Raw genomic sequence first — 144,179 nt, forward strand, 5'->3', positions numbered from 1 at the left:
TCATCCCCCACATTGAGGAGTGCGGTGGAGCTGGAATATGGCTCCTAGTGGGATGGGACGGGGAGGAGATGCAGGAGAAGAGTCTAACACTGACCAGATTGTGTAGAACTGTGTGTGCCTAATTAGGGAATTTAAATGTTACCAACCAGCAGGGACGGTGTACCAGCAGGGCTTTTCAAACAAGGGAATGAAAATAAACAACTTTCGTTGTTGTTGTTGTTGTTTCTATGTGGAACATTGGCATCCATGGGAGAGTAAATTGGAGGTTGAGGGTCTTCAGAAAGAAATACACTCTTAAAGAGGAAAGAGTGCTAGTCATGGTGACAAGAGTCTGTAATCCCAGCATCCCCATGCTTGAGGCAGAGGGTTATCCTTTTAAAATCAGCCTAAGCTACATACTGACATTCTGCATCAAAAGAAAAAGGGGAACATAAGAATTTGGGGTTATAGAGGAGAGGGCCAGAATTTAGGATATGTTTTTGACGTAAAAATAAAATCCAGTTGGATTGGAGGGATAAAAGAAGCAGAAGGATTCTAGTCAGGATCTAGGTTTCACTTTGGCATTATCTCCATTTTGAGAGCAGTTCCTGGTACATAGCTGTAGTCAGCACACATTTAAGTGAATGGGGTCAGTGGTGATGCCATGAACTGTACTGTTCTATAAATTCATCTAGGAGGCAAGTTTCACAGTTTCCACATCTGCTGGTAAAATCTATGGGAAGGATGAGAGATTTAAAACAGCTGGGAAGGGACTCAGTAACTGACAGAGCCTAGACAGTGCTGGAGGTTACACCTGGTCTCGGAGAAAAGAGGCATCTTGCCTCACATTGATAAACACAAGTACCATCTACATTTGCAGACACTGATGGGCAGACATGGATCTGGGTGGCTGGTAGGCTGGAGTTCTGCAAGGGGCGGGGGAGAGACTATTTCATGTGGTCTTGATTTACCTGGTGGGGGCAAATACAAAGACTAGCTTAACTGGCAGGGATAGTGTAGAGAGACAGAGAGAGACAGAGACAGAGAAGGATGGGAGGTGGATAGGGCCCCTTTAAAAGGGAACATAGTGAATATGTACAGGTGGTGCTCTTAGTGGCTGCAGCTGAGGGTGTATCCTGTCAGAACCCCAAGGACAGACCATTACAGATGCCTGAATACTAACTCTGTGTGTGTGTGTGTGTGCGTGTGTGTGTGCGTGTGTGTGTGTGCGTGTGTGTGTGTGTGTGTGTGTGTGTAGGTCAGAGGCAAGCTTTAGGTGTGTTTACTTATGCACACGTGCTCATCTGCATGAATGACAGAGGACATGTTTTGGAAGGGAGTTCTTTCTCTATGTGGATTCTGGGGATTGAACTTAGGCTGTCAGGCTTGGCAGCAAGTTCCTTCACCTGCTGAGGCATCTGGATGACTCTCTACCTTAGTTGTTGCTGTTTTGTTTTGAGATAGAGCCTCTCACCTGCATCTAGGGGGTCACTGATTGGTCTAAGCTGGCTGGCTAGCACTGAACTCAAGTCCTCATGCTTGTATGCAGAATAGTTTGCCAAGCAAGCTCCCTAGCCCCTCCTCTCACTTTTTAACCCAGGACAAGATACATGGTCTTGGCAGGAATGGGATAAAAACAAGAAATGCCAAAGGAATGGTTGGCATTGTGTGGGTGCTAAGCTCTTTTTCCCCTCATTATCGTATTCTTTCTAGGCAAATGGAAGGAACGGATTTTCTTCCCTAAGATGGTATATTTGTGTTTCCATACCTTCTCACTTAGTCCTGAGGAACACTTTTGCCCCCAAGAGGACATTGGTAACATCTGGGGACACTTTGGATTATCAACAGCCGTGAATCTGGAATCTCCACAGCAGAGGTTAGAGGTAGCTCTTACCATTCCACAGTGGCACACCAGACACCACCATGGTGAAGAATTGTTGGTGTTGAGAAATCTGGCCATAGAAGAAAACACAGCTGGGGTAAAGCTGTCAGGAGTGGAGGAGACATGGAAGGAAGGGCTGTTCTCCCCTTTGGAAGTGTAGCCCAGGTTCAGCAGGCAGAACATACAAAAGGCTCTCAGGGGAATACAGACAGCCTGGTCAGGCAGCAGAGCAGATGGCCCGCGGAATCCTGCTGTCTCCTCTTTTCCTTTACACATTTGATGAGGGATGGTGGCCTCCTGAGTCTGGCAGCTGGCTGCCATTTATCCTCTTTGTCAAAAGAGCATCACTCCAGGACTCTCTGTGGTCATCGTGATCTGATGTGTAATCAAGACTGGCCACTTCTTCAGAACTAAAAAATTGATGCCGAGTCAAGCCTGAGTTTATTTACATGGACAGGAGGGAGCCAAGATTTTGAAAAGGAGACAAGTCTGGCTCCAGACTTGTTATGTCACCAGGGAGATAGGATGAAGGAGCCCTGGATGTGGCTGTCTGTCTGTTGCCGAGGTGACCCTCCCCACCAGGTTCTTCATTGGTTAAAAACAGATCTAGGATACCTTGGCTGATTGGTGCAGGATTTATTGTTTTTGCTGTTGTTATTATCATTACTGTTTTTTGTTTGTTTGTTTTGTGTTTGGAGGCAGGGTTTCTCTATGTAACAGCCCTGGTTGTCCTGGAACTCACTTTGTAGAACAGACTGGCCTGGAACTCACAGAGATTCACCTGCCTCTGCTTCCCAAGTGCTGGGATTAAAGGCATGGACCACTGGCATTACTACTGCTTTTAAGACAGAGAAAGAATAAGACATTGGGTAGGTAGAGGGGGTGGACCTTGCGAGAGTTGAGGAACTGAAAAAATATGATCAAAATGTACTGTGTGAAGAATTAAAAAATAACAAAGAATATGCTTTGTAATTGCTAATGCAAATAGCCAACATTTGTGTGTGAGGGTGTGGGGATTATTAGGGACTAGACCGAGGGCTTTGGATATGCTAAGCAAGCCCATAAACATTGAGTTATACCCCATTTGTTTTTCCTTTTTATTTTTTTGTCTTGTGATAGTCTCAGTTGTCCAGATTGTCCTTGAACTCACCTCATGGCTGAACTCACCTCATGGCAGATTGTCCTTGAACTCACCTCATGTCTCTGCTAGTCTCCTGCTTCAGCTTTCTAAGCAGCTGGAATTACAGGTCTCCACTGCCAGGAGCGGCTCAGCCAATGCTGTAACTTGGAGTAGTTAACTAACAATGACGTTGACCCCTTCGGTGTGAATAGAAGATAAAGTCCTGCTCTCTATGTTCACATATACCCAATAGTAGTCACCATTCAGCCATCCAACTGGATACAGTTCCCTGAGAAGCCAGGGGCTGCTTTGTCTAATTAGTGGCATGTGTGTCAAAGACAAACCCTGCTAATTAGCTAGTAGAAGTAGGCCTAAAAGGATGGCTCACTCCGCAGAGTTCTTGCTATGTAAGACCTGCCTTGGAATCCTCAGCACACATGTAAAAAAAAAAAAAAAAAAAACCTGAGCTCTGTGCTATAATTCCACAACTGGAAGAGAGGGGGCAGAAACACGAGAAGCCCTATCCAGCCAGCTCTGGGTTCAATGAGCGATCCTGTCAAACACGCATAACAAGCAAGCAATAGACAAAAGTGGAGAGTGGGTGATTAAGGAAGACACCTGAACTAGCCCCGCCCCCCGGAAGAATACAGGGTGAAAGTTATTTGCATAATTACATAATAACCCGAAGTTGGGATTAGGTACATTTGTGCTCTGTTTTGACAAACAGAGGCATTTGATTTTCAGTAAAATAAACCCCCAACCAGCCCTCACCTGCAACAGAATGTGCTGGGTAAGAAGAGAGCCTTCTCAGGTGGAAAGACATTTGGGGAAGTTCTATAATCACTGGAGTCCTCACTTCTACCAAGGCTGGGGCAAAACCCTGTCCTCAATGTGGCTGGAGACTGACCGCTTGAATGTAGACCCGGAATGCCAGCTCTGAGACTCTGCTCCTGTGTATCTGGGATTAAAGACGTGACTACTGCACACAGGAACCCACAGCAGCCTGCACAAGATCAGGCCGTTTAAAGCTACAGCATGGAAAGAGGAGGCCCTTCTGAAGCCTTACCCCTCCCCTACCCGAGGAGCTATTGGAAATGGATGGTTTTGTGTGTGGAGTCATTGGTAGACTCATGCCCCAGTGGATAATCCCTCACGAATGCTAATATGGGGAGGACTAATTCGGCTCAGTGGGTTAATAAGTAAGTAAATAAACAAATAAACAAATCTAAAACAGGACACAGAGTCAGGAGTAAACTGTGATGGAGGGGGCACTGGGGGAGTTGGGGAGGGGAAGTGGAGGAGGGTAGATGTGATCAGTATACACTATAAATATGTATGAAAGTTTCAAAGGATAAATTAAAAATGCTGCCAGAAAGAGGCGTTGAAAAGAAAGTACAAAGGGGGTTCACTTGCCAGCGAGTTAAGTAAATCTAGCCCTATACCCTCTACCTTCTCACTGCTACTAGAAATCCCGGATTCACAGGTGAAGGGCTCAGGAGTCAGCTGACAGACACATGGTAGGAATCTGCTAGGTGTGGGACCTTCCTCCGGGAGGACCACTCTGCATAAACCCAAGGACACACTTCCCGTGAAGCCCGGTTAAAACCCAGCCACGGAGCTGTGCTCTGAAGTGGCCCAAACTGCAGTGCCACACAGACGGTGAGCCAATGCTCTTACTAAAATCAACCGTGAAAGAATGAAGCAGGAGTCACCGACACCGTGTAGCTGTGGGCAGAAGGAGGCCGACTGGAAGCTATCAACTCGCTATTGCAGACCTTTAAAGGGATGGTAGTATGAAGGCAGAAGCATCGGAAATGCTGTATACGGAATACATCTTTGACCTTGAACCTTAAGAGAAAACTCGAACCAGGTGTGGGTTAGCACAGCCTGCTGAACAGGAAATGCGTCTCTCTTGAGTATAGCTCGTGGATGAGTGTGTAGCTCCCATTTCACTTAAATTCTACGTGAAGCAAGTCTATGAGCTCGTTTTTTATGAACAAGGGAACTGAAAGAAAATTGTTAAGAATTTGCCTGAGGCTTTATAGCTAGTAAGGGGGACATTGGACTCAAAATCAGATCCAATTGCTGTCAAAACTTGCAGTCTGAAAGCCCGTACTGAAGTGAATCCAGGGCAGGGGGCAGGGAAAGGAGTTACCCACTCAGTAGGAGGGAAATGGAAGCTGCCCACTCCATATCTAGCTTGAAAAATACTCACCTGGTGCATTTGGCTTGTAAAAGTCAGTAAAATGTTATACAAGGCAGATGGGGGCCAGGTAGGGAGGGTTGGTTTCAGTCTAGCATTTAAGATTTCAGCCACTCATGTATGTGGCCACAGGAATCTAGAGATGGAGGCTGTGTGTGTGTGTGTGTGTGTGTGTGTGTGTGTGTGTGTGTGCCAGCCAGGCAGGGTTTTCACTCCTGAAAACTGTTCCATCAGAATAACAAGCTAGTAAAGAAGCCACCGAGGAACGCGGTGCTGACAATAGCCTTTTGGGTGCAGTTAAAGTGATGGCAGTGGGCAGCCTTGTCCCAGGTAGCACAGTCCTGCCGTCGTTTCTCGTCTAATGTATTCACGACCTTTGCATAGATCTTATATAAAGAGAACCGTGTAGCATGTGGCCTCTGTGTCTGACTTCTTTCGCTCAGCGTGGTGTTTTCAAGGTCGCAAAACAAAATTACAAGGAAGTATTTTTGTTGGGGCTCTATTTGGAGTTGGAAGGCTAAGTGCCCCTGGAGATGTCACTGCTTGGAGAACAGCATCCCCTGGTGGAATCAAAGTGAAATGTGCAGGCTCAACGGCAGGGACATCTTCCAAGCCTTCCTCCTCCACGGGGATCTAGTGGGAGAAGGGCTCCTTTTTAAATAGCAAGAATAAGCTTTAAATCATTTGACTTGCAACTACTGCCAGAGATTTACTAAACCAGGGTTTCTAGGGTGAAAGCAGCTTCTGCAAAGACCGTTGTTAGTAATTGCTGGTCGATGTGCTGTTGGAGTGCTCTGGGAGGGTGAGGTGGTACTTGAGGCCCTTTGCATTGCTCAGAACGTGAATCCTGCAGGATTCCACGCCCTTCCAGATCAGCTTCAAGCGAGATAGCAAGGGCGTTTAGAGAAATCCACACTTGCCTAAACGCAGGTTTGCTGTTACTTCCACTGTTCGCAGCAACCCAGAGTTTCAGCCCTGAAAATCGCCCTGCAGAATCTAACAAGACAATAAAGAAGAAACACACCTTTATCTTACGAAGCCTATACCGGGCCTCGTTCTTGCCATTATTTGTAGCCATTATTTGGCTCCTCTACTCTCTGGGCTTAAGGGTTTTCGGAGACCCACTTTCTTCTTCGTATGTAACATGAACTCGTTGAAACGGAAGAGTCTAGAGGAAAAGTGTTCTGTGTTGTCACTGTGACAAAATGCCAGGGATGGTCAAAACCATGGTCCGTGTTTCCAGCCCATGGTCATTTGGCCTTACTGCTTTGGGCCGGTGGTGAGGTGGCATATTGTGGTAGGAGCGGTGGGCAGGAAGGATCTGCTCATCTCAAGGCAACCAGGAAGTAAAGAGAGAATGTGTTTCCAGCGTCCCTTTCAAGAACACTGTCCTTAACACCCTCTCTCTCCAGTTAGGCCCCGACCTCATCAAATTTCTGTCAACTCCCAGGAGAGCCACCACCAGCAAAGGCCCAGACCTTTAGCCGGTGTACTTTGGGGGAAAGTCTAGACCCAAATCATAAAGTCATGTAACAACGACTTTTTTTTTTTAAATGTTTCCATTGTTCCTTGATTTCTCCCCGCCTTTTTATTGCCACAAGTACATAGATGACTCTATAATACTCTGTCTGAGTTTCTCATTCCTAAGCTTATGACCTATATCTAGCCTATTGGTGCAATTGAATTTATATACATAGCATGCACCTAAAATCATGAAAGAGACTACTAGCACATGGTAGGAATGCAACAATTATTTTTTTAAAATCTATGTTGGTTAGGTGGTCTGTGTGTGTGTGTGTGTGTGTGTGTGTGTGTGTGTGTGTGTGTAAACAGGGTGTCTTCATATATCAGCTCTGGCAGTCCCAGAACTTGCTTTATAGATCAGGCTGGTCTTGAACTCACAGAGAGATCCTCCTCCCTCTGCCTCCAAAGTACTGGGATAAAAGGCACATGCCACCACCAACCAGCTACATGCTGGTTAGATTTGTTTGTTTGTTTTGTTTTTGTTTGTTTGTTTGTTTTTGTGCAAATTCTATACAAACCTAGAGTCCCCTGGGAGGAGAAAACCTCAACTGAAGAACTGTCTGGTGGTGGGGGTGTATATGTGTTTCTCTTATTGATTGATGAATAAAACACTGATTGGCTAGGCAGTAAGACAGGTGGGGCTAGGAGATGAGGAGAGGCAGAGAGGGCACTTGGGGAGACTCCATGTAGCCGCCAAAAGAAACACAAGTCTGGGCATTCTCCGGTAAGCCACGTGGAAATACACAGATTAACAGAAATGGGTTAATAATTAACCAGTAAGAAGTCCTAGCCATTAGCCAATAGCTTTATAACAAATATAGTATCTGTGGTTTATTTGGGGGCTGAAAAGCAACTCTGGGACCAGACTGGAAAGAAAAAACTCCAGCAACAGCCTGGCCTCTATCAGATTAGCCTGTGGCCATCTCTGTGCAGGAATTCTCTTGATAGTTAATTGAAATGGAAGGGCCCAGCCCACTGTGGGTAGAACTTTGAACGTTTGGTTCTGAGCTACATAAAAAATCTGGCATACATGCAAATAACAGTATAGATCAAGCAGTAATATTTAGGAAAATATATTATAACAACATTATATATTACATATAACAGCAATCAATGGGAAAAAGAGTCCTTGAATTCTAAAGAGATCAAGGGAGGGTGTATGGGAAGGTTAGGAGGGAAGACAGGGACAAATGATGCAATTATAATCTCAAAAATAACAGAGGGAAATGGTTTTATTTATTTATTTATTTATTTATGTGTTTATTTATTTTTGAATCTGTATAGGAGCAAGCTGGAGGACAAGCCAACCAGCAGCATTACACAGGTTTCTACCATAGTTCCTGCTTGGCTTCGATGACTTCCCTTACTGATGGGCTGTGACCTCAAAGTGTAAGTCAAATAAACCCTTTCCTTACCTAATTTCTTTATGTAATGATGTTCATCACAGCAACAGGAAGCAAGGTAGGACAGGGCCAGTCATTGAAATGAAAAGTCCCCTGAGGACATGGTTTCTGGTCTGGCTTGTGCCTTAGCTTGGTTCTTGTGAATTTCAGACAAAATAAGACATTTTACTAAGTACTTTGAAATGCAACTTGTTAAGCCCTCTGCAGTCTTGGCTTGGCTCTGTTTAATTTACCTTCTACTGAATGAAAGATACAGGAGTGGACAGTGCTGAACATTCCTACAAAGGCAAGGAACATTTCTTGTTCTGAGACAGTTCAGAATGGGACACATGAAAATAAACACACGAGGAGAAATAGTCAAAAGATGTGTATAACATTAACAGCAAACTGTAAGATTTACAGCCTACAGGCCAAGCTGGAGCTCAGCTCTGGGAGTCAGACTACATAGGCTTTGGAGGCAGAATACATATCTTTACCAGTCAGAATGGGAATGAGGGCTGAAGTTGCAAACCTTGCTAAACTTTACTTTCCAGTGAGATGCATATGCTAGCAGGTAAGCATTCCATTACCAGTGATCTGAAACTGTGTTGCTCTATATGGTAAGCAATAATTCTTTTTCTTTTCTTACTTTCTTTTCTTTTCTTTCCTTTTTTTTTTTTTTTTTTTTTTTTTTTTTTTTTTTGAGATAGGGCTTCTCTATGTAGCTTTGGAGCCTGTCCTGGAACTAATTCTGTAGTCCAGGATGGCCTTGAACTCAGAGATCCACCTGCCTCTCTCTACTGAGTGCTGGGACTAAAGGCGTGCGTTGCCACTGCCTGGCCAGTATTTCTGCTTTTATACTATTTTGACTAAATTTGCTGTGGAAGTTATATATGAAGTAATTCACATATGTATTGTGTTATGGTAAAAGCGAAATAAGACAACGGTATTGATTATTAACACCTTATCTTCCTATCATGTCCCCTCAACTTGCCTGAGCCTGAGCTAAGCTCGTTTTCTTTCCCAGACCCTCCTCACCTCACCACTTGCCTCTTCCTGTTATTGGTGCTGCTAACCATCCTCACAGTTGCTTAGAATCAAAGTTGTCCTTCTGTATATGTGTTTCTCTTATTGGTTGATGAATAAAATACTGTTTGGCCAATAGAGGCAGGAAGATAGGCAGGACTAGGAGTCAAGGAGAATTCTGGGAAAGGTAGGCAGAGAAACGCCACAAGAGATGCCACGTAGCAAAGGAAGGCGTAACAGGTCTGGACCCCTCTCCAGTAAGATAAGACCATGTGGAAACACTTAGATTAATAGAAATGGGTTAATAATTAAGAGAGAGCTAGCCGACGAGAAGTCCTAGCCATCAGCTAACAGTTTAATAATTAATATGTCTTTGTGTGTTCATTTGGGGTGAGAAGGGTGGCGGGACCTGGAAGGAAAAGAAACTCCACAGCAATCTTTCTTTTTTGTTTGTACTTCTCGTCTCCCACCTGACAGTACTTTCCAGCCCAGGCCGTGGACAATTTACATCACCTGGTGGGTTCCATGCAGCCTTAGAAACTTCAGCAAGCTACGAAGACAAACCCTCAGAGAATCAGAGGAGTTGCTCCTCTGTTCTTTGGACCCCCATTCTCTTCTGAAGAATTTACAGAGAAAGCCCCAGGGCAGGGAAGGTTTGCTGGGCACCTTCAGAAGAGGGAACTCTATGCAAAGGCCACTTGCATTTATGTGGTAGTAGAGCTAGGAAGGTGGGCTGGGCAGGAGGTGTGTGAGTAAAAGGGAACTGTTCTGAGAGAGAATGTAAGGTAGCAAATGATGTGAAGCCACTTAGCCAAACCCCTCATTATACCCTCCTACTTGGTGGAGGTTGGTTGTCCTCCAATTGCTTCTCTCACCCATGTGCTATGCTGTGGGATTCCTTTCTAACCATCACACATATTAGCCTGCCTCAGAAACAGACAAGGTGGGAAGTCCTTCACCTGGCAGGGCAGTGGTGATATGGAAGAGAAGTCTTGGGCTTTGACATTGTGCTCTTTGCAAACAATTCAGCGATAAGTGATTGCCACAGCATCATCAAGGATGGTCTGGCAAAGCTGAAACCATCCTGTTTCTTCTCAGCAGGGTTTGCATAGCCTGTGGAGATAGGGAAGTGTTAGCAGCAGTTCAACTGCATAAAACATGATGAAAGAAAAAGAGAAGTAGATGGAGGGAACTGAAGACCACTGAGGGGCTGACTTTGTTCAGTCCACCACAATGGGCAAAACATTCATTAATGAGAACATCTCAAAGAAAAGGGAGAGATGCCCTGGGGTTTATTATAGAGCAAGGGTTGGCAGTGAGCGAGTCTTTATTAGTTATGAGGGATATGCAGGAGGACAGGAGGGCAGGAGGGCAGGGCAGGGTGGTCCTTGGAAGTCTGTCCTTTCTTGGGACACAAAAGGGTAAGGAGGGGGTTTGCTCCTTTTTTAGGAACATGGGGGAGGGCTGATAAAGCAGCATGAAGTCACAAAGAAAGTATGAAGGAAAACTGTGTATGCTTCTTTGGACACAGCTGGTGTCTTATGTGAAAACTCCAAGGTTCTCATCCAGAGAGATGTGAGTTCTGAGGTTAGATTTAGACTTTATCTTCCATTTTAAAAAGAAAACAAGCCTTTAACAGTGCTATTTCCAAGCTAACCTTCTGACAGACAATGTTGACCTGTATATCCTCTCTCATAAAGGGGAGAAAGTTGCATTTTCTTTAATACCCAGACCAGCTTCCAAAAGACCCCCATGACTGTAGACCCCTCCTGGAGCCACTTCTGAGCGGGAGTTTCTGCTGTGGCTTTTTGGGTGGTCTGTTCTGTCCCCTGAAGATAGGCTTCAGTCCATCCTGGGCCTCTACTGTGTCAGAAGCACCTGGCCATTCTCTCAGTTTTGACAACTGATATTGCCAAATGCTCCCTAGAAGGCACAGCTGCCTACAGTTGACTAGAGAGTTGATATTTCCATATTTTATGTTTAAAAAAAGAAACACTAGGAGTTGAGTAGGATTGATTGATGTCGGTGTAACAGCATGAAGTAACGTTGGAGGCTAGCAATGCAGACAGGTCAGCAGTGTGTGACTATTGTCTACCATTGTATATATAAAGCAAGCACGAGGCCAAAAGACCTGTGCCTGAAAGACCCGCAGAGCTCGGTCCTTCACGCTCCCACTCAGAAAAGGAGCCCCCCCCCAATCACTCACAAGAAGCAGTCTTGATGTAAAAGCATGAGGTCTTTTATATTCCAAGTGCACTGGGGTCCACAGTCATGCGTCACACAGGGGTAGAGGACTGAGGACCTTGAGGGCAGAATTGAGATAGCTTTTATAGGATTACAACAAAGCCAGCACATCTTAAACCAATCATCTCATAGCATCCAGAGCCCTTACGGTGCTGGCCAATCAATTTAAACCATCCAAGCCCGCGCTTTATAGACCAATCAGTGAGGTGACAAAGCTCATTTCCTGTGCTCACGTACTCACAGGCCCGGTCATAAACAGCAAAGAATGTGACCTTTTGCCTATTTATTGGCTGAGGGCAGGGTCTGGAATTTAAGGTTTAAACTTCTAGCTTCCTGGGGTCATTGGAGAGTTAGGCTGTATTTTTCCATCCTTACCTGCCCAGTTGGGAAAGACAAACGTGGTCAGGAGAGGAAAACTCAAAGAACATGGGCTATAGTAGTTGAATTCTCACTGCTTTTAAATATGTAGTTATCACATATTAGGAAGAATGCCTTGTTACTTTAGCTTATATTAGTGTTGTATGGTAAAGGAATATTTGATGTTTAAGCAACTAAGTTCAGCCACTCTCATTTTCTTCCTAATCTTAGATAAGAGATAAGGTTTCAGTTGCGCCATCTGGTGGTCGACACCGTAGACTGCAGGTGAAAAGATGCTGAGGAAAGTTGCTACAGAGATAAGGCAAGGTGCTAAGGATAGTTGCTGCTGGGGGGGGGGGGGATCTCAGCAGCATTAGAAGTTCTCATTCCTGTTTAAATCTCCTGTGCACAGAGGGTACAGGCTGTTTGATTTTGAAATCCTATAGTCTCCGGGACATACTAGATGGAATGCATAGTGAGGCGGTTAATTTTGATCTTCAACTCAATAAGATTAATATGCATCTAGGAGGCATACTTCTGGTTGTACCTGCGAAGTCATGATTAAATCATGAAGGCTTTGATAGAATGGACACTTTAATCCACTGGTGAATTAAAAATGGTAATAAACTATTAGGACCCGATAAAGGCAGGGTGTTCAGACTAGTTGGAGTAAGTAGACAGTGAGGTTGCTTTCTTAGAGCAATATCTTGACTTGGTCCCTTCCTGTAGCAGTGGATCTGCTGCTTCCTAGTTGCCAGGATGTCTACTCTGCATGGGTACCAGGAAGTGAAGAACAACCCCCCCACCTCCTCCTCCCCCCCCTCCTGTCACCAGGATGTTGTGCCCAAGAGTGTAGGACTAAACCACTACAGATTGAACCCTCTCCCACAGTGAGCCATGACACACATATTGCAATCTGAGACTCAAGGAATTTAAAATACAGGGAAGAAGCATTTAGCAGAGATCAGTAGGAGACATATCTAAATATGTAAATAGTCCCATCCCTGGGAAACAAGTCTTCATAGACCATTGCATGCAAGCCATTGTAGGCATTGCATCTATCTTCAGAGATACATTGTATGCATGTATTTCAATGTGGTGTGCAACACTCGTAACTGCCTTTGTGATGCAGACTTGTTACTGAGAGTGGGTGGTGGTTTTGTGGTCCTCACACTGTGAGCTTGAGCCATGTTCCACCAGCTCCAGCTAGATCAAGGGAATGCATTTCCATCCTGCAGAGCTAAACATTGCCTTACCGGCTGCATTTATGCAAAAATATAGTCAAATTCAGTGGTAGCAACCAGAGAACTAAACTTCCCTTATATTCTGCTCACACCTGAATTATGCATTGTGAAGATTCTTGTATGAATTTGCATTACAGACATCCTACTGTGTAACATATGTGGTTGGGTGCTGTAAGAGGATTGTTTGAATATATAGTACTTAGATTTGAAAATCTTATAGCATATGCAAGAACGGAGACAATGAATTGCCCTGTATTTATTTTTTAATAAATACAAATGTGTGGATGATAAATTGGTATTTACCCAACCATTCCTTCATAAATGCATACTAACCAAGTGCTATTCTGAGGAGGGAATTGTGCTAGCCATCTGGGAAGGCCTATGAGGAAAGCAGAGTCTCCTCTCAGAGTTTAGCCAAGTAGAAGTGTTTGGAAGGAAACAGAAGGAAGTCCTTTGTGCTAAAGCAGGAAGCATCTCTCAGTTCATTGGAAGGCAAGCAGCCTCTGTCCCAAGCCCCCAGTGCCATTCTGTCCTGCTCACCCTAGGGTGATGGGTGGGGAAATGACCTAACCACCTCTCCCAAGGTTCTGTCTGAGGTATTTTTGTCACAGAAACGTAGACCTGACCAACTAACACAGAAACTTGGTACCAAGAGTTTGATTTTTTCTTTTCCTTCTGTAACTAGAACTGACCATGTGGCCCTTAAGTCTTTGAAGCTGGTTTATGGGAGAGATTTGGAAAAGTTAAGAGAAGCAAGCTGTAAGAAGACAAAGGATCTCAGAATGCCAACGGAAATGTAGTCAGTAAAGACTGAACGCAGGAGGTTTCCAATGGAAACAAAGACTAACAGAGAATGGATGTTACATGTTCCATTCTTCCAAAGAACTTGTAAACATTTTCTTTTTCTTTGTTTTTTTCTTTTTGCTTTTCTTCCTTTTCTTCTTTTCCCAAGTCTTTCTATAGGGCTGAACTTAACCATGTTGGATTAATTCATTGACAGGGAGCTATCAACATTCTGGATATTTCTGGCTGCTTTCTTTTCCTTCCCAGATCATAATGAGATTTTGGGGCCCACAACTCAAAGCAGAAGGATCAAAACAACTTGCATTTTAGCCAGAAGAGGAACAAAGAGTTCATTTGAAGGATGTTGTGACTGTTGAAGAGATTGGAGCCGTTGAGAAAGAAGCCACATTGTTCTGGAAAGGTGGCTTGAGGCCGGCTCAGAACCTGAGACACAATGTACAACTCAGGCTGAGGAGGATAAATATATTTCCCATGAGACAAGGGTGTTGAGGAGGGTCCCCAGCCTATACAGGTGAATGGAAAAAGAGAGAGAGGAGAAGAGAGAAGAAAGGAAACATGAGAGCTCCTACGTATGATGGAGGAGAAAGTTAAATGTCCTTAGGCAGGAGAGCATTGCTGGAGGCAGGGACATCTGGAAGCGTCTAGAGTGAGGGGAAAGAGTAGGGAAGAGATAGGGAAGAGGGAAACCAAGTGCAGGAGGCAAGAGGCCCAAAATACAAAAAGAGCTGGTAACCAAAATGGTTGGATTGTTTAGTGGGGAGCAGCCCAACCCCCTGGGCTGGAGAGTTCATAGTTCAGGGTATGGAGTTGAGGTAGGTGTGTGTGTGTGTGTGTGTGTGTGTGTGTGTGTGTATGGGGGGAGTGTAGGCAGCCAGTAGAGACCTGGAACAGGGGCAGGGAAAACCTGATAACCAGGTTGGCTTTGATATGTTAAATAAGCATTTGCCCTGGGTTTGAAACCTAACAATAGGGTTAATTAGAATTTGTGCTACCAGGGACATGGAGTTCCCTTCTTAGAGTTCTTAGTCTTCTTAGTGAAAGAATGTAAGAGCTCAGACTCAAAAAGAAGTTTAAGAACTATTTTATTGGTTACAAGAAAAGCCCCAGGGCAATCAAGCTGTAAGTCTGGGCAGTTGACTGGAGAATGACTTTTGAATGAAGCCAGCAGAGAGATCAGCCCCAGGGTGACAAGTGGCCACAGGGTCAGGAGGGGAATTTCAGAGAAAGTGAAAATGCTCAGAGTACCAGAGCAAGCGCACTGAGGGAAAGAAAGACTAGAGAAGAAAGTGGTAACTCCCTCCTTTCTGAGCCGGGACTCCCGGGAGACAGGCACATCTAAGTGAACCTCTTGGTGGCTCTGGAAGAGGAGTGGAGAGTCCTAGGAAGGAAAAGCACCTTATCTCATTAAAGGGATAATTTTATGCTTCTTATCTCTTCAGTATGACTTCACGTGGATCTGATTTCCAGAGGGATGGTCCCTTTGCCAGGAGACTGACCTATCCAATTAAGTGTTCTGTCTCTACTCAGTCCAGACATTCCATTCTCTTGACCAGAAGGGACATTTCTCTTACAGAGCTTTAAGGCTCCATCACAGTTGGGAGTAGTAGACCAACGGCACGGGCATGTGCACCTGGGGACTGCATTTCCTTAGGGTCCCTTCTGTCTTCCCATTTTCTTTCTCGTCCACTGTGAAGTGAGTGGACCCTGCTATGTACTACCACCAGCATGATCTTCTGATTGGCTGTGGGTCCAGAACTGATAGAACTCTGTAAATGAGAGTAAAGTCACTGTTCCTCTCCTAGAGGGAAAGGAAAGGAGTTCAGACGTTGATAAGACCGGCTTTGCTGTGGCTCTTATGTGCCTAGTGCCTAACTACATTCTGCTATTATACTTCAACACTGAATATGAATAGGCATAATGAAGTGAGAAGTTGAGTCAAGTAAATCCTCACTGTTCAGTCTGTTGTCCATCATTATGTTAATTTCTTGTTGCGGATGCATGGATGTTTATAGGTGTTTTTCTAAGTCTCTGTAGGGGGCAGAAGGTGGAATAGGCAAGTGCCCTTTTCCTTTAAAGGAAGCTTTGGCTCTGGTTCCAGTTAGCAAGTACATACTATTGGGAAAATCCAGTATATAGGGCTGGGGAGAGAGAGCTGGAGATGAGCAAGAAGAGCAAGGGAGAGAGAGGAGAGAGAGAAGGAGAGGACCACGGGGGGGGGGGTGGGGGGGAGAGGAGAGAACAGATGCTGAGAAAGAATGTCAGATTCTTCACAAGCTATGACATGTGTTTGTGTAAATGACTAAAGTCCTGTGCAGCATGTGCCTAACTTACACGTATGACTTCTCAGTCCTTTGAACTAGAGGGTCCCAGGGCTTTTCTCTCTTCATAGAATAGGAAATTTCAGAACTTTCCCAAGGAACAGTTCCTAATGCAGTGTACTAGGCAGTTACACATGTGTTTTTGAAGCACACATCAATCTAAGAAAGTATCCTGCTTCTTTTTCTACAACCCACCTTCCTCCAGTTCCAACATTTCCTCCTCTTTCTTTTTGCTTTATCTTATTTGTGTATATTTACTGTTCATAGAGATGACTTCCACAGCGACAGTTTCTTCCTGTATATCATGCATTTTGGTTATATTCCTCGCTCCCTTTCCTGCTCACACCGCTCTCCTGTGCTCACACCGCTCTCCTGTGCTCACACCGCTCTCCTGTGCTCACACCGCTCTCCTGTGCTCACACCGCTCTCCTGTGCTCACACCGCTCTCCTGTGCTCACACCGCTCTCCTGTGCTCACACCGCTCTCCTGTGCTCACACCGCTCTCCTGTGCTCACACCGCTCTCCTGTGCTCACATTGCTTAGGTTAGTTTGCTCACTGTAGTTTTCGCTTTCCCCTTCAAGTGCAGCTCAAGGGCTATTTGTGTGTGTACATGTATTTGTGTGGTTCCCATTACATTGCCGTGGACACTACACAACGGAAGTAGTTATCTGTTCTAACTTGGCATAGGGAAGAAACCATTCTTTTGAGTAAGTAGATAACAGAGAACATGGAGTCTGGTCTCCTGGTGGTTGTTCTCTAGAGTACAAAGCAATGGATGAGGGTCTCTTTGTAGGCACTTGCTCCCTTTTCGTTTTCTGATCGCATTTCCTTTCATCCCCACATGCAGAGAGGGCACCCTGAAGCCTGACAAGGTGGGGTAACTACTGGGGAGGTGTGGGGCAGTGAGAAGGGACCAGAAAAGAGAGGTAATACTGCAAGGAAAGTAGATACAAGGCTTGGAATGTGGCTAGTGATTGTGATGCGCTATTGGGTGTGATTTCCTGGAGACTGTGTGAGAATCCATGGAGTGTCTTTCTGAGATCTGCGTCTAAAAGGGGATGAGAGAATGTCTCTATGCATTTATTTTAGAGGCTTGTCCCTGGGGCTGAATGCTTGCTTCTGCCAAGCGTCCAGCTGCTGCTGTGCACAGCTGGCCAGATTCCATCCCCAGGGAATGTCTGTGTGTGGAACACTTCCTGAGTGAGGGGTAGTACCCATATTCAGGTCAAACTAACATTCCTGAGCTCTAGCGGAAATATTACACCCTTGCCTCCCTTTGCTCACCCAATCCATAGATGTCTCTAACCAGGGTAATGCTTTCTTCCAGGACTCTGCTTTCCTGTTTCAGGGAGGGTATTGTCACCTCCAGGAAATCTTCCTGGTAGGGGTTTCTACCCCCCGCCATATGCCATATACCTGTTAGAAATTACTTGCCTCTCTTTGGTGTTCTCCATTTTCATTACAGTGTACTATTATGAATTGTTACCCTGTCTACTTACAGGGCAAAGTTTAAGTAGACATGGGGTCAGGGACTATGTCTTTCCTGCCCTAGGTCTACAGATCCTAACATAGTAGTTGAAACATAGTAGATGGTTAATAAATATTTATGGACCAAAAAACATATAAACCAGGTGGCCTCGGTATCTTTTAACATCCTCCAGTTTATAAGCCACTCAATGCTAGATTCAAATTAATTTAAGCAAAAAACGATAATCCCCTGGTTGATCCCACATATAGAATTGAGCCATGAGGTTGGTTTCACTTTAATGTGAAACAGTCATTGGTGGTAGACCCCAATGTGCATGCATGTATTCGTGTGTGTGTGTGTGTGTGTGTGTGTGTGTGTGTGTGTGTGTGTACGTACACATGCATGTATGAACTACTCTCCTGGTGGTAACTGTTTGGTTAAAGGCAACTCTCCTGAAAAGGGAGTCACGAATGCTGGATGGTAAGTGATGGAGGCGTAGGACTGGTAAGAGTAGTCTAGGTTAAAAAAAAAAAAAAAAAAAAAATAGAAAAGTGGTACCTAGTATTTGGAGTAAAGCTGTGCATCTAGAGCCACATGGACTGAGACTCCAGGGAGATGTGACTCCACAGGAAAATCTGGGTGCTAGGATGTCAAGATGGACAGGTCAATGCCAAGTGGCAAAAGAGCAACCTAGGGATTCTATGGAGGAAGTCACACCTTTCTGTCTTTCCAGACCAGCATTCCCAAGAGGACACATCGATGGCTTTACCTGTGCCATACCGAGAGACAAATGGTTTTGACGGGTCTTTCCCTGTACTGTCTTTTTATTTAATTACTCACTTGAATGATTGGATGCTTAATTCTAGATTAGATAGGGGGAAAAAAAAAAGACACCATGATGAGGCATCCAGGAGGGCAAGAGATCCAGTCTCAGGCGGAGAAGTCCTCCCTCTTCAAGGTTTTTCACTTTGGGTTTCGGGAAAAGGGGGTTTTCAGTCCTAAATGTTACAGTGAAATGATTCTGTGGCTTCTCTCATCAGGATCTGGGAAGAAATCTAGGAACAACAATAACAATAATAAACACTTTCAACAGAGAGGACCTGCACAGCTTCTGCTTTATCCTGGAGCCACAAGACATCTACAGCATTTGACCTACCTAAAATAGGAGGACATGCCATGCCAAACTCCACGCCAAGTTCCGTTTAATTAGCCCTAGGTAGCAGACCTTAACATCTCTGGCAGATGGAACATTCACACATTGTCTGAATCATTTTCTTTCAGTTTCTTACCTCCTTCCAGCTTTGCAAAAGGTTTTAACAATCACACATTTTAGTGGTTGCTCTATTCAGATTTCAATGTGAACATATGTCAGTTATAGTTTCTGAACTCGTGCTAATGTCTTAAGGGGGCTACTACAGGAGGATTCCTTAATTGGGGTTCTGTTTGAGTTTAATTATTAAGGATAATGAGTGTAACTATTTATGAGTCCCTCTGTCATGGAAACATCTGTCATATGTAAGCACCAGGCCATGAACATTGCTGGTAAATGCAGTGTGGTGAAATTCCATTTTAACAAATACCGGTAAAGAGCCTGCAAGGACATAAATAGTGTCCCACCAACGAGCAGGACAAGGCAAATGCTCTTACCCTTGTTCCTCATTTAAAAATACAAACCCTCACTTCATCTATGATATAACCTAATGGAGGTCCATTAAATTATTGTGATCCTGCTGTTTTGGAGGTGTGCTCATGCACCCTGCCCCCAAATTTCAGTCATTCATTCAGTAGGAATTTAAAGCATTATTTTCCCCCATGATGTCAGTACAACTATTATCAGGGTCTGTTGGGGGTGAGAGTGGGGATCTCAGCCTGCTGTCTCCAGGTTTTTGGTCTCTCATTGTCTCTGCCTTTGCCACTGTCTCTACTCCAGCTTCCTCTCTCTCTCTGTCTCTCTCTCTGTATATGTGTGTAGATTAATCACTTAGAGAGGGGTATATACATAGCCCAAACCGAATGGGATCCCAGGATACTGAAGGGTTTCTATGTTTATCTGCCTGACAACTACTGGGACACTCCTGGAACTAGGTGTAGTGGCGGCATCGAGAGGGAGTGTGGGCAAAGTCCGGAGAATTTGCATATTGTAAAATTCCCTGTCTCGCTGGGGGTATTTATTACTCATTTCTGTCAATGTCATTTCACTGATGAAAATGGATATTGCAAATTCCTTCTCGGTGAGGGCCTGCACTTTGTGCTCACTTCCTGTCCCTGTGCTGGGAATTTGTCTTGAACCTGTGCAGGTCTTTCTTAAGCATATTGTCCAAGTCTCTGTGAGTTCCCACGAGCATCATTCCTGCTGTGTCTGGAAGACACCGCCATATCTTAGGATTGTCCAGCTTGTTTTCCCCCATGGGTTCCTGAGTCACGAGGGGAAGGGTAGGATTAAGGCATCACACAGGATTGAATACTCCGAGGTTTCTCATTATCTGCACATCATCCAGTTGTAGGTCTCTGTGTGAACCGCCATCCACTGAAAGAAGGAGCCACTCTGAAGAGAACTGAGAGATACAGTGATCTATGGGAATAGCAATATGTCAGAGGTGTTGTTTTTCTGCTGTGTTCTTTTAGAATATTCTTTTACAATAGTACTGTGTTCTTCTCTAGCCTGTCTAGTCTCAGGTTCATGGACTCATTAACTATGTCAGGTATGGGTTTCCTTTTGTGGAGCAGACATTAAATCCAGTGGAGGGGAAAAAATGTGGTTGGTCACTCATGTAACATTGTACCAGGGAGCGTGTCTTGCAGGCAGGTCACTCTTGTCACCGACAGGGTTTGACTGATGATTATTTTTCTCCTCTGGTAGCATGTATAATAATTTCTAGCATGATGAAGATTAGTCAGTAGGAGTGAAGCCTCCAGACAATCACCTCCTTGATTTCTCCATGTCTGATGACATAAGTGTGTGGTGCCTTCAGTAGAATCTACCATCTGGCTGTGGAGAGTAACCAACAGCTTTGGTGAGAGTTTGGTGTTTTGATGGGGGTTGTCTATAGTACCCAGCTGGCCAACATCTCAGAAATATATAATCCATTTCTTCTATTGGAGTTTTTATCTGGTAGCATATGGTGTTGAGGTTGGGAATTGTCTTCCCATTATATGGTGACTCCATTGAAATTTTTTTAAATGTGTAAATATCTTAGGAAGCTCCCAGAGTATCAGGTTTCCTTATGGCTTTTAAAAAAGGCTTTAATGTCAATAATTCTTTCAATAATTCTTCCTGTGTTCCCTCCCCTCTCCTCTGCTCCTCATTATCTTATTCAATTCATGTCCTAATAGCCCCTTTATCTCTTTATATCATTATATTTTATTTCCCCTACCTTGGAAGAGCTCCTCCTGGTTCCTCACTAGCTGCCTAATCTTTGTGTAAGCATAAAAACTAATACCCACACATAAGAGAAAACAAACAATGTTTGCCTTTCTGGGTCTGGGATATATCCTTCAGGATGATTGTTTCGAGCGCCATTATTTACCTGAACTTTTCATTTTTCTTAATAGCTGAATAATATTCCATTGTGTAAATGTAGCCCATTTGATTATCCATTCCCGAGTTAATGGATATATAGGCTGCTTCTAATTTCTGCATATTATGAACAGAATAGCAATGAACATGGGGTATTTCATATTTCTGTCACATTTTAATAAAAATCCCCCTAAGTCAGTTCGCATTTAAAAGTTTACATTCAGCGCTGGGCTCTTCTTACACTGGAACTTTTGGGCCACAGATGTGTTTTACCACTTATCTACCCTTCCCCCTTGGATCTGTGATACACATGTTTCTACACACCATCAGGGAAGATCTTATAAAGGACTCCCATTCCCATTCCGATTCCTTAACCAACATAGCTGTCATTGCCTGACACCTTCTGGTTAGAAGAAGAAAGTACCAGAGAAAACCTTAAAGAATGGAGGCTCATAGGGTGGGTGAACATCTTCAACACAGAAGGGGGATGCCCACCAGCAGCAGGCAAGGCTTCGCTGGAGCTTGCAGGAGAGGACAGCTTCTGGTGTGAAGCCTTGTACTGCTGACCTGGAGGGATAGAAATACTAAGAAGTGTGTCCTTAATTACAATGAGATTTAAGAATTATCTTGGTCAGATAAATTTCAATGAATATGTCTTTTTATTTTCCTTTTCCTTTTTCTTTCTTTTAAAAGATTTATTTATTTATTAAGTACACAGTGTTCTGCCTGCCTGGATGCCTGCATGAAGGAAAAGGGCACCAGATCTCATTACAGGTGGTTGTGATTCACCACGTGGTTGCTGGTACTCAAACTTAGGACCTCTGGGAGAGAAGCCAGTGCTCTTAACCACTGAGCCATCTCTCCAGCCTGAATGTTTCCTTTTATATATGCTCAACTTACCTGGTTAAGGAGGCCATGTTGAGTCCTTTCTGTAAGAACAGAATAGGAATGGTAAGTGAACCTTGAGTCCACTAGTCATCTAGCTTTTCTTTCTTAGCAGTAGATAAAACACCAGCGTATGTTATGGGACTTCATGTATTACATTATTTTTCTAACATGCTTTAATCTAAAACCAAAAGAATTCGTCTGTGTTCAGCCTAAAGTGTCTCAGGTTCCTCTAGGACCTGGGTTTGGGATGTTGATGGTACGGTGATTTAGTGGAGTTGCTAATGAGTTGAGATCTGGCATTATTCATTTGATAATCATGTGATTTGGCTAAGTTAACTAGTGGTAAATTCTCAGCGACTCTTATTTTGAAAGTGTGTCTTGTGCGAATACTTCTCAGTACTGCCCAGACAAAGACATAAAGGAGTCTAAGTAGTACTGGGTGTGGATCTACTACTCCATCTGCTCTCACAGAATACTATGAACTGAGTGGCTGCCTGCTGCAGGACAGCCGCTTAGCTCATAGATGGTACCTCCTACTGTGGATTTACCATGTAGATGGGGCTAGCCGGCTCTTGGGTGTGCTTTCTAAGAGTACTTATCCCACTCACCGAGGCTTCATAGACATGATTGAATAGTCTGTCAAAGGTCCCACCAACAAATACCATCACATTGGATGGCAGAATTTTAACACATAGATTTTGAGAAACACAGACATTTGAATCAGCACAAAGGTAATAGAAAGTAATACACAGAGAAAAAGGAAATCGGCGCAGGACTGCTAATGATGGAATGACCATCCCTGGGAGCAACTGTGGCTCCATCCGCTGGAGACTTTTCACCCAGACCTGTGAAGAATATGCCTGAGCGTTGATCCATTTGAGGCTTAAGGAAGCGTGGGTATCTGTTCATCAAACACTTCTGCATTGATCAAATGTTGCTCCTCGGGATGCAAACTCCTTACTTCCAGGGATGTGCACCCTGTACTTCCAGTTTCCCCGGTTCACCTGCAGCCGGATGTATGCTTGTGGCCAGAAAATGCCCAGCGGCAGAGAAAGTCTGGCACTAGATAGAGAAACAGACAAGCATTTTCTCCGGGAGAACATAGCACTACCTCAAAGCTCCGTGACAAGTGTCAGTCGGATCCACTATGAAAACACTTGCACATAGTGACTGTGAACAAATCCTGACTGGCTTAGCATTCCATATTGTTTCCCACTCAAACTGTTTAACTGTCCCACGAATCTTTCCTATTGCAATTCAAGTTTCTGTAGCAAGCTCACACTGTGTGTGGTTTTGCTTCTTATGTGTTCTTATGTTACCCCTTGTCTACACCTAGGTCAGGTATCTTCTGGACAACTGTCAAAAGTTTAAGAAATACATTCTGTTCTCTGTAATTGAAATTGATATTGCTGCCTCCCCAAGGCCTGGCATTTTAGAGGGCCATTTCCATTGTTAGTGTTTGTTCACTGGGGTCCACTCCTGACAAACACCACATGTTTAAGATGTTGTACAAGCACTTTCTCGTCCCATTTGTGTCAGTTGCGTCACAGCTCTGTGCTCACAGTGAAATAAAACAACTAAATTTCTGCCTGTGATTACCAGGAGAAGCTCTATGAACCTTTCTTATTGTTCCTTGATATTTCCATATAGTCTAGTTAGCATCTTGAATTGACACCTTACTAACTGAATCAACATGTGTGTGTATGTGTGTGTGCGTGTTAGTGGAGTCTTAATGTGGTGTTCCTTCAGAATTCAGACACTGAAGCCTAATCACAAATGATATATTTCTAGAAGGGAGGATCTTCGGGAGGTGACTAGATCCTCAGGGCACCGCCTTTATAAAGCCATTAGTACAATTATTAAGTGACTGGAGGGCTAGTTAGGCCTTCTGTCACAAAGTGTAATAAGCCCTTACTAGACACACAAGTTAGAAAAAGTAAATTCCCTTTGTTTATGTCACCCATTGTATGGTGTTTACTTACTTAATGTTATTATTATTATTATTATTATTATTATTATTATTTTGTGTGTGTGTGTGTGTGTGTGTGTGTGTGTGTGTGTGTGTGTGTGTATTAAGAACATGTTGTGAGAAGGAACATGCATTTACCATGACGCATGTGTGAAGGTCAGAGGACAATCTTCAGGGGTCTCTGTACTCCTGACTGAACGTGATGTGTTGAGCTCTGCCATCTTAATTCCCTGCTCTACCCTGGAACTGTGAGTTAAAGGATGCCATTCTTAGCTGAGCAACTTGAGCATCAGGGAATGCTGACATTACCAGTGGGCCCTGCAACCAATCTCCATGCATATCAGAGACAACTATACTAGGCGACTAGTACATTTTACATTGCTGCTACTGTGACTATTGTCTCTATGCTGTTATTATTATTATGTTTTTCCAATTAGAGTTTATTAATATCTTCTCTGCATTTCCCCCCACTCCCTTTCCCTCCTCCTCTCTCCCCTTTCACCCCTTGCCCCACACACTCCCAATTTACTCAAGAGACTTGTCTTTTTTTCTCTTCCTAGGTAGATTCATGTATATGTCCCTCTTAGGGTCCTCTTTGTTACCTGGGGTGTGGCCTGTAGGCTGGTTGTCCTATGATTTATGTCTAATATCCACTTATGAGTGAGTACATATTATATTTGTCTTTCTAGGCCTGGGTTATTTCACCTAGGATGGCTTTTTCTTGCTATTCTTATTATTGACATCTTTGTTATCATCATCATCTCCCTAGTAAACTATGAGTCAAGATCCCTTTGGCAAACCTCTATCTCCAAAAATATTTATACCACTGTTACTATTCAGGCATCTGTACAGGCCTGTCCTGGGGGTTCTGACAGGATACGCCCTCAGCTGCAGCCACTAAGAGCCTGTGCACATTCACCATGCTCCCTTTTAAAAGGGCCCCGCCCACCTCCCATTCCTCTCTCTCACCCCCCTCCCTTTTTCCCTCTCTGTCCCTCTTTCCTCACTCCTGCTGCTCCTGTCCTTGAAGGCTGGTCTCCCTCCTCCCCCTTGCCCCTTTTATGATCTCTCTTTTTTTTTTAAAAAAAAAAAGTCTGTTTGAACTCTGTCACATAGCATCTTTCTCTCATGAGCCGCTTTTCTTAAATTATAACTACAACTTGCAACAGTGGCAAAATTACAGTTATGAAGTAGCAATGAAGACAGTTTTGTGATTGGGGGCCACCACACATGAGGAACTGTGTTACAGGGCCGCAGTGTCGGGAAGGCTGGGAACCACTGGAGTAAGACCTAACTGGGTGGTGGCTGCTACAGAACTCCTGGCTCAGGTGCAGGACTCCTTCTGTTTCTGTTCTCATCCACACTGCAGTGTGAGAGCTCCTAGAGGCACAGTGGACCCAGGGACCAGAGCTAATTTAATGTAAGCATATACTTGTCCATATGTATAAATGTGCAAACATGTGTGTGTGTGCCCATGTAATTTATGGATTTCAGATTAGGAAAAGAACTCTCCCATTCCCACTGGGCTGATGACACTGCTGAACCTGTGGTCCCTCACTTCAAACCTGTGTGAGTCTGAAGACCACTTTCTATTTAGTCACATGCTCTGCCATCCTTTAAGTAGAAAGAAATAAGCTGCACGCACATACCTGGCAAAGTTCAGTATAACTTTCATGTTAGAAAGTTTTACTGAGTGTACAACATGCTGCTCTCTGCAGGGTTCTGATTGTTTTACAGATCTGGTTCACCTTGGAGATACAGACTTGATTGGATTCTACCAGACCTCAGTGGAAGCAAGCAAGGCCAGACTTTTGAACCCAGCACATTCTCATCCCTTCCTGTACCACGAATCAGTGATGTCCTCTTTCTGCCAATCAAACCATAACTGCATCCTTCCCAGTTTCCTGTAATCCCGTCCTTCCCTCCATTTTGGCAGCTGGGTCAAATAGCAAAAATCGTGAGTTGGAGTTTATTTCAAATGCCTAGATCTGTGAGGAAATAAGACATTTAGACACCTATGTGGAAAGCAAGGTAGAAAATAAAATGTAAAATTTCCCAGGGCAGTGGTGGTGCATGCTTCCAGCGCTTGGGAGGCAGGGGCAGAGGCAGGTATCTCCATGAGTTCAAGGCCAGCCAGAGCGAGTTCTAGGACAGGTTCCTAGGCTACACAGAGAAACCCTGTCTTGAAAAACAAAAACAAAAACAAACAAACAAACAAACAAACAAAAAAAGATGTTAAAGCCTGGGGTGAGTGCATACTTCAGGAAGCTGGGGGGCAGAGCTGTGCCCCAGTGGTAGTCAGTCCTGTAGAAGTGGCAGACTTTTAGTTTCCCAGCCGGGAGGCTTATAAACTGTTGAAACTTTTCTAGAAGGCAGTTTGGTTCCATGATCAAAATATAAACTGCTTGTCTTTGAGTCAATAATTGTAGGGATTTATTCTAAAGGAACAATCAGACAAACATGAAAATATGTATGCACAAGGAAGTTGATCGCAATTTTGTTTTTATAGTGACGAGAAATTTCAAACTGCAAACAGTAACAAACAGTAAAGGGAATAAATTATAGACTATCTATGCACCAATCAGCAATCTATATGCAAATGAGCACTTCTATGTAGGCGTTGTGCAGATTCATGTTTATTAGTATATTATGTTTAAGATACGTTAAGTCTTAAATGTAGTTGAGATATAACTTATTTGGTATTAATGAACTAAAAATGTGAATTGATAAAATTTCTAGAGGTCATAACACCAAATATTAAAGATGGTGGGTGTTTAGAGCTCAGTGGTGATATTAAAATGATAAGCTGGGTTTCACTTTGTCTTTTTCACTTTAAGGAGTTATTCGGTAAATGTTTTAAAATTAATTTTTTACTGCACTTCTCCACCTCACTCCCCTTTCTCTGTGTTGGCAGCATGCAAGTTTTGTTGTAGGTGGATGCGGAGCCCAGCGTGGCGGCACATCTGGATGTGGTTTGAAAGGCTCACTCGCTCAGCTATATTCTCTTGCTGTCTGATTGCTTTTCTGTGCTCCCCTCCTAAAGGCGTGGGCACCTGTAGAAGTTAGAGGATGACTTGCTGGAGCCAGGGTTCCCCTTTCACCAAGTGTGTCCTGGTGCTCAATCTCAGGTCAGGTGTGGCCCTCAGAGGAACATTAGAGTGAGCATGAATTGTTTTTTTATCTCCAGGATGTGGAATGAGCTGACTTCAAGGCTCCTTCCTCCCTTGTAGGCTAAGCTACCCCATACGCTGTCTTTTCTCTTTCTCCAAACACCCAGGTCGTTCAACCATTCTTGTTCCTTGAAGATAATGTGAGGGATGAATCTTTGTTGCCTTACCTCACCAATAACTTGGGAATTCAGCTAGATTCTGGACAAGTGGAGGTCAGGACCCAAGCACCAGCATGAATGTGTTTTGGTTTGACATCATGCTTACCTACTTTTGAGGAGGCAGAGTGATCTGAAAAACTTTTTGTAGCCTGATTTGGCGTAGGTAGTTTGTGGAGGGAGGGAACAAGGCCATCTTGGATTTAGACTGTGTTTCTCCAAGGGCCTTGGGATCTGGAGTGACTTGGTATGGGGCTGATTTCCAGGATGTAGGTGGGGATGGGAACACATAGAACAACCTTGTTGAAATGAAGGCAGGCCAGTGACTCTGTGCTTAGGCTCACCATCTTCCCTCTGTCCTGGCAGAGAAATCGCTTTCAGCTTCTGTGTGGTTCTGCTTGACTCCCTTTCTTGTCAGGTAGGAGGGAGGGCAGAGCCAGCATCATTCTTGACTTAGAATCTGGAGGGTGGTGGTGCAGCCATACACATCCTTGTGACCCTTGATAAGCAAACCCAGGAGAAAACCTTGGCTAAGTATGCGCTAGAGAAATGTTAAAAAGAGAAAGGAGGTCAAACAAAGATAAATAGAGAATTAAGAATAGAGACTAGATGCAGATGGAATTTCTGTCCCACCTGGTCCCACAACCATTTAGCCCCAAATAAACACACAGAGACTTGTATTCAATATAAACTGTTTGGTCAATGGCTTAGACTTCTTACTGCCTACTTCTCTCATAATTATTACCCCATTTCTATTAAACTATATATTTCCATGAGGCTGTGGCTTACCTGTAATCCAACAAGTTACTCCTTCAGCAGCATGGTCTCTCTCTCTCTCTCTCCACTTCTTCTGCATCCTTTCTCCAGAATTCTCCTAGTCTGGTAGCTCCATCTATTCTTCCTGCCTGGCTACTGGCCAATCAGTGTTTTATTCATTAACCAATAAGAGAAACATATATACAGAAGAACATTCCCCATCAACTAGAAGAAATTGAGGACCAGAAAGATGAATGATTGAAATGAAGAGAAGAAAAGAAAAAAAAAATAAGAGGAAAGGTGCTTAGAAGCTCAACACATAAGCTCTTTGGAAGTTGTGAAAGACGCTTCTCACAGAGTTTGGGAGCTTGCAGTGCCCTTCCCCCCAAGTCTTGTAAGACAGAAAGTCCGGAGGACTGGGTGATGCTTTAGCTAGGTTATTAGTCATGTGACATTTGGACTTATACTCCTTGGAGTTCCTCTTGAATTTGAGGAGAGAAAGCTGGAGATGACAGGTCCCCTTTAGCACCAACATTCCAAGTCTCGCTCAGTGGGACCATGAACACTTGAAAGGGGGGGGAACAGGCATGCCTCTTGGTGGCTGTCACCTGTTCATTTCTCTACTTGCCTTGTTTTAGCCTTTGACCCCAAAGGTCACAATTGGAAGATGTCACTCCTTACAAAATATTGGGACTTATCCTGGGAAACCACGAGGAGATGATTCCTTTGGTTCACTTGAAACTTGGGTTAAAGTGGTACCTTTAGGATTTTCAGTCCAACCATGGAAATACGGGGACCCAGAATTTTTTTTCTTTTTTCTGTTTTCTTTTTCTAGAAAGGGTTTTTCTTGGCTGTCCTGGAACTCTCTCTATAGATCAGGCTTGTCTTGAACCCACAGAATTCTGCCTTTGCCTCTAGAGTTCTGGAATTAAAGGTGTGCAATACCACCGTCCATCTGGAAACAGATTCTTTTTTTCTTTCTTTAAATTTAAATTTGAAACAAGGCTGTTTTACATGTTAATCCCAGCTCCCTCACCCTCCCATCCTCCCCTATCACCCCCACCAAACCCCAGCCCATCCCCTTTCTGCTCCCCAGAGAGAGTGAGGCCTTCCATGGGGATTCTTCAAAATCTATCATATCATTTGGGGCAAGGCCTAGGCCCTCCCCCATGTGTCTAGGCTGAGAAAGTATCTATATGGGACGGGCTCCCAAAGTCCATTCATATACTGGGGATAAATACTGATCCATTACTAGAGGTCCCATAGACTGTTTAGTTCTCCTAACTAACATTCACATTCAGGGAGTCCAGGTCAGAGTCCTATGCTGGTTTCTCAGCTATCAGACTGGGGTGCATGAGTTCCCCCTTGTTCAGGTCTGTGGGTTTCTCCAGGGTGGTTTTGACCCCTTTGCTCATCACTCCTCCCTTTCTGTAACTGGATTCCAGGAGTTTGGCTAGTGTTTAGCAGTGTGTGTCTGCTTCTGCTTTCATCAGCTACTGGATGAAGGCTCTAGGATGGCATATAAGGTAGATGTCAGTCTCATTATTGTGAAAGGACATTTAAGGTAGCCTCTCCACTTAGGGTCACCCTTGTAGGTCTCTGGACATTTTCCTAGTGCCAGATTTCTCCTTAAATCTATAATAGCTCCCTCTATTATGGCATCTCTTTTCTGGGTCTCCTATTCTTCCCCCCAGTCAATCTTCCTGCTCCCTCATGTCCTCTTTCCCCTCCTCTTCTCCCCATCTCTTTCTTCTAACTCCCTCTCCCCTCCCTCCATGCTCCCAATTTGCTAGGGGGATCTTGATCCTTTCCCCTTCTCCGGGGAAACATGTATGTCTTCCTTAGGGTCCTCTTGGGGGGGACAGATTCTTAATCCTTAGATTTTGTAGATACTTAGTCTCCTGCCCAAATTTCTAAGGATCCATAGAAACTCGTGTGGGAGTTACTAGGCCACAACATTTGTTCTCTCAGGATTGAGGAAAAACAAATTACAGACAGTCCTCACTTAATAATTTCTTATGAACCATGCTGTGTAGGCAGGGCATGTAGAACACATACACGTGATTATTGCCTGGGCTGTCACTAGGCATAGAACATTGCAGAACCTGCATCAACACCCACATTTCTCCCTTACCCCAGAGCATAGCTGTTTTGTCTTTGGTCACTATTTTGTCTGTTTGCAAGTTTCATTTAAATGGACTTGTCTGCCCATTGGCTCTGTCCTTTGCTAACCTGTGTAGACACCAGGACATTGCTGATGTGCATTGTCTGTTGTCTGCTGCTGTATGCTATCTCAATGCAGGCTCTACTCACGTCAGGGCCAGAGAAATAGTCAGATGCTAAAATGTACAACAGTGCAAGCCTGATGACCTCAGACCAGCCTCTGGAACTCACAGAGAGCCATGTGCAGTTGTGAGCACTTGGAAAACACTTTAAATTTTGTATTCTTTTGTGTCTGATTTTAGGCATGGATATTACAGTGCTGTCTGAAGTGGGGGTAAGGTGGCAGGAAGAACCTCATTTCTGAACAATGAACAATTTCTGAACAAATGTCTTAGGGGTTTGATTCACAAATGCCCCAGAAACACAAACAACCTGCTATTCAATATATTGCCACTAGATGGAGATCTTGAGTCAATCATGACTGTCAGGCCCTCTCCCTTTCTCCTTTTCTCAGGATTAAAAAAAAAAAAAAAAAATGAATAGTATTTTTTTTTTTTTTGAGTCTTTTTTTTTTTTTTTTAAACTAGGGTCTGAATACATATGATGTGAGTTTACAATTTTGGTATTTTGTGTTGTTGCTGAACTTTTTCAGGGACAGTAATTTGGAGTGAAATGCATTTAGTTTTAAATGTATGAGCTTAATTAATTTTTCATCTGGGGTCTCAGGAGGGTGGAAGGGCCCAAGTGTGCTGTGGCATGCTATTAATCCTGTGCTAAATTCTGGCAGAAGTTACTACTGCTTATTCACATTCCCCCCCCCCCACTGGGTGTGGCTAGTTGCAGTGACTGTCACTGTACCTTATAACTGATTAAAAACGGAAATCCACAGTAGACACGGCTCGGCAGCAGGCAGCAACTGCACTGGGCGGTTTTGTTTCCATAGGATAAGCAGGCTCCAGGTCATTGCTTATGAAACATGGGCCTTCTGCTTTCTTCATTCCTCATTTGGAATGAAATTCCGAAGTGATTTTTCAGATTCAACCACCGTGGGGACCTCATAGAAAGATCGAGAAATCCTAGGTAAAGACCTTTTCTGTTGATGAAGGCAGCCATGCAATGGAGGAATAAAATTACGCTGTGCTGACAACAGCGACCAAAGCTCACCAAGACGTTTCTAGCAAACTCAGGAGTTGGGCTGCCTCCTCTGTAATGTGCTGACCGGCTACCTAGGGACAATGTGGCCATTTGGTTTTGGCTGCTATCTGAAATGAGTTTGAGTGTCTCAGCTCATTTCATGTGAAACACAAATAAAGCACACATAATAAAACATGCAATTTGGGATTATTGCCAGCCTCCATTCAAAAGGTGCCCAGACTTCAGTTTCTGAAAACCAAATTTCTGTTCCACACAGATAGAGGCTCCCGGACTTCCAGACCGGCTCCGACGGAGTCACGGGAAGGAAGAAGAGGAAATTGTAAACCACCAGGCATCGTGCCAGAGGAAATGCCTCTGGTGACCCAGACTGAAGGTCCTGTGGTCCCTAAGACCCCATATTCAAGTTGCAGAGATATCTGGGAGTGTATAGCTTGAAAGCTCGGGCAGGGGCTGTCTGTCTCTGCTTTCCTGTGCCATGGGGAGGGCATTGCAATTTCTTGAAGCTGCATAATAAAGAATGCTAAGGGCTTCACTTCCTTCTGTCTTCACCTGCTCCAGCCCTGGCCACAGTTCTCAGGCATAGGGTGATCCCTGGCGTCTGCAGCAGAGTGGTCCCTGGTAGCTGATGGCAGTCCTGCCACCACACTAGTCAGAGAACCAGGTCCCAGGGGCTGCCTGCTGCCAGGACAAGAGAGAGAGAGGCTGCTGGGCTTGGACACAGTGACAAACAGTTTTCCTAAGTATAGGACATCATCCAAGAAATGTCTCAGATTTCAGACTTTGATCCCTTTTCAGCAAGAATGTTTTTAGTTGTTTATTTTTTTGCATGTCTTTTTCCTTAAGCAACAGTAAACCATGTTCATTAGAGGGAGAAATTCTAGTAAACAGACATTTCCTGGGATGGGGGAAGTAAGACACTGTTTGGAACCCTATCTCCCAGATATAAACTCAACTAATGCCTTTCTACACACTCTTTGGTCAGAGGTCTACGGATATGTCGGTATGTGAGCCAAGTGTTTCAAGAACAGCGGCCATTTTTACAGGGTGGCTCTAAGGCGTTTGTAGCCATGGGGCTGTCTTCTTGATCGCTTTTTTTTTTTTTTTTTTTTTTAACCAGACATTGATGGCTGCCTTGTATTCCACTCCAAACAATCACTTGTTTTTGAAGAGTACCCTCAACACTGCCACTTTATTGATGATATAAATAACACTAACTTGATACTCAGAGCTTCTTAGTGCATATGTCAATATATCTAATTTGGACAGAGAACAGTGTCAATATCCCTTCCACTGAGAATTACATGCTTTTCACAGTAGTATGGGGGGGGGGTGAACAGAAATAGGCATGTACGTAGAAAAGAAAAATGCCTCTTTCCCCTTCCATGAGAAGATGCCCTTCACATGCACAAACATAAACATCCCATGTATATTATTTTAAAGTAATGAAAAAAAAATTACATGAATCCTTGAGTTGGTAGTCTAATGGGGAAAAAAAAAAAAAAAAAAAGGACCGGGATTACAAGATGTATGAAAATGTTTTAAAGTCTTTGTTGGGCTTGAAATGATGAGCGTTTATATAATTAATCATGAGGGGATGTTTTTAGTCATAGAAATGATCATTAGCACCGCACTCAAGTTAAGTAATCTTTATAGCAATATAAAAATGCCATTTTCCCCTTAGATCTTACCGAGATTTCGCCTCTCTTTTATGCTCTTTGGCATTGCAACAGTCAGTAATTGAATGCTACTTAATAATGAGGATGGGGAAAGAAACCATCTAAGCTAATGTGTCCATGGAAATTTTCTGAAGCGCAGGCCCCAAATATCACCACCATAAATTGTGTTAGCCCAAAGCTAGGAAAAAGGGAAATTAAGTTGTGATAATTGTAGTGCAAAAAAAAAAAAAAAAAAATCACCCTGCTCTTTAAATTATTAGCCTTTGTTCTCCACTGTTTTTCTTTTCTTTTTAAGCCACAAATTCTCTCTAAATATCCTCACCTTACATTTTGTCAGTCGCTCTGGCTGGCTGGAGGCTTGTCATAATTTTAAACATCCTTTGCAAACTGTAAGCATTCAAATGATAAGTGTTTTAGTAAACAGATGGCTCATATTTGATCTGTTTTGACAGTCATGATGATACTTAGCTACCCCACTTGTTCACATGACAATACAGGTCATTGGTTAACAGAAGCCCTGGAAACAGGGGGACTTAGGTTTGTATTGGGCAATTGCTGTCCTCATCCTGTGTTGGAGGAAGGGGGTTGTGAGAGCATGTGATCCCCTGAGTGATGGGAGACGGGATGTGAGAGCATGTGTTCCGCCATCTTGCACAGGCTAGTTCTCCTAGAAGCCGAGGATGCAAATGCTGAGTGGTTGGCCTGGGGAAATGCAAAGTGGTTACAATTACTCCTGTTTGGAGCTAACTGCTTTCTTCCAGATTAGAAGACACTGGTGGATCCTGTTGAAAGGGATAGCACAGTGCAACAGCTACACTCACATTTTGTCTCTATGACCAAATGCTTCTGTGAGGGCAGGCTTTATTCATCTATTTATTGTTAGCTTCTTCTATCAAATTTAACTGTGCTATCATCTAACTAAACCCCACCAAGAACTTAGCATGGAGACATTTGTAGTTCTAGGACCAGAAGCTCGGGACTTGGGTCTAGCTGTAACTTTTTATGTTCAGCAGGAGACTTTTCCACTCTCCTCACTACCAGTCACAGCAACGTATTGAAACTAGGCAATGCTGCCTCATGTGTCACTTAATGAAACACCTTTGCATTGAAAAAAAAAGCAAGAACTGGATTGGAGAGATGGCTCAGCTGTTAAAGGCTAGACTCACAACCAAAATTAAAAAAAAAGCAAGAATGTCTCCTGTGCTTTCAAAATGTAATTAGTTGGTTCCAAACATGAAAAATTGGATTTTGATCTTAATCTATAAAGAAAAAAAACTTTGATTTTTTTGACTATAAAGTCATACTTAAGCTATAATTGAAAAGGATTATTGTAAAATTTCAAAAGCAACTCCTTTGTTTGTTTTTTTTGTGATAGGGTTTCTCTATGTAGCTCTGGCTGTCGTGGAATTTGCTTTGAAGACTGGGCTAGCCTTGAACTCACAGGGATCCACCTGCCTCTGTCTCCCTAGTGCTGGGATTAAAGGCCTGCACCACCATGCCCAGCTTTAAATGCAACTCTTTAATCTTTCACCAACTATTAACAAATGCTATAATAATCATATTACAGTGACTTTCTTCTTTTGTTATAGAAGCTCAGATCATTAAGACAGTCTTTGTATATTTAAAAATATGCTCTTATTTTTGAAATGCCAATTTTGCTGTGTAGTATAGATGAAATTCTAGCATCTTTTTTTTCCCCTTTGAAGCTTCTAAGTGGGACTTACCTTTAGAGTCAGGGTAGGTAGAGGAGAACAGAGAAGAGGCCTCTGGAAAGTCCCTCCCCTTGTGTTCCATAGGAATTTGAGCAACTTTGAGGAAGGAAGAAGACTTGAGTTTTCTTTAATCTTTCTTGAAAAAGATATAATCATAGAGATAATCATATATATCTTTCTGTACACATTTTAAAAAGTATTGTTTTATGATTATTATCTAGAAAAGAATATAATCATGTTGTCCTCCAGGTTTTAATGAGAAACATTGGATATTTTATATTGTTTACTTTTGAAACTTTCTCACTTACCTACATATTATATATTTTATATAACCTACCCACATATAACATATACAATAAATTATTTAATATAATTTATAAGATATATAGAATATGGATAAAATCTATGTATATGTATATATATACATATATATATATTTGTAATATGTATCATGCACACCATCTTTTAAGATCTTAGGATGATTGTCTCCTTAAGTCTGGTATGTCAGTTCTTCTCTCTTGCTACTTAAGAGGTTGATGTGGAAATGACTAGTTCAATGCCTGCCCTGATAGAGTGAATTTCAAGGCCAGTTTAAGCACCTTAGTGGGGCTCCATCCAAAAAACAAAACAAAACAAAAACATCAAACCAAAGATCAACAGCAACAAAGGCATAAAAAGTGAAAAGTCAAATAAGACACAAAAGTAAAGAGAGGACTGTGCTAAATTTCAAATGGTGTAGCACTCTATAAGCACGTACAATACTCTGGGTTCAGTGGCTGGTAATGCCAGGATACAAAACAGCAGTAAAAGCAAAGCAAAGCAAAGCAAAGCAAAACAAACAAACAAACAAAAAACAAAACAAAAACAAAAACCCAAAAAACAAAAACAAACAAACAAAAAAGGAATTTTGTGAAATTACATCTGCTTATTTCCCCCAAATCATTAGGAATTGGTCTATTTAAGTACTTTAATAACAACAAACACTGTGGTTTGGTTATCATTCATGATCTTCATGATCTAGCAGTAAGACAACTGATATTAAAAACACAAAAAATGCAAAGTACAGATGAGATCTTGGTAGTTTTAATCCCGTCAGAGCCGGTGACCATTTCAGGCTGGGTGAATGAATGAGAAATGGCTACTTTTGGTGATTCATGAGAGCTAGACTGTCAGTTTTCCAAAGCAAACAAATGCGTGGGATGGACTTAAAGTAATCCTCACCCTACAGCTCTGTTGTGAAGGTGGCCAGAGACCATTTTTCTAAACTATCTGGATTTCAGACTTTCTAAGAATCCACGATACTCTCAGAAGGTGATGTGTGAGCCTAGGAGGTAGAGGAAATCAGATTGTGTGTGTGTGTGTGTGTGTGTGTGTGTGTGTGTGTGTGTGTGTGGTGTCTGACTTCACTGAAATGCAAGACAAATGTACTTGTTCTTTTCAGTGTGGTGTACTTAGCATCTGCAAGTGAGTTTGGCACAAAGCGGGGGCTTCTGAATCTTTCTGGAATGATGGCATTGACTGAAAAAAAAAAACACATGAATAAAATTAAGAATGATTTCAGAAAGGAAGGGGCATGGAAATGATGAGCTGAGCCATTTCACAACCCCGCCAGGGAAGGATATATCATTTTTTCCAGTCATGAAAGCTCCAAGGTGGGTGGGAACAATGGTGCCAAGTAAGAGCCAGGCAGGGAGTGTCACTTAGTTGTCTGATTACTCTTCAGAAGTCCTATGGCTGGGAACATCCTGCCGCTTTGCTTTCCTAGCTCCTTTGCTTCTCAGTTCCTCAGGGGCTTCTTTCTTCTGGTTGCCCTCTGCCTGTGTCAACATGAAGCTTGGCTTTGTGGGTAATGAGTGTAAGAGTGAGTGGTTGAGTGTGGGCATCAAAAAGGTCTGGGCATCCGTCCAGGACAGCCACCTCGGTATATCTGATCCCACTTATCGTAACTCAGCCTTATTCTCCCCATCTGTATATTTGGAGTGATAACAATTGTTCCCATCTTGTCGGGCTTCTGAGGGATTAATGAGAAGATGCCTGATACCAGCCCTAAATGAGAAAGACTCTGTAGGATGGCTCATTGCCCACAGAGGGACCATGCCTATAGTGCACTTAGCTGAGGAGCCCTTGGTGATGAGTTACATTGTATTTCTTTGTGTATCTTTTCTTTATTCCCTAGTGCTGAACAACCAATGAGTTACATTGTATTTCTTTGTATGTCTTTTCTTTGTTCCCTGGTGTTGAACAACCAATGAGTTACATTGTATTTCTTTGTATGTCTTTTCTTTGTTCCCTAGTGTTGGACAACCAATTAGTTACATTGTATTCCTTTGTGTGTCTTTTCTTTGTTCCCTAGTATTGAGTAACAGAACAGGAGAAAGCAAAGGAGAAGGAAAGATGCTTACCTTCCAGAAGGATGTAGGATAGGCAGTAGGAATACTTTTGGCAGCACTAGTGACCTGTGGTCCCTAGGATCTCAGTGGTTGGGCATGGGTCACCATTAACAATGAAATGATCAGTGTGCAATGGAGCCTCTCTGATGTGGGCATTAAGACACTGGGCATGTTAGCACAGCTGATTTACTCCTGCTACTTCAGAAGACCCTCCTTATTGAAATCTCTCCCTCCTTTTGAGTTGATGATAAAGGGCTCACATGGCATCTGCCATCATATAATAGGCTGAAATTTGAGATTATTGTGTACCAGGTTGCATGGGTTGTTCAAACTTTGTGAAAGAAACTATGTGGTCTGATGGGCTTACGGGGTACCCCCTTTCCACTGTGGGAGTGCATCCTTTAAGAGGAAGAAGGGCAAATGTGTGGGTAGACTTTCCCATCTTATCTATTAACAGTCTATTTGAAAAAGTATAACTGGATTAAGATAACTAAGTACAATCAGATATCAAATCCACAGGCACCCCTGTAAAGACTATGTGATCAGAGCTACATTTGGATGCCTTTATGGTTTGCCCTCCATGATGGTGAATGCGGATTCATCTTCTTTCCTTCAACTTGAAACTGAGAAAAATCTTGGTGGGCTCCTCTTAGCAGTCTTCATTCCTCCCTCGGCTTTAATTCTGACTTCTTTACATTTGGAGTTAAAACATTAAGATCTGTTCAGAAGCCTAACATGATTCCTAGGTTTGTTTTTTTTTTTTTTTTTTTTTTTTTTTTTTTTTGTACACAGAGCTCCCAACCCAGCCCGACTGTGATTTCCTCAGGGATTAGGCTTTGGGATCAGGTTTCCTGTGGTTACAGACAGCTCTATTAAGATGATACTGCCATTCCAGACAGTTCACCCACGGAAAGGTAAACATCTCAGTGGTTCCAAACATGGTCACCAAATTGGGAAAGCACCACCTTGTATGAATTTCGAATGCTTCCAGTGCCCTCAACAGAAATCCATTAACTGTCACTTTCTTCCACTTGCCTTCATCTCTGCCCTAGAACCAGGCAATCACTCACCAGTCTATTTCTCCTCTCTTGCCTTTACCTGGGCCGGAGAGAAGGCTTCCTGGCTGAGAGTATCTCCTGCTCATTTAGAAGACCTCACTTCAGTTGCCAGCATGCAAATGGTGGCTCACAATCTGCCTGTGAATCCAGTTCCGGGGGCTTAGACAGCCTCTTCTGGCCTCCACGGGCTCTTGCACACACATGGTGCACATAAATATGCACAGGCACACATGCAAATTTTGCATAAATACCATTTGATCTTAAGCTACACCACACATAACTGAAAACAACAACAGCAGCAACAACAAAATATTCATTAAATACCAGGCTCAAAGAATGTGTTCCTAAAGCGAGAGTAGTCACAGAAGAAAAGCTGTCTTGTTTTAGTTACGATTTCTGTATGGTAAGGAGTTAAACTGCAAACTGGTCATCATGGATAGAGCGCAACAAAAGTGTTTTAGTGTCTATCAGCTGCCACCTGCCAGGAGGTAAAGGAACCATTTCCCTTATATATATTGAGGGCTGTATTCTGTTCAATTTGGATGGCATTCTGAAGGGAAAAGAGTCCAACTCCCAGGATTATGTGTGAGCCACTTGCCTTCTTTTGTCAGAGCAGAATGCTGACATAATTCTTTCCTTTTAATAAAGTGAACTATTAAAATTATTTCTTTCCTGAATGATGGCTGAAACAGATGTATTTTAATCTACAGGGCATAGCAAATGAAATTTACATGTCACAGAGGTCTTCCTGGTTAATAAATGTTTTAAATAGAAAGTGCTAAGCTAAATAAATATGAAACTATGCTGCTTTGCATAGGATTAAAAAAAAGTGAAATTGGAGGTCTTTCTCCCTGCCAAAGAATTGATTAATAAGGTAAAGGGATTTCATACTATCAAGATCAGTCTTCTAGAATATCATGAAAATGCTGCCTTGCTGTATGTCTATAAAACAAAACAAAACTGCAACATGTATTTCAGGACACTGACTGCATAGGTAACTAGGTTGGTTTCTGGTGCAAATATTCACCAATATTGTTGTATCTTCTCCATTCCTGTATGCTAGTGAGCCCAAATAAACAAATTCTCATCAAAGGTCACCTCCAAACATTCTCAAAGTTTGTTTTAAATGACAAGAGATTATGTCAACTTAGATATTGTTTATGACTGCCAGCAAATGTCTATCATTAAAAATGAAAGTAGATCTGCTTAGGAGACATTTTATTTATTTTATCTTTTTTTTTTTTGTAAAGGAAAAAAAAACAATAAAGAGACTTTCTGGTGCTATGAGGTATTTTCAAACTAACGAAAGGTAAAAATGGCTGAGTTTTTCTAAATTGCTTGTGTGGGAAACCTTGAAATAACTTTCATGGGTAAGTAGTCTAAACATGCTTCGCCACAAATCCATCTCCTGGACCTGTTCTGCCTTCCACCTTAGATGAGATGAATCCTCAGCAGAAATGAACTCTGGGAAAATACAATGGGAGCTTAGATGGCCTAAACTCTACCCTGAGCCCCACAATGCCTTGAAAGTTACTCTTTTCATTGTAGTCAATGGGCTGAAAATACAGGAATCCTATTCCAGATTAACCTCTCTACTGTTAAAAACTATAAAAATCTTGTTTTAAAAAATCATTTATAGGAAGGGGTCAAGTGTTACACTAGCCTGGTTAAAACTGGCTGTGAAGTCCCCTCCCTCTTTTAAATTACAACAAGACAGACTCTGATATGATGCACAGATTTTTTTTTCTAACGACAAACTGAGTTTTAGAATTATAATTTAGAGTGTATTGGATGTATCACCGAAAGACAGGGTGGTTCTGCAATTGTCAGGCAGTATTGTATTGTTGCTGGTCTGAGCAAATCTAAATCTTTTCAAGCTTTGGTTGAGTGGGCTAATTCCAGGACCTGAATTACAAGTGCAATTTGAATTACATTGCAAATGCTGAATTCACTTCACCTTAGCAAAGTGCTTTCTTTTCCTTCTCAGACTTGTGAATTCTAGCTGTTTTGATGGTTTTCGAATGTTGGAATATTTCAGCTAACCGTGGAAAATATTTCTACCTAGAACTGCAAGAAAAGGACCCCCCCTCTTTGTTTAGCCCCTTTATTTATTATTTGTGTCTGTTTTGTGAAATACTTTCTAACATTTATTTCTGCCTTTAAGATGGTAGCAAGCCTGGAACCTTTCAGACAGTATGGCTTTCGTTCTTTTCTTCTATAATAAAGCATTTGGTAAAGACACTGTCACAAACATTGAAAACAACCCAGGGAACAAATGAACAGGTGAGCAATGAATGTGCAATACAAACTGGAATTCCTGATTTTGAGAATTATAGTCAATTTACAAGTTACATAGGATACAAAATAATACCAACCATAACTTCACAATACATATTCATTTTTACAAATACAAATCCCAGATTAACTCACATTTTTTTTTCTTCAGTTAATCTATATATGAATCCATGGGGGTAACACTGATTTATCTTTTGTCTTTTTAAATTATTATTATTTTAATATTATTTTATGGACAAAGAACAAAGGGGCCAGTTGGGTTGCTCAGAGTTGATACTCCACCCCCTACTCTGTTCTAACCACCGACCAGGCATGCCAGACCAGTCCTGCACTATGGAAAGGACAAGGAGGGGTGGAGCCTGGCCTCGGCTTCTTTGCTGGAGATGATGAGGCATTTCAACAGTCGGGTGAGGTGCCGGACTTACTGCTTGGTAATTGTTTAAGAACATACCAATTTTTGTGTAGCAGACAGTCTGCGATCAGACTGCTCAAGCATGACTATAGTTTTCGGGCTGTGGAGGTATCTATCTTGCAGTCTTTACTAAGAAGGCCAATTGAATAATTGTCAGAAGACAAGAAAATACAGGTTAATACTGGGAGTTCAGAAGCTTGACAGTTTTATTTATTTATTTATTTTTTTAAGAGGACCTGCTAAATGGATTTGGAACACTGTTGAAAATCGCAGGAATCAAGGGTTTTCAGTGAAGAACTGGGAGTGGGTAATCAGTCTAGAACACTGCAGGTAATGGACACGCCTCACCCTTGGGGCTTTGTTCTTCTCTTCCTGCTCTTCCTTCAAGTTCCAAGTCTCCATCTGTGAGAGTGCTTGTACATCACAGGACTGGAGTACCGGTGGCGCTGCACTGAGCACAGGTCCGGGCTGTCCTCACAGACAGTGGCCACCCTCAACAGCATCGATGCTGTGTCCTGCTGTGTGCGTTTGTTGTTGTTCTTTCCTTCCTCTACTTTTTATAACATCGTAATTTAATTAAGACAGATTAATCTAACGCAATCTTACACAATTAATGAAACACTCTGTTGTAACAATATCTATAAAAGAAATGCAAGCTAAATGTGGAAATAGACACACACACACACGCACAATCTTTCAGAAATATTTAATTGAGACACCATGCTTCCCTCCAACAGGTTAAGAGAATGCTTGATCGAGTTCAAATCCCTGACCCCCATGAAAAGACCAGGAATGGCTGTACCTGCCTGCAACCATAACACTGGGGGTGGAGTGGTGTGGGTGAGTGGAGGCTGACAGATCCCCAATCACCCTGAGCAGCCGACTTAGTCAAAACAGTAAACTTCCAATTCAGTGAAAGTCTCGGGTATTAAAAGAATAAGGCAGGCAGTGATAGAGAAATACACCAGAGGGCCTCCTATGGTCTCTGCATGTGTGCTCCAAATACACATGTGTGCACCAAACACACATATATGCACCAAAATCAAATACACGTGTTCACCAAATACACAGGCATGCACCCACACATTAAAATGTCTGGTTCCAGAATGAAAAATATCAGAGAATTGTAACTTCTAACCATTTGTATCTGTCTTCCTTCCCAAATCCACATTTTATAAAAACTTGTCCTTTATACATGGAGAGTTTGTTCTTTCCACAATTTACATGGGATACAAAAATAATACCAACTGCAGTTTCACACATACTAATTCATTTCTACAAATACATAACCTGGATTATTTTGTATGCTTCACTTAGTATGAGCACAATTTTTCTAACCTCTAAATGTAGGCATTTTGGTCTTTAACTAGAAGATATATGAACTTAGAATCTAATATTTATGGAAAACATGCTGATGTTTGTTTTCTTTATTTTTCTTTTTGTTCTTCCTTTTTATGGGGATAGGAACAATACAATATTCAGGCCATAACTTTGCAAACAAACTCAGTGGTTATAAAATGTAACGGTCTCCTAACAGCATTAACTTACCCATGTGGCGTGTAAAGTACATTAAGGGGCCACATTTTGCTGTCTTCCCTGTAATTGGAAATATTCTATATGTACAATTGGAGTGAGCTAATGTTTCTAGCAAACCTTAACTTTTGCATTTCTTGACTTTTTTATGTTTGAATTTGTAGCCTTGGCATTTGCATTAATGAAGTTATTTGCATTTCATTATGTCTCATGTTAGGTCCCTCAAAGGCTGAAGTCTTTAGGTGAGTGTTTTCCTAAAGGCCTGTTTAAATGAAAATATCACCTTATTCTTTTTTGGTTTACCTATTTATGATCATCAGATGTACTTGTTTGCTGTTTAAATTTTTGCTGACTCAGTTCTAATGCTTTTGTTGGTTGTAAATGCCCAACAACTGGGCAACAATCGAATGGGTGGTTGGTAAACACAATCTCACAAAAGTTTGTCAGCAATATAGGAATAAGAAAAAATGGCGATTGGATCAGAAAATTGTTCAGATCAATAAGTAACTCCTAAAGGATTGTTCTGGAAGGTGTAGACTGCTTGCTGCCAGACTTTGCTGCCCCACCTGTTCTCTAGGTGTTACTGTTTAGAATGTTCCAGTTGAAAAGAAGAGCAATTCCCTAAACATGTGTAAAAAAAGGTGTGTGTGTGTGTGTGTGTGTGTGTGTGTATGAGTGTATGTCTTGTTACCTGTGTGCAGCTGCATCTTGAGGCTCCAAGAAGAGCTGGATTCCCTGCAGCTGGAGTTACAGCCATTATGAGCCACCAGATACAGGAGCTGGGAACAAACTCAGGTCCTGTAGAAGAGCAGCAAGTGTTCTTCACTGCTGTGATACCTCTCCTGCCAGGATAAAGCAAGCTCTGAGGAGACCATTGGATTATCTCAGAAAGGGATAATGAAAGAGGGGACTGCACACGCTATGAAAAAAATTCCAAATTCTAATTGTGCATTGCGTTTTGGATGCTTTTGTACAAAGATTTGGATATAAATACAAAATGGCAGGAAGAAGTGTGAGAAACATTTTTTTTTTTTTTTTTATGCCAAAGGTAGTCGGCCTGACAGGGTCCCATATTTCTTGAGTTTCCCCTTTCCCCTTTGAATTGATTAGCCAAGCTCCCATGGTGAGATGCAGCATGTTCACCACCTAGGTCAGGGATAAAAGACAGAAGCCATTTTGGTCACATGTGCTCCCCAGCCTGAAGTGTGCTGCGAACACCATTCTTGAAGACAGAAGATTCACTCATCTCTTTTCACCAGCTTCTCTTCTATCAGTATCCCCCACCAGACTGGCCTTGGTCACAAAAGCATCCCCACACCAGTGCATCTTAGCCCCTGGTCTGTTTCATGGTTTGTGGATTTGGACAAATAGGTCACGATGGATATCTCACATCACACACCATACAGAGTAGTTTTGCAGACCTAAACTATTCTTTTCTCATTGGACAATCACTGTTCTCAGTGCTCTTACTTATGGGTTATTTCCAGGGAAACACATAGATGGAATTATAATGCTTAGCTTTGGCAGATGGCCTTCCTTTAGGTTGTAATATGCATTTAAAGTTCCCTATGTCTCCTTGTGGTGTCACAGCTCATTTCCTTTTAGTGCTGAATAGTATCTTATAGTCAGTATCTATCAGAGTTTATTAAAGGTTTTTTTTTTTTTTTTTTTTTTTTTGTCTTCAACCAAATACTGCTAGTTCATTCATTCATCTCTGAAGAAACAACAATTAATAAATTAAGCACAGCCTATAGAAAATACCATTGTAAAAATGTTAAATAGATAACAGAAGGAAAGTTGGTAAAATTACAAGAGGATATGTGCCCTGAATAATTGGATCCCTCCTTTTCCTGGGGTATAGAACTTCATGTAAGCTAAGCAAGCAGTCTGCCACCGAGACACATGAAGAATAGAGTATCTTGTGATTGGTAAGTGTAAATAAGGAGAGTTTGGATCAGAGAAAGGGATTTCTTGGGGAAACAAGGGTAGTTGGGAGTGAGGGCTGAAGGATAAAGTGAAAAAAGGGACAACAAAGTAAACAAAGCAGAGGTATCAGCATTGCTAGATTGCAGCTCTCAGTGGGAGACTGGAAGGAGGGAGGCAGGGACCTGCCTGAGTTGGAAAGGGGAAGCCACAGTTGCATCCTAGGAACAGTGAGTGATACTGATGGAAGGCTAGAAAGAGCAGTGTTGTTGGTGGTTTCTAGTCCTGCTAGATCCTGCTGCTGCTTCAGCCCCAAATAAACACACAAAGATGCTATATTAATTATTAAACTGTTGGTCCATGGCTAGGGCTTCTTATTGCCTAGCTCTTTCTTAATTATTAACTCTTAACTACTAATTTATGTATTTCTACATGGTCTTGGCTTACTGGAGAATGCCCGGACCTGTTACTCCTTTGTGGCCTACCTGGCAACTGTTTTGGTGGGCTCTCTCTGCCTCCCTTCCCAGAATTCTCCTCACCTCCAAGTCCCACCTATCTTCCTGCTTCATTGGCCAAACAGTGCTTTATTCATCAGCAATGAAGAGAAACATATACAGAAGGACATCCCCCATCAGAGCAGAGGGCAGAGGACTTTGTAGGCAGGGGAGGAACCTCTGCAGAGATGGTCTAATAGCTCAGATGACAATCATCACAGTCTAGAACAGGTATGGCAGAATGGAGAAATAAACAAAGGTCAGAGAGAGATAGTGAAAAGGAAGGTGACTGACCTGCGGACAAGAGCTCAGGGAGCAGGAAGTCTCCTGAGTTTCTTTTCCAGGACATTGAAGTAGATAGCAACCAGAAACATGAGATGAGAACTAGATGAGGTCTTGTAAAAAAAAAAAAAAAAACAATTATCTTTCCCCATAAAGAATAACTATAACACTGGGCACTGCTAGGCTTATGTAGACTCTGCTGTCTAAGAGAAGAAATCCTTATTCAGTTACAAAGAGGGGAACTCTCTAAGGGGATAGTGCTTACTAGAAGTTCTATCAATGCAAAACTAAGCAAGAAACACTTTCATGCTTAACTCAGTAGCTGTGCAAGACAAGTTCATGTCATTTTAGTTGGTCTCAGACTTGGTTTTGAGTCTGCTTGATTGATAGGAATGGGGCACAGATTTCTGTAACCTAGAGTAATATGAAAAAAATCACTGTTATGCAAAGTATAGTGTGAGTCAGAACTAGGTCAAGTGATTTATTATTTGCATGAATTGTTTCTTTTAATACTAAAAAGCCACTCTTATGAAAGATGTTATTTCTGCCTCCAGTGCAATACTTTTGGGCTCTAGATACCCAGCTTCCCACGCAGGGGACTTCTGCTGGTGGCTTCTGCACATCTCCCAGTATACAATATATTTTTTTCCATCATGGTAGGTTTCCAATTATAAGGGTAATGCCATCGAACATGAAGTTGATGAGAGACACACACTCCTCTCTCAAGACCCTGTGAAGAAATACAACACTCAGTCCACATTTTATTTGTGATGAGCCTGGTCTTGGAAAAGTTAAGTAACTGAGTTGGCAAATTGAGCAAATGGCAGGTTGAGAATTTTTATCAGAGCCCTGAAGCCTTTGTGTTTAATTGGTAGGCCATGGAAACCAATGTTTGCACTGAAATATTAAAGAGACAGTGTGAAGCCAGAGCACATTGGAATCTAACTACTTTTTTGAATATTTATTTTTGTTTCATATGGAGAGTGTTTTCCCTGCATATTTGTCTGTGTACCACATGCATGCCAGTGTCCATGCTGGCCAGAGGAGGGTTCTAGAGCCCTGAAACTGGGCTTACAGGGGGTTGTGAGCTGCCCTATGTGTGTTCTGGGAACTGAATTTGGATTGTCTGTAAGACAAGAGCGGCAAGTGCTCTTACCTGTTGAGCCCTCTTTGCAGCCCCAAGTCTAACTTCTTTTAACACAGGAGAAATATGAGCTCCACCAAGACCTTTTGTTTGCTTTCTCAGGATAGAAAGTCCACTTATTAACAAGTCTGGATACTATAATCAAGTTCTCTGGTTACTGACCAACATTAAGCCATGGCTAGACACACACACACACACACACACACACACACACACACACACACACACACACACACACACACACGCACACACACACACACACAATCTTTTCCAAATATGCTCAAATAAGTTATTTTTTTCATAGGAACAACTGTGGTGGTTCTTTTCTTTCAAATATCGGGATGAAAATCTCACCACCTGGCAGTGTGTTTTAGGAGCACCACCTTGCTTGGATGTGGTTAATTAATTGCTCACAGGATTCCCGAAGAATTAGCAATAATACCCACTGTAGCTGCAATCTTGCTTAGAGCACATTTGTACGTATTACACATAGTTGTTAGCCAGATGAGTGTGCTTCTCCTCATGATTGCCTTGCAAAGTAACTAGCAATACTGGCTTCATGAGGAGAAATGAGCCGTGTTTGGTGACTTCAGAGCTCGCACTCAAGAAAGCTGTCCCTATGCAATTCTAGCTCATTCCAGGTCCAAATAAATGATATAATTAGTTTAATTCCAAATTTAGCAGTTTAAGAAGTGAGGAAGAGGAAAATGAATTATGTATTTCACACAAGCATGGCAATCAAAATTGAATATCTCCTAGTGAAATATCCAAACACCATTTTCCAAATTACCAGCTCTCTCTGAATCATTAAAAGGAGTCACCCATTTCATAGATGTGAAGGTTAATTATTGGTGCTGTCACCATCTCTAATAGCTAACTTTAAAGAAACACTGAATTTCAAGGAGATCCCAATTAAGAAAGAATTAATAAAGCAGGATCAAGGTTTTATGTTTTGTGTGTGTGTGTGTGTGTGTGTGTGTGTGTGTGTGTGTTATATGTCCATGTGTGTTTATGTATGCACACACACATGGAGGACAGAGGAAGATACTGGATATCTTCCTTTGTGGCACTTCAACATGTATTTTTGGATCAAGTCTCTCATTGAAACTGAAGTTTGAATAACGCTTTGCTGGCCAGAGAGTTCCTGGGAGTCACTTGTTTCTACCCTCTGATGCTAGTGTTTCAGATATGAGCACCTGTACCAAAGGTTTTAAGTGGGTGTTTATGATTTGAACCCAGTTCCTCTTGTACAGCAAGCACTCTTCTTCATGGAATAGTCTCCCCAGCCTCCGTAGACAGAGCCTTTTATTACTTATAGGACAATATATATATGAAAACATATATGATGTTTTACTATATTAACATATTTGCATATATTATTATAACAATGTTTAAATATACACGTATCCAAGGAATAATAAACCAAAGCAAAACCATGCTGTATGTACGGAGACATTTTCTTTTCTTGACAGTTAATAAGGAAAGATTTGGTTTTTAATGCTTGTTAAAAACTAGTTTTTTATATTCCTTTTTGAGCCACAGACTATCGAGGGTAGAAACGTATAACACTTCTAAGAGTTCTATGCAGAAATTACCCAAAGAAAAGTGATTTTCATTTATGGAAATGGTTCATTACATTTCATGTGTCTAAATCTGCTCCAGTGGCATTTCTATGCACAGCAGGTAGACTTGTGGTTTTAGGAAATATGAATTGAGTTACGACTCTTTTTTTTTTTTTTTTTTAGACTGTCTTAGGTATAGATGAGGCTTATGGAACTATGATACAGCCAAATTAACATTAGATTGAAGGAAATTTCTAGATGAAATGAAGATCTTAAATATATGCTTGGCTGTTGTAGATGTTCCCAGGGAGAGCCTTTGACCCTTTTCAGGGCTGGCAATTTAAGCCTGGGGACAAATAGCTGCATTTTTTTTGACAGTCATGTGAAGATTGCATTGGGAACAGCAGATGTGAGACCCTTTCTCTGTCAGAACTTAGAATTAAATGCACATCAAAAGCCTTGCAAGAAGAGGAAGATCAGTGGGACATGGTAAAGAACTCTTAATGAGGAGATAGACTGCTGTATAGCTTCTGTGATGTGTGTCAACTTCGTCTTGACACAGCCAATTCTCCAACTCTCTGCAAGATAGAATGAGGGGAATGAGGATAATTGAAACCCTCAGATAATCCCCAGGTTCCATTTTAGCCCTCGATTGTAGCTGGCTTCCTCACACCCCTTTCAAGAGACCAGGGAAGAGAGGCCTCGCCTATCCATGATGTTGGTTCATCAGTTTTCCTCAAATTGACTGATAAACCAGGAAATTAATAGACAAGGTCTATATTCTTCAGGGTCCCGGCAGGAAGTAAATAGTACACTCTGGAGATGGTTGAGAATTATGCAATGAAAATACCATTTAAAAAGTGTGAGTGGGGGTAAAGTGGGGGGGGCAAAGAAAATGAAGAACTACTAGGGATTTGACAGTTCACAGGTCACCCTTCCTAGGGAGGAAAGAACCGGAGTGTGATGGTTAGTCCTGATGTCAACCTGAAGGCTTTAGAATCACCTGAGAAACACATCTCTGGCTGTGTCTGCAGAGTCTCCCGAGAAGATTAGCTGATGAAGAGAATAATGGGACATAGGGAGGCCCATGAAAAAGCACTTTGTGTGTTTGCCTACCTCTACACTTTCCACAGTGTGTCTGTTGATGCTTCCATCTGCACTGACACCAATCTCTAGTCTCTTCAGCAACACAGTGACCCTCCAAGGAGCTCCAGACACCCAGCTCCCTGGACCGAGCAGCTATTGGCTTCTCTCCCATCCAGCATGCAGTTGGCCATTCTTAGTACTCCTTGTCTCATCATATTATTCAATATGACAAATCTCCTTCTATAATATGTATGCATGTTCTTGGTTCTTTTCCTCTGGAGAATCTTTAAAAAGCTGGGAACCAAGCAGGACCTGGGGGGGGCTTGAGAGTTGGGGTCTTCCTGATAGCATAGTAGCCACTGGCTACCCACAATTCCTCATGGTGAGAACCAGACCAGATACCACCCTGATCTTCCATGTAGGTCTCTCGCTGGAAGACCCACCTGGAAGGCAAAGAGAAAAGACAGTCTACTGAAGTTGTTTACAGTTGCCAGGGTCCTGAGGTGCAGAACAGAACAAAGTGGGTAGTGGGGAGGCCAGGGAGGACAAAGAGAAAACCTAGCTTGGACAGAGGAGGAACGTGAAAGATCACTCATTATTGTTACTAGCTCCTACATTCCTTAAAAAGCCTGCATGCTCTAGAAGATATACTTAGCTTGTTTTGAGATACTTTTGCAATACAAAAGTAAAGGAAGTCAGCATCTTTCTAGAAAACAGTTATTTTTGATACTTAATGTGTAATACTTGGGAAATAATCTTTACCTTCCAGATGGGGCCAACATCATGAGAGTAATATTAGCATTCACTTGGTTATTTATGTGTTAAGAGTACCAATCCTTGGCTCTGATCACACTGTCCTTTATCAGCAGGACATCTTGGGCTGTCCTTGATGAAATCTGCATGCATCTAGGATTCACTCAGATGCTAAAGGGCAGTTTGAAACAGACTTCTGCTTCCATTTCCTAAAGTCAAGACCACCTGTACATTTCAGTGGTTTGGAAGAAAAGGCCACCTGGGACCTTAGTTACAAGAAATGGAAACAATAGGCTCTTCATACTGATCTAAAAGTCCCTCACACGCTGGGGCATAGATGTTCCATGTTTATAGAATATTCTATATTCATATATCTCCCAAACACCACCAGTCATGGTCAAGTGTTCTGGGGCATTAATAGGACTCACACAAAGTGCATACCATGAGTCGATCTTTCCCTAACTCCTGGCCATGTTTCATGATAGGCCTATGTCCTAGTCTGAAAAAACTGGTAATATTTTCCATTTTGCTTTAATTGACTACTAATTAATTTATATTCTGGCCACGTTTTTGCCCCCCTCCTCTCTTCCCAGTCACTCCCTGCCATCCACCCCTCTTCTGTTTCTGTTTGGGAAAGGGAAGACCTCCCAAGGATCTCAACAAAACACGGCATATCAAGTTGCAGTAAGTCTGGGCAAGGAGACACAGTATGAGAAGTAGGGTCCCCAAAGGCAGTAAAAGAGCCAGAGACATCTCTCTTCCCATTATTAGGAGCCCCACAAGTAGACCAAACTAAAATATATGCATGCTCTTTAGTTGTCATTTCTATTTCTGTGAGGCCCTATGAGCCCAGGTTAGTTGATTGTGTGGGTTTTCTTGTGATGTCCCTGACCCCTTTGACTTCTGGTGCTCTGTACAGTGTTAGGGTGGGATTACTTTCCTGGCATGGGTTTTAGGCTAGATAGTCATTGTTGGCCGCTCCCTCCATCTGTTGGCCACCCTTAACCCCAGCTCATCCCACAGGCAGAGAAGACTGTAGGTCGAAGGTTATGTGGCTGGGTTGGTGTCCTACTTCCTCCACTGGCAGTCTTACCTGGTCACAGGAGATGGCTAGTTCAGGCTACGTATCTGCTATTGCTAGGAGCCTTAGCTGGGGTCATCCTTGTAGATTCCTGTGAGATTTCCTTGCACTAAGTTTTTACCTGACCCTGAATAGCATGCCCCTCCTTCCAGTAGTTTCTTTAAGTATTCTCTCACTCTACCCACCCCCATGATTGTTCATGTTCCCAACCCTACCTGCCTACAACCTGCTTACAAACTCTCTTCTGCTTCCCCTTTCCAGGGAGATCCAGGTGTCCCCCATTAAACCCTCCTTGTTACCCAGTCTCTCTGGGTTTGTGGTTTGTAGCATGGGTATCCTTTCCTTTACAGCTAATATCCACTTAGGAGTAAGTACATACCATGCTTGTCTTTCCGAGTCTGGGTCACCTCACTCGTGATGGTTTTTTTCTTTCTAGTTCCGTCCATTTACTTTACTAGTAGTTGGAAGTGAGAAATTCACCTGCTGCTGTTGCTGAGCCCAAAGTTTGGGGATGACCCTGAGTGTCCAGAGTTTGTACTGACCCCAGTTAGGGGACTCCTACTGCAAGTGACAAGTCAAGTTTAGAAGTGAAGGCAGACTTCATCACTTTGGAACTGCTTTGACCTTCGATTTGTTTGCTCGAGAAATTGGCCCTGTCTTTTGGCATCCCTAGAGGCCTCTCCCTTCTGTTCGGGGACTGGTCATCACTCATACTGTCTTCTTCACTGCTCCTCCGGGATTCTGCTGCTGTCAACTTCTTGCCTTGGGCACAGATGCTTCCATGTTGTTCCTTCTCATATCCCAGGCTTCTTTCTCCAAGCTGAGATATTGTAGCTCCATTTGCAGTGAGACTGAGCAGAAACAGAGGCGCCGCTCCACTGAAACAGCTCCTGAAAGCTGGTCTCTTATATTTAGTCCTCACTTTTGGGAGAAATGTTTTATGGTGTCACCTGTCCCTTCACACCCCAATCTGAGTCTGGTGAACCTTTGCTACCATCACGGAGGAGTGGGGCATCAGAATCAGCTATGACTTTCCTTCTTCCTGATTCCAGCGTCTGTCACCTCCTCATCTTCCATTGCTCAAGCCCGTCTTGCCTACAGGCTAACCAACCAATGATTAACAAACCCACAGAGCTGAAGCAATTTTTCTCTAAAATTATTATGTTCATCAGGCTATGGGTCAGCTATTTTCTTAGACAAAGATAATGCCAGCTGTCTTGACTTTTGTTATTTGCTCGGAAGAGGTGTCTTTTGAGTTTAGAAAACTTCAAACCACTCTTTGGCTGTTTCATTAGTCAAGAGTAACCTCATTTACCTGGCACTTTTACATCTACATCTGTGCTTTTAAAACACTTGTGAGCGAGTGTTCTACAGCTGTGTAAAGAAACATGTTATCAAAGCATTAGGAAATGATTAAACTGACATTTTCTTAAAAAAACGAAAGGAGTGGGAAAAAAGCCATTCTAAGAGGACTGAGTGCTACATACTCCAGATATTATCTCAGTGCTTACGCAGGGGTCTTCAAAGCGGCTTATTACCAAGTACCTAAGAAGACAAGTGTGGATGTGTACATACAGATCAGAGGATGCCAGCTAATGCACCTGCCAGATTTTCCTATCGTACAGAGTATGTCAATCAACACTTAGAGCTCGCATCTCAAAATGTGTTCTTTCGGGTTTCCTCTGTGCTGTATCATTCATAACTCAATCCTCAAAGGCAGTAATGGTTCATACATGTGCACGTGCATGTGCACAGACACATAAACACACACACACACACACACACACACACACACACACACACACACACACACACACATTCTCTGCAGTTCTTCAAGCCATTGTCTGGCTTTTCCAGACACAAGAACATCTTCTGAAATAAGGAAAAGTCATTGTGATGGCTGATCTTGGTGTCAGCCTGACAGGATTTGGAATCGAGTAGGGAATAAGCCTCTGAATATGTCTATAAGGATGCTCCCAGGGAGGATTAATTGTGATGGGAAGATCCACCCCGAACATGAGCATCGCCACCCCATGGCTGGAATCTTGTGCTTAATAAAAAGGAGATTCTGAGTTGAGCACCAGCTGTTAATCTCTCTCAGCTTCCCAACTGTGGACTCTGTATGAGACGATGCCTCAAGCTCCTGATGCAATGCCTTCCCCACTGGAAGAGCCAACACCCTCAAACAGTGAGCCAAGACAAGCCATTTCTTAAGTTGTCTTTGCAGGGTATTTTGTCACGGAAATGAGAAAGGAGATCTTGAATACTCCAGTTATTAAGAGTGCTTGTTTAGGCAGCAATTGTTAAGCAGTGTGCGTATCTCTCTCCTTTCTTATTCTATCATATGCTATATTAAAAAAGCGAGTATTTGGTATTGCTTTCCTGAGTGTATGGCAATACTACAATAATTTATGGACTAGCTACCCTGCTCCAAAGTCTCCCTGAATCACAATTGTAGTCTTCTGTGAACACAGTGTCTTGAGTTTTACACCTGACCTGCTTCCCTTAGGGGGCTGATGCCAAGAACCAAGGGGAGTATAGTATCACTGCTGTCTGAAATTAAGTGCTAATTAAGTGTGAAAAGAGGCATCAAGATTATTTTTCTAGTGCCATTATAGCTAAGTTACTTAATACCTGCCTGGTTGGGCTTATTTGTCTGTACATAAAACGAATATTACGAAGTAGATGATGGCTCAAATGATTATCAATGTTAAATTTAGATAATGTACAAGAAACAGCACAGTCCAGCAAATGGGAAGCACTCTATGCGTATCTGATATTGTTTTTCTTTTACTGCATGGCATCTTCAAAGTGGTTCATTTTAAGCCCCATGTCTACATTCTGCAGTCAGATCATTTGATTTAATCTAGATTTACACAGTGAAGAAATGCTTGGGCTTGATTTCTCAGTCACATCTCTTCGAAAATTCTATCTTTTCAAAGTCACCCATCTATTTGTTCCCTTTAGCATGAATCTGAATGATAAAGAGTAATACATTAATAAAGAACATCTTTTTTAAATGCCAATGATACTTTAGGGTTTGCTGTTTTGTTCACTTAAGGGTGGCTTAGTTTCCAGTACTTATTTTATGATGTCCTATTAGCAAGGAGTAGTTAAATTAAACTCAGGCTAAGCGTCAGAAGACACATGGTGTTCTCATCTCTTTCCCTGTGTGGTGAGTCTTTGACTGAGTGGCTTAGTTTTGGCAGAGATGTTTCCACACCTGTGGTAGGCACTTCACAGGGCTGGCGAGAGGATGGCATGGCATGACATCACCAGCAAACACATGGCCTGTGGCTGCCACTTGACTCTTGACATGGTGAGCAGTAGAGGTGACCCTCAAAATTTTATTCATTCTTTGCTGTTCCCATCGTTCACACTCCTGGATTCTGAGCCTGTGGGCTGTGGACTCTTAACAGTGAAACTACAATCTCTGTTGATAATTAAACACGTTACTTTCATTTAACCCAACACTTCCCTTCTGCCTACACTTCTCCTTGGTATGTGACCTTGGAACCTCTCTCTGCGTTCCAGTTTTCTATGGAAAGTACATCAGGGTGCAACGGAACAGGCTCTGGAAGGCAGCACTGAGCAGACAGGGTTTCCTCTTCCATGGGGCTTCAGATCCATTCCTTCAATGTCCTGAATTTACATTAATCATATGTAGGTGGATGTCTGGTTTGCTCATAGTTAGGGCCAGCCTCAGATAGGGCAAAACCCTGAAGTGAACAAAACAGGAGTCATTCCTGGGCAGAGAACACAAACTTTGGCAGAAAATAAATTACTAGAAACATTTTTATTAAAGAAGAGTCATTCCGAGGGTGTGATTGCTTCTGTTAAACCTTGTGTAGTTAATCATCCCTTGTTTGAGGTTTGGACTCTCTTCCCTTTGATGTAATTAGCCATTAGGGTTTCTAAAGTACATTTTTCATGTCAAGGACACAATTGGTTTCAAAGGAGAGACAGGGTGGGGCTGAACAAGAGGCCAAGTTAATGCACACAGCAGCAATAGACACAGCAGGGTACCAACGTTTCCCGCAGGAGCCACTTGCTAAAAGTGCATTAGGGTGTGATGTTATTTTCACTTAGATGCAGCTGTGTTTCACATGCTGCGTTGTTGGGGTTTTTAGCAGCTTCTGGAACCACTGGCACCTTGTACATAGTATACTTTTAATGAACGTGGAGTAAGTGAACAGTTCCAACAAGCTGTACTCTCAACCGCTTGGGTTTGTAAAGCCTGTTTTGATAGGCAGTTAAGCAGTCCTGTGGCACTCCCTCACATAAGCTACTTCAGAGGTTTTAAATGCTCTTAGCTATTTTTTTTTCACATGATATCTTACTTTCAACTATAAGCAAACATATATAACTCGAGTACTCTCTGAGCTGTACCAGAAGGAGTTTTATATTCTTCCCAGATGTGCTACTCTATATTTCACAATATGTGTTATGTGCAAAGGTGATATGTGTGTACATGTGGAATGTGTGCATGTGTGTGCAAATGTGTGTGCACAATGTGCAAACTAGGAGTTTCAAGGCTGAACCAGAGCTGAATCCTGCTTTCTAAGAGCTCAGGACAAAAAAAGCAAGTGAGATGTTGCTACCACCATAGTCAAAGGAGCAGTGACTTGAACCATCTATCAGATGAAGGTTAGCTCATAGTCAAGTTTATAGAAACTATCTTATCAGAGATCTTGGATTAATAGTCAAAACACCAGATTTCTGTCACTCTAAACAGATTAAAAGTGATTGGAACCTTCCTTGGTATTATCTCCTGAGTTAAATTATATATTTTTGTGTATGTGCATATATATGCTTTTTAAAGCTTAAATTTTCTCTCATCTCTCATCTAATTTCTACTTTCTTCCTCTAGGCTACTGCCTAGTTTCAATTTCTCTCATGAATTTGGCATGTGTTTGCCAAATCCATGATTGACATTTCTCTACACATATATTTATATTCACGTATGATGTTTTCTCTGTCTTTCTAAATATACAAGCATAGCATCAACATTTAAATTTTCTCCATATATATATATATATATATACACACACACACACATACACACACACACACATATATGTTTAAGTAGATATAAGTTCATTTGTTTCACTGTTGTTTTAGTATCCCTTGTTAAGATTGCATCTTTTTTATTTATTCTTTTCTCTAGTGATTGCTATTTAATATCTTTGTAATTTCTCATAATTATAAGCACTGTTATAATAAACATGTTATTGATTAAAATTTTGTTGGGTATTGTAAGAATGTCCATGGGTAAGCATATAAGGATTCCTTTCAGTGAGGGTTTGTCTTTGTTTTGAGGGCCGTGACAGAATACCACAGACCAGATCCCTTGCAATGATCAAAATTTGTCACATCATTCTGAGAAGTCCAAGATCAAGAAGTTTATTCTGGAAGGACCCTTTCCTATGCTGCAACATGACAGAGGGCATTGCATGGATGAGAGAGAGGAAAGAGGGCCAGATTATGACTTTATAGAAAATCTACTCACAAGGCAACTAACCCATTTTTGCAATAGCAGCCGATCCCTTCATTCTCCCATCATGGTCAAGCGACCTCTGGATAGGCATAACCTCCAAACACTGCTGCGTTAGGGAGAGGTTTCCATTGCATAAGTCTTGAAGGACACAGGCTGCCATAGCAGAATCCCTTTCTAGAGTAATAGAGATGGGTGTCAGAGAATACATACTTTTAGCAGATCTTGCTAAACTGGTCTTCAAAGAAGTTCTACAATTTCTATATCTAATATTCACCCAAGAGAATGTGTTTTTTTCTCACATTCAGACTATGTGTGATGAGTATTTTCATTTGCTAGTGAAGCCTAACATTATTTAAAAGTTGTAATCATCTGAATTTCTTTGAATCATTGATTCATTGTCCTGTTAGGTTTTACTAATTCTCAGAAATGTATTTGGTAAGTGTCTTCTTTCTGTAGCTTATTACTTTAAAGTTCAATTAGGGCATCCTTAGAAATATCTTATGTTTGTCATTTTCTAATGAATGGAATTAAATTTTGTATGTGCAACATAGAAATCTATTTTTTCCTCTCAAAGTTACTGATATTCTTTAGATTTAATTTAATTTAATATTTTTGGTTAAAGAGGGAAGCAGACTCTGCTAAGAATACATATCCATAGACTAGACAGCCTGTGTTAAAATCCCAGATGTGTTCCATCACAAACTATGCTACTTTAGGTGAACCACTCATCCATAAGAGAAAGAAGAATGTTATTGTTTATAGTTTCCTATTTGGTCAAGTCTAAATGAATATACATATACATATATGCATATATGTATATGTACATTTAAACAAATCCTAGACTTTAGTGGAACTATATGTGTCTTATGACTTCTACATAGGAATAAATACAGTAAGTTGTAGATTTAAATTATATTTTATTTTGGCTATGCGGCAAGAGGGATGGAGAGCATACTATTCAGAAGAATAAAATGACATTTAGCCAAGTATTAATTACATAACTTTATGAGTCTCTCTGGGACCAGAACTACAAACAGCTTGTTTCTCTTTCCCATTCTAGGTGCCCATCACAGTGCTTGTTTTCAGGTAAGCTGTTGCTAAGGATCTACAGAAGGAATAAATGAGTAAACCACATATGTATACATTTAGCCATAGCACTCCATTATTTTCTGTTAGTATTTTCTCAAAATGAAAATTGCTTTAGTATCAGCACAAACAAACCCAGGGGGATCAATCAGCTGCAAAATTATTATGCAAAGCATCCCTGAGCCAAATATAAATGACTTCGGATTATCTGATGTTGTATGTTTTCTGCATCACTACCCCCACCATCAATGTGAATATTCAACAGATAGGTATGCTGAGCAACGGAGTGCCTGCTTCTCCATCAGGGAGTCCAAAGAAGTAAAAGAAGAAAAACATTGACTTTATTTTGGATTAGCCTCCTCCTGCTAATTTTACTCAGTCAGTTTGGTTCTTGAATTTAGGGTTTTAAAAAATGGAACCTATTGGGATGAAACTTACTGATACTTGAGTTTGGGAAGGCAAATGTAGTATTATAGTTTATGGATCACATTACCGCCTCTCCGTGCATCCACCCATTCAATCACACTAGAGATATTTAGTGAGATACTGGTATGTATCTGTATGGATGTAAAAATATTTGTTAGCTGCTCAAAGAGTAGGAAATCAGAATACCTGTCCTTTGAAAACTGCATAGGTTCTAATGCAAGATCTCTTTCTCCAAATTTTATCTTTAATATCTAACAAGATTCTTCTAGAAAATATTTTAACTTTCCTTCGTATCAGTGGATAAATGGATGCAAATTATTCGGGTAACAGAAGTTCTCTATAAAACTTAGTGTTCATTTTAAAAGCTTGGATACCAATGAATAAAGGAGAGTGTTTTAACTTCAGTGACAGTGGTAAAGTTGACAAGATGGGAAGCAAGCCAAAGATATTGATGACTACTAGACCTTCAGCTGGGGCAACTCCAACCACAACCATGGTTTTCCTTTGGCTTTTGTGAATAGAAGTGCTTGTCCTCATCGTAGCTAATGATTACTGAGTGCTCTCTATTGGACTTGTTTTCTCTGTCTCCTTGCTTTTACTTAGATGAATTCTTTTGCTGTTATCTAGCAGTGATGTGAGAAGAGGGCTATATTCTCAAATTTCCAGACTGGGAAACTGAGTCACAGAGAAAGTTAGACTATGCTGCTTGTAACTTGGGTAGTTATTGGCAAAGTCTTAGTCACAAATGACCCCTGACTCCAGACTTTGATCTCAGGATGCCTGTCCTTCCTGAAGGTGATGGGCTGGTGACCTTCCTGTACCCACTGAACCTGGAGTTTGTCTCTTGGTTCAGGTCTCTCTCTAGGATATGAAGAGCCTCGGGCATGCAGATCATTGAAGTCGGGGGTGTTTCTCCCCCAGGACAAGGAGGTAGGCTTGCTCAGCAGGGACAAAGTTTCCTTGATCTGTGAGCAGCAAAGCTCCAGTTCTCTACATTTGAGCCTGAAGTGGATGTTTCTTTAATTTATTGGGGGTGGGCTGGAGAAATGGCTGAGCATTTGGAGCACTTGCTGCTCTGACAAGAGAACTTGGGTTCTGTTCCCATCAGTTCAGAATGGCTCACGCCCATCTGCTAATTTTGGATCCAATGCTTTTTTCTAACCTTCACAATGGTGTAGATATATACATGCAAGCAAAACATGCATACACATAAAACAAATTAATCTAAATTTGAAAAGTGATTTATTTTTATTATTTCATTTTGATGGCTTTCATAATATTTAAAAATATTTTAATAATTTTGTGTTTAATTATGTGTGTATGAGATTGTATATTGGTGTGCACACATTAGTGCAGGTACCCTTAGAAGCTAGAGGCATCAGATCCCCTGGAACTGGGGTTACAGGCAGTTATTAGCTGCCCGCACAGGTGCTTGGAACTAAACTAGTGTATTCTGCAAGAATAGTATGCACTCTTATCTGCTGAGCCATCTTACCAGCCCAAGAGCTATTTTGTTAGACTATATACTTTCCAGAAGTGGTATTGTATCATCTTGGCTCTGAATGTGTGAATTGAATTTTGTGTTATCACTGTATTCTGATTTATTCTACTTTGCATAGCCAAAAGATTAGGTGAAAACATTCAGAATTTAATATTCATCATAAGGTTTATTAATATTACTTGTTACTAGTTTGCAGATACCATTGAGCAAATCCATCTTTTCCCAAATACTTTGTAGCACATGCTGTAGGTACAGCAAGGTCCAGGTTGAGATCCATTAAGGTTTACTTTGCCAGTGAACTTGCAGTGGTGGCCATACCCTATGGGCATGGCTTCAGGTGTTCAGACAGGACCCCTTATAAGGTAGAAGAGCAGGTCTGACTGAGTGAACACAGGGAGGCTGGTGTGGTTGGCCATAGAAAGCCACAGCCGGCCAGTCGTGTGGGTTGATCCTGAGAATCAACTCACCTGGGCGCCAACCTTCTAACACATAGTTGGACAATAATTCCCCATGCCATCTTCAATTTTGACTATGCCACTAAGTATTGGCCAATGAGATGTGGGCAAGAGAAATGTACTCCCTGGGAATCCTGTCTTACAACACTCTTCCTGTGACCTGTACCTTGCCTGCTGGCTGGATACTGACACACAGAGTGACTCTGGAACTATGAATGGAAGATAACTGGGTAGAGCCCAGTGACCATCTGTGGCAATACTCCAGCCAGCTGGACTTCGTTTGCCGGATAAGATTCTATAGTGTTAAGTTATTAGGGTTTCTGAATAGATCTGCTATTTGGAAGATTCAGGAGGCCACAGCAGCTCGCTTCTCTCCTTACTGTGTAATTCCCACTTGTAGGTATGTGTAGGTCAGCGCTACCATTATGTAAAGAGGATCTGGACCACCAACGGCATGCAGAACTAAATAAAGGATGCTGAGATGAGAGAGATATGGAGACAAACGTGGACTCCTATTTGAAGCAGTTTTTGTAAGGAACATGCTGCCATGTTCTTTCTATGCGTTTAACAAACACTCAGCCTAGTACAGGCAGCACCAGAGAGACTTGGAATCCAGAGCTTGCTGCTAAGAGTAAAGTTCTCTTCCAATCACCAGGAATGCCTAGGAGACACCATTAATCCTCCCTGGTTAGTAGCTCCATTGTGATAGAAATGCCACCATTTCCTTCTTTCTTTCTTTCTTTTTTCCTTTCTTTCTTTCTTTTTTTTTTTTCAGCGTGTTTGTTGGGGTCCCACGATTCAGCCATTTTCATTGTAGTATTTTTTGTTTTGTTTTAGAATGTGTCAATGATAAAATATTTGAAATTCTGGTGTGAGTTTCATCACCTCATGAGACTTTCCCATTTAGAGACATGGCTCTTTTGCTCTGCCAAAGTTTCAGCTTCTCAAATTCAGATGCAGAGATTTAGCATCAGTGGCAATCCGGACAGATGTCAGCGGGTGAGGGCTTTCCGCAGCCAGTTCTCCTAAAGCACACGTCCACACTGCACTGCTGCTCTTAATCCGCAAATAAAGCAGAGATCTGACCGTGATCATCGGCAGAGACTCATGTCCAAAGGCACATATTTTATTCAAATAACCACACAAGGCTCTGTGGGAAACACTGTTTTCATTATGTTTGCAAACATGTTAGCATTCATTAAAATGTGCACTGCCTTCAAGAAAGACTCATGGTGAGCACTCCCTGTTGAAGGACACATTTGTGAACAGTTTTTGTGAGGCAGAAGTTGACAATGCTGAAGGTTTGAAGTGTAATATTTTATGCCATTTTCTCACTGGGAGAGATTTGGAGTGGAGAAGTCTGGGATGCTTTGCATTTCTATGCTGGTCTCAGAGGGCCAGGACTTCAACAGGCTTTGAAGTGTGTCAGGGTATCCTTTTGTGAGTGGCTGTGCATACCCTATCTGTCAACTTGTCATGAAGAAAGGGATCATGGGCTCCAGCTCAGGTGGGGTCCAGAAAAGGAGTTTTGCTTTTCTCAGCTGGAGCCTGGGAATAGGCAGGGAATACTTGCAGCCTTTCCTCCTGGAAAACATGCAGGGTCTGAAGAGAGCTCATTAAGCAAACATTTTAGAGAGACACATTTAAAAGCCATAGAATTGGAGACCTGGAAGAAACTCAAGACCTTGTCTGATTCCCATCCATCCCAGAATGCTATTGGACTATTTCTTTTTCTGTTCCATGCATGGTGTCTGCTTTGATGCACTTGGACCTTTCCCTTTCCTTCTTTCTTGTCTCTTTTACACCATTCTCTACCCCACTTAGGTCTTCTCATCACTCCATCTGTTGAGAAAATGTTCGGTCCTTTCCCCACATAATGCATTTTTAGTGCCTTCTACATACTCCGTTTTTCAACAGATGAGATTCTAAAAACTTGAAAACAAAGAGTGCCTAAGAATTGAGCATAGTTTTTATGTAGACTTACATCATAGCCCTAAAGTTCTTTATAGCTAACAGAATATTCTAGCTTTAGAGAGATGGAGAGTTCTTTCCAGACACCAAACATTCATATAAAGACATAAATTAATGACCTGTGACTAAAATTTAACTAAACATTGCTTTCTAAAGTGAATGTGGTACTAGCTCAGTTGATGAGACTCTTAATCTCAGGATTGTGGGTTCCAGCCCCACGTTGGGTGCCAATGAGTCCACCAGACCCATGATAAATGATAATTAGGTGTTTATTAGGGAAGCTCTTACACAGATAAGAGTAAATGACCGCAGTCTTTGTGCTCCAGAAGATGCAGTCTCTGCCCTCCCGATGCTCTCCTATACCTTTTAATGCATCACAGCTGCACCTGAAATCATGCCCAAAGGGTGTGGTCACCACTACAGTTCACTGGCAAGGTGAGATGCCACTACATATAGCCACACTCATAGACATGCACAGACAGTATTGTAGCTGGAGTGTTTCCCAGAGTTGGTTGGGGACTTGATTCTCAGCTTGGTGCCTTTGAAAGTTGGGCCTATTGGAAGGTATCTGGGCATTGCGTATATGTTATTAGGGGGTTGTGGGAGACTACTTTCTTATTTTTCTTTGTATTTCCTAGTTACCATAAAGTGAGCAACTTAATCTACATTCCCTTGTCATCGTGTTTTGCTTGTCATATGCTTAAAAATTTTAGGGATGACAGGCCACAGACTGGAACCTCCAAAACTGTGAACCAAAATAGGCCATGGAAAACACACAGATACAGTCCTACCTTATCTCTATTTCATTGTAATGCCAAGTGAGCAAAGGGCCTTGAAGTCTAATTACTTCAATGGGGTTGAAGGTGAATTGGGGTACCAATACCCTTAAAAATTTAAGTTCAAGTAGATAAGAATTAGTCATCATCCCATACTCAGGCATAACAACCTATTTATTCTGAAAAACTATGCAAGGTGAAGATCATGTCTCTCATTTAAAGAAGACCCCGAAAACCAAAACCACACTGCTGTATTATGAAACTGCATCATCCAAATTTGAAAATAACATTTAGGAACTACAGTTAGTTTAGGGGGTGAAATGGTGATCAACAGAAGATCTTAGGCTAGGCTCATGGATAAAGTAAATGACCTACAGAATCTCTTGTTATGTTTGTTTATCCTGAAGGATTTTAAATGGACTGAAAAATTATTTGCTTCTCTAGCAATGCTTGGTAAAAATTATCGTCACACTACTGAGAAAGTCAGTTAGGTCTCTCCTCTCATCTTTAACAGGGATTACAGTTCTGACTTAATTGAGTTCTTGGAAGCATAAGGGATCAGATCTCTGAAAATCTCATACAAAACTTCATATGCAATGGGACCTGTATGTTAGTGGCTCTTCGTAGACCCATCTTCAGGAGCCATTCATCAACTGGTATATCATTAACTCTGCCCCTGCCCTTCTCATCACATGCTCCAGGAAATCTAGAGCCAGAGGTTGTACAGTTGAACTCCTCTTCAGAGATTTAAGATATTTTGGCTATCTTGTGTCTGCATATCCACAACACGCATAGCTCCTCTCCTTCCCCAGTGCTTATGGATGTCATGAAACTTTATCCTGTCATGGAATGTGACACATTGGAATGGGTATAGATTCAACCCAGTCATTCTTTTTTGTCTTAGAACTGACAGAGTCTGATGATAATCTAACCAAGGAATTCATTACAACCCAAAGAAAGAGTTAGTGTTTTCCGGTGGTCAGACCTGTAACACTCTGGCCAAATCTGAAGGTGGCTCCAACAGCAGATAGAGAAGTAGGAATGCATACTATATGGAACATTGTAGTGGAAAAAGAGCCAAGGTATCCTTTGGCTTTTTCTCACTTAAGTAGATGAAACTGAAGCTCAGAGAAGTTAGGTAACATTTCCAAGGTCACTCAGTGAGATAAGCTGGATATTAAGACCCATTGCCGGTGCTTGTTGGAGTTCTGTCTTGCCCTCTGCTTCCTTCCCTCCATTTTCTCCTTTGTCCCTTGGATGCAGATGCTTTTTGAAGATTGATACATAGAGATCCCAGATCACAGAATATGAACATCTCAGTGTTTCTGTCCCAGAAGTTCACAGTCCTGGCCTTTACCCCTTGTGTTTTCTGTTTCATGTAGGTCGTCAAATGTCTAAAAGCTCTGTCAGGAGTATTTCATTCCTTGAGAAACATCATAGCAATGTTATAGCTAACTAATGATAAAATTATAGAAATCCAGGACTCATCAGATATTTATTGAACACATGACAGACATTGTGCTCGTTGCTATGGATACAGCAGTGGACAATATATAGTATGTGTTACAAAGGAGAAGCTCACAATCCAGTGAGAAAATAGATTTATAAACAAATAATTATAATTTTATCTAAAATATTTCAAATGGAATATAGCATCCTTTTTAATAGTTGGAATATAATTTGGAACATCCATATTCATTAATATAGTTTTAATATTTACTCCTATAGAGACAAATCTATTACTTACCAACCAGTTCTTTTCTCCCCTCCACTCCTCTACCATGTAATAAAATTGTATTAATATTGATTAAAATTAGTCTACGTAATTTATAGACTATTTAAAGGGGCATTCAGCCAGAAGACAAAAGAACTACTCAATAGCTACCCAAAGATGAATAAAGAAACATTTTACTATTGATTTTTTTGGTAAGAGAGTTTGCATATTTTCATTTTTATGAAGGGGATAACTCTATTATATTATTTAATGCACTTGTTTGCCTTTTTAAAAAGAACTACGATATTTTAATTTTGTGTATATGAGTGTGTATCCCTGTGTGCACAAGAATACAGGCATCTGTAGTGTCCACAGGAAGACAAAGCAGTCATAAGCCACCCAATGTGAATGCTGGGAATGGAAGCATAATTCTCTGCAAACATTACCAATAGTACATGCTTTTAACTGTCTTCTCCCTCATGTGCCCCAGGCTTTTGCTTTTTATTTAGATGGTATACACCATTAAAGAAATGTGCATGGCTGCAGGGGTTTTAAGATGAGGCTATGATTCTGTAGTGGGAAATGTGATATGCTAAGTTGGTTGGAGGAGTGTTTCCCAGAATTCTCTCAACTACATGTTTCCTATTTAGCAATGTGTTGTAAGATGAAGAGGGCAGATGAAGTATTCACAGTCATGTCCTGAAGTCCACTGAAGATGTTGGTCAACACTGCAGCTCAGGATCGTGCTGGCTCCAAAATCAGACTCACTTTGTGGTCATAACAAAGTCTCCTTATTCAGCATCTACTGGTTCTGGGCCAAGAGTAGATACTGCCAAGCAAAGACCAAGTTACTTTGCAGCCCACCTTTGCATGCCATCAAGGTTGAGGGCAGCCCACAGGCACAGGCTTTAGCTTGTCTTCACTGAGCCCTGGAAACTTTCTTTCTGGCCATATGCTCTAATGACCCTCATGGGGCCCTGGATCAGACTTCTGTTTTTGTCCCATGTAGTGTCAGATCCAGCTGTTATCACAAGTCCACTCTCCCTGTCTGTTCCTATGCTCTATCTCTTGAAAGAGGTACCTCCTCTTTCAAGTGGTCATAATGTTTACATTTCACATTTTCCAGTCTCAACCCTAAAAGTGAATTTAACTAGTTCTTTGTTTTTTTTATGTGGTTTTCAGCACCAGTATAATTCTTATTGTTTTGAATTTCATGTTCTCTGCTAACTGGAGAGTGTGTGATCTGTTGGTTCATCCATGTCACATGCTATGCTGTTGGACTGATTAGCAGTTTTAGTCACATAACTGTCATTATCAATCATTGGATGACACATCTTTTTTCCTACAAAGTCTAATGAGAGAATATATCAAAAATTTTGATCATAGACAGATAAGTTTTATTTATCATATTTTTATGACTTCATAGATTACTAATTCTCTCTGTGACATTTAAAAATGCTACTTTAGCATGGTAGAAAACCAACCATGTGTTCTAATGACTCATTTAATAATCTGTTGTTTAGTATTTTACCATGTATAGATATATCTGGAATTGTGATTACCATTGGATTTCCTAGTAGATGACTGTGTGGTTCATTCTCTTTTTCTACTCTGTATTTAGAAATTGCAATGGTTGGGCTGGAAAAAATGACTCAATCCATAAAATGCTTCTCCTACAAGCATGTGCACCCAAGTTTGGATTCCTAGTGCCCATGTAAAACCCTGCTCCTGTGGGATATGTCTGCAACCTCATTGCTGAAGAGGGGTGTGAACAGGAGGGTTCCTGGAACTACTTAATTAGGGAGCATTGGGTTCAGTGAGTGATTACCTTGTAAAGTAAGATGTAAAGTGATATAGAGACACCCAGCTTTGGTCTCTCCTCTTCACATGCATGGGCATACACATGCATGCATAAGAAACACACACGTTACATAGAGACGCATATATACACTATGCATATACACACATACACATACACACTGTATAATAGAGCCATGCAATAAAATAAAAGTGGTATGTTTTTTGTCTTAAATGCTAGAGAACTTTCCTAGAAATGTTTATCACTGCAAGTATCTTCTTGTTCAGCCCCTCCCATCTCTAGGATGCTGTTTATTTAAAACAATGGACTTTAACTTTTGAGATTTGGAACATCTCTTTATGACTTTTGCTTTACTCCACCCTATTCTCACATATCTTCTCTTTTGCAGAGAAGGAAGTAAATTTAGAAATGAGAATTTTGCTTTCCTCATAGATCATCAGCTTAGTCTTCCAACACTGAGAAACATCTTCCCTTTTGTGTTATATTTTTCTGCAGTGTAATATTCGTCCAACAGTTACATAGAAATTACATGAGTCGTATGAAAAGATATAGTTTCTCCTATTGACTTTTTTTCTTAGTAGCAAATTGTTCTTTGGATTTAAACCCACCTGATGGATTTGTGATATGCACTTGTCTGGTACCATAACATTTATATTTCTTGAGCAATGCAATAAAAATAGCTTAAATAAAATTGAGAAAGTTATTATTCTGATAACAAAAATGCCTGCCATCATGGAAAAGCTATTGAAAAGCAGTAGCAGTTTTAGAGCCATAAATAATAAAAACATCATATTAATTACTCTTTAAAATTAATGTTTCAAGAATAGAATACAATTTGTGTGTTCTTATATCTTCTATCGTCCATATTTGCCCTCATGTGTCTTGGGTATTTTAGACAGAGAGCATTGTACTGTTTTCAGCTTGTGTAGCCAAGAAACATCTATATTATTTGTTAAATGTTATAGATTCCAGGGGCCTTTCCTTGGAAACTGTGACTTTAAATTTAGAGTGACCTTAGATTCTGGTAATATTTTGTTAATGATATAACTAATAAAGCTTGACTAAAGTTCAGAGTACAGTGCTAGCCACACTAGCTAGTCATAGAGGCCAGGCAGTGGTGATACACACCTTTATACATGCAACCACACCAATTAGCCATTGAAGACAGGCAGTGGTGGCCACACCTTTAATCCCAGCACTCAGGAGATAGAAGCAGATGGATATCTGTGAGTTCAAGGCTACCCTGTGCTACAAGACAGTGAATCAGTCTAAAAGAGAAACAGCTCACACCTTTGATCCTAGCACTTGGGATGACATCCTTTTAATTCCAGAACTAGGGAGGTGGAGACAGGAGTGAGATGGCTGGGCAGAGAGAGGACTATAAGGCAGGAGGAGATAGGAGCACTTGGCAGTCTGAGGATTTGTGAAGACAGGATCACCCTTTTAGTTCAAGGCAGAGGTAGGAGCTAGTGGCTGGCTGCTTTGCTTCTCTGATCTTTAACCCCAATATCTGGGCTTTTATTATGATACAATATTATTATGACACAATTATTATTATGATACAAGTACAGGTGGTTGGATTATCAAGTAAACTTGGGGAACTGAAACACACACACACACACAAACACACTGAAGTTGGCCTGACCTGCATGTGAAATCAAGGTCTAAGTATTGCCAGGTATTAAAATCAGACATCTCTATGAAAATCCCTTTCATCAACTATAAAGGGGAAGTGTTAGCATATTCTAAAATATTTTTATTGCATATTCAATGCTCATGGTATAGGCTACATGCCTTGCTTCTATGGTAAATGGCATGACCCAAGGAGCATGAGGGCAAAAGGATGGATTTTTGCTCATAGTTCCAGAATATCATGGCATGTACTAGTGACTTTTACTTATTCAAGGGTAGCATTATAATGGTCATAGTTCCATTTTGTCAAAAGAACACTAAAATAAATTTCAGCAGATTTCCCCCTATATATGCCTTAAAAAGGGTAGCCTGTAGGCAGTTCTTGTGCTCCTCTGTTGCTTAAAACCCATCTTAAGTGTAGAAATATCAAGCTAGAAATATCAAGATGATCTCAGACCTTCCAAGGAATGCAAGTTGTCCATCACTGCCCCAGATTACTGAACTGGAAACCTAGAGTGAGACTACTCACAACAATTCTTGTTTTAACAAGACCCTTCAGTGAACATGATGCTCAACTCAAGTTAAGAACCCATGGTTTTATTCCAGCTTGACTGTATCCCTCTCCCTGATCTCTCCTCAGAGTCTCAGTTCTTCATGTCACTCATGTAGGGCTGTCTACAATTCTTGCTTCCTGTGTTCTCTGTATTTAAGACATTAGAGAATCCTGAAGCTTGGCTTGTTCCTTGTTACTAAGCTATGACTAGCCTCATAGCAGTCATTGTTGTGGCGTTAACTCTTGTTTTGCCTTGCGTGCCTTACTACAACAACCATGTAGCTATTATTCTGCCTTCACTCTTGCAAGTCTATGGACTGTTCTTAACATTGAACCTGGAGCAACACTTTCAGTAGAAGCCCAACTATTGCACCCTGTCTGTAACTAGAAGCTAGATTCCCCAGGACTTACATAGCTTGGAATCTCTAACACAGAAGTTCCAGACTAAACACCAAACTATCTCTATATATGTATCTCTATCTATCTATCTATCTATCTATCTATCTATCTATCTATCTATCTATCTATCTAAGTTTTACTTTATTTCCTGCCCCAAATTCTGGTAAGGACATTCAGGTCAATCTGTATACTTCCTAGTATAAAAACATTATAGTGATAATTTTGCCCTAAATGAAATCACTCAATTCATTTCCTTATAGTTTATAGTTTATTTTGTTAAGGGTTTTATTTACTACTAGAAAGCAACAGACAAAAGAGACCTTGGATTTATGAAAATACTGAAATGGAATTAATAAGACAGTAATGGTTCAGTGGCTCTCCTTAACCCTTTATTAGTATATATTGATTGTTTTTTCTGAATGAGTGGCTGGAAGGGAGCGGTAAGAAAATCAATTTTATGTAGGAAACATTCCAGTTTTTAGTAGGAAGACTAGAGGTAAATCAAGTGGAGCCCGTGCAATATTGAAAAGGCTTGGCAGAGCTGACTGGAAAAATAAAATGGACTTCGACATCTCTGTAACCTGGGCTATTTAGCCACAGGACTGTTCTCTCTTAAAGAAAACATCAGACTCTTAAGGAAGAAAAATAAGATAACTCTCTTAAAGGAAAATGGAAGGCGCAATTCAGGAATAAATGTAGCTGGAAATGGCAGAGGAAACACAAAGGACAAAATTGCCCTTTATCCAATTTAAGGACTGAGAAACAACCAGGGGTGTCCTGAAAGTCTTTGCTGGGAGAAATGTGAAGAGACGAAATTGAAGGTTGAAGTTCTGGCCACAGTTCTCCTGCAAATGGGCTTTATATATTATCTGGGCATAAATGAGGGAAAGCAGGCAGGGCCCGCCAGCTCTTTTGTTGTTTCCCCCCCAAACCTTAAATGATGTTGATTCCTCCCCTTCCCACTTTCTAAGGTTCTGCAGTGATGCTAGTACATTGCAGATTTTTCTATGTCCATAGTTACGTTTCAGCTTTGGATGAGGATGGGAACTGCTAACGTTCTGTTTGCTAGTTTTGCCTCTGCTGGCTTTTTTCACAGCATTAGTGCAAATCTTCACCAATGTAAATCTCATCATGTCTCTTCCCTAGCCAAAGCCTTCACTAACCCTTCATCACATCCAGCAGCAACATTTCCTAACATCTTTCCCCAGAAGCTATGGTAGGATGTGAATAGATAGTAAGGGCAAATTGTGGAAAATTCTAAACTGAGATCAGCAACTGTCTTTATACTAGTTTTTTCCTCTAGATTTTTAGTTCACTGTGAGTCTACCCAAGGGAGATGGACTAAGGAATGTAATGTTTCCCGAGGTTGTTTGATTATGGGACTCAGTTTGTCACATGGAGTGCCTTGTAGAATTAGTGTTGAGTACAACACTTTTTTTTTTCTTTTAAATGTTAGTTCATGGCATGTAGTAAAATTGTAAGCAGAGCAAAGAATGAGTGGAATGGTTTAGAGGCCCCGATCCTTTGTGTACATGTCCATTGCATTCTACACTTGCTATCTTGTCCAGGCCACATATACATTGAAATTTTTTCAGGTCCAGTCATCTTGAATAATATCCCTTCATCATTTTGGCTGCAGCATAGGAATTGTCTTCTTTCAGATAATTCCCATAGCTTTCATTTGCATGTACTCTCTCCAGTTTGTAGAACTGTTTGCTGGATGTCAGTTAATTTATCTAGAGTATTGGGCTGCATTAGAAGCCTGTCCTTCCAAAGCCTGCCTCTCCTGCAACTTTTCAATTTGTCTCTCTCACAACTCTAATTTGGTACGTGTCAGAAACACTGGACTTTCTGCTCCTCAAGTGCTTCAAGCTCGTCCCACCTCAGTGCGTCTGATTGAGACTAGCTTTTGTCAAGGATGCTCTGTTTATGAGACCTAGGTCTAAACTCAAGGACAATTTCCATAAAGAGACCCTGAGACCATCTCGTGGTCAATGATTTCAGAGACTCATTCTCCCTCTCTCCCTGAGTATTTCTTCTCAACACTTTTCAGTTTTTCTGAACTGAACAGTTTTCTTGAACTAGAGCAGACTGTCTCTAGATCTTAAGTTCAGCACTACGGACTAAGTACTTCTAGCAATTCCTGGTGCACAGAGCCCACCTCTGGTTTGAACAAGAACACCTTGTTCAAAGCTTTTTCTTAACCTGTCTCTGATTATTATAGTTTTTACTATATGGAAAAAAGTAATAGTGATGAATATTTGTAGGTGGAAAATGGTGCTTTAGATATTTTTGTTTACTAATTCCACATTTTGCATATTTTCTCCTATAAATGTGTTCATTTTAGAATTATGTTTTCAGATACCATAACACCTTGATAAGACATAAGTTTGATGATATATGTTCATCTATACCTACATGACAATTAGTAATGAAATATATGATAGTTTATACTCAGCTAGTCATGCTTAAGCAATGGATAACAATTAATATTTATTGTCTTGATGACGATAATAAACATGGTAATTAGAAAACACGAATGTTTGTGCCCGATGACAACAGGGATTGGGAGAAACTCCTTCATTTTCTTCATTTCATTTCTTTTATTGACTGCTTTTCTGTAAAAAGTGCAATGTTTTCTGTGCCCATGTGACAATACCTTCACTGTGAAGGTTCTAGTGTGGCCTCTGAATGTGCCTGGAAGTAGATGTAATGCACTGGGGTGAAAATCAGGCTGCAATCCAAAGATGAAAGAAATGACCATGAACTCCGAAAAATATTCTAAAAGCCTGAAACCAGAAAAGAGACAATTTTTTCCCTTCACAAAAATAGCACGGGACCTGATTTGCCATGGAAGATTCCCTCCAAGATCCATAATGCTTTACTTAGTAGCCCTTTTTAAAATCTCGTTTTTAGATTTACAATAGTTTAATTCATAAACATGTTTCTATGTGCCAAGTGTTCATTTAGGAGGGGATGGAGGGCAAGGGGTGGTTAATGCTTTAGGACAAAATGTCCAAACTAGTTCAGAATTAGTGGAGAAAAATCTAAACCAGGCTGCCTCCTCATGAGAGCGGCCCTGGAAAATGAAAGATAAACGTACATTCCAGCTTCATGTCTGGTGTAGTATCTATTTCTGAAGCATGGAAAGGCATCTATTGTGGGAAGTCACATTTCTTTTTGTTGCCTTTTTAGTGTTTTAGTTCATCATTTCTCATTCACAGACAAGCAGGTTTTTGTGGGTGTTGGGAAAAAAGGTGATTTTCTGGGAGAAGGTGCCCTGGGCTGGAAGGGTGCAGCAATTCATTACACTACAGTCTCTGTCTTCTCTCCACTTTCAAAATTAGCTTTGCTGTGACTTTTTTTGACCTGCCTCCACTCTGTTTCAGATTTGTATACTCGTGTTTCATGTATCAGTGATGATTCCAATTACACGCTAGGTAACAAGAGTTTAATAAAATGTGGCAATAAATTGTGGAAAGACATCATGCATGGGAAAAAAATGTATTAAGAAATGTGTTCCAGGTAGAGCTTCCAGTATTAAATGACTAATCACTCCCACACACACACACAAAGTGGAGGTTTTACTTTAGGCAACTTGGCCTTTCAAAGCTAGAATGCCAAGCAGTGCCTTCCAGCTGGGCCTGTCAGAAACACGCAGCAGCTATTTCTTTGTGCAGAGAACTCTTTTAATGTCCTCAGTGGCACTTCAGTAGGAAGGAAGGAAGAAAGGAAGGAAGGAGGGAAGAAATGAAGGAAGGAAGGAAGGAAGAAAGGAAGAAAGGAAGGAAGGAAGGGAGGAAGGAAGGAAGAAAGAAAGGAAGGAAGGAAGAAAGAAAGGAAGAAAGAAAGGAATTAAGGAAGGAAGGAAGAACACCTTGTTCAAAGCTCATGTGTTGATTTCACTGATAAGTGTTAATAAAACATATGGGTAATTGTTTGTTTCCAGTAAAGTCTAGTGGTCAAAGAACCCAGAATTGAATCCATTTATTCATTATGTGAACTTAGCGAAAGTTCTTACTGTGTGGAGCATACCATGGCCACGTCAAGGGTCATAGGCTCAGATGTGTGGAAAATAGTACCCTTCCTCCACCCTGCTCGGGCTGAGGCTCAGAGGCATCGCAAAGCCCTCCCCTGGTCCATGTGTGGATGCTGATAGGGTGTGCAGAAAATGGCTACCATAGCTTTCTCCCCACAGATATTTGTAGCCTGAAGATATTTATCTCCTACAGAGACTGGGCTTACCAAGGTTAGCTAAACCTGTCTCCTTGAGCTAGCCAATCTCCTAAACCCCTCCTTATTTGTCTGTATGAAATAAGCCTGCCTCTTTGTTCTGTTGGATGCAGTAACCCTGCCTCTCTATTCAACTCTGTATAACTATCGTGCTGTGACGTGATTTTTTTTTTTTTTTTTTTTTTTTTTTTTTTTTTGCATCTGAGAACCCAGTCCACGAATCTCAGATTTCTAATTGTGAAAGTGTCTATCATTTCATTTCCCCACTGCCCTTATTCAGGCCAAGTTCCTTGAGTTGTAGAAGGACTTGGCATCTTACATGTCTTTTACTTTTTTATTTTGAGCCAGGGTCTCTGTGTGTAGCCCAGGCTTGTCACCAATTCAGAATCCTGGTTTCCTTTCTTTAGTGCTGGACTTGCATGTGTACATTACAAAGCCTGTGTAGCTATATCTCTGTTGCTCATGTTTAACAGGAGCGGGAATATATTCTTTACTGAAAAGTTGCAGAATATAAGTAATTTTTATAAACTAAATGCAAAGAATTTAGCCCAATGGTGAATGCAGAGTAAGCACTCAAAAAGAACACTATTATAAAAAAATCAAATTTAAATATGTGAATAGAAATTATACGTTTTTATTGTTTGCAGGTTGGTGCTAGAGATTGGCCCTAGAGTCTCATATATGTTAAGCATGTTCTCTGCTCCTGTTCTATGTTTATAGCCTCCTTGTTATGAGCAGGTTTTCCCACCTGCCTGGTCCCTGAGCCACAAATAACACACAGAGACTCTGTATTTGATATAAAGCTATTGGCTAGTTGTTACTAGTGTTTCTTGGTTAGCTCTGTCTTAAATATTAACCCATTTTTATTCATCTAAGTATTTCCCCACGGTCTTATTTTACCTGAGAGAGGGTTCTGAGTTGTTCCCCCTCAAGTCTTTACATGTTGAACCTTCCTTTATCTATCCCCGAATCTTCCTTGTTTCCTAGTCCCACCTATCTTGCTTTCCTATTGGCCAGCAGTGCTTTATTCATTAACCAGTAAGAGAAACATATTTACAGAATTACATTTCCCATTAACTCCTGATACCTATATGTTGCAGAATATTTGTACATTCTGTGGTGATGTGTTGCTGTGACTGGTGTAATAAAAAGCTGAATGGCCTATAGCTAGGGAGGAAAGGATAGGCAGGATTTCTGGGGAGAGAAAGGAAGAGGAGAAGAAAGCTAGGTATGTGAGGAGTTATTAGCCAGATGTAGAGGAGAGCAGGATGCATAGTGCAGAGGTAACAAGTCACGTGGCAGGACATGGATTAAAAAATGTGTTCAGTTTTCAGAGGTAGTTAAAAACAGACCTAGCTAAAGGCTGGGTTTTTGTAATTAATAATAAGTCTCTGTATTGTTATTTGCAGGCTGGCAGTCCTGACCTGAAAGGACTCACTACATTTGGCATCCAACATGGGGTGCCAGATGAAGCATCTATCTAATTATTCTTTATCAATAATAACTAGGAAGTCAGATATTGGGGTAAAAGCCCGAGTGATCAGAGAAGCAGAAGCGAAGCAATCAATGACCTCCTCTCTCTCCTTCCTCAATTCAAAACGGTCAAGAATTTTCTAAGCCCCTCCCTCCTACTCCCCTATCTCTGTGTGTCCTCTATGGCTAATTTTGGTCAGCTAGTAACTAGCTCCACCCTCTGATTTAAGGGGAACTTTATTGGCAGTCTTTGGAGTGTCACAGTGCAATCAAAATATCCCACAGCACCTACAAATAACAGTTCCAGAAAAAATTACATAAAACATGTTATTTATGAATAGAGATGATACACACACATTTGCCTTTTTAATTATTATTATTATTTCTGTGTCACCCAAATGTTGCTTCATAACATTTACTTTTCTATCAATGGTGGCATCTGTTGGGTTACTCTGTTCATCTTCACATCATCACTATCATTATAAGTCCTCAGGTTCTGTATCCTTCCTGAGATGAAAATTTCAAGTGTGACTTCTTATTTTATTTTGCAAGTCAACATCCAGAGATCACAGGAGACAAGGGACTCCCTGGAAAATAATTGATTTGGCCTTTTTATTGATCATGCTTCAATAACATTCTGAGAACCCACAGGAGATAGATTTGTTTCTTGTGCTTTGACCTTGGGAGCAGGTTAGCAGTGAGGTCTCTGGACCTTGATCCATATTGTTTTAGCTACTCCTTTCCTCACTGTGATAAAATACCTGAATAATGCATTTTATGGGGGGTGATTGATTTTGGCTCATTGTTTAAAAGGACAGAGTCCATAATGGCGGGGAAGGTGTGGTAAGAGAAATGGGCCATGGATGTGGTAAGAGCTTTCTTGAATCTGGAAGCAGTGAGAGCTCCCACAACCTTGGGTGGTTTAGGATCACAGGGTCCTCCCCATTCCTTCAGGAACACAGTACCTCCAGCTAGGAGCCAATTTCCAAAGGTCCCATAAGTCCCTAGAACTGGGCCATCTGTTCAAACACATCAAGCCTGTGAAGGTCACTTCATATTTTAGCCATAACACTTGGTGCTTTGAGAGAGTTATTTAGTGTCTCTGTACCCCTTGGTTCCTTTGTGTGTGGTGACAATAATGACACTTTGGAGTGTAGCCAACATGATTGGAGAGTACATGCTGCAAAATGCCCAGGACAGTGCTTGCACAAGGCATTTAATGGAGACTAGTTAGTGGTACAATACTGATGATTTGTCTGGTTGGGTTGTGAGTCTGGAACATGTTCATAACATAGTTAACATTTGCCATGTTAATTAAGACATGAAAGATTACCCAGTGATCACAGCGTTGAATGCAGAGCCATCAGAATCCAGATTTTCTTCATTACTGCCCGAGTAAGAAACAAGGTAGGGAAGTGGTGACTGAAATTATTATCAGTTTTTGTGTTATTTTAATGATTAAATCATAGTCTAAAAGTAATTATACTCCAGAAGCAAAACTATTATTTTCAAAAAAAGCATGAAGCTTCTACTTATGACTAGTAATTACAGAGGGTTTACTATGAGATCTGTGCATTTCTGATGGTTTTATGAATGGAACTTAACTTATTTAATTCTCACAGCCACCCAAATGGGGTAGATTACTGTTGTTCTTATTAGTTAACATGCATGAGAAATGGCCATTTCCCATTTTTACTCAGGGCATTTGGAGATTTTCTTTGTCCCATTGGTTCAGAGATTTGTAAAGACGACTCTTGTCTTACATGAGAAGAAAATGAAAAGGGACAACAAGATCCCTGGGAAAGAAGGAGGCCATAACTGATAACTTCTTCCCCCTCTTTCTTTTCCCCTTTCTGCTTTTTTACTGTTTATGAGACAGGTTCTCACTGTAACTCAGGTGGAACTTGAGGTTGTGGTCTTCTTGTCTCTTCTGTGGGCCAGATTCCAGGAAAATTATGTGTCTAGCGTTCTTCATAATCACTCTAATGATGATGAAAATAATGATAACAACATTACCATTATTATGAATAAGATTTGTTTGGCCCTGTTACAGTGATGTTATTAGGAAAGAAGTCTGCATATGTGTACATTTAAAAATCGATATAGGTTCTTAATTACTTTTCCATTGCTGTGACAAGACCCCATGACATAGGTGACTATTAAAAGAAATGTTTATTAGGTTCATGGTTTAGGAAGTTTCGAGGCCATGGTCATTATGGTGGGGAGCATGGCAGCAGGCTGGCAGGCATGGTTTTGGAGCAGTAGCAGAGTTAACTGATGCCCCACCAGCATGGGGCAAAGAGACATAACTGGGAATTCCTCAGATTTCGAAACCCCTGGTGACATACCTCCTTCTATGAGGCCACACCTTCTAGCCCTTCTCAGGCAATTCCACCAACTGACCAAGTATTCAAACATCGGGGCCCATGGGTGCCATTGTCATTCAAGCCTCCACACACAGGTTTGATAACGCACTGAAGTACTCTGGGAATACTTAGATACATGTTTGTTGGGTCTATTCACAGTGTCTATTAAGTTACAACAAATTTGCGAAGCATCTTTTTGAGAGGGAGAAGACAAAAAATAATGGAAAATATTTTTTCTTTCAAAAAATTATTTTCTTCAAAAATTATTATTTTTTTGCATTTGTTTACTTGGTGTGTTTAGGTGTGAGGGGTGCATTCGTGTGTCATGAGTGTGATGTGGAGGCAGAGAACAACTTTTAGGAATAGCTTTTCTCTTCCCACCATTTGTGTCCTTGGAAGTGAACCTAAGGTCAGACCAAGCATTCAAACATATGAGCCCATTGGGGCCATTATCATTCAAACCATCGCATATAGGTATAGTAGTGTGGGAGTCTGGTGTCCTTCTACCATATGAACCCTACAGATCAAACTCAAGTTGCCAAGTATGGCTGCAAGTGCCTTTACCAACTGAGATGTCTTGTGGAGCCACCGATTTCTTCTGGAGCATTAACATTCTCTTGTTTTGAATGCTATTTAATAACATTGATATTGTGGATTTTAATTTACTCTTCTTGGTACAGTAAGTCAACCAAATTGGGGCTAATAATGACAATGAGATTTAGACTTAATCTATAATCATGTGTCTTACATGAAATATGAAAAGTCATACACTAGCCAGTAATTCATAATAATTTTACCTCATTGTATTTTATTGTAATATCTTTATTAGGGAAGAATGAAAGTTGGCTTTATTTTGCTGTAACTGGGTTGAATATTTTGAAAATATTTAAACTGTAAATCATGGGCATTTGCTTTGCCAAAACGATTCCTCACAGAAAGATTTAGGATAGGAGTCATTGAGCAGCAAATTCCTTGGACTATTTGAACTGTGTGTAAATTTAACAAACTCTGACTTATAATGAAAGACCATATTTTATGCCGAGAGCTATACAAACATGCACCTAGGGTTTTTGCCTGACTTTTAAATGACTTCTTTGTATGATTTGTGTGTTGAGATGGATTTTTTTTTCTTAATTTTGTTTTTGCTCAATGAATCTAGGATTCTGATAAATGTTTCTAAAAACCTCTTATCAGACAAGAGGCTTACAAGTTCATGAGTCTGTAGGTGTTCCTAAATCCCTTTCTTGTCTGACAAGGCTTCACTCTAGTTGAGAGACAGACGGCCATGCTTAATCGGTATGTCTGAGCATCATCTTTGGGTGTGTAGTGATCATGTGGCTTTGGGCCAGTCACTAACCTTGGAGTTCCGCAAGTGTGGTGGGCCATGTGAGTCTGTAGGGAGAGTCAGGAACATTTCTAAAAGAAGAGTGGCAGAATAGCACAGCAACCATTGTGTGATCACAATTCCCTTATCTGATTGTCCATGTAATTAGAGATTCTGTGATTAAAGTATCTGCAGTGGAAGAATTTAAGGGTTAATGATGAAAGAAAAAGGAGGAGTATGGAACCAGTCTATAAAAACTTACGCGGAACATATTTCCTGTGCTATCACTCGCAATTCCTTGTCTACTTGTTCAAGCCAGCTCATACCTTCCCTCCCTCTTATGCAGCATTAGTTATTTATGCCCAAGACTAGGACTCTTTGTTAGTATTCAGGCATCTGTAATGGTCTGTCCTTGGGGTTCTGACAGGATACATCCTCAGCTGCAGCCACTAAGAGCACCACCTGTGCACATTCACTATGTTCCGCTTTAAAAGGGCCCTGCCCACCTCCTCTCTCTCTCCTTCTCTCTCTCCCCATATGTTCCTCTCTCTCTCCCTCTATTTCCTCTCTACTGCTGCTCCTGTCCCTGGAGGCAGGTGTTCCCTCTCCCCTTCCCCCCTTTTATGAGCTTTTCCCCCTAATTAAAAACCCCTCTGCTTGAACCCTGTCACATGGGGTCTTTCTCTTGAATTACAGCACTCTTCCCTTGCTTGCCTACACTAAGAGTCTCTCCAGGGTATTAACAAACCAAGAAGGAACTGACGTTTCTTGCACTTGTGGAGAAATACAAATATTTGTTTGAGTTTGAGTGGATGGTCCTGTCTTTTTTTTTTTTTTTTCTTTCACATGAAGCAACCAGAATCATGGAAATACTTCAAGATCTTCAAATCAGGGAATGGAAAATACAGAGTTTTCATCATTACAGTCTCCCTGGGCTACAATCTCAGTCCCCTTATTATTATATTATTATTATTATTATTATTATGATGATGATGATGATGATGATGATGATGATGATGATCTTCGGAAATAACAAAACACACATGGAAGAAGACAGGGCAGTGATGTGCAGATTGGAGGTGGCCACAGTTGACCTTTGGGTGTCTTTCTCCCTTACCTTTTTATTATTAACAGATTGATATCAGCAGTGACTGGAAAGGCTTCAGACCAGGCAAACTGTTAGGAATTCTGCTTTTACCATTTGACATCACCTCCCTATATTGTTTCAATTACAATTTAAATAGATACTGAAATTTTAGAAATTATGACTTGACTTTTTTTTTTTTTAACTTCACTGAGAAACAAGGCTTAGTTAATTAAAGGTGCATGGATAAGCTAGACGATAGGTTTTTATAGAGAAAAATGGAAATGGAGCAGGAAGTTTTGGGAATTAAAAACAACTAGTTCTCAGATAGGCAGGTCCATTTGTAGTAGTTCTCTCTCTCTCAGTAAATGTTTTAATTGGCTTTTGTTTGCTTGTTTTTGAGACTGTATTTTAATTGCATTTTCCCTTCCCCTTCCTCCCTGCAAATCCTCCTATATACCCTTCCCTGCTCTCCTTCAAATCCACAGCCTCTTTTTCCATTGTTAGTATGTGCACATATGTATTTGTATATCATATATCCCTAAATATAATCTATTGAGTACATACAGTGTCACTTGTGCATATGTTTTAGTAACATAGGAAACTATATTCATAAGACCTCACCAACATGAGCTGAACCAGGAGGTTATTCTCTTGAGGGAGACTTCACAGAGACAACAGGGCCCTAATGTGGAAAAAAGAGTCAAACTGAACAGATCTCCTACAGAGACAACAGGGCCCTAATGTGGAAAAAAGAGTCAAATTGAACAGATCTTCTACTTCATACCATTTTGACCTCTTTTCTGGAGCGAATCTCTAGTGGGGCCTGGTGGACTACAAAGCTGACGTTCATCTTGAGTTTGGATCTGCAAATGCCTTTTCCTTGCCCTCCACTGTCATTTGGTTAATAGTGGTTACCAAGATGTCTGTACTGGACACTTAGCCAGGCACAGCAAGTGACACTTGATTAGCCATTGCTTCCATCATTCATAATCCAAAAGGGGAGAGAGCTGGGATGCCACTCTGCTTTGCTGAGTATGGATGGCGGTGGGACACACCATGGAAGACAAGTAGGGGCTGCTGTGCCTGTCTTGGGGCAGGGATTTGGGGACACAAAAGCTGGAAAAAGCTCTCCTGAGGAAGAGGGTTTTTCATGTGGTCTGGGGGATAGATACCTGAGGTCATCCAGAAGTTCAAGTGAGGAGATTTGAGGCATAACAAAGCCAATGTGTTGGCTCCTCAAAGCACAAGGTTGGGAGAAACTGGGGTGGTTGAAGCCCAATGGTCAAGTGAATGCTGGTTAACCTTCCAAGTACTGTCCTTCCCCTCTCCCCATCCCCTGCCCCGTACTCTGTTTCAAAATACCACAACAGAATCTAAAAATTGCCACCAAGGGTTGAAACATCCAAGTACTCCTGGCAATTGAAATTGAAATGGGCCTAGAAAAGGAAAAAAGAAATGTTAGGGAAGTAAATACAAACAAATGGAATGTCTGTTAAGACAAATGTAAGATACAGATGGAAATAGAGATGACTGTGGATTTAAGGCCAACCCAAAGGGCAAGTTTCTCTTTATTTTAATATCCAGAGTTTATCTGGAGGATAATATGAACATAACCATAAATTTAGGGCTGCCTCCTTGGAAAGACCGTTTTTTACATATGGTTGTTTTTATTCTCTGAACGGCGGCAGTTAATGCTTCCGATTTCACTGGGAATGAATCGCCAGTATTTTATTCACCAGTCACACAAAGGAGCTAGGACCTCACTGAGGCTTCTGAATCAAATTAGCTTTCAGAACCATTTAAAGTTCTTCCGTTCTATTAATTCAGCAGACAATCAAGTTGTTCACTTGCTGACTTTTATCCACACACACTCCATCAAGTCAACTATCAAAGAGAGATACCTATTAGTTGTTAATTTCATACGTTAGATAGGAATCCCAGGACTCCTGTTTATATCTGGGCGATAACCTTCTAATCTTTGCCACGGTCTCGGTAACAGCAGCGTTAACTGGTGCGCCATCTATCTTGATTAACAACACTGGGACTCAGAGAGATGCGCCACAGCTGATAAGCCCTGCAGCCCAAACTTCTAAGGATGCCTGTAGCCCTACAAAAAATGCACTTTAGCCACCGTACTCACAAGCAAGGTTTCTTCACATCAGGCTACAAATTATTATTTAAAACACACAAGGCAAACACGCTTTCCTGGGGAGTTTTCAATTAATAATTGGTGACACAATTCTTCCCAATGCTTTTTATCTTGTATTTCATATCCTGGTTTTGGAGATCTAGAAACATAAGTTCTTTGGCTTTACATGAATTACAAGTATAGTATGGCTCATAGCCAGCCACTCGGTAAATATGTAGTACTTTTAAATGTGTGCCAAGTACCTAGTAGTTCTGTAAAAAATACAGATTGTTTTATGTGCCATAAAATCTCAGGTGTTTGAAATTACAGTAGCTTCCTCCTATCTTGGCTTTAAAAAAATTCTGTGTATGTGTGTGTGTGTGGGGGGGAGAGTAAGACAGACAGAGAGAGATAGAAACAGAGAGACAGAGATAGACAGAAGGAGGAAAGGGGAAACAGAAACCCAATTTGTCCCATATGGCAACTTCCTGGCTGCTTAACAGGAATCCATTTCTTGGAATCCATTTATGTAATTCTTTAAACAATATTTATTTTTATTCATGTTTGAGTGTTTGATTTGCATGTATGTACCATGTATGTACAGCATACATGGAGATCATGAATCCCATGGATTAGTGTTACAGATAGTTGTGAACATCCACACAGGGTTTGAAGAGCAATCCCAGGTCCCCTGTGAGAGAAGCAAGTGCTCTTAGCTAGTCATTTATACCATTTATAAGTCAGCTTCTTCAGAATAATATGGAGACAAATATGGCGGGCCATTTGCTAAAATCAATACAGGTATTGTATAAAGAGTCCTTCAGATATTGGCAATGGAGTTCACAGGATGGTAAACATAGGCATGTGTAGTTGTGTGATCCCTGATGTGACACATCCTTAGGCACACACAATAAAGCACATGAGAGTAAACAAGGAAGATGAAGTTCCTATGTTAACTTATGAAGACGTAAATGAGGAAGACTAAGTCCCTATGTTAACTTACGAGGACTTCATGTCAGCACGTTTTAGATACTGTGATAAAATATAATACAGGATAAAATATGAGCTCAACCCAGTTAATTTCATACAGTTAACATTTGTTTCTCAATCCCCTTTGCTATACATACGAGTCCCTATCCTATTTCTGAAGTCAGAGTCACTCTCCTGAGTATGACTCTGGGTGTCTTCAAATACATCTCCTAATGGACCTTCAAGCTGACCATGCCTTGATTTATACTCATCCCCAATGTTCTTATGCCTGCACCATCTGCGAATTTCATTGGCTGTTAGCACAAGCACCGTCTTAAAGTCATCCAAGATTCCTATTACTAACTCATTATCGACCCCTGGCAATTCTTTCTTCAGAAATTTCTCTTAGGACTATTTCTTATTTTTTACATTGCCAAATCAATTTTCCTAATTCAATTCCTCATTGTGTCTTATGCTATATAATGTGCTGAATTTCTATCTGCTTTCCCTAGACTTTTCTCTAGCCTAATATATCTTACCTATTCTATTTGTCCTTTTTTAGAGTAGGGATCTTGATGTGCTGCCCAGATTGGCTTTGTGTTCTTGGACTCAAGAGATCTTCAACCTTTAGAGTAGCTAGGACTAACTACAGGTATATGCAGATTGGCAAGTTATTATTATTATTATTATAATTCTGCTTTATAATGGCCATATAATCACCACTACTCAATATTTTCATAGTTGACTTTATAAATGTCTTTAAGGCCCTATAAACTTTTTCTCTTTGTTCTGATTCCCCCTTGTATATTTTCTTCCTTCTGTCTTTCTTTGTTCATTTCCTTGAGTTCTGTATTTTATGATTTTGCTCACAGAAGTTTCCTTTTACTTCTAATTCCCTTCTATTGTGCATTTATGGGTTAAAAAATGACATCCTAAATTCTACTTAAATCTTCCTTTTCTTCCTTCTCTGTTCTCTTCCTCCCTCCCTCTTCTCCCCTTCTGTCCCTCCTGCTCCCTAAAACAGAAGCATTCATAGGCACATAGTATCTCATGGTCTAGGGGAAATTGTCAATAAAATAATAGGATCAAACAAATATTGGAGCAGAGACAAGCAATCTATAATCCAGCCTTATGTGAGAGTTAAGCATGGACCATATTTTTGGAGGATACTGCTACTATGTTAAATCTTCAAGGATGAAGAACAATTAGATCACAGATGCTGGAACTTCTCCAGCTCACAACCCATTTCTGCCAAAAACTTTCTTTTACATGACCCAAGTCCTATTTGTGTATAAAATATGTATATACATCATATATTTACTGATAATGTGTTATAAATGAATTTACTATAGGACAATTATTTGGTGTGCATATGATTCCACCGTTTATTAAAGAAGAAACAATTTGCATAATGATTGGATAGATGTACTTGCTTATTTTTACATAAAGTTTATCTTGTATCTCAGGACATAGGACATCTTCAATGTTTTTCAAGGTTTATCAATATTTTGATTTTTAAATTATCAATACTGGGAAGATAAATACATAGCACAACATGGACAATTCAGAAATTCTTGGAAATTCTACAATATGACAAAATTCATTTAACATTAAAACAACAAACCTGCACTGGCAATTTATAAAACCAAACATCAAAGACCTATTAATCTGATACTTGCATACTGAGGAATTATGGTATAAAAGTCTGCTTTGTTGTAATGAAAGTAGCCATTATGTTTCCATAGAGCAGGAAGCTCCACTTACAACAGCCTGGAATGTGAGGCAAGGCAGTTCAGGCAGTGTGTTTGGCATTGTGTGGTGTGATGGGGATGCAGTTGAAAATGCTTGCATCATGTGACCAGGGCTGTAATGAAGCTGCTGACTGCTGACATGGGCCAGTGCTGGTAGTAGCATAGTAGCATCTCAGATTAATTATTTGTTGGGGTTTTAAATTAATTTTTAGTTGTTGCTCATTCAGAAAGATTTTATTTTATGTAAATTCCCTCCCCCCTCTTTTTTGGCTTTTGGTAATATGGGATTATCTAATATGGGTTTTTTTTTTTTTTTTTTTTTTTTTTTGGTGAGTGTGGTTAACTTCCTTGGGTTGGAGTTTTCCTTCTGGTACTTTCTGTAGGGCTGAATTTGTGGATAAGTACAGCACTGACAGCATTTTCATGTTCCCTATATCCCACTTTGCAGCTCCCTCTGTGGGTTACAACCCACAGTTTTTAAAAGCTAGTGTCTAGATGAAAGCAGCTGCTGAAGATAGTCTTTCTAGATGGGTCCCAGAGCTCTAATGAACATGTGTTGGCTAAAACGGGAGTTTGGTAAAACCACTAGGAGTTACATGTCCTATGAGTTCTGGAAGCAGCAGGTGGCTGCTCTTCCTGCCTAACACTTTAAAATTTGTCTTACTGATGCTGGAAATCACAGATGAATATTAGCCAGTAAGTGGGCACTTGTCTTCCACCCTTTAACTCTCATCCCCAGGATAGTTAATATCTCTAATCTATTGCCTTTGGATATGGTGTTTTCTTCCTCAAAACAACAGTTCTATTTGATGTTTCTAAAACACAAGGCTGGCAGGGAAGTAAGAAGGAGAAAAGATTACATGCGAGCTTTAATCACAACATCAATCCCTTGGTGGTGAATGAAGTTAGCTAATGCAGAAGAATGAGTTTGCACAGTAGCTTCCTTAGATGCCTTATGGAATAGGTTGAGGAAGAGGATAAAAATGTAAGAAACATACTTTCTTTTTATTGTAACATCCCTCTTGAGTTCCTCCAACACCTTGGAATTTTTAATCAAGAGAGGAGGATACAAAAGTTTCTTTCCACCTTACTTATTCTTCACAACTACTTGTGCCACAATTACTAGCTGATGGATTTGCTCTTATGAATTGATGTGCTGCTGGGCCAAGCTCTCTTTCTACTTCTTGCTCTGATTTTGCACAGACTCCTAAAAAAAAATCTCATCACTTCTAGTAATTAATTATTGGAGAGTTGACATTGGAACAGTTTGGGTGTCACTAGCTTTCTGGGAGAGCCCAGCACTGGAATATTGGACCCCAGCCCAACTAAGGTTAAAGTGACAGAATCCCTTTGGTCTTGTCTATTATATGCATTGACCCCTCAGCACATCACAGGGAGAAGAAATGATTGGATTCAAGCAAGACTTGGTTGTCTACAATTTGTTCATTTATTACAATACTTCTTCACAGAATGATTTCTTCATATCTTATTTTTAAGCATGTGTATTATGTTATAGCTATTTCTGCCTATCTGCCCTCATTTCCCTGACATGCTGTGGACTTCCCTAATTTTCAACTGACTAAGGTTATTTTTACTCTTAGTGATGCTGCAGACCCTTGGATGGTTTGAAAGATTAGGGCAACCTGCACTGTTCTAACTTACAGGTGATAAAAATGAAGCATCAAAAAAGAGAATGGATAGCATCCCATGTAATGACTGTGATTGTGATTTGAAGATAAAACCAAGGCTTGTGATGTATAATATCCACTCTCCCAATTTAGGCTCTTTCCTGGCTTTGCGGCATTTCCTTCTCTAGTGTTACAGTTGGGTAGTTCTATAGTCATTTCACTAGATAGCATAGATACTATTGCATTTTACCGTGGATATTATTTTTTTTGGATCTATGTTTCAATGTACACAGATAAAATGTCATGTTTCCCACATTAATTTAGTGGCTAATGGAGAGAAAGTTCAAAAGCCCATAGAGAATATGCAGTGTATCTCTTACTTCAGAGATAACACCTTGAGGCTCGGCAATGAGGGACCATCTGCACTTCCTTCAGATGTCATTTACCTGTGCCCAGGTTTACTTTGTGCATCTGAATTACACTGGTTTATTGTATAAATCACTTTTAGCACCTTTATTAATTTACTAACAATAATGGTCTCTCTAATGGCGAGCGACCTCCCAACATAAGAGTCATTTAGATGTTTCTCTCTCTCTCTCTCTCTCTCTCTCTCTCTCTCTGTGTGTGTGTGTGTGTGTGTGTGTGTGTGTCTCCGAAGCGAACTTTAATTTTGAATTACGCACTTTGAGCAAAATACAAAGGATTTGTGGAGCAAATGAATTTGAATCAGCGCTATGAAGCTAAAACTGAGTGCTAAGCCTTCAACCTGTGGTCACAGCTGGCAGCCCATACCCTGATATCAAACCAATCAGGCTACATCATGTTTTTTATACATAGGCACTCTGCTAATGGCTGAAGAATTTACTCATATTTTCCAGTTGTAACTTGAACTTTTTCATAAGAGAAATAATGTTAATATTTTGGTATTAACTTTTCTGAGATCCTCAAAGATAACATGTCACCTAGCAGCTTGTTAATACCCTCTTACTTTAAAATATAAGACAGGATTACTATCTTCAAGTTTACAGTTCAATTGAAGCTAATGTGAAAGTTAAAGTTCTGAGATTAAAAAATATTAAAAGTGTTCATGAGATGTCAAAAGTCAGTTTCCCAAGTTTAGACCGAAGTTTAAATTCACCTTAATAAAATATTAGCTTAACTTCTTATGATTCAGTAAATGTCCCCGATTTCCTGTTAAATGACAGGGAAAGGAAACTGTTGTGAGCTCCTGGTCCACTCTGTAGAGAGTGGATGATGACTTTTGAGAATGTAAAAGAGAAGGAGAGCTTTATCAACAGAGTGGGATGAAATGCATTATATGGTATCATGGCCATCAGAGCCCTATTTTCCTAGAGTCACTCGAGTGTGGCCACGGAGCCAAGGCCTGAGGATTGCTGCCTTGTTTTCTTCTCAAACGCTAACAATCACAAAGCCCAAAATATTATTACTATTTGTTATATTTTTGATATTTCTGATGGTAGGTGGGGGTGGGGGGCTCCCCAATCTGAAAACTGAATCTGAAGTTTTCACCCTTTGATGACAACCTTTTAATGAACCCTAAAGTAACCATGCTTTTTAATAAAGCCTTTTTTTTTTTAAGTTGAATCCCAGCATACTAGTCCTTGCATGCCCATTGCTACAGTCATTACTCTCATCTGTTTGCTCTGCACAAAGGCTGAGAACTTCAGCCTTCAGCTCTAGGGAGGGCAGCTAGGTCACTTTTCTAACATTTCCTTCCTGGAAAATAACACTGAGTAGATTTTTTTTCCCTTTGCCTTCACTTATTTAGTTTGGCAAGTATGTTGTTTAATTTCGTTCTCTTCTGTTGAGAAGACAGGAAAACTGTGCGATTACAAAGATCTGTTTTGTGCCTTTAATAATTTCCCCTTGCATTCATGTATGTCTGCCGGCAGTGGATATTCACGTAGATCTTGTAAGCATAAATATTTGATTTCCATTGGGAAAAGGTAATTTATGAGCTATTTGCCTATAAATATATCGATATTGTACATGATGTATTGTCCCATCTAGGAAATGTGCCTCGCAGAGAAGCTTTGTCCTTCTCTTTCCGTTTCAAATATATTTACTTTGTTGTGTCTTGAGGCGCTCAAAAATGCTAAATAAAACCTCGGCTTCCTGCTTCTAGGTTTGTCCTTTGGTAAATTAAAGTCATGGCACCCTCACTACGAGAAGCTTCATTTCAAAACGTTCATCGCATTCAGCAACAGTGAGCACCTCTCAGTTCCAGTAATGGTGTTCAGGGTATAACATTGAGGGGTACCCGGGGAGCATCTCAGAACTGTCTCTTATGATTTGACAGTCACAGAGGGGTGCTCTTGAGACCAGCCGTTTCTAAAGAAGGAACAACTTTTATTTGCTGTGAGGAGTTATGAAAGGGAGAAAGTTAATGTATGTATATGTAGCTCTCGTGGTGGAAGGAGGTAACAACTCCCACAACTTGCCCTGCTTTATGTCACTGTGATAAGTACACAGTGATAAGTACACTGTGATAAGTACACAGAAGCCATACGATGGAGCAAGGGAACAGAGCACCTAGAACACTTGTGCTTGAAAAGTGCCACAAAGTAGCACAATGCATTGGAAAATGGGAATGTTTTGTATTTCATTAGGGCTAAAGAAAAGGATGCCTCTGTGTATTCTGAATAATGTAATGTTCCATTCACTGGAAAATTTGTCGTGTGTGTGTGTGTGTGTGTGTGTGTGTGTGTGTGTGTGTGTGTGTGTTCACATGCACATGGGCACATGTGTATAGAGTATGCATGCATAGGTATGCATGACTGTGAATAATTGCTACAGCTTGGAGTTTAAATGACTACAAAGATGCATACAATAAAGGGTTGTCCTCAGCTTGAAACATTCCGGAGGTAGAGGTAGAGGAAGCATTAGGACACTGGGGGACTCTGGGCTTTCCTCTTTGTCTCTTTAGCCTCCTCGTAATGAGGTCAGCAGTTCTGTTCCACCCTGTTCTTCCCCACAATGGACTGCCCCAGGACAAGTGCAAAAGGGATAAGGGACCTTGGACTGGAATCTCTAAATTTCTTTTCTAAGTAGATAGAGCTTCCTAATTTTATAGTTGGTTTTTGGGAAAAGATGGTCCTGGTTGGCAAATTCTACCATATTATAAGGAGTGTAGGGTAACACTCCCCCCACTCCCAGAGATAACTTCTGTGTATGCAAATGCTGACATGTATGATGAATGTAGATGCCCTCTTTCTGAGTAGACCCAGCAGTCAACCTCACCTGAATGTTTTCAATGCAAATACGAGCATTCATAAACTGTACATGGAGGGGGTAGACAGTGGAACACAGAATGCACATGTAGAAGATGTTGTGTGAAAATAACACCCAGAATCTGTGATGCAAGCTTCTCTCATGGCTTTTCTTTGATTTGTTTCCATGGAATGTTTATTGTTTACCATGTTCTAAGCTCTGTATCATCTCACCTGCTTTGTCTCATTTAATTCACATAACAGCTGCAGAAGGTATTTTAATGGTTAATTATCTGAGCCCCTTACCCACATTCTTTGGCCTCTAATTAAGATTTGGTTGTGATTCTTGGTTTTATTTGCTAACATGCTAAGCAAGGGTAAACCTGGAAATAAATGTTCTCCCCTTTCCGTTTCTCCAATAAAGAAGTGAACATCTGTGTATTCACCATGTTGTACTGGTCCAATCTTCAGTAAGGTTAGATGTTATTTATTGAAAATATTGCCATCAGCCCTTATGCATATATTTTTAAATTTTCTTTTTGGTGGTTAGTGGAGATCTGAAGTGCAAGGATTCTGGAAGGTGAGCAATTATGATTGGCCAACATTCTAAGTCTGAGGAAGAGTCATTTGCTGTGAGCTACTACAAGAACAAACATTCAAATCCACTCTCAGCTTGGAAGCCACACTGCATAGTTATACAGGTAGATATATAGGGAGGTCTGGGCTTAGCATTGTAGGGCCAGAGTGTCTCCAATGTCCCCTTCTTCAATATGAGACATTAAATTATGAGAAACAACAGCTAATACTCTCTTATTATATATGGGTATGTGTGTAGTGTGTGTGTGCCTGTGCAGGGAAGAAAAGGGGAAGGGTATTGGAGGACCTGGAGCTATAGTTACACGTGGTTAGCATCTATCTACTGTGGGTGCTAGAAACTAAACCCAGGTCCTCTAGTAGAGTAGCAAGGGCTGTTAACAGCTGAGTCATCTCCAGCCCTGAACCCACTAACACTCTTGTCTACCTTTCTTCCGAATCTCTCTGTTTTATCAAGAAGAATTTCCCCTTTGTTAAAGAATCTCCTTGTAAAGCCCTGCAGTTGTATCATCAATATATTACCGTACTCTGAAACACAGACTTGTAGCTCTCACCCTTAGTGTGTAAGAGGTCATTGATTTGGAAGAATGAAACAAATAATCTTAAGTCTATAGTCAATGATTTCTCCCTTCCAACTGTACTTAATTGTCAAATTACTTAACATATGATGGCAGGTTCAAGTTTGGATGCAAGTGCTCTGTGTGGTAAAAGATGGTTTACACCAGGGCTGATTGTTTTGCTTGCTCAGTGTAACTGACTGCTTTTTCATCACTAATTTAAAAATTATACTTGGAGATATGATATCAGATGAGCTACTGTATTTTACTCAGTTTATATTTACTTTAAAAATGCTTGTGTTCTATAAAATGCATTTTCAACCTCTCTAGGAAGACAAAATAGACGGTCTCTAAGCAGTTTACAAGATGCAGATCATTATCTCTTACAAAGGAGAGGGAAGAAGGAAGCTGCAAATAATAAGTTCTGAATAGAAATGACACAAACTGCCTAATCAATGTCTCCCAGAACTGGCAAGTGACACCTCTTTGGTTTTTTTGCAAATAAAAACCTCCTTACCATCACAATATAAACCATTATCTCTGCAGGCAAGGTATATTTAGAAATGTACAAAATGTACATTTCCTGCCAGCTTCTAGATCAGTAGGTGGAGATCTAAAGTCATGCAAATATTACAGTAAATGCAGGCAACCGATTTCTAATTATTCCATATCAGCAGATTTGTGAGGAATATAATTTATTAAAAAAGAGCAGTTTATGATCAGCGGACCTTGGTTATGACTGTTTAGGAATTCAGTGCATTTTGATCTAATCACAAAATCAAAATATTCATGAAACACAATGATATCTCCCCAAAGCAGCCGGGCAGCCATTAATTTTGAAATTCGGGTAATTTATTAGCACTTATCTGACACTGTAAAAGCTTACCTCTGTGTTTGTAATACGGAGAAAAGTGAAAGCAGTTTTAAAACTGATTCCTAATGATTTATAATGGTTTGCTGTAATTTGAGCCAGAAATTCAATTAAAATGTATGTCTAGTTTTGTTTCAAGATCTTTAGTTAAAAATTCTATTAAAATTCTATTTCCTTCTTGCATTAAATGTATCTGTTATCTGCATATACAAGAAATATAAGAAAATTCTATCATTTATTCCCCGGTTTCCATAAATGCTTTTGGAAGCATTCATTTTTATTTCATAATTCTCCATGGTAGTCTCTGCAATTTATGTATAGTGGAGGAAAAAGTACCATGTGTGCCATTTTCTTGCTCAGAAGAGACATCCAACACCGAATATTTTAGGGACAAGCCAACTTATATATGGCACGTTATCAAACTGCTGGAAAACAAAGACAATGAAAATACATGTGTGACTCAAAAATCATTAACTTAATGGGATGTCTCTGGGTCATTAAAAACATACAACATTCCAGAAAAAGGGCAGAGGTTGGGTAAGATGTGGGAAGTCAGAGTGTTCAATGCCGCATGAAACAATACAAATAGATTAAAACTTTGAAGGAATTGTCTTAGGAATGAAATTGCTTATTTTTTGGGAAACACAATAACATTGATGAGTTAGTTGCAAAAAAAAAAAAATCCAGTTGATTCTTTCTTTGTGTTTCCTTAAACTATGGTAAATCTTCCAGCAATTATGAGACACAATCATTAAAATACCTGCTTTTATTTCTTATTTGGACAGAAGAGTCTAAGATCTGAAATGGTAACAAAGTTAACGATTTATTCAACATATTGATATTTGTGTGAATTTTTGAATATTTCAATCTTCTCAACAGTGTGTGCATTAGACACAGATATTATTATTGTCCATGTTTTGTTGGAGTGATGGTAGAAGGGGCATAAGGTTTCATAAAGTCAGCAAATGGGAAAATCAAGAAATTGAGGAGTGTTGTTTGTGACTGATGTACTTTTCAGTTTGATCACCTGGTGATGTGGGATGACTGTACCCCATAATGTCGGGTATCAGAGGTGATTAGTCTTGGAGGGAAGTAGAGGGACATTTCCCTTGGTGTATCCCTTGTGCTTGAGAGTCATGGGGCCATGGCCCAGGTCTGGAAAGGGACCTGCAGCCTGAGCAGGGGGCAGGAGAATGGAGAGCTGAATGTCCTGAAAGACATCAGAACACAAAAATAAACAAGAGAAAACTCAGTCACGCAATAAAAGGGTCACACAGATAGAGAGAGAGAATAGAAGAGCAGAGAGTGCTAGCATGCTAAGGTAGAGACAGAGGGAAGAGCAAGATGAAGACTAGAAAGGCTGAAGTGAGAGACTGGTCTGGAGGAAGTCCCTACCTGCAGAGCATGCTAAGGTATGGAGAAGTTCTCTTGTGTGGATAAACTGGGGTCATCTAAAGGGACAGATCCCCATATTCATTTATTTGCCCATCTTCTCAGCCGGAACCCATGGAGATTTTCCCGTAGCAGTATGCAATGATACTCGGCTTTGTTCTCCCAGCATCTGATGTCAGGTCACCTGCATGCCACTCCACCAGCTGAGCTGGGGTTATCAGTGCCTGGAAACTTCTATTGGATGAGTTTTGTTGATTTAAAAAAAAAAATGGAATTCAGTCTGGGGCCCGAGCTGTGGGGCAGGTAGTTGCCAACGGAAACATACTCTGGGAAGAGTTTCATGGGCAATTAAGTTTTAGTTGTGTAGATGTTGGTGGAGGGAATTTTTATGCTTCAAAAATCCATTTGCTAGGTGGACATGAATGTGAATGGCTTTCAGGGAAATTATCTAAAGCAGGGCTGTGAAGCGAGGTATATGGATGGGTAAGTGGTAAGGAGGGTATATGCTGAAAATCCAGAAATCCCAATGTATCTCAGCTTTTTAGGATGGTCTTCCAATAAAGGGGAGAAAAGACCAGAGACATAGAATCATGTAGTAGTCATTCAGAGAAGAGTGTTGGATTGCCTAGGCATTTTCTTGATTCACTTTCTGTCATAGGTGGACGAACCTACAACTCTGTGTATGTCATTGAGAGGCATTTGTGGGGAGGGTTAGAGAGGCAGCTCAGCAGTTATGAGTACTTTCCACTTTGCAAAGGACCACTAAGCTTCCTCTATGGCAGCCACAATGACTGTCATCTCCTTTCCCAGAAAGTTAATGCCTTTGTTCCGGACTCCTCAGACACTGCATACATGTGGTACATTTACATATATGCAGGCAAATCATTTATGCACTTAATAGTAAAATATAAAATATTTTTACAAACTTTTCATAGGCTTAACTGGTTACCCAGAATGGCCTTTTCATATAATCACAGCGTCTAGACTTTAAGATTTGTCAGTATATTTATATAATTTATATGCCACTTTTAAAAAATAAACATTCTATACTTGGGGGGGGCAACACTCTAAATTTCTGAAGATTTGAGTCCAGACCCTCAATTAATTACTCAGCCATGTTATTGATGAGGGGAATGTTTGGGGGCTCCTTGCTAGATCATACACTTTACTATCCTCAGTAGGAGAAAAATGGTGAAGAAATTTTTTGAAGCATGTTCATTTCTCATTCCAGATTCTGAAGTCCAATAAAGTGTGTGTGTGTGTGTGTGTGTGTGTGTGTGTGTGTGTGTGTGTGTGTGTGCATGAGTTTAAACAGGTAACTGAGTCATGAACCCCTAGCTCTGTTGGAAGCAGATGGTTAGCTCGCAACACAAATGTGCTAATAGCTTCCTCTGTAAGTTCTGTGCTGTGGTTGCAACAAGAGTCTGAAGAAATGGCATCGATAGACCAGAAGACTTGCATTGGTAGCCAAGGTTTAGAATGGATGTGGACAACAGAAAAGACCAGCACGAACCCTGTTTCCCCTTCAGAATAAAATGAAAATTCATATACAAGAAGCATGGAACTTTCACAGCGCTTAGCCTTTTTGTAAGAAATTTGCCTCTGTTAATTAAATTTCTTCCTATATCCTTAAAACAAGGGCACTTCCCTCCACCCCCCTTGAGCAGATGGCATGTAACCATAACTGGAAAGGCTGTTTGTGGAAGGGTGTGGCTGACAAAGGGCCAGGTACACATTCCCAAGGGTTACCTGGGCAAGACAAAACCAAAAGACCTTGAAATGAAGGTACTGATGATTAATGAATGTTGAAAAATGTCACATTGGATAACTGGGACAGGGGACGAGATAATTTAATAATCCTTACATAAGTCTAATAGACATTAAGGTCCTGGGATTGTGAGGAACCGCCCAGGAAGACTCTCTCACACACTGGGAAATGTTTAAGGGGTTCAGAATCCAAGAAATTTGAAACAGTTTGCTAAACATAAAAACAATGTGTCCAGGATTAAGTGTCATTACAACAAAGAGATGCATGCACACACACAGGCCACTCTCAGTTTATATGTTTGCTTTTAAAATTCAACAGAAAACCCTTCAAAACATTGCCCTATTCTTTTCCCACCAAACTTCTTCCAAAGGGTTTATTATATGGGGTTTTCTATTCTCTCCACATCACATCTCCACAACAATCTGTTTATGTTTTATGCTCTAGTGAAGCCCTTCATTAACTTCTCACCTCTTAGTTACTAATTGCTAGGACTTGCTGTTAGGTGCCATCTTTCCTGAGCTCTTTAAGGCATATCTTTCTGTTAACTATCACCCACTACTTTCCAGTTTTGTTAGTTTTTAACCAAAGTGTCCCATTTGCCCTTGAGCCTCCTTCCTTCATGTTTCCTTCTCAGTTTGTTCGTAGCTTTTCAAGATTCTGCCCCTGATTCACACCCAGGACCTGCTGTGGGATAACCCAGGCCTTCTGCACCTTGATTTTTTCCCCCTGGAATGTCATCCTGTCCCATTATAGAGAAAAGGCCAGAAGGTTTCTGAAGTATGTTGAAGTAGTGTTTTCTTCTCTAATGTATAGCAGTCTACTGAGTGCTTTTTCCAACCAAATACATATCATCAAAAGGACTAGAAAATCTAAGAGAATTCAATATAAATTCACTCTATTACTCCAACCTACTCTTTTTTTCAAAAGAGCATTTGTTTTACTGACACCAAAGCACACATTGTGCTCTCCCCCCCCCCTCTCTCTCTCACACACACACACACACACTTATCCACAAACATTTTAGTTTCCTGACTGTTGCTTTCCTGAGGGCTATTTTTGTTTTTGAGACAGTCTCCTTACGAAATACAGATTTGGGATTTGAACTTGAGGTCTACCACCTCAACTTCTTGATTGCTAGGACTCGGGTTTGTGCCACTGTGCCCATTCTTCAAGAATTTTGAGCTTAAGAAATTTGAATTTTGGTATGAGAAAACTGAATGAAAACAAACAAACAAACAACTGGGCATTCTTTTATAATACAAAGAAATGACCTAATTACTTCTTACCCCTCATTGTGTGGTTTGTGGCATGTTACTGGATCCCAGTGACTGTGTGTGTGTGAGGATCTTTGACATAAAAGATTTCCCATTTGTTTATTATTACTTTATTTTCATGTGAATAATTTGTCCATTTAAGTTCACTCTTGGGTAAATAGAAAAATTGGAACTGCACATTTGCTGGACCTTGTGTAATTCCCTTTTTAATTGATTGAGAAGTCACTGGGCTGTTTTCCATAGTGACTGTACCATGTAGATTCCCAACAATGTTGCACAGGTTCATGATTGCATTATATTCCCTTCAACAATTATTATTCTATTGATTTAGTTTTTATAGCAGCCACTACCAAAGTGATAATTCATTATAGTTTGGATTTGACTTTTCTCAATTATTAATAATGTTGGAAATATTTCTATGGACCTATTAGTAATTTGTATATCTCCTTTAGGAATCTGTTCAATTCTTTTGCTCATAGAAAACTTTGTTTTTTAAAGAAAAAAATTACAGCAGTTCCTTTTGCTATGTTCTTCACAAACTAAACTTCAATTTCTAATTGATTTTTACTTTCTCTATGGAGCCCTTTCTGACTTTCTTAGGTAGAATCAGTGACTTCCTTTCTTGTGTATTTCATATACATCTTAACCTCTTAAAATAATTATGGCAGTGCATACCAATTATCCAATTAAACAAATGCATTTTTCCCTCCAGCACATGGGGTCAATGACTATGCCTTATTAATTTTTGCACACACGATACTAATCATATTTGGCACATAGTAGGTACCCAATGAATGCTTGTTGACTAATGATTAAGTCAATATATTATCTATTTGTACAATAAAATGCTCAACTTTACAGATAATTATATATTTAGAACATGACTTATTAGGAAGTTACTCAATCGTTTCTACTAACAGTATCCTACTGCTTTTTCCTACCAAAAATATGTGCTAATTCTTAACTCTGTTGGGACATTAAAATCTTATCATTCCGTGGTTTACTCTCAGAGCTGCCAGGTCAGGTCTTGGAACTGTCTTTTCTAATAGTTTTCCGGGTAATTCTAATATGTGGGCAAGGTTGAAAACCATGGAGAATCACTAAAAACTGTGTGATTACAAAGTCTGTTGCTGTCTTCCACTTTGGTCAAGCCGAGTCACCCAAGTGTTAAAGTGTAGTGTTACACAAGTGGCAAAGATAACACATGCATGAAAATTAGTTGTATAGAGTCTTTCTCAGTTACCTTAAAATAAACTTTCTTAGCTTCCTTAAAATAATACCTCTAGACCTTGTATTTCTCATAATTAATCATATTACAATGTAGTTGGTAGGCGGGCAACGCCAAAGTACCCCTTCCTGCCCTTAAGTTTTAAAAGCAGAGGTAAGATAGGCTTATTGAGGGATAGTGAGAACAGTAACTTCCAAGAGTAGGAGAGTCTCGAAAGTAGGAATATCGTGTTCTCTTAAAAAATAGCTCGAGGGGGCCTGGAGAGCTGGCTTGATGTTTAAAAGCACTGGCTTCTCTTTCAGAGGACCCAGGTTTGAATCCCAGCACCCACATGTGTTCACAAACTTCTGTAATTCCAGTTAGGCTCTGCCATCCTCTTCTGGTCTCCATGGGCACTGTCCACATTCAATACACAGACATATATTCAGACAGAACACCCACACTCATAAAATAAAATTATAAAAATTAGAATTTTGTATGTGAGAGCAGTTCAGGCCCCAAGCATCATCTTTGAATTCATGGGGTCAGGTAAGAAGAGTGGCATATGCTTAAGACTGAGCTATCTCCACCAGGAACATTATCAAAATATGTGACCAAGTGTTGGCAACGGCTTTGCCTGGTAGATGTAGATTTTACAATTATCTATGGCTCTGCTTTTTGTTGTTGTTGTTATTTCTGGTTCTATCTTTGGCATTCTTTAAATGTGCATTTTTTGAACACATTAGAGAATCGAGAGTTAAGATGTAGAACTTATGTATCTGGCCACAGCTGTTCAGAGCAATTCAGTGTGTCAAGATGAGGTCAAATGGATGGAGAATGTCATTACTAAATGGTAACATTTTTCAGGGCTTTGAAGAAATCCAAGTCCTTTTAAAAGGACTGTACAGACTTTCTTTTTTCTTTCTGGGGTGATAGGTTGTACGCCAAGTTCTTGTCAGAGATTCGTATTTTAAAATGACTTCAAATTTAGCTCTCTAGAAATCAACTTCCATAGACTGTGTGAGGCTTTATTTGAGACACAGATTTCTTTCTCCGCAAGACATACTTCCTCATTTGTAAGAATGATATGATACGCTCTTATAGATCTCTTTGATACTCTAACAAAAACAATGAAGATTATTTCTCACTTTCCAATTCTGAGATGTGTGCTGTAGTATCAATTCAACCTTATGATGCCTCGTTAATTTACAACACTATCATATTCACACATTTGGAATGCATCTGTGTCTGTTTAGAAGCGAACCAATGTAAGAGAAACTGCGGCCATGCTCTGTAGGCACTTTCCTGAGTCAAGCCACCAAGCCTGCCTCAACGCTCAGAGACACCTGACCCAGAGGCACCAATGAGGAAAGGACAACACATTAGAGTCAGCGCCTGAGCCAATAGAACCTTGGGAGGGGATATAAAGGCAGGCCTAACTTCCTTAATAAATGAGTCTGCAGCATGCGCTGCTACTCACTGACTCTCAGTTCCTGAGACATTGGTGCTGCATCTTCTCATCCCCTCCTGGAAGGTGGTGCCTGAGTAGGGTAACCTGCAACATCTGGTGCCTAGATATAGGGCTCATGGATTCTGTGCTGTCATCAGTCTCAAGCCACATGAATCAGGGTGTATTTTTTCCATCGCTGTGCATTTTTTTTGGGGGGGGGCGATCTTTGCCTTTTGTTGATGGCGGTGCATTGATAGATCCTACATGGGACGACTTTCACTCTCTGTACCCTTTCAGACTTCTCTTCACTCTTGCGGTGCGTTTCGGTACCCCCCCCCCCCCTTCTGTGACTTCTTCGGTGAGTTGGCCCCTGCATGTTTCATGTCCTTGGGCCTCATGAAGGTGAGTGTGGGGACCATCGTTTTCTGTCTCTTTCTTTGTGTCTGTCTAGTACCGTGGGTGCATTGAGTAGGAACATCTACTACACTTAAGTCCAACATACTTCCTGTTTTTGTTCTAGTTTGCCTTTGTCTTTTAGACCCGAAACAAATAAAAAGTTCACATCAACGTGAATAGTGTTTTGGGCAGCATAATGACAAATTGACAAGTAGGAGGTGCTTTGGGCTGTAAAGTGCATTATGTTAATATCCGGCCAGTGGTAGCGTTATATGGTGTGGAGGTAGCAAGAGTGAATGAGGGCAAGCCTGGGTTACTGGGGAAGAGTCTGTACATGCTGCCACATGGTGCCTATGAAGAACTGCGTGAAACAACAAACAAGAGGGATGCAAGTTCTCTACTTACTCCTTATCCTCACTTTAAAGTGGACAGAAACCTAGCTAAATGGATAATCACAACTAAAAGCATGTTTGAGCTGGTTTTGCTGGTATTTATCAGTGCCTCCTACATGCTTATTTTTCAGCTGTCAGCATCTCCAACATTCCTAACGTTTTGGGGGAGTCTTACTTTTGAAGGCAGTGTTGTCAGTTCAGCTCACCTGCAGCGAAGGCCTGGAATGGCTTGAATTAGCTCTTTGTAGGGAAATCACACACCCAGTCACAGAGAAATTGGTGGATAACCTACTTCCCTATTTCCACATGTGGAGAACTCTGTAGTAGGTTGTAGTGAGATATTCACTTTGTCTGCACCTGTGGCACAGACCACGCCCACTGGGGGTGGGGATAGGGGCAGACATTACCTGGGGGAACTAAGTCTGAGGAAGGAGCTCCCAGAGCTCTCTTGCTTGCAGCACGGGGACAGGAAAACATCTGGAGGCATCCTTGGGACCAGGAACCTGCTGGTGTTCATCTGTCTATGTTGTAAGTTATTTCTCCCTGAATAAACATCTGTTCGGCCTATTTGTTTCTCCTGATCCTTATTAAACCTCAATAGTAGGTATCCCCATTCCCCAGACCATTGCTGTGGAATATTAGTTTAATATGTGTTACATTGCTTATGCTGTGGAATATTTGTTTAATAGTGCGAAGGTATGTTGCATTCTTTTATGCTACATTTGTTTAACTCTGTAATGCTGTGTTACTTTGCCTGCCTAAAACACCTGGTTGGTCTAATAAAGAGCTGAACAGCCAATAGCTAACAGATAGGGCTGGTGGGCAGAGAGAATAAATGGGAGGAGAAATCTAGGGAGAGGGAGAAGAGAGGAAAAGAGGAGAGGAGATCTTCAGGGACCAGGCACACAGCCAGGCCTAGAGGAAGAAGGAAAGAATGATATATTGAACAAAGAAAGGTAAAAAGTACAGACAAAACATAGTTAAAGAGAAACGGGATAATTTAAGTTAGTAAAGCTGGCTAGAAACAAGCCAAGTGAAGGCCAAGCATTCATGAGTAGGAATAAGTCTTTGCGAGCTGGGTGGCAGGCCCCCAAAGAGTAAAGGAAGAAAGAAAGAAAGAAAAAAACAGAAACAACTAAAAACTACCCCCTGGGTTATTTCCTTCCTGGGAAGTGACTTGTTTATACCTTTATTGGCTTAATGACTTAGTAATACTCTTCATCTCCCTGTCAACTCCTGGACTCCCAAACTGGAAAAGGAATGCTAGTCATAGAGCCCACTTGCAGAGACCCTCTACTATGATAAAAGCTACATGTCCTTTTAATTTTAAAAGGGAAAGTTTGTGGGAATTTACACAGTGGCAAAGCAGTCCCTCCAGGAGCTCTGTTAGCTTTCAACCACGCCCAGCTCCACCATGAGTCTCAGTTTCCTTATTTATAAAATAAACGATGGAGCAAATGACTCTATTCTAAAACTGGATTATTTTGGGATATGGATTTTTTTTTTTACCCTTGCCTTGAGATGTTTCAGTAATTTTTTTTTTTTAATGGAGTGTTGCTCTTCACCTTCAGGGTCCTCTTGTGCTATATAAGGAGAGTTTCAAAAAAAAAAAAAAAAAAGAAAAAAAAAAAAAGAGTCTGCTGGTGACTTGTATACCCTCCCTTCACCATCCCTAGCTCAGGCTCTGGGTACCATTTTTCCTACTACCTTCCTGGATGGTTGGAAGTTACAGCCTTAGCTACAAGGCAGCCCCGCCCCTTTGTCAGCAGAGCCCTCACTTTCGTTTTCCTTCTCAGTTCTATCTTGGTGCAATCGAGTTTGTTTCTCACTGGGGCTCCCACAGTTTCTCCCTACATGAGGTACGGGCACTTGTGCCTCTACTTGACTTCATCTGTACAGTTTAATAAAAGGAGATTTCATACTAACCTAAACAGATGTTCAATGCACACAGATACTTTCTGACTTTTGTAGGTGGTTGAAATAGTTATGAGACCTGCCGGCATGGCTTTTCTTCAAGGAGATGGAGGTAAGAAGAAAAAGGAAACCTGAAGCCAACAGGGACATCGACACTTTAAATATTTATCCTTTAGAAGTGCAAGCATGATTGCTATTTTCATGGTCTGACCTGTCTGGAGAGGGGCTCCTGGCTTTCCTTAGTCCCTGCAGATCGGCAGTCTGTCCTCCTGGCAGAGAGAAAGATATTTAGGTTCTGATGCTTTCTTTTGCCTTTTGCTTGTGGCTATTATTAGTTTTGCAATAGACTTTATGGGGAGAGCCTAGTGGGGTCACCACAGTATCACTGTTGCTCAGCAAGCACGTCTTAGAGAAGGGCTGCCACTCATTGTGTTTCAGGTGGTTCGTCTCAGTTTATCCAGGCTCTGCCATCCAGAGTGTCAGGATTATGGTAATTCTATCAGATCCCTAGCCATCCAAATGCATGACAGTAGATGTATGAAACTGCAAAGCCCTGGATCCGTGGGCAGACCTGAAAACAGAACTCCAGAGAAAAAGTCATATTTCCCGAAATCAAGCAAACAACCCTGCACTGGCTGGTTTTGTGTGTGAACTTGACACAACCTAGAGTCATCAGAGGAAGGAGCCTCAGCTGAGGAAATGCCTGGATGAGATCCAGCTGTAAGGCATTTTCTTAATTAGTGATTGATAGGGGAAGGCCCAGCCCATTGTGGGTGGTGTCATCCCTAGGCTGTTGGTCCCGGGCTCTATCAGAAAGCAGGCTGTGCAAGCTGTGGGAAGCAAGGCAGTAAGCAGCACCCTCCATGGCCTCTGCTCCTGCCTCTAGGATTCTGCTCTGTTTGAGTTTCTGTCCTGAGTTTGAGTGCTCAACAGTGATGTGGAAGTGGGAGCCAAACAAACCCTTTCTTCCCCAGGTTGTCTCTGGCCATGGTGTTTTGTTGCAGCAATAGAAACCCTGACTAAGACAAACCCCCTCCAGGATAAACTGAGCAGGACACTGTTACACAAACCCAACAGTATTTCCACCAGCATCTGGGATGAGTGTGTGGTTTTCCTGGGTACTCAATTCACATTAATGCTGAGCTAAGCTCAATTTGGTTGCATCATTTTCTTGAACTCCAAAGGTTTTCCCAAGTTAATTAATTAGTTAATTACCCAGCAGGCTTTTGCATATGATAGACTGAGGTGCTGTCACCAAGCTATAGTCCCAGTTCTTAGTGTTGTGTGACTATATAACCCAAGTCTTAAATTCACTCCTTGATGCTTCTACTTCCCCAGTGCTGGGATTACACATGTATATACCACACTTAAACTAGCAGATTTGAAAACTCCTAAGTCTTCCAAGTTCAAACCTGATTAAAGGATCTTTAGGCAGGCTACTGGAACAATGGCTAGTGCACATCCCAAATGACCTGGACTCTTTCTTTTTAGATTGGGTTACAGTCCAAGGAGTTAGACTCAGTCTATCTGTTGACCGTTCTTTGGGAATAGCTGTGGCTTCCTTTACTTGAAGTAACTGCCATGTATCTTGTACTATTACAGCATTTTTCTTCATTAATTTTGAAATCCCTTGCTGACCATATCTCTACTACTCTGATACTTAAATTCTTACACCAGTTTTTTGGGTCAAGGGGCAGCAATTCTCATCAAATGTGCTTCTGATGTTCTCTGGACCACATGAAGCCAGATAGACCAATGTATGCCATGCCTGTGTGCACTAAGCTAGGCTGTGATAATATCATGAACCATCCTGAAGTTCTCTCCCATCTGTTTTGGAGTAAGTATTACAACAATCCCAGATGGTGATATACCTGTCAGTCACTATTCATGAGTAACTAATGCATGGCCCCATTTCAATTCACATTGGGTGTGTTGCTTCAAAAGGAAGGGTGCTTTTACTGTTAAGTTACTTAGGTTCTGGAGCAGAAAAAATTAGTTTGGCGAGAGCCATCAGGTAAGAGAACTTACAGCCAACAGAGATAACTTAAGCTTGATCCTTGAAACCAACCCAGAAGTATAAGACTTAGACAAGTTGTTTTCTGACTCTCTCTCTCTCTCTCTCTCTCTCTCTCACACACACACACACACACACACACACACACACACGTACTCACTCATGCATGTACGAACGCACACTAAACCAATTTGGAAATTGGTTCCTTTAAAAAGTGTTGCAAAATAAAAGGAAACAATAGGAGTCATTTTTGGGTTAGTGATCAGGATACAGGTAATGGCTGAGTCAGCTGACTGAAGAGACTGAAGAGATGACCATTGTTGAATGCCGGCTCTTCAAAAATGTCAACAAAATCTTTACAAGCCAGTGTTCAACTCATCACTTACCATATTAAAGGACAATTTCTCTTGGTTGGAGCCCTTGGGAAGAGCTGCAATATAACAGTGTAGGAGTGGTGGTATTCACAAAATATAAGTGACAGACAAGAGCTGTCCCTTTGCTACGGCAGATATGTGAGTAGATAGCCTTCACTAATTTCCTTTTGTCTTAGTGGGACTTGAATAAGGAGCTGTTATATAAATATGTGCTCATTAAGTAATATTTTAAAAATACAGACTTTAGGATCCAGTAGCTTCTGAATACTTTTAATATCTACTGACATCCATTGTGGTCTTTCTCGTGCAGATTTCCAGTGGGAAAGTTTAGTAGGTGGAAAATGATCTCTTGATTTTATCAGTTGGCAAACCACACGGCACTGTTGTATATTCTTCTTTAATTATTACTTTAGCTCTGAACCCAACAGGACTTCTGAGTAGGCCTTTGTTCATATTTTTCACTCTTCCTGGCTTCTCGTCTCTGCACACAGCAGAAGTTCTTGGGGGCATAGATTTAACGATACACCCTCCCTGAGCCCTCTTACATACCCTAAGCAGAGCTAATCCAACCCCACTCTGTGCACCGTGAGCTTTCTATTCTCTTTTTGTCATAGCATTTAACATGGGATTTTTATCAATAATTATCTGTGTGTGTCTCCATGCCTACTTTAGTCTCCATGAATGAGTTAAAACATCCCAAGTTAGTGAAACTTAAATTGGGAAAATCATGTGTTAAGTCAACTATTTCCAGTGAGTTTACATTAGCTATCTCTTTTCTTACTGAGAGCAAGTGCTAGCACAAGGTGCACTAGTCAGGATAGCAAAAGGTATAGTGCTCCCTCCAAGTTTCCAGTGCTGGCACACACGTTTATACTTCATTCAAAATATATTCATGAAATGGGTTAGTATGGATTTCTGTACAGGGTGCAACTCAAGGACACAGGATGAGCAAGTTCCTGGTATTTTGAATATTGCTGGTAGCCATAACAGGAAGGTAGAGTTTGAATCATGTATGAGCTCTGTACTGCTTCAGCTCAGACAGCTCATATAGAGATAGCTGTTAAGTTGTTTTGTAGCTGCTAGCCTCTAAAATCTATTTTTTAAAAAATGCTATTCAGTGAATAAGAATTTTAAATAACACATTCATATTCAAATTCCACCATGTCCAAACCAAAGGTTATTTATGAGTATTCTTGATATAGCAAGGAGACCAAATACTGTTACTTTTGCTTCTATAGGGAGTCAAAGATTTGAAAGGTGGGTGGATTTCATAGGCTAAAAGGGTGTCTTGTATTGGCATGAAACTTTTGGAAGGTGGGTGGAGAACCTTTGTCATATTTGGCTGTCTTTGTCTGATTTCCATGGAGCAGAGCAAAAGTTTGGGAAGATTTGTAGATAGAAAGAGGCATTTTATGACCTAGGAACAGCGGAATCAAGATTATTGATGCTATTGATGTTTACTATTAAAATACTTTATTTTGCATACATGTGTGTTTTGTCTGTATGTGCGTCTTTGCATGTAGCAGCCAAGGAGGTCAAGAGAGAAAATTTGATTGCCTGAAACTGCAGTTATAGACAGTAGGGAGCCATCCTGTGGGTGCTAGAAACTGAACCTAGATCACCCAGAAGAGAGCCACTGCTCTTAACTACTGAGCCATGGGTCCAGCCTTGAGAGAATCCTTGAATTATGAGTCTAAGGTGGTGATATATAGTTTTGCAATGTAATTATACAGTACTGTGTTGTTGCATTCCAAGATAGTGGGACAAGTTGTGACACCATTGGACCAGTGAACAAATCTCCCTTGATCTCATTGTCTTCATACAATGGAATGGTGAATTAGATATCTCAGTTTTCTTCTGACTTTTTTTGTTTTGCCTCGTACTTCATGATGACACTTGTCACAGACAGTTTGATTGCATCATATTTGTCAATTATTCATGGAGATGAATTTTGATTTTTTCCCCCCTTTGGGAATAATTACATGGTGAAATCATGATATACCACGAGCCTTGCAAATGAATGCACTAATTGAATTATGAAATTCTTTATAACAGGCAACCATCCTCTGTTCTTCAAAGATGACGGCTTTGAGGGGGGCGGAATTATCTTTGCTAGAATCTGTGTCTGTGTCTCGGGAGACTGGTGGGGCGAGTCTTCCTCTTCGTGCTTTTCTGGAGTAAAGGCTCCTCTTAGATTTTAGACACATTCTTGCCTCTCAGACCCTGCGGCCATTCGTGACCCTGCCACTTAGATGTGCAGTCAGCTGGAAATCTTTATTCAGAGGAGCTACTTCAGGCATAGCTGCCAGGCTGATGCTGCCTGCCCAGCTGCCCAGTCTATGCCCCAATGTTAGAATCTATGCCCTAGTGCAACCTGGGCCCTTCCCTGCATATGGTTTCTCCACTTTAGTTTACCCAACCACTGCAGCACAGTCACCTTAGGGCACAGAGTGGTGTCATTATTTTAGAAATTTTACAGTGGGGTTATAAATTATGAAAAATGGATGCTTAAAAATATTATGAGGATGCAGTTATCAAGACTCAGTAATTTGATAGCATCTGTGTGTGTTTCAGTGTGTAAGGCAGAGATCTCCTCACCCTGCGTTTGAGAGAAGGTGTCTGAGCTAGGATGAGAATGCTTAATATTGACTGAGGTCTTGTGCTGGGCCAAGGAATCAATCATCAAAATCACTTGGATTGAGACACTGGTACTAATTATGCCCCCATTTTAAAGATGAGAAAAATGAGGTATAAGCAGATTAAAATCACTTGCCTGGGGTCATGTATAGAGTAATTACATATTCCAGTAATGCCATTAGAGCTGATGAATGGACAGGCTTTCATTTTTAATTCTATGGGATGGCTGTACTTTTTCATTTTGAGGAAAAAAAATGGATTTTGAGTACCTTCATCTCATTTTACTTTCAATAGATCATTAAGATGCTGCCACAATGCAACAGAGACTTAGCTCCTTGAGTCGTGTGTTTAGGATGACTACTGCTTAAGAGGGTGATGCTTAAGTGTACAGCATTGTACATTTCTAGTTGACTTGCTCAAGGAAGGAAAAGGAAGTATGCTGTGATTATGCATCTGGTGGTGGTCACAGTAGCTGAAAACTGGCTGGCATAAACTTCTAATATCCTGAATTCTGTTTCTGTGACCTTGCAGAGGTTAAAAGGCTCATTTGTTTGTTTGTTGTTTGGCTGCTTGAGACAAGGTATTTATTACCTTATAACCTTGGCTGGTGTGGAATATTCTTGTACCACAAGCTGGCCTGAAATTTTGTGGTGAACCTCCTGCTTCTGCCTCCCAATTTAATCCCTCACTTCAGACTTCCATCTCCCTTCCAAATGATGCTAACCTAATTCTGGGGTAACAGGTGTGAGCTGCTGTGCCTAGTCTGCTGATTTTCCTTGAAAGGTCATTTGCAATAAATAGAGGGAGCTTATTGCTTATGTGGACCCTGTAATGAGTAGTGGGAGAGGCATTGTATCACCTCTCTTTTTCTCTCTAGCTGTCCATCTGTACAATGGGGGCCACGAGGAACTTCACAGAGAATGCTGGCCTAGCATTTGTGGATGTGCCATGCAGATGGTAAATCTGACTCCCTATTACAAGTGGTCCTTCCCCAGAAAGCTGGGCTGCTTCACAATTTTTCCTGAATCTTCGTAGGCATCGTTTTCAATGAACATTCATGAATTGTTCATAATCATGCAGCATAAACTTTGTAGAAGCATGCCTTTGGTTCAAATCTTGATGAAGGTTTTTTCATTTATCCCTGTTTTTTTTTTTCTTTTTTTTTTTCCTGGCATAAAATTCAGAACAGCAGCAATGCAATCTGTTGTTTGTTTAGAGAATATAGCACAAGGTGTGTATGTGGTGTTTTCATGAGTGCAGACGAGGTATTCACGTTAAGTATGCTCACATTCCACTACAAATGAGATTTCCTCAATCAAGAGATACCTGAATTAGTTATTATTATTTGGGAAGAAATGGGAGTTTGCAATGAATTAGTTAGAGCTATGGTCTTGTTATAGCACAGAGCAGAGAAAATGCACTTTATTCCTCCTTCTCTGATGTGAACACACACACACACACACACACACACACACACACACACACACACACACACACACAACAGAAGGGGGTCTTCTCTCAGTAGAATTCTTTTGAGCTTGGCTTCAGAAGCACTAACTTACCCTCCACCACTCTCACCCCTCTGGTTTTGGACACTGAGCTTTGCTGGAGAGAGAGGCAGCCCCTGAGCTGGAGGAAGAATTGCCATAGCAACATGGCAATGAGTTCTGCCTACAGAGGCCTCCACCATGCTTGGCTTTTGGTCTTGGCTCAAGGGAAGTATTGTGGGAACTGTCCTCACCCACCGCCCAGTCACCTGTGGCTGTGAGCTCCCCTCCCTCCCCTGGTGGACCATCTCCACAGCCTTAGCACTGCTCTGTAAACGCGGTCCTTCCTTTCTTCATGCATGGCCAGAGATGCTCAGCGTCAATTTATTTACATGTGTCAGAATTATGGGCCAGTCCTGAATGAGACTTAGTTGGCAGCCTCCCCTGGGGGCCATTCAGTGCTCAGGGGAAGAGTTCTTTCCAAACAAAGGGATACCCAGAGGAGAAAGGGAAGTTTTCATGGAGGGAAAGAAAGACAGAACAGGGTGGTGGGTCAGGACATTTGTATCGAAGACTAGAGTTCAAGCCATTGCCTAGAAACATCATAGAGCTTGTCTTTGTGGGGTTTCCCTCCCCCAATAATTGAATGACAGGTATATTTAACAATATAAGCGATCTCGGCAATGTGAAACTAGGTTACAAAATAAAAAATAAAAAGCTTTAGAAGAGCATCTACCCCCCTCATGACCACTCACTTCAGACACCAGACTCAGAGGTCCCTAAGCAGGAACTGATCTGAAAGCCTCCGACCTGAGGACTAATATTCACGGTACCAGAAGGTACCGTGAATGCTTCTAAAAGAAAGAAAACAATCCAGCTATGACACCTATGAACCACAAAAAAGACCAGCATGGCACCAATGATGCGGTGATGGCACGCATGTCTTTTGAGTAGGTTGTGAGCCTAAATCATGCCATGGTCCTGGAAACCTACCCACCCAACTACCCGGGGGTAGGGAAATCAGGGATCATGAAGATCACGTAACTACCACTTCATTAAAGCAGCACAGTTACTAACTGCATTGTAAATACTTGTCCTCATACCTACCGATAAGTGTACTCCTCACCTCAAAAATAAAAGAGATGATTAAAAATATAGTTGTCATTGGTACTTGTTAGATTTTACTATTGAATGTATTAATAAAGAAGCATTAGCTGGGCTATGGTGGCACTCGTCTTTAATACCAGCTCTTGGGAGGCAGAGGCAGGTGGGTCTCTCTGAGTTCGAGGCTAGTCTGGTCTACAAAGGGAGTTCCAGGATAGGCTCCAAAGCTACACAGAGAAAGCCTGTCTTGGACTGCCCCTCCCCTCCCCCCAAAAGAAGCATTATATCACCACAGCTTATATTGGCTATTTTGGTAATTCTCTTGATTTTTATCATATTTGAGTCACCCATGCTGTGGATATAATTTCCATAGGTTTTATAAGAAAGACAAGGAGATTATGGCTCTAAAAGGGCAAGGCCACCTTTTTTTGAAAACTCACACTGTTTAAAGTCATAGACATACACAACAGGGAGAAAGTTCTGTTTGGAGGCAAAGATAGCTTGAGTAGCCTTAGAAAGTCTAAAAACATTACATTTCTCCTTCTATTCCCCATATGCCATGATTTTTATGCTTGTCTTCTCTTGTGATAGATGATCTACATTCATTTATTTGAAGTTGAATAGCAAGGTGCTTGTAAAGTTGACATTTTAAATACACAGAGGAAAAGTTAAACACTAGAAACTGAAACTATTCTTTTGAAAATGACTTAGATGGTCTACAATATCTCATTTAGGAATGGGGAGATGGCTTTGTAGGCAAAGCACTAACTATGTAAGTATGAGCACGGAGTCTTACATACCCAGAGCTGGGAAAAACCTGGGTGGGTACAGCAGCCTGCCTGAGATCTCAGCATTAAGGAGACAGAGACAAGAGATCACGGCAGAAAACTGGATGGCTAGATTAGCCAAAATGGGATTCCTGGGTTCAGTGAGAGACCCTGCATCCATAAATAAAGTGGTAGTAATCAAGTAAGATGCCCAACATCAATCTTCATTCTCCTTATCCCATGCACACACATGTAGGTGTAGCAGAATTTTCCTTTTTGGCCACCCACCAACTCCTAAATCATGACGCAGAGACTTATTATTAGTTTTGAATGCTCAGCCTTTGCTTAGCTCTTATTTTAATCCGTTTCTCTTATGTTTTGCCGCAGGGCTTTTTACCTTTCTTTTCTTCTGTATGTCCTGCTTGGTCTAGCTGGTTGGTGGCTGCTTAAGTGGGTTCTGGTCCTGGGTTTATCATTCTCTGTCTCCCTCTGTTCTCTTTTCTCAAGCCTAGCTTTCTCCTCCTACTTGTTCTTTCTGTCCCCTGTCCCACCTAACCCTCTTCTGCCTAGCTATTGGCCATTTAGCATTTTATTAGACCAATCAGGTGTCTTAGGCAGGCAAAGTGAAACAAATGTGGCACATCTTACATAATTAAACAAATGCAGCACAAGCAAATGTAACACTCCCTCACATCGTTAAATAAATGCAGCATAGACACATGTAACACACCTTAACATAGTTAAAGTGATATTCCAGAATGTAGACCTGTACCGGCTCACATGCATCACCCTCCCCCAATAGAGCATGTATCTCTTGCCCAAAGTTATCTGGGCTGTTTTCCTCAGTCTAAAAGATGAATAGGGGTAGACAATGTGTATATGACATACTTACAGCATTCCCTAAAACAGTGTTTCCTAAAACAGGGCACTTCCTAAACAGGGCCTTGTAGCTGAGATCCTTCCAGGGAGAGTTCACATAGTTTCTACTTATGTCTTCATCCTCATTCACTGACGTTTTGGAGATATTAAGCCTCAGTTCAATTATTGATTTGCTTATTGCATTTCAACATAAATGCTCCATAGTTATTGTAGAAATCAACCTAGGATTTACATCCAGCATCAAGGAGGGATTCACTTGTGATCTTTTGGTATAGAAGGCCTTAAGTCCATAGAAGAGAACAGTTGGTTAGCCCAGAAATAGTTTTGCCATTATTATACAGTTCGAGCATTGCTGGGTGGTGGTGGTGCATGCCTTTAATCCCAGCACTTGGGAGGCAGAAGTGGGCAGATCTCTGTGAGTTCAAGACCAGTCTGGTCCACAAGAGCTAGTTCCAGGACAGGGTTCAAAGTTACACAGAGAAACCTTGTCTCATAAAAGCAAAATAAAATAAAATAAAAAAATAATAAGTATACTGGGAGCGTCTTGCTTGTGGGTAGGCATCGCAGAGTTCAGAGTCCAGAGTTAAGAAAGACTATTGAAGTCTTTTTCCCCAATAACTCATAAGGAGACAACTTATGTCTGGCATTGATATTTTAATTTAATAGTTCTTGTCTTCTTGGAACAGTATTGTTCACCTATGCAGGGTACAACTGTTGAAACTCATTTTAAAAAATATGTAATTTAAATCAGCTTACAAATTAGTGGTCTACTAAAATATCAAAACTCATCTGGTCCCCACTTCTGTCTGACTTTTCATATCACACATTCTTTTATTGTATTTTATATGTGGGCTGGCATTTTAGTTTGTTTTTGTTACTGATAGACATAAGTATTACTTAATTTGGCCACCCAATTGTGGTGACTATTGGGACATGCTAAATTGTAGTGGTGCATGGCTGTAATTGCAACATTTGAGAGGCTGAGGCAGGAGGATTGAATGTTTGAACCAAGCCTGAGTTATACAGGGAGAACCTATCTCAAAAATCATTAAGTAAAACAAGCTATGGAAGCAAAGAGGCGGGGAAGTGATTCTTGCTCTTGGACTTCTAGCCCCACAGCCCTCTACAGGACTTTCGTCAGGGCTGCTTATTTTTATCATCCTGATTTTAAAGATTAAATCATATCTTCATCCAGGAGTCTGCTGGGAGGTCTCATGGTCCCAAATGAATTCCTATGTAAATTAAGACCAGGAATGGCATCTTTTGATTTAAAGCGTAATTCACGCAGAGAGCACAGATCACACTGGACTTCCAAGAACTTATTTGAAGTTATAAGACCTGGAGGCATCTTATTAAATTTTTTTTTCAGCTTTGGGACACGTGTATGACTCCTGTCCCTCTGAAATTCACCCACAGAGAATAACTAGATGATCCTGAGTTGACTTTCTTTTGTAGTCATTAGATGATGATGACAAGGGATAAATTATTGAAATCATCTCAAGTCCCAATGGAAAAATCATAGTTATGTTCCAGTTAATGGAGTTTCTCTGTTTGGCAGGAATGTAAGATGTAATAATAATACTTTACTGAGCACCTCCTTTAGGTTAGGCATTGTGTTGAGTGCTCTTCATGCATTATCTCATTTAATCTGTGCAAACATTTACGAGTTTGTTACCATTCTGCTATTTTGTGTAGGCGACAACCACAGGAAAACAGTCCTTTTCAACAACAGTCTTGTTAAGAAGTGTATGGAGTTTGCATTCTCAGACCACTTTGATGCGTTAAAACATTACCATTCTATGTTATGGATATTATTTTGTGCCAATAGTTTATAGCAGATATATTGAAACAAAGTGGTTTGAGTTGGTGAAATTGTAAACCAGCATGGTTCAAATTTGCCCTGTCTCCTATCCAAACACCCAGTGAGGTTCACATCTATGGTACATTTTGGGCACTGTGTTCTTTGTTTGTATTCTATGGATTCAAAGTAAAAGAAACTATCTCAGCCAGGATACAGACAGGTCCCAGCAAATTGGTTTTGCGTCATTCATGAACTGAAAATGCCATTTGAAACTGTGCAGCAGAGCTTTTCTCTGAGGACTTTGGTAGCAGTCCTTGTGAATTTGCATAACACATCTCAACATCCGAAAATTTGCTTTCAGTAAAGAAAATAAATTAAAATTTCAAATCGCACTGTTATTTTATATTTGAAAGTAATTCCACTGAATGTGCCATGCTTCATTGGCTGAGAGCCATATATTAAAGAGCTATAGAGAACAGGAGAGTAGACTGGATCTGAATAACAGTGGTGGAGAATCTATCACTACGTGTGTGTCATTAAATGTTTATTTGAAAATTGAAATAATGGCTTTGTAGTTCTGCAGTGATTATATAAACTTTTATATGACAGGAATCTCCCATGACAAGCCTATACCATGCTGAAAAAACACACTGTTCCAGGTCTTATAATAAAGGTTTCTTTCTTGTTTTTCATAAAACATTTCTTGAAAATACATGCTATTCCTCAACGGCCCTGATCTGGCAAGAAGAGTGAATTCACAGAAGCATTTGCCACCAAACCTGAAGGCCAAAGACCTGACTTCTGTCCCTGGAACTCACTTGGTGGAGGGAGAGAATTGACTCCAAGGTATTATCTACAGTTGCACTTGCTCACTGTTGCACAATGTGCCCACGCACATGCACAAGGACAAGAAACGAAAGAATGAATAATGTTTAAAAGAATAAGAAATTCCCCAAGAGGAGAGTTCACTGATGATGAGATTTGAAGTTATTTGGCAGTAGAAATGGTTAAAGCAAGATGTTGCTTATCCTAGGTCTACGTGGTTTCATGATCTATGACCACACCAGAGGGTACTGAATCAGAAAAGATTCAAAGCAGTACCTTTCTTTTTTTCCCTGAATTTTGGGTTTCTCTTTCTCCATTTAATTTGCTCTTGTGTTGGGCAGATAATTAAACACCCACTTTCTCATGCTTAAACCAGCAAAAATCTAGCTTCCCATTTTCCGATTTCACCACCTACCAACAATCCTAGCTTTCTCCTCTCTAAACTCGCCCTAGGCTGAAACAGGCCACTCTGCCAGCAAACCTCACCATCTCATGCATAATTCACAGAATGGCAAGTTCAAGATTTCAGAAAGGAAGTAGCTTCCAAATAATTTTATATGTCTAATAAATTGGAAAGCCTGCCACAGAGTTAGCTTAGAATAAGTAGTATTTCACGTTTACAACAGCTGTATTACTGGATGCCTGAGAGCCAGTCTTCTTAAACAAACGCTATCAAGTACAAACACATATCTTATCTCGATGCTTGTTTCAAGTGAGGCAGCTTCTGTTGGCCCACAAGCTCCCCAGACAGATGACGGAGATGGTGAGGAGGGGTAGCTTCAATGCCTGCAGTGTCTCTGTCCACATAGGGATGGACTTTTTTCTCATCACCTTCAAATCCCCTTTTAATGCCCCTCTTACCCACTTCTACACTTGATCCTTTGATGACTGATCCAGATACAGCTCTAGAAATGTTGCACCTGTGCTTTCTCAGCTGAGTGTGGGATTCTGCTGGACTTTATATTTTGCCAGTGTGCTGCCCTTAGGACAGCTAGTCAGCAAGAATCTGTTTGCACTCTGCTCCCCAGGTTCAAGCTATGAAAGTAACATTTTCATACAAAGACACGGATTTCAAGAAATCTGAAATACTCACACATTTTAATAAGCATGCTGGTGACCATCCAGGGAATCTTTAGTGGTGTCTATCCTTGAGATGGACAAAGAGTTGAATGTCTGGGAAGGGCAGAAGACCTAGCCAAACCATGTAGAAAATGAAAGTAACTGCTCTATCCTCTTGGGGTGAGCAGTCATAAGGCTGGGCGTCTACAAAATGGGCTCTGGGTTAACTGTTTTATAGGGGTCCTGGGTCCTCCTCCCCTCTCCTCTGTTTGCTCTCCCTAGATAACCACCCTGAACTTTCCTCCTGTTTCTTTATTCAGTGTCTCCTGGAGTAAAAAGACACCCGCTCAGGGAGACTGCTTTCTTATCCTACCTATGTCCCTTTTATTGTCCGTTAGCATGTCCCTTTCAAGGAAGTAATATGATGCTGAGTAATGACAGTAGTTGGTCAGAATTAGAGAGGGAGTAAGAGAAGTTGGCCTGCCATCCCTGCCATTCTGATTGTCTCCAAATCTAGCATATGTGTAGCACAATGATGCTTTCCTGTCTTACCCTTCCCATTTATATCTTACTGTCCTGATTTTTTTCAGTGTCTTGTTTTAATTATCACTAGCTCTCTACTTACAGCAGGCTTGCAACCTGAGTGGCTGCTCTTCATCTGCACTATGGTGCCAGAGTAAAATGCTAGATGTAGATGTCTAATGATGCTCTTCTGTGGAATGGCCCCCATATTTTTTGAAGATTAAAACTTGCATTCAAAGACAGATGACAAATTGTAAGTAGTCAGATCCTACTCCAAGTTTTCTAGCGTACTCCTCTGCTCAGGCTGGAGACAAGGATTCTCAGCTGCCATTTACCTTCACAGTTCTGGATGAGAAAGTGTTAATAAGGGGAACTGATGAGAGATTTGAAATCCAAGAATGAAGTGCAATATGCTATTGATTGGAGACTGTGGGATTCTGATTTGGGGCTTTGTCACACACAGTATCTTTGTAGACATTTTTAGGCCTCAAGACCTAAGCCATGGGGAACTTACATGTCCCACCTATATCCTTCTAGAATTTTCCTCTTCAGTCTGTCTCCTTCCCTGTAAGCTCTACTTTCTACATGAGACCATATCTGCATATTTTGCACATTATATTGAAATGTACTATGATAGGAGATGTCCTTCTGTATATATGTTTCTCTTACTGGTTGATGAATAAAAACACTGTCTGACCAATGAATCAGGAAGGGAGGCAGGACTAGGAGTAGGAATATTTTGGGAAAGGTAGGCAGAAAGGGCCCACAAGAACAGTCGTCATGTTGGCTCCCAAAAGAATAAGAGGTCTGGGTATTCTCCAATACTTAGAAATACTTAGATTAATAGAAATGCTTAGATTAATAGAAATGGGTTAATAATTAAGACAGAGCTAGCCAATAAGAAGCCTTTTTCATTGGCCAAGAGTTTTATAACTAATACAGCATCTGTGCTTATTTGGGGCCAAGAAGGCTGGTAGGACCAGCTGGGACAAAGAACCTCATGACAGTACTATTCTTTATAACGATGGTATAGGCTATGAATTTTCTAGAGCACTCCCCCCCCCCTCGTATTTCCTTACAGACATCCTTTCATGGAGTTGAGTGTAACATGGCCATCAGGGGGTGACAGTGCGCAGCTCACTGTTTCAGAGTGTTCATCCTTGAACTCTGAATGTCTATTTCTATGTTTTTTTTTTTCTTTAGACTATCTGCCCAAGACAGATGGGCTGAGTCTAGTTTTCAGTCTAGTTCAGGACTTGGCTTACAGGAGACTCTCAAGAACTGTTTGTTGAGTGAATGACTGACCGGGTGAGTTGCAGTGACACCACTGGGTCTGCCTAACTACGCGCAAGGGAAGTCAGAGTGATATACTTTGGACTGTGTCTTCTGATCTAACATTTTGATTCTGGGACTCCCTCTCTCAAAGATGCGTTACTCCTTTAGCTCATGACAATCTATCAGACTTGTGTGGTAACCTCAGAATCCCCCCCCCACAAATACATTCTAAATAATGAAAAACTTTGAGTATATGGTGATAACAATGTTTAATTAAAAAAATGTTCCAAGTATTTGAAAAGCCCAAAGGCACAAGTTCAGGAAACACACTAATGAGGAAAAGTTGCTAAGTTCCTAGCCATGAAATAATAAAGCATCAGCCATAACACAGGTAGAGGGCTTATCTTGTCCTGTGAGGACACAAGCTTGTTCTCTGCTCTGAGACTCGAGGTCTCCAAGTAGTGATTCAGTGTATGTACCTTCTCCATTCTAAGGGCTGTTTGTACATTTGGTTAGTTCATAACACTTCTTATATCATTTGGTCCGTTCACAGTTAACATTCCTTCCTCTGCTGTCTCTAACGACAACTGTAATGATCAATGTTACCTAAAAGAGTGTTTACAGAACAATTATGGCCAGGCATTCCAGTCATCACCTGTGTTATTATTGTGTTTCCCATATCTGCTTGACCTGGGCAGCTAGTCTCTTGATGAGCGCTTAGTTGGGACATGGCCAGGCAAATACTTCTCAGGGCAGGAGAGGAGGATTAATAATAAAAGAGTAGGACCTCTGGTAAAGCAGGAATGGACCAGAGAATGCCGTGTGCTCATCCTAGTAGGATACCCATGCTCATCATAGTAGGGTCCCCAGATCAATGCCATACAACAGGACTAAGGCAACCTTGAGTAGACTTTGTGCTCCCCCTGCCTTTCCCATAGACTTCTTGTTTTTAACTGTTTCTAGATGTCTTAAACCTAAAGAAGTTGAATGTAACACTGAGTAAGTGTAGACCTCTTTCTCTCTATGTTCATAGTTAATTGAAACATACAAAATATTATCTCAAACCATGCATTTCAAACAGAATCCCCTTCCTTTTCTGTCTTTGTTTTAATTCCCTGATGATTGGCAATGTCTTTAAGGCCAGTCCACTCCAGTCGACCATTTGATGTTTTGCTTATTGCGAATCTTTCTGTAATGTCTATTATTAAAGTGTTGTCTTAAGGTATCTATCTCTAATTACTGAGCTGTCACTTTACATCCTAGGGGACCACCTCAGTGCAGCTCCAAACATAGCAGGCAAGCATGTCCTTCTATATGGACCACCATGAAGCCCAGTAGTGACCATGCCATCACAACTACATGTTGTGTGTTTTTTTTTCATCAGTTGAGAAGCCCAGTTGCTATATGAAAATCCACACATTATTAGAAGTTGCTATGCTGTTGCTCATCTTGCCTAGCTGGATGAATGATCATTAAAGTAACAATCTTTAGAAACACAGGCACGTTCATATTTTTCAAGCTGGTTTCAGCCTTTTGAGAGAAAAAAAATGGTATGGCAAAGGACACGGAGTTCATTTTTATGTCGGTTTGTAATCGGGCCAACTGTGAATCTCAACACATATGCTTGGCAGTTAGTGCAAAGTTGAGATGTATGGGCAACCGAGATTATATGTAAAGCCCTTTATTTTCTGAGGGTCGAGTCTGTTGTTTTCAGAAAGTGACTTCCTTATGGCTCTGGAGCCACTCTATCCAGCTTGTGGTATTGCACAATAAAGCCAACAGTTCTGATTTTAAAGAAAAGTAGCCTGGGATATTCATAAACATTAAACGCATCAGGGATTCAGACACAGGCGACACTATGCTGGTCAGAAAATGTTAGAGCAGTCCTAAAGACGGGAGGCTTCAGTAGAGTGAAAAATGGCCAGAGAGGACTTGTGAAATCATTGTTAAAATAATTGTATTCTCCTAGGACACATTCAAATTAGTTGACCCAGAAGCACTAAGATTGAGGAGATGACTGGCTGCCTCCCTGTTGCTAAATTTCACATGTCAGTGGCAATCCAAATGCAGGACAGACTTTGAGATAGAAAACAGTATATTTAACGAAAGAAAAAAGGGAAATTCCAGCTTGGAAAAAAAAATCCAGAAACCGGAGGACACCATGCAGAACTCTATACCCTGAGCCACACAAATTGAAACAACCAAAATAAATGTCAACAGCACAAGAAAATAAGTGTAACTTATCAGAGGTTAATGCTTTCTATGCTTTGTTCATACAGCAACTCCTTCTTGGTTAGAGAAAAGAGACTGAGGAGCGGGGAGGCAGGCCACAGGCTCTCCTGACTCACAGTATGCCACTCAGTGTGACCTTAAACAGCTCCACCAAGTGGGTTGTCCTCCCTCGGCCAAATGTGCACAGAACATATACTCGCACCGGAGTGATAAAAGGGGAGGGATTATAAGGCCTGTGAAATGCAGCATGATTTCTTTCTTTCTTTCTTTCTTTCTTTCTTTCTTTCTTTCTTTTTTTTTTTTTTTTTTTTTTTGAGACCCGTTATCACCTCCAGAAATTACAGGGAAATAGTCCTCAAAGAGAGGTTCAGATCTACATGGGGGCATTCGCTGTCTCTGGCTTTTGTTGGGTCAGTTGTTACAGAACAGATTGTTTACTGGGCGCATATTCCTGGCAAAGGTTGTAGAGGATTAACTAGCCCGTTGATTGGAGAGCAAACAGTTTAATCCTGCTGGAGCACCTGCCATAAAGTGATCTGTGTTCAACACAGCAGTAAAACCAAACTCCTGCTCTCTCCATTTTTAGTGCAACCCACACCGGACTTTCTTGGCTCTTTTGATGAGTTCCTTTAAGGAGTAGAAACTAAAAAATCCTTTGCTGGTATTAGCCAGCTCACTGAGACCCTGGCTATTTTGTTCGGGTATAACAGTGCAAGGGCATATACTTTGTAGGGTCAAAGAGACATGGTGCCCTCAGCCAATTATCCCTAGCTTTGGCTTAGAGCTTCGAGTCTAAGCTGGTCTGTTCGTTGAGTGTCTCCAACAAACTCCAGAGATAGTGCTAGAGCCAGGTGGCTTCTCATTGGTCCCCAGAGCACCATATGAATATTTGAACTGTAGCTTTCTCTTCCCTCACGTGACCTTTCTCTGTCCCAGTCTCTCACTCTCTGCCCTACCTCTCTTTGTGCTATAAACTGGCCACAACTAATTTCTACTCAATCATGCCGTAGTCTTTGCTTATGAACTCTCGCTGGATGCTGCTTGTAGTTAAGTGAGATGGCAGAGCCTTGTGCTAACCTCTCAGCCTCTCCCACTGTAACTGCAGTGGGAACAGAAGTTTCATTATGTTTTCACTAGGCGGGGTTTTTACCTCTGGATTCCTTGAGTTTGGCTTTGGGAACGCACTTGCCAGTCAGTGTGGCAGGGATGCATGAAAAAGCAGTTCCCCACGTTGCTATTTTCACCTTTGCAGGTATTCTTCTAGATGGAGACTAGTCCAGAACCCAGGAGTAGCCCAGAGAGTCCACTGCTGTCACAGCCTTGAGCAGAACTAACTCCACTGCTCTCTTTGCACCTGAGGAGCAGGTGGCATGGCCACTTTCCATCATCTACTTGGGAGCTACCTCAGGACTGGGCTAAGAAGTCTTCTTTCAGGGGAAGGGTGCTGTGGTCTTTCTTCCCAATGGCTCCTGTCACTTGTAATGAGGCTGAGAACCCTGCTTCATGCTCCTAGCCTATCAGACACCTTTTCTCCACACACCTTCACATTCCATCCTAACCAGTATTTAAATCTGTTTTCATCTCTCCAAGCCTAAAAACTGGTCTTCACAGTCTCTTTCCCACCCACCTTTACTGTGCCAGCCCTATGTCCTTCTCTTCAGGGCTCTTCACACAGTCCCTCTAAGACCACTTGTCACTACCATCTTCTCATACTTCCTACTCCACATGCAGATCAAATGCACTGCCTCATTCATTCACCCAACAATGCCGAATGACTGGGATGCTGACATTGGAGGAAGCTGAGTGGAGGAAAAACCGAATCACACCCTGGTGTTTTTAGTGATCTCGATATTGATCTTGATATTTTATTTTAACCTGTCCTGGGCCAAAATTCTAGGATCATGTCAATGCTATTGACCACAAAATTAAATGGTTGTAACCCCAGGAGTCTTCCAGTCATGGCCTGGGGATGAGCACTAATAATGGGTAGATCCCATGGAACACTGAAGTGACTCTGAAATGGTCTTAGACTCAACGTACTGGAAGGGAACCAGGATCACAACACAATAGCAGTGAGGTCTTCACCAGCACACAGTCTTGGACTCTACCTCTGTAAATCCCCTTTTTCGTGAAGCACTTGGGGGATTCACTTCGTTCAGCCCCTTTGGTTTCTCTCCTGAAGCTGATTTTGAAATTACTCAGTTCCATGGCCATTGTCTATCACACCATTGGTTCCAGTATTTCAGTATCTTCTAATAATAGCGTATGCTTCCCAGTCCCTTAGGTCTGGATTTAGATGTGGTCCTTGCTTCAACCTATGGGTGTCAGCAAATGTGATAAGAGCAAGGCAGTGTGTGTGTGTGTGTGTGTGTGTGTGTGTGTGTGTGTGTGTGTTCACATTCACTCTTTTATAAGGATACCACTCATATTAGATTAGGGGTTTAATCTACTCAGTATGACTTTATAAAACTGTATTAATGATGCTAGTTCCAGGGGAGGTCCACTCTGCTAATAATCAGTATTCCAACTTGAATCTTTGAGGGGAGAACACAATCTGTCTGTAATGTTGACACTTTTAGGAAGGGCTCTGAAGAATATATACATATGTATATATATACATATGTATATGTATATGTATATATATATATACATATATATCTGTTGGCCATTTACTAGCGTTTCTTATTAGCTATCTCTGTCTTAAACATAAACCCATTTATGTCAATCTAAGTGTTTTCTCATGGTCTTATCTTACCAGAGAGAGGGTCCAGGGAGAAGCTTTTTATGTAGATTGTTCAAACCAACACATACAAAGCTCCCCACACTCTTCCAGAGAAGCCTTCCACATCCACCCTACTGTTTGCTCCTCCAGCTCTTCTCTGAATCCTCCTCTCCTTCCTCTCCCTTTCATTTCCTTTTCCTCTTCACTTCTAATATTTCTCCAACATCAGCACCGTCTAGTTGTCTAGTATTTTATTGTTTACATGATAATATTCTTTGTGTTGTGTGCATATCTCTGTTCTGTATATGTAACTTGTATATAGGCAGGTTTCTCCCATTAACAGAAAAGAAAGCTGGGGTTCATGCTTGTTGATTGACTTTTCTAAACTTAACCTTTAATGAGAGGCAGAACTTTACAATTTCCTGTCCCAAATGCAAAATCCTTTTTCACCAAATTTTTCATTCTTAAGGTGCCCTGCCTATAAAGGTTCCAGGATATCAGAACCCTTGACCTAGGATTACAAAACCCAAAATGGTGTTATCTCGATTCTGCCTTATCTACCCCTGGTGGGCAGAGTTCCATGAAATGGTAGTAAGAGATTGTACTGGGATTTGATCATGCCTTTCAAAGGTTTAACCAAAGGGTTAAAAAATGGGAAGCGTTTTTAGAGCAAGGGAAGAAACCTTTTCCCAGTAAATCTGATGATATGCCTGTAATTAAGTCAAATAGGTTAAAGGCTTGTTATGCTAGCATTAACACGTAATTCATCCATTGAATTACAATGAGATTCATGTAAGGATTACACGTAAAATTCCATGTAATGAGATGTATTCATCATCAAAAGCTTTTTGCCCTTTAAGAAAATGTTACAATAATTATCCCATGAACGTGAAAAGTCAATAGAGGTGAAGATACATGTCTTTTTATACCATCATTGTGATTGTATTTATATTGGCAAGGCCTAACCCTGCTGACATTTAACTTTCCAGGAAAGAATGTGGGCTGCTTGCTCTCTCAGCTCATCTTGCCCTTTCCTCTTGGGCCATCAAGAGATGCCCTTTGCCCTCACGCTCATCTCTTCCACCAGAGACACAGACACCAGAATCTTGTTTCCCAACTTACAAAACAGATAAGTTAACATGTGATTACTTACTTGGCAAAAGGATTCACTGAAGACTTCCTTTTAAATTCTTCCCTTTAAAAAAAAAAATCTAGTTTTTCTTAAACTGAAGACTCAGCAGTTTTTAAAATCAAGTCTTCAAAATTATTATGCATTTCATGTAAATTAATCCCAAACTACTTATGAACATGGGTATTTTAGGTTTATCAGTAAAACACGTTGTATCCTTTTGAGGATATGCATATAGAATTCAGTGATTTAAAGTAGAAGTGAGTTTGGGGAAAGATACAAGATAGATATTTATTTAAAGGACTAGGCCGAAGAAAAACAATACAACTCTCTCATGTGTGTTTCTAGCTCTAAATATTCAGGCATGAGTATATAACCTGCAATAACCATGGAAGCCAGGAATAAAAAGGAACCCTGGCATGGGTCTAGAGTGGGGAGTGCCAGGATGCAAGTGTTATGAAGATGGAAATGGGAAAAATGGGGAGGGGAGTCTAATTGAGGAGAGGGAAAGGAAGTAAATATGGAATGAGACAGCGGGAGGAAGGACAAACTAACACCAATGGCGTTTGATTAAGTCCCAAGGGATCATATTATTTTATATTTTCTTACCATTATGCGCAATAAATATCAGTGCATATTATGTGTATGTGTGTGTGTATTGAGTGAAGGTATGCCACTTGGAATAACAATGTTCTCCACAAGAGGCACAGACTATTCAACAATAACAACAAACCCAGTGCTAGCATGAGAAACCCCTGTTTGAGTAGTTGGTCAGGGTAGCCCAACTTACTCCTGAAAAGTATTTCTGGCTATTGCTGTTGCCCTTGGTTGGATCCCGGAGCTTGAAAATGAATTTCCATTGCTTAAAATACTACATACTTTGGACACCGACTTGGAAGCTTTGAGCTGGACCTAACCTCACTGCAGTGGTCTTATTTCACAATATCAGAAGGTACTGCTGTTAGGCTACCAAGGGCATGATGCAATCAATGGTTCTATAATCGAAACCATGACCATCATAAAAAGATATCCCTGAAAACTCAATAGTGGTACCCATATCTTGGCATAACTTACTACTGTCTAATTGAACTTATGACTGCTTCGATGCAAGAATCCACAGATGCATAGTAACCAATTTATTAAGGGTTGCAATGGAAAGAGAAACTCACAGATACAGAACAAAGCAGACACTGCAACTGATCAGCTGCCTTCATCCAGATGTTCTGCCCAGGAGTCTCTGACCACACCAAGGGGGAGAGAGAGATCCCTCCCCTTAACTTTTAAGAGGTCACATACACAGACAACACCACCCCTAGGGCTCATAACCCCCAAAAGCCATTAGCTAAAGGGATCAATATTCCACAATACCCACTTAATGGCGAAATCATGCCTGGTAGTAGAAACCCAGCCAACTATGCAGGGCTAGTAGCTGATGGATCTTAGAATAGAACATACTACCTTCATTTTTTTACTAGAGCAGCACAAATCCTAAATGTATTTTGAAGCATACACTTATACTCACACTTAAGTGTAGCTCTCACCTCTTACCCAAGAAGCTTCTCTTTACAGCAAATGGAGACTGTCAAGGAAAATCACCATAGGTGTTTCATTATATTGAGACCAACCATGTGGGTGCAGATTTATCCATAACAGCTGTATCTACAACAACTGAACCTAAGACTCAGGAAACATTGTGGAAGAGGGAGCCAAAAGATTGCAAAAGCCAGAGGATCAGGAAGTCTGCTGTGAGGTTGTATCGCTGAGAAACGACAGGAAAACCGTACCCGTGATGGCTCAAAAATATGAATATCTAAACAAAACCTAAACAATGACAGTATCAATAGACATGTTAACACAGGGTGGGGGCATCTCATAGAGTCCCACCACTAGCCAAAGAACTACTAGTGGCTAGCTAATGACTGTTGAGACAGGGAGAAGTAATAGTCAGCCCTGAGGTCATATACACCCCAGCCACACTGAAAGGCCCTAAAGGGCTATATTTACGTATTTACACACATCTCTATATGCAACAACAATAAAGAAAAGGGCACTAGGACATGGGAGGAGCTAGGGAGGCAGCCATCTGGGAGGTGTTCAAGGGAAGAAAGTGAAGAAGGGAAGTAATGTTTTAATTTAATTTTTTTTTTCCCGAGACAGGGTTTCTCTGAGGTTTTGGAAGCTGCCCTGGAACTGGCTCTTGTAGACCAGGCTGGCCTGGAACTCACAGAGATCCTCCTGCTTCTGTTTCCCGAGTGCTAGGATTAAAAGTGTTTACTACCACCACCCAGCTATTTAAAATTTTTTAATAAATAAAAAAAATATAAGTCTGGGGCCTAGGCAAAGGTTTATAATTCAGGGACAGGAAGTGGTTCTTGTTGTGTATCCAAAGTTATTGAAAAGGAGATACTGAAGTAATGCCACATTACAAGTTCTGAACAAGAATTTAACTCTTTTTAGAATATGTAACTATATATACTATATTGAGTATGTTTTCTAAATTCTGATTTAGATATGTTAACTGAATATTTTAAAAGCCAAGCTTAATACTTTTGAGATAGATAGATTCTTTTTTCAAATTTATATTTTAATAACAACTGACTTAGTTATATATATATATACATATATATATGTATATATATATATATATACACCCACACATACACACACACACACACACACACACACACATATATATGTTTTTATTCTTCGAGCATTTATTGCAATACATTTTATCGTATTCTTCCTGTCCTAGCTTCTTAATGTTAGCCACCATATGAAGAGGGTCAGTTTGGCCAGACTCATCAATATGTTCCAAGAATAGCGTGGCAGATGCAGCGAGAGTAACTTAAGTTTCTTTGAATGACTTTAGGCAAGGTCTGTCTATTTAAGTGAAAAGACTTCTGGAAATTTTCTGTAGGTATGTGGACTACCTCACAGCATTAATATAGCAGTGAGAAAGATTTATTTTCAATGAAAAACCAGTGCCAATTTTCTTTGTTCAGGTGCAGAACTTTTTTTTTCTGTGATGTTTTAAAAATTCTATGTGTGTGGGTTTTTTAAAATTTTTAAATTTTGTCTGTATACCACTAGAGTGCCTGGTACCCGAGGAGACCAGAAGAGGGAGTCAGATCCCCTGGAGCTGGAGTTACAGAGCCTGTGAGATGTCATGTGGGTGATGGGATGAGAATCTGGGGTCCTCTGTAAGAGCACTAAGTGCTCTTAACCAATTAGCCATCTGTCCAGCCCTAAGAATATCATTCGAAGGATTAGAATGTAGGTTTGTGTGTATCACTGATGTTGCATGCCATATGATGTCATCATTTGTGTGGGTTCAGTGAGGATATTTTTAACTGAGATCACAATTTTCAGAACTAAATTTCCCAGTGTTCCTCTGCACTGTATAATTTCTCTTATATAGAAGAAACATTTTTGCACTATTTTTATTTTGTGTATGTGCAAGTTGATGAGTGAGCCTATAATTTATCCACTCTGAACATTTTGGCAATGAATATATGAAATAATTTATTTTTTTTTAAATAAAATTTTAGTTGAAACTTTACCACTTCCATGACAATTTGTCAACATTTCTTCATCCATTTATTAACATTCATTGATTTATTCATCTGAAAAATAGTTGTTTTTATAGCTATTGGCCAGATATTTTCTTAGTCAGTAAGAAATATAAAGAATAAAAATGAGTCACATAACCTCCATCTCATTCTTCACACAATATTGTAAGAGAAAATAATTTAATGTTTAAGTATCTTACAATGTAATGGAATTTGTAAAAAAAGTTTCATATAAATGGCATGGCATTTTGGAGAAAAAGGAAGTTTACATCTTGTTTCCTAGGAATCAAGAAAATCTTTGTGGGATATGGAATATGAACATGTGGAATTTGTTCTTCGAAGGATGGGCTTCTCAGGGCATTTACTATGAGATTGTGTCTCCTAGGAAAGCTGAAGTTATGCCCATGAAGCCTTACTTAAACTTGATCTAAATAAGAACAATACCAGTGCATTGTACTAATACATCTTATTGGTACCCTGCTGCAGAATGGGGAAGCTCATGAGACCGCATAGACAAAGAAGCACAGGCAGCTAAGGATGCTGAGAGTGGGGGTTAGGGGAGTAGGATTCCTCAGGGAAGAGCATACCAATTGGTAATCCAATATCAAAATTGTCTGCCATTATACAGACTGAGCAGGTTGTGTTTATGTATTTAGGAACACACACACACACACACACACACACACACACACACACACACACACTTAAAGAAAAAGAAAAAAAAAAACACTTTGAACGAGCCAGGTGGGTACATGGGAGAGTTTAGAAGGAGGACAGAAATGAGGGGAATGATGTAATTATAATCTCAACTTTTTAAAAAGGCTGGATTTCTATGAATAGACAGGAAAAGAATAACCCACTAGAAAAAAAAATGCTGTAGCAATGGTATAAAAGTTTTAAAAACTGATAATGTTCTTGGAAAATGATGGTTTAGTTTCTATGTGTTGGTAAATGCTGGGAGCCATTAGACAGTCTAAAGTTGTCAAGGCACCAGGAGCTTGAAGCAGCTGGTCCCATTATGTGTGCAATCTGAAGAGAGGAATGAATGTGTGCCTGTTAGTTCTTAGCTCACATTCTCTTTTTATGAAGTCCAGGGCCCCCTGTCCAGGGCATAATCCCACCTGAGGTTAAGATAGTTCTTCTCCATCAATCAATGTATTCAAGATAATCCTGTCCAGGTGGGATCAGAGACCCATCTCTCAGGTGATTCTGGATTGTGTCAAGTTGACAATTACAACTCACCATCACAGCAAACTTCTCAATAACTAAGAAATGGGAAAGTAAAGAGGACTATAGATGGCTTAAATATCACTGACAACTTGTATCTATACTTGTTCATTTCTAGAACACTCATCAAAAAGCAGGAGAAAGATCAGTTTTCTCAAATGCACATGGACAATTTAACAAGATACACTACATTCCATGCCATGAAACTGTATTCTCACACTGAAAACAGGAAACCCAAAAATGTATGTTCTTACATCTACTTGAACTAAGCTGAACATTAGGCTCATCCAATTGTTTGAAAATATCCAAAGGGTGGGAATATCCAAAGTGGGTTGATGAGATGGTAGAGCAGATAAAGGAACTGGCTGCTAAGGTAGTAGTAAAGACTAAGATACATACTTTCTGTGCATTTAGATATTCTTTGTAGTCTGTGTCTCATATGTAGTGGTTTGAATTAATGTAATGAAGAAGTGGGCTCTGTCTAAATCTCAATGTTTCTAAATTGAAGCTGATGTCACCCTCTACTCCTGTCTCTGTTTCTCTTTAACAAACAATTTTAAATGGAAGTTCATGGGCTTTCAAGACATTTACAAACACTTTAAGACACGGTGTGAAACTGTGTGCAGTTGGGGGGAAATGAAATTCTGTAATACTCAAAGATTCCTCAAAGAGGCCCATGTCTAAAACAATATTCAGCAACAACCTGGGGTTTGGGAATTCATGGATACTTACTATCCTGTCTTCTTCATCATCACCTTGTTCTATCAAGTATCATAATCCTGAATTAATACAAGCACTTTGCCAAATTCTACTAACAGTGAGAAACAAAGATGAATTAACAAATAACTAGGTTCATGGAGCATCAAGCACAAATTTCAGGAGGATTACTATATTTCACATTAATTGCAAAAATAAATATATCAATAGCCCTGTTGCCGTGAGGGTGGGGGGTCACAGCTACTTATCACTTGCTTATCTGAAGGTTTGGTAGTTGAAACTGATCCAAAAGCAACAGTTTAAGTAATTACTCTTTCTGGAATCTTTTAGAAGATAAAAGCTAATGAAGTTGGCCCTAAAGCTGAAGAGATGGTCTCTACTTTGTAAGCAAGTCAATAGAAAAATATGATGGCCTTTATAAAAGCTTGTTCACTGTAAAAGTAACTTGGATATTATAGTATTTAAATTTAGCAGAATCATTTTTTATTTTTAAAGTACCTTTCTTTTGCCTATTGTCAACTGTTAACCATTATTTGAATTATTTTATTCTGTGAGGTAAGGGCTATTTCTTATTTGTGATCATTTTCACTTCTTAATTTTCTATCACAATTTATTGACTTTTGTATTTAGGAAGTTACCCTAAGAAATGGAATGGATTGCTTGATGCTAAATCAGTGGAGTCTTTTTATTATTTGAAGAATAACCATGGGGGTGTGTGCCTCTGGTGAGGGCTGAGTTGTGTGCTCACCATTTGCATGTTAAATTCCTAATTCCTAGTACCCCAGAATTAGACTATTTTTGGAGCTAGGGCCATTAAGAAGGTGATTAGGTGATTGAGGTAACATGTGTGGTTCTTTGTCTATAAGGACTGGTATTTGTGTAAGGAGAGTAGAGTGTAGAAGCAGACAGAGAAGTATATGTGAAGACAGAAAGTAAAGATGATCATTGGCTTGCCAAGAAATGTGCTGGCTTCTGGAGAATAGAAATCAGTGGTACCTTTAGCTTGGATTTCTGTCCTAGAATTTTGAGAAGATAAATTTCTACCTCTTAAACATCCCAGGCAGTAACATTTTGTCACAGCAATCTTAGCAAAGAAAATACAGCCTCAGACATTGTACTATTTTTATTGGTCCATTTAAAAAAGTATAATTTAAAAAGATATTAACAATGATGTTGATATCAAAATAGAGATGCATATGTTCCATTAACATGTAAGAACAAGGTCATATTTCATGGACAGCTGTTGATGTTATAATTGCTTTAATCAAGTACATTGTTAAAAAAGTTGCCATATTCGTGGCAGTCTTGTAAAACATATGGAAATATTGTGGCAACTATTCATGGAGCTTAGAAAGTCACCAGCATACAGGCATTGGAGAGTCATAGACTTTTCTATGATGGGTATGTGCTTGATTCTTAAAAGTGAATTTCTAAACAGACATGGTGATAAAATAGGCTGTGGAGGCCAAGAGTAAAACAACATGAATGAAGTTTGGGTCCTGATTATGTCACTCGTGTGACTTTTCACCAAGGTCTTAATTTCTAAGTCTCAGTCTCCCAACATTTAAGATGCAATTATTGTAGAACATTTTGACTTAATAAAATATTACATGTATTTCACTTAAGTCCTTGTTGAGTTCTAAGTTCAGATATCCAGGAAATGTTGGCTGGCAGCAGCTGTCTGGCAAATTAGTAACTATTGAGAAAATAATAGCCAAAGGAAAACAAAGGGGAATGTTAGAGATGGTCTGAGATATATAACATTCCAGAATCATCAGATGGGGTTGTATCACCATAGTATTACACTTTGTGCCTTAATTTTCATGGCTCAATCCCTAACTAAACCTTAAGGGGTCGTCACTAGACAGAGATTCTTGAAGCAGAGTTTCATGGGAATTTCAATCATGGAAAAGGAGCATCTGCAGAGATCTGCATTATAATGAAAATGATCAAAATGAGTACATTTAAAATATGATTATGAAATGCAAGGTGTGATTAATTTGTTATATCGGCGGCAACCACAATATGTAGTTAGGACAATATCTATCACATCTAAATGTAAGTCTTTATGTATCTACATAGCAAAAAAACTATTCCTTAGGTAATGTTTTGCTGTAGTTGACCCAAGAGCGTATGGTGGAATATTATGTTCTCTGTTGAACAAGGTACTGTTGATTGCAGAGGAAATACTCACAAAAGGAAAATTCATCTTAGTAACTTCTCCCCATCAGATGGAACATTACATAGGCATGAGATTTGGGCATTTTAATTTAACTCTTCCTTTTCCAATTTATTTTGAAATTCCTGGATGGTGGAATTTAAATAGCACTTTAGCAGAAATGGAATCTTCAATCTCCGCTTCTCCTCAATCTGTGCTGGCAGGATTTTATGAGCTGTTAGAGTCTGGACACCGTGAGACAGAACCCATATCAAGATTATTTTGCTCATCGTAGGGAGATAATCCAAGAGCAGGGTTGCTAGCTTTACATTTTTTAACTAGCGACTCTGGCTGTCCAGTATATTAAGCACCCTGGTTTGGTTTGCCTGTGGGTGCTGCCATCACACGAAGACAGACATCATCATGACTTGGATAAAGGCTTCCAGACAACTCCTCAGAGCTGAGCACCCAGAGGCCAGGGAGGCCTTGGAAAAACCATTTAATTGAAAATTGGCAGTGAAAATATTGTCAGCCTGGAGAAGGAATTAGCTCAATTAAGAACGAGAGGGCGTTCATCACTTGGAGACACAGAAGCACCCTAATCAACAGCATCTAGTCCATTTTGAATAATGCAAGAATTTTACTTTTTCAAATCATATTATGAAAGTGGCCTCATTTACTATTAGACATGTAAGTTCTAAAACACATTAAGATAAAAAAAAAATAACCACATGTGTACTGTGACAGATATAAGCTACAGAGAATCCCTACAAGTTATAGCTGTGTCTAGTAGTCCCTGGAGTATAGGTGGAGCCCTGCTTTGCTGTTACCTGTTGAATGTGGCATTGTGCTTTCCTCAGTTGAGTTCCTTATACACACTGCTAGCTTTCTATACAGGAGACAGTGAGGCTGTCTTAACAGTTTCAAAGCACTCTTTTGTGAACTACCCATAGAGAGGAGAGTAAGTAGCAGGTTGTAGGCAGACTGAAGGGCCTGGAGCACGTGACCAGTGACAAGTTGAGTCCTGAGTGCTATAACAGGATTGAATGAATCTTGTCAACCTCAGCCAACCTTCAGATGAAAACATAGCCTGGCCAACACCCTTATCTCAGCTTTGAGAGATGCTGAACAGAGGAATCGGCTAAGCTGTGCCCACACTCCTGACCCAAAGGAACATGGGATACTGTGAATGTTTTGCTTTATGCCATTGAGTTCATAGTTTTTTCTTATGCACCTATAGTAGTTAAGTAGTAAGAAAGACCATCTAGTGTTAACCTAATTCAAAGGTGTTTGTATATAATAATTGGTTTATTTTTCTAAGCATTTAAAATATCATTCCAGTATTATTATGGTATAATTTACATATAATAAAATGTACTTTTTAAAAATGTACAGGCTGAAGGGGTTTGAAAAATATATTTATGGATGCAGGTATGATTAACCTTTGGGAAGATACTCTGGAGACCACAGAGTTCCATCAAATAGGTGCCCTGTCTTACATCAGGCATAGAGAACTATGGCTGAGAATAGTAATCCATGGGAAGATCTTTGACTTTGCCTGAAACGTACAAGTCCACTCAGTGGTACTAAAAGGTATATGAGGTGCAGACCACAGGGACTGTGTCAGATGTAACTGCTTCACCAAGTTTGCTGTCTTCACCCGATGATGCTAAGGATTGAGCCTGTGATTGGACAGTAAGCAGATCCAATTCTATGACCATCAGCGAGGAAATCTTAACACAAATCTCCACTAACCACACCTAGAGCTCTGAATATCAAGGGACATTGGCAGGACCGTTCCCCATCAAGTCACTTGGTGTTTTTGGCAATCTTTATCTGTCACAGCCAATCACAGCTCAGCTCGGATTCTCCCGCCTTACCCTTCTGTAGTTGGAAGTTCAGCTTCCCTTCCCAGCAGCATCCCAGAGAGATTCCTGGAGCACTGGAGTTTGCTGATAGTGTTCTATTTTGTGCCGTTGCTGCTGCTAATGAACATCTTTAGACTGATTAGATCTTCATAATATGGAGAAAAGTATTGGAGCTTTACTCTAGGACTTAAATTACATCTAACATGGACAAGCCCTTCCCAACAGCAGTGAGGTTTTGGCTTTATCTTCTGTCCCTTGAATTCTCCATCAGTCTGCACCAAGACAAGGATCTCTCACTTGTTCTTTTCCCTCCACTAAAATTCCCTAAAGAGTTTGGTGAAAGGCAGCCATGGTGGTACTTGCCTATAATTCCAGTACTCAGAGGACCAAGAATTTAAGTCCCACTTGAGTTACATAGGAAGGGAAAGAGAGAAGGAGAAGGGGATGGAGAGATGGGATGGGAAAGAGGGTAGGCCAAGGAGAGAGAGAGGAGAAAGAAGGTAGAAAGAGGAGACAGACAAGAGAGAGGGGAAAGAGAGGAGAGAGGGAGAAGGGAGAGAGAAGAGGGAGAGGTATGGAAGGGAAGAGAGAAGGAATGGGGGAAAGAGAGGCCATGAATTTTCATTCATGTGATGATAAAGGCCTTCCACTCTGGTTACTAGCATCAATGAATTATAATAGCTTAAAAAATTGTTTCTTGGCTGTCAACGACAAATGAAGGCGAGTGGAAACTTCTGTTTAGACGTTGTACATCTCCATGTTTCTATATCATTTCACAGAAATGCAAGCATTTTATGGATTTTAAAAAGCAGTTTGGTTTTAATCAAAACTTTCCCTTTCATTTTCTTTGATCACTAAGCTATGTAAGTTAACCAAGAGATAACCAAGCATTAACCTACATTGCCTCTTGTTTTCTTATCTACCTGTGAAATCCCATGAGTTTAGCCCAGGACATTAAATGGAGCGTAAATGTTTAAATTGTTTCTATTAAGCCACATATTTGGAATCTCTCTCCCAAACTATTTAATCAATTATAAAATATTAACTCCTGCACTGAAGATTTGTGACATGTGTTTCAACACATGAACGAATATTTTAGGGGAACAATAAGACTCCTTGTCTGGGAAACACAGATAACTTATGGCACTTTAATCTTTGAATATTCAGTTACTACTTCATCGTATTTACTGACACATATTGCCATTTTGAAATAAAACATTACCAAATCTAGAAATGACATTTCAGCCTTTCCATTTTCATACTCTTGTATTTATGATGCCTTAAGTTAAATAAAAATCACTCAGGCGATTACTAAGATCACTGTAGTATTCTGCCCCCACAAACAAACAATTCTGGATTTATATGTGCTGTCTTATGCATTCACTATAGTACCAGTTCAGCTGTCTTTTATAGGATTGATGTATTTTGTCATTTCTTGAATCCTAGCCCTTGCTAGTATTGTTTTCTTTACCTGTAAATTCTCATTCCTGTCTTTTTTGCCATCAGAATCTTATGCTTTAATTAGTTAATTAACTCACTTATCATGGTTAGGCTTCTGTTAAATGCTAGACATTGTCTTGTCAGGATGTAGTTTGACTATCTTTTAATCCATGAAACTTTGTCAAATTTTGTTTTTCCTTTCCTTGCCAGCTCTTCATTTTTACAGTAGTAGCACTTCATTAGATCTCTTTTTAGTATATCAGATGCAATCATATTTTGGGGTTATTCATGTAATTGCTTATCTTCCCATAATTCTACTCTAGAAAGTTGAATTACTGAGGGCAGAGACATGGCTTTATTTAGAGGAGCACCTAATAAACATAGAGAAACACACAGAGACACACATCTACCTCTCTGACTATCTATCCATCCATCTATCTATCTATCTATTTCTCTGACTATCTATTTATTTATCATTTGTCTGTCATCAAACTATGTATCATCTCTCTGTCATCTATAATCTATATCTATCATCTATGTATGTATATTCATCTATCTATATCTATCTCTTGTATGCCTGTATGTCTATCTATTTATCTCCTTAATAAACACTCACATTTAGGTAGTTCTGTATGAATTACTCCAGCCATCAGGTCAATATTGAGAGCATCAATTTAATACATTTTAGAAATTTGTTATTTAAATGTTTCACAATGTTATACAGCACTCCTAAAAGGCTTAATAACTCACTTTATGCTCTGCATTCATAGCTAATTTTCTAAACAAGTGAATTTTATTCATGTTAGGATACCCTTGAAGAGAGAAACATTACCCATGGAAATGTTCTCTGCTTTTTGGAGAAAGAAGTCAGGGCTTTTGTTAGATTGTGTTATGTAAATGACTCATCCAACTCCTACAGTCAAGTTCCTTCGAAAGAACTGAGAAATTCTTTTGTGATGTTGTTAGGTTTAAATTTATTTCAGGAAAGCCACTTTAAAAGAAACATAACGTCAACAAATTTCATGATTTGAATACCAGGCATTTGGTGACTAGTTGGTGCTTATCCTTGCATGCAGACAACAGAGCATCCCAAAGCCACACACTTATAAAGAGATTGCTGCATGTCTTCATGAGAAGGTGTCTTTAACCATTGTGGTTCATAGCCTGATTGCTTGGAACTCCAACAACTTGAACAAAATATCTTGACTTTAAGCTGTGAAGGAAGAAAAAAATTAAGGAGTTAAAATGTCAGTGAATGAGAGCCATTAACAAGGCAGAAAAGTTGGCGGGATTTTTAGAATAATTTAGTGGATAATCCTAAAGCCCTTACAGGATAACCATTGAAACAGGTGGCTGGAATGTCTGGAATCTGGAGTATTATCCATTCCTCAGCTCTTAGTAGTTAAACCTTTGTTTCCCAGCTAGTGGCACTGTTTTGGAAACTCAGTGGAACCTTTGGGATATGGGCTGCTAGGGTTGAGCCTCTAAGGCTCCCACCCACCTGTGTTTCTGCCTGACCAGATCTCCTGCTTTAAGGTCTGTTGCTGCATGCAATGAGCTGTCTGTGTCCCAAATGTTTTGGTTGCAAGCTACTTCTGCTGCAATGCCTTTGTCACCAGGGTATGTAAGGGGAAGTTCTTTGTCCTGGCTGGTCCAGCAGCCTTTCTCAGCCCCAAAGAAGCACACAAACACTATATTAATTATAAAACTGTTGGCCAGTGACTAGGGTTTCTTATTGGATAACTGTATTAATTATTAATACATTTTTATTAATCTAAGTATTTCTACATGGTCTTATCTTAATGGAGAAGGGTCCATACCTCAACTCCTTTAATGGTCCACATGGTGACTGCTAAGTGTTTCCACAGAGAAGAGAGAGATTTCCTGTTTGTCTCTGCTTATATCCTGATTCTGCCCAGCTTTGTTACTCCTTGTCTGCCTGTACAGACCTCCAGACTTCTATGGTTAGCTAGTGGCACGTTTTTGCCCAGCTATGTCACTTCCTGTCTGTACAACCAGCGTTTTATTCATTAACCAATAAGAGAAACATATATACAGGACATTCCCCATCAAGGGTAGACTTTCTACTCTGACCTTTGAGCACAAATAGATACTTCTTCCCTTAAACTGCTTTAGTTGGGTATTTTGTCATAGTGATGAGGAAAGCTTGGTAATACAAAAGTCAACAATGAATGTTGAAAATTGTACCATTTCTCAGAAACACAAGTGGGATAGTTTAAGATTTATATATAATGACATTATTGGTGAGGTTTTACAAGTCATGAATAGCAGTTTGAAAATTGATAATCTATTCAAATAATTAAAACAGTTATTTGAATTTTGTGAATGGATTTAAGCCTTTGCACTGAGAGATTTTGAGGACTTCTAGTCAAACATTGTCTTGGCACACCTACCTAACAGAATGTGCCCTCAAGCTTCCTTGATTTAGGGGATGGTCAGGTTTCTTTAGCTCTCCTTTGAGACTATGCAAGCATGCTCTATCACCTGTGATAGACATGGTCTCTTCAAGCAATAAGCCAGTTTATCTATCTCTCAGATTCTCCCATTTCTCTCTGTTACAACCATTGGATTGTGCTACTTCATCCTGTCTGAGTGGCTTTTCAGGAAATAGAAAACAATTACTTCCAACAGCCCTGAAAAGACAATGTCTCCTTATTGATGGAAGAGAGGGCTAAAACTTTTCCAAAGTGTGAAATGTCCTTTGGAGACCTATAAGTGAAATCTGTCCTGGATGGGGAACATTGTCTCTCCTGCAAAGATGCAATTTTAAGGAGTTGCTTAGAAAGTGAGCAAGAGGGATCTCTACTATGACTCTCCAGATATTTGGGGACTGTTTTCTGTGTGAGCAGTTGAGGCTAAATAGGGCAATGTTTCCTGGGGGAAATTAGCAAGGACTGCAAATGTTGTGACAAAGCAAACAAGGAACCACGATTATGACCTGGGATTTATTTCTTCAGTCGAAACACTGCAAGTCTAGAGAGTCTGCCACCTTTTTAATTCTTATAATTACATTAGGACAGAATTTTGGATTGCTAAAAATACTGTGTGGCTGGAAATTCTGATTTGGAATGAAGTTAAATAAATAATGGATATACAAAGGCCTCAACAACTAGATTGTGGATGGATTCCTTCTATAAATATATTACATGAGATGGTAAATGCTAGGTTAAAATGCATCTTTGAGTTGATTCTAGATTTGAGGGCAATTCAATTTAAGAAAGAAGTTTTTTTTTTCCCCACATCTACTTATGTGGTGGAAGAATCATTTAAAACAGTGCCTAGAATGAGACTTGGCATAGAGTAGGAAGGAACTATCTGCTCAATGAGCATTAATGAGGCTATTTTTTCTTCTTCTTTCTCTGATCACAACTTCGACTTTATTCTTCTTTGAGATACAGGTTTTTATTATTAGTCCCAGGAGACAGCTATTAGAATTGAAACTTGAAAAAGGATAAATCGTTGTTTGTTCTTAGTTCAGAGATGTGATGGCTAATTTTAAATGTTTGTTTATCTGGGCTGTAGTGCATAGTAATTTGGTTGAATATTCTGGATCTTTCTGTTTTTGTTTTTAATGAGATTTTCTTTAGGCTGGTAGAGCTGGGTAAAATGGGATGCTGCCTATTATGGGGAATTGGATGTGTGGTGATACATTGTTTATAATCTAATAAAGCTTGCCTGAAGATCGGAATGCAGCCATAAAGGCCAGGTAGTGGTGGTAGACACCTTTAATCCCAGCAGCCATATTAGTTAGCCATAGAGGCTGAGCAGTGGTGGTGTATGCCTTTAACCCTAGCAATAGAGAAGTATTTAAGACAGCATTCAGTCTGCAGTCATGCAGAGGACAGAATCTCCCTGGCCTTGGTAGGGAAAAAACATTCTAGTGGTTCTTTGCTTTTTTGATCTTCAGCTTGAACCCCAATATCTGTCTGTGGGTTTTTAATTATTCATACTATAGAGCTGGTTTATCACTGAGGCCTTTGTAGGGCTGGAGGAGATCCTTTAGCAGCCTGATTTTACTGAAACATCAACTCCTTTTGCTTTTGCAACAGGATTCCTCCAGATTCAATGGTCAATGTTTCTTTAAGTCCCTACAGTATTCCTCTTCTCCATGAGGCATTGTACTTACTTTAACCCAGAACTGTGTGAGCAAGGCCCTTAGAACGTTGCTATATAAGCACAACCCCATGTCGCTGGGGGAATCTAGACAAATATGCAAAGCAACAGATTAAGGGTAAGACAGAGAGTCTAAGAAAGCATGAGAATAGTTGTAATCAGAAAAATTCTCTATCCTCTTCATCCTTGAACACCAAATCATTAGACACCGAGTGTAGGGAGCGTAGAGAAAGAAAAGAAAGTATGAAAGCAACGTGAAAGGTGGAGGCTCACCCTTTGCCCCATGATGAGCACCCTTCTCATTGCAATGGGTATAAATCATTACAGACACTCCAACTTTGTGAACTGGGATTTGGTAGAACAGAAATCTCTGTTTTATATGCCTTATGAGTTCCACAGAGAGCTGTGCATAGAACTGGGACAATTATACACTTGGAAAGAAGACGAGAAATATAAGCAGCCTCTCCCCAGGACAGAAAGCATTCTAAATATCTAGAGCATTTGACTAGTACCTTGCAATTGGATGCAAAGGAAAAGGCTGGTGACTACCAAGAGTTCTAATACAAGTTTGGTCCCTACAGAGAAGTGCAGTGAGAATAGCCTCCAGGTGAGGGCAGTTGAGGTCTTGGCTGTGTCTTACTACCACGGACAGAGCCTTGGACAGAGGGGGCAAAAAAAATTGGAAGCTTAATTCTGCCTAGATACAACTTGGCAGGATTATTCAACCAAGACCAATGGGTACCCTTCTTCTCACAGCAGAATATCGAAGACAGTGTGTCCTCAGTCTCCTCCATCATCTTTAGTTGCCTTTCCTGGAAGCATCATGATTGTTCATAGGACTAGGCTCACAGGACTAGTTTGGGGAGAGGTAGCTCTACATATCAGGGCAAAGCAGGGAGCCAGAGTCAGGCCAATCAGAAGAAAAAGAACCTCAGTAAACCCCCGTGCTACAAGGAGTAATATAAAATTGAAACCTCTTGATTAAAATGTGGAACTTCAAAGCCTGGGTGGTTGAAGTAGCTGCCTGATTTCTCTTAAGCGTCTTCTTCCTTTTAAAAACATAGCCTAGATATTGCCTATAATCACATAATTTGATTTCCAATTTTCACTGAAAAAAAAATTAGAACTTAGGAAACCACTCATTCATTTCCAGTATGGATCACTTGCTTCATAATCAAGCAATTCTCATGGGTTCCTTATAGTTTTTATAGACATATTTTCTCACCTCCCATTTTATGCTTTCAGGGGATTTGAAAGTTGTAAGCTCTTTGCTGAAGTTTTGATTCTGTTCTGCTATACATTATTTCTGCAAGAAGATATTAGTATAAAGTACAAAATAAGATATTAAAACGCTTTATACTGTTTGCCACATATGAAAATACGGCTCTACTCTCTAATACATTGTAAAATTAATATATTTAGCTAGACCAAAGTGCTACAAATGTGAAATTGCAGACATGTATCGATAAATAAATGATACGGTGACATGAGACTTGGAACTAGCAGAGCTTTCTTTCCTAGCTGCCTCCACAGGGGTCTTGTATAAATGAGGGTCAGTCATATGGACATTTTGGACCAATCAGCTGTTTTATTTAGAGCACTGAGTTCCAAACTTGTATGGCGGAAGATTCATTCTTATAAAATAACAGGAAACTAAAACCACCACCTGCAAGTTCCTAAAAAGTACAGATGTGGAGGCAGGAACAGCCTCATACTCAAGCATCCTATCATCTTGCCAGCAGTTCTTGAGTTATACCTCGGTACACAGTTGCTACTGCTCTGGGGACAGACTGGCTGCTATTGCTATTCAGTAGAAACCCTGTGGGGAGAAACCAGCTTTGATTGGAGCCAAGCCTCCATGTTGCATAACCAAAACCCAAGTATAGTAACCCAGGCTTCTAGAGAAGAAAAACTTATATAAATGAAAGAATAGGCATTGATTTTCATTCAAAAACAGCTTGCAGCTTCCTTGATTTCAAAGATGTCGGTAAAGCATCATACACCCTGTGAACTCACAGAGGGAAAACAAAATTTCACAGGACACCTTGCCTTACCTTCGGGCTGACACTCCAGAAACCAAGCTCGAATGTTACATGGTGACCCTTAGGGTTTCCCTGCACATCAGAGTTCCCTATAGAGAATCCACATAATATTTGCTTGCCACAGACCGGGGCCTTTCCAATGTTTACTTTGTGCTGTTTAACCATACTGGAAAATGCCATCATCTTCTTATGTGCATTGCTTTAAGTACTGCAGCAGTATGATTGCAGTCAAATTGTTTTTACAATCAGTAACACACCATTTGGGAACCAGCAACCTACTGTTAATAAATTGTGTACACCAACTCTGCTCTAGCACTGCAGAAACCCTTTGGAGTTAATGTATACCATGACTGTTCTAAGTAAGCTGAGCATTAGGAAGACAGGCTCAGTTTGTACTTAGTGATGAATTATGTGTTTTGATTAATAATCTGAAATCTGTATGAGTCTCCAATAGTTTTTTTTTTTCATGAAAGCTGTGGACAAAACATATCTCATAGATAAAAGCCATAAGACTTGAAAGAAAAGCAAAAACCAATAGCCTTCTTAGGAAAGAATGAGTCTATTAAGCAAGTGTACTGCCTGGTTGCTTAGTAAACAAATTATTGGCTTTTGGATTGCTATTAATTTATAGAGTGATAAAGAAAAGCTGACATGTGGGATGGAGAATATGTTGGCGATAATATTGTACAAGTATGGGTCAGTTATATTTTTCTGATTTGTAGACAACATTCAATGCTATTAAATAGTCTGTCATCTCCAAAAATATCTTAAATAACTTGACTCAGGAATCCCTTTGATTCTTTCTAAGCCAAGCATGGAAAAAAATTATGAAAATAGATTATAACCATGTCTATCCCTTCATTAAGTGTAGATTGCTACCATCCATAAACCCCAAGACTTCTTTTCACTAATTAAATAAGGGAGTTTTGTACTGATGAATTAACGGTGCTGTTACATGTATCAAAACAAAAGCAAAAACAGCAACAACAAAAAAACCAAGACCCACTGGTCATACAACAGGAAGGGAAGAAAAGAAAGTTAGGGAAAATATTAGTGTTTGAGGGATCAGATTTCTAAGTTGCTAAGAACAATTGTGAAGCAATCTTATTCACTGCTGGATTCAAATAGGGGGAGAATATAAGGAATAGGAGGGCATTGTCTGCTGTGTTATTGATGTCAGAACATATCAGCCCAAAGATAAACACATACATACATGCCACACTATGCTAAACATACACATAGACATACAGACACATGCAGCACAGATGTGTAAGTGAGGCAATAAGGCAAAGCAACTGGATGAGAAAAATCTCAGACTTTGGTAGCATCCAGGGAAAGAAAGCCTTGGACAAAACCAGAAAGACCACCGCAGACTTGATGTTGAAACAGATGAATTGGCATCTGGTAGCTTTCTTCTGAACATAGCTTTGATCTTGTGTCCCCTGCATTGGAGGGATAACTCGGATTTACAGTGAAGTGTTTTCATGATCTGGAACCCCCAACTTGGAAATAAATATATGCTACAGTCAGGCCAGGTTTAGGAGATGAAATTCAGGCTGAAACACTATCACCCTAGAGATTACAGTTCACAGAGCTCCCTTATGTACTTGGTCCCACTAGCACCCTTTGGTAGGCCTGGTGTTGGTGATATTGCTGTCCCAATAGGTAAGGGACAGTGACTGAGATTCATACATGCTCCCAAGGGCAATGGTGTTCTGATTTATGTGTTTCCCATGTGAAGTTGTGGAAGAGAAGGATACAGTTGAAATTCACTAGTGGGTATCTAGAACCATAATCAAATATTTCCCCATTGGTAGTCTTTTGATTACAGTAGCAGAAGCAAATAAGAGGTGCTATAGACACAGAAATGTTAAGGTCATGAAATGTACAGGCATTAACTGAAATGAAAATGAAAATTGTAATACTAAGGCAACTCACCCTCCATCTCCTCTCCTCTCTCCCATCTCCTCTTTTCTTTCTTCCTCTTCTTTCCTCTCTAGCTTGTGGTAAAAAGCAGTGGTGTCTTAAAACTGAGCATATGTTACAGTTCAAAATCCATTCTTAATTCTACATTTTTATGGGAAAGCCCTCAACTATCTCTAGGTAGGTAACATTATGATTCCTGAAGAAATCAGTGCAGCCAAAAATTAGGAACATAATGTCATAAATCATGCAATAACAGTGATGACTAAGAGAATAAGACCTAACAGGCAGATTCAGCCTATAGAGGCAAGAAACACTTTTGGCTCAGCATATGGTGGGATTGTTGGTAGAAATGGGAAACCTAGGAGAAAGGCTATGCTTGGATATGAAGGTAATATAATTATTCCACTGAACTCATTGTATCCTGGATGGTTATGGAGCACCAGACCAGGATGGGTGATAGACAGCTTGACACACAAATCTGGAAGTCAGGGAAGATGCTGAGAAGAGATAACTGGTCGACCTACATTCATCAGCAAAAAAGTTGAAATATCACATGTGATTTGAGTACTTTTTTCCCATTTACTGTTGTATAAATCCAGTCTCAAATTGTAATGCAAATTTTATGAAAATTCAATTGAAGTCTGAATTTATAGACCTGTCACTGCCTTCGTTCCTTCCACAGCCCATGTTTGTCATAACAAATTTATTTTCTTTGTCAATGCTGTTGAAAATGAGCTTTATAATAACTTCTTCTCTAAGAATACACTTCCTACAGAAGAGCCCCAAAAATGGAAAAATAGATCGGGTGAAAGCTACTCTAGCATATTAGGGTCTTTAGACAATTTGTTATGGGTGTCACGGTAACCTTTCATGAATGGGATCACATACTTCTAGCTTATGTATAAAAGTCAACTTCCTACATTGGCTTACTGGCTTTTATTGTATAGAAACAGGTATTTTTTTTTTCTGTGACATTTTTTGAGCCTAAAGTTTCTCTGTAAAAATCTTTCTCATTAGGACTGAGAAAGCCTGTCATTCTCTTGATATAGTCCTTCTGGAGGCTCTTTGTGATAAATTTTCTACACTAAGATGTCTTAGGGTTTCTATTGCTTCAGTGAAATACCATGACCCAAATGCAACTTGGGGAGGAAAAGGTTTATTTAGCTTATACTTTCACATCACAGTTCATCACCAAAGGAAGTCAGGACAGGAACTCAAACAAGGCAGGAACCTGAAGGTAGGAGCTGATGTAGAGGCCATGGAAGGGTGCAGCTTATTGGCTTGCTCTTTATGATTTGCTCAGCCTGTTGTCTTGCAGAACCCAATCACCAGCCAAGGGATGGCACCACCCACAATAGCCTGGCCCTTCTCCATCAATCACTAATGACTAATGAAGAAATTGCCTTACATTGCCTACAGCCTCATATTTTGGAAATATTTTCTTAATAGAGGCTCCCATTTCTCAGATGACTTTAGTTTGTGTCAAGTTGACATAAAACTATCCAGTACAAAAGCAATCTGTTATTTAAAATCTGTTCTAAGCTACTTCAAAGCTAGTAATTCTGCTTTTGCCACCCCATCCTAGTAGATTTCTCCTGGGGGTATAGGGTATCTTATTTATCCCTATATGTTAGACAGTGACCTTTCAATAAATACTTTTCTAAGGTATTTTGAAATCAATCTCAGAAAAATGTTTTCCCTTAAATTGGAAAATTTGTAGTGTGTGTGTGTGTTTATATGTTTATATGTGTGTGAATGAGGGTCTGAGAGTGTGTGTGTCTGTCTGTGTGTGTATGTGGGTGTGAATGTGTGTTGACATGTCTCTGTGTTAGGAAAATTAAAAATATTAAAGGGTACCTTCTTGAAAAAAAAATCCACTCCTATTTTGGTGGTATGTTTTGGGTTGTTTACCGACTATTGAGCAAAATTAAGCAATAATCCTGTGTTTTACCTTGGCAGCATTTTTTATTGACTGAAAATAGGAGTTTGGTGTCAGTCACACCTGTCCGGAAGCCTTTCTCCATCACTTCCTTGGGGTGTGTCCTGTGTTCCAATGTTTGTAACTTTCAGTGTATAGAAATTGATGGTGTATCCCTTAAACATGCAACGAGTGGCAAAGAAGAGAGTATGTGCAGGACCCCAGGCATACAGTAAACACTCAAAATGTGTTAGCTATTGTTTGTGATGCCAATTTGTAAATATTTCAAGTTTGCTTTACTATTTGTTCTGTGGAAATTTATTTCCAGAGAAATCAAAATACTTGCTAATTTCTCATTTAGCTTCTTCTTTGACCCATGGGTTATTTCAAAATCTGTTGTTTAATTTCCAAATATTTATGCATTGCCAAATTTCTCACTGATGTTGATTGCTATTTAACACTACTGTGATGAGAGTGCATACTTGCTATGATTTTTAAAATGTATCAAGCCTGTAGCATACCTCATCATTTGTAAAATTACTATGCGATACATGAGATAGAAATGTTGATTTTATTCTCTGCATTGTTCCTTAAAAAAAAATTTGGAGGATTTCTAAAATTGCACTTTTAAAAAAGGTTTTATTTACTTATTATTATGTTTGGAGTTATAGATAGTTCTTAGCTTCCATGTCGGTACTGGGAATTGAACCCAGGTCCTCTGGAAGAGCAGTCAGTGCTCTTAACCACTGAGCCAAAATTGCACTTCTTGTAACACAGTTTTGATCTGCATGATATTAATTTTCATGTGTAATGGAAAGACTTTCCTCCTCTGCTTTTGATCAAGATCATCTTTGTCAGCTTGGCAACACTGCTGCTGAGTTCCCCCTCTTCATCACAGGCAACGAGTCCATTGCCAAGAACACGTTGTTCCCAGACTGTACGATGTGGGCTGAGAACAAATTCCAAACATTAGCATCATCCACATGTCCAACTGGTACTTTTCTTCTTTCCAAAACCATGACCTTGTGAAAGGTCACAACCTTAAGATGAACTCAACCCCTTCTGATAGCAATCTACTCAGTTTTTCTATCTGTAGATATAATGGAGAGAGAGGGAAATAGAGAGGTAGAGAGGAGCGGGCAGGGGGTAGCTTTTAGTATTGACATTTTGAGGGAAGTTGGCTCTTCTTTCTCTCTCTTTTCTGGTAAATAGGTAGAAAATTTGCTTTACTTCATGCCCCATCATCATGTGTGGCTTTGTGAAATGTTACAGAAATAACTGATCATGAACTGAAACTTCTAAAACCAGGAGTCAAAATCTGTTCTCTTCATAAAATGAGAGCTTCCAAACTCTGGCACATGGGAGCTAAAATGAACAGTATTACATCATTTTTTCTTTCTTTTTTTGTCTTTCCTCGATTGTCTCCATTTCTTGTCCCCCCCCCCCCCGCCACTGCCATAAATTCTTTATTTTCATTTGAAAATAATACAGACTTGGAAAATTGAATAAAATAGAGTTCACTCTTACCATGTTATTCTTTGCTCTATTCCACTGACAGTTCCTTCTCCTCCTCCTCCTCCTCCTGCATTCCTGTGAGAGCTTCCCAACTGTCCATTGTCTACTTTTGCCCCCTTCATTCACTGTGAACATAGCAGCTACCAGCTACCATAGCTGATTCCCAGTGTGGGTATTGCTGTATCACTCATCTGCTTAACACCCTGAACTGAATCTGAACCCATTTCCTTGGCTGTCAAGTGTATTTGTTATGTATTATTCCCACTGCCTGGAATATAC

The sequence above is a fragment of the Phodopus roborovskii genome, unplaced genomic scaffold (assembly GCF_943737965.1).
Source record: "Phodopus roborovskii unplaced genomic scaffold, PHOROB, whole genome shotgun sequence".
In the NCBI taxonomy this organism is placed as follows: Eukaryota; Metazoa; Chordata; class Mammalia; order Rodentia; family Cricetidae; genus Phodopus; species Phodopus roborovskii.